Source organism: Hetaerina americana, unplaced genomic scaffold (genome assembly GCF_022747635.1).
Source record: "Hetaerina americana unplaced genomic scaffold, ioHetAmer1.1.p SCAF_291, whole genome shotgun sequence".
In the NCBI taxonomy this organism is placed as follows: domain Eukaryota; kingdom Metazoa; phylum Arthropoda; class Insecta; order Odonata; family Calopterygidae; genus Hetaerina; species Hetaerina americana.
Window position 1 is genome coordinate 45,324 of NW_027286865.1, and position 139,677 is coordinate 185,000.

The 139,677-nt window shown below is 44.2% G+C and overlaps 1 protein-coding gene and 1 pseudogene across 1 annotated transcript; both read right to left on the bottom strand.

Annotated features, from left to right (window-relative positions):
• Positions 1–6,269: 6,269 nt before the first annotated feature.
• Positions 6,270–6,390, bottom strand: LOC139689949 (5S ribosomal RNA; annotated as a pseudogene).
• Positions 6,391–17,553: 11,163 nt separating this feature from the next.
• On the bottom strand, positions 17,554–116,899 carry LOC139689947 (nucleolysin TIAR-like). The gene is made up of 8 exons (XM_071587096.1): positions 116,830–116,899; positions 71,026–71,128; positions 51,767–51,787; positions 32,141–32,321; positions 30,791–30,977; positions 29,521–29,762; positions 27,454–27,922; positions 17,554–19,468 (listed from the first exon to the last, which is right to left on the bottom strand). The coding sequence occupies exons 2-8, from the start codon at positions 71,102–71,104 to the stop codon at positions 19,427–19,429; spliced, it is 1,221 nt and encodes a 406-aa protein (XP_071443197.1). The 5' UTR covers positions 71,105–71,128; positions 116,830–116,899; the 3' UTR covers positions 17,554–19,426.
• Between the last annotated feature and the right edge of the window lie 22,778 nt (positions 116,900–139,677).

Genomic DNA, 139,677 nt, shown 5'->3' on the forward strand with positions numbered 1-139,677 from the left:
ATCATTTCTTGTTGAGATTGAAACCAAATTCCACTTGTAATATTGCTCGATGAATGCAAGGACCTGTGTGTTTTTGCAAAACTAGTACATAGATGGGAATTATCCAAAGTCCCAAAAAAACAGGCCTGGCCCTTCAGAATTAAACTGGAATATCTGATCCCTTTCATCACCTCACCTCCCAGAAGAAATATTTGCATACTAAATTTCCAAAATAAGATTGTGTTAAATTAATGATGACATTTGAAAAAATTACTTTTCAATGGATAAAGAGATATCAAAAAACTGCATCTTTGGGATGATTACAAATTGGGCTTCTTTGGTTACTTTTTGGATTGTTTTTCCTATTAATGTGATACTTTCAACATGGGCTATTCTACTCCAAAAATAAAGCTAAATTTGAATCTGTAATTGTACCTTAGTTGTCATAAAACTGATAAATTTTCTATTCATATTAATGCAAAAAATCTACATAAACTCACTTGATTTGGCAGATACTACATATTTAAGAAGTGGTATTTCAAGATCTTTTGCCAACCACCAGGAATTATGGAATGACTTTATAATTAGGTGAATATGAAATATATTTCTGAATTAAAGGAGAATGCGATGTATTTCCCACAGAACTTTCATTTGCTACATCTAACTTCGACACACAGGCGTCATCTTAAGGTGCCCAAGTATTATGACTTCGCATTGAAACTACTTGTCGCAAATTTAAAGTTCTGTGGAAAATACATAGTAATCATTTATTCTGGGCTCTATTACAGTGTCAACGTTTACACCATTTCTAATTGCTAAGACAAAATATAAATTATTCATCATCGTACTTATAATGGTAGGGAAGTGAGTCAAAATAATTGGTAAGTTGTCTCAGCAGTGCCAGAGCAACAAATTATAAGATCTTACCCATATTTTCTCCTCTCGGCGGCAGGTGGACGTTTTTTCAGGTCATTTACCTGCGATAGGCCAAAGATGAAATGGCGAGAAGAGCTTGACATGTTTCAGCCTAGGAGTGACCTCATCTGAACCATACCTGCAGAGAGAGCAATTTAAAATTAGTATTTTTATTCAAGACTGACAAAATTAAGGAATTTGTGGCTAATTTCACCGAGCTCCAACGCGCCGGGAAAGTTTCTTTATTTTCCTTTTAAGGATTCGTGGGAAATACATTCCAGTCGCTCCCAATCCCGACGCTAGATTTGAGCGCACAGCCTCTGTGCTTGGATGGCGAGCAAGATTCTAATTAGGGTGCCACCGTCGCGTACGAAGGAATGAACTACTAAAGTCAGGCTGCATTTTTATCCACATAACACGCGGTCGAAACTGCAGTCCCTCCAGATTTCGAATCACAAGCCAAGCGAGGGGTAGACCAGAAGGTAATCAGATTATAAATTGTGGAGCGTCTACAATAAAGTAGAATTGGACGTCGCAAATCGAAATTTCAATGCGAGTACACACAAGAATTGCAGCAGCCGTGATTGCAACCTAAGTATTGCCGAGGATCGACAATATTTGTAATTTTAGGAGAGGTGACCGAAAGCCGAGGTCATTAGCGCTATTAGGGGTGGATGAGAAAGGGTAAGATAGGAGGGAAACCTGACGTCGGCAGTGGTCCACTCCTAACGAAATGCGCCAAGAGGGCCGCAGCTTAACGTCCAAAACGACGGACGGTGTACTCACTCAAATGCTCTCCACAAAGCACCTTCATCGTAGGGATCGAGACACCACTGAAAAACACCTGCCGCCTCTGGTATTCAAACTAGGACCCTCTGGGTGGGAAACCAGTACGTCACCCACCGCACCACTCCGATCCCCAGGGATGACATTAACGGGACCATCATTAATACATACACATGACAATAACCAACAACATCTGAGCCAAGCTGAAGATCGCGTCCCTCAACCCTCTGCTCAGCGCATGTATATGCGGATGCAAGCATAAGAAAGAAAATTTCAAAATAATTTTAGTAGGCTGACTACATACGTACCAACATGCAACCGTCAATTTTGGAAAGTGGCCCTAAGATCTAGATAATCGAAACCTGACAATTAGAAACTTGATATGCTGAACACGTTTATGATGACGCGTAATCTACCTCTGTGCGTTTGCACGTGGGCTTGCATGCAATCGCCACTCACAAATGATATACAGATGTAGAGCTGCCCGTGATTTCGACCGCTTAGTCTTCTCCAGAGTAGCTCGACGATATGCCCTCGGGAGTTCCGCGAACCCAGGGAGAGCGAGGAGTCCATCCACTCCGATCCTGACTCTCAAAGCGAACTGAGGAGACCAAATGCTCCTCGGCATGGTTAAAGGAAGGCGGGGGACGGGTTTACTGAGTGGGGGTCTTCGCGCAAGAGAGAGTGAAATCGAATTGGGAATATGGAAAAGGAGGAGGAGGGAATTGTTAGCCCATTTCAATTCCGAAGTGCGCATTTCGCGTATCGCTTTGCACTGGAGCGAACTGGAGTCATGCAGTTAACCGCTCCTCTCCTCGCCGAGTGCACATACGAAGACCTCGAAGGCCTCGAAGACCACCAGCCAACAATGCAATTGCGTGCCCATCCGGAAATTCGCGCGCGTCATTAAACGAGCCATCGTCTGACCATTGAGTGAATCCAGACTTGAGTCTCGTTGTTAGGGCATGACTATATCAATACATACCGTAACACACAGGTAAGTTAATGAGCCCAATGATGGTGATAATTCCTTGCGACCCTGAAAATAATTTGCAATTTCCAATTAAATTGGCGATAAATTGCTGTAAGGAAAATTTCTTCAGGAATTCGGTAAAATAAATGTGTTGGCAACTACTATTCCTCAGTACCTAGTATGAACCTTAATATTTCCTTAGTTTTCTTTGAGTTGATTGCATAAGGGCGTGGCAACTTGTTCATAACGGGGAGGGTTGGTTGGACTGCTGGTTGCTCTTTCGCCTTTATCATTTTTGAGTGAAATAACAGTCGACTTATTTCCCTGAACCTCTCTGATGCATGACCAAAATGCTTTTGGATTCTCTTCCAAAATTTCCGCTAACCTTTTCCTTTCGAATTCCCTTAACGCTTTCCGAAATTCATTATTGGCATTCGCCCTAGATATCTTATACTCATAAGTGATCTCCTTTTTGTCGCTAGAGATATCATCCCTAATATTTTTCATCTTGGCGTGACATCGTAATGACGTCGTAATGCCTTCCCAACATCCGCGTTGTACCGTCTAGGTTCCGTGTTGTCATTTATGAATTTACTAGGAATGAAACTGTTGACTGCAGATAGTGTGATCTCAAGGGATTGATTCCACGTATGCTTAATATTTCGGTGAACACTGTTTTTCGTGAAACTAGAAAATTCATTTCGTAGTATCCCATTGTAGTCCCCTTCTTTAAACAAGTAAATTTTCCTTTTAGGCTTCTTATTTGGGACCCCATGTGGCGAAAACTTAGAATTTACTGCCCTATGGTCACATATCCCTTTTATAGTGTCTATAGTGAAGACGTTTTCGGGGATATTCGTTGCTAATAAATCAAGAATATTATCGCCCCTTGTTGGCCAAGTGACAAGTGACTTCAATGAGTTCGACTTGAAAGAATCTAACAGCGATTCGCAGATATCTTTGCCTTTACCGCCCGTTTTAAATTGAGGGTTGTATATTATATAGACATATAGTATACTATGTGCTCCGGTCAATAGATGGGACATTGAAATCTCCACCGATAATAGCTTCGCGATCATTGTGTTGTGATAAAAAACCTCGACTTGCTGATCTTGCTCTCACTGGTGCTGCCTCTAGCCTCTTCTCCTTGCTCCCCCTCAGTGCCGCTCCCGCGCAACACCTGTTTCTTCTTACCGCTTTCCTTTCCCCGCCGGGTCCGCCGATCCGCCCCCACGGTGAAGTCGGTGCTCGCTACTGCCTCCGCCCCCTTCAGTCCGTGGTCCACTGCCATCCCCTCTGCTTGCTGCCTGTTCCCGCTTGCCTCCGGCTCGTCCTCCTCGCCGCGCTATGCATCCCTGCTGGCCAGCCCTGAAGCCATTTCCCCTCCCGGGGGTTCCACGGTCGCCCTGCGGTCCCCACTCTCATTTCCTCGGCCCGGCTCCGCTGCCCTGGGCTCCTCACTGCATTCCATTTTTTTATCACTCGGTTTGTCTTTCAACATTTCCTCACTTCCTTCTCCCACCTCCTCCTGAATGTCCTCCGTATCCCCGGCCTCGCTATTCCCCCTCTCCACTCGATTCCCTGTGCCGGCTTCTCCTCCCTCGCCGGTGGCCGCCATTGGATTCATAAGGGTAACTAATGTCGAAATCCTTTTACCCCGCCCCCTGTTCTTTAACCCCTTCCTCCGCTTCCTACCTATTCCGTTAGCCTCTGCCGGTCCGTCACTGCATGAGTCATCTTCCTCGCTCGTCGGGGAGTGTCGCCGGGGACCCTCTCGTGGTTCTCGCCGCTTTTGCTCTTCTGAAGAATCCTCTGCCCTTTTATTCTCCACGATTGCATCAGTATCTCCATGTCTTCCTCCGGAATTGGCAACAGCGGAATTTCCTCCTCCGTGTTTGACTTCATCCGTGCAATGCATCCGCATATGCTGTGCTCGTCTTCATCATTGTGCATTTGACTCTTAGGTGCTCCTCACTCCCACACCTGAAACATGTTTGCTTTTGCCCGACGTAATGTATTACGGCTCTATACCCGACTATAGGTATATACATACAAATATATATATATATATATATATATATATATATATATATATATATATATATATATATATATCCCTGTTTATTAACATCTTGATTGTTCTAGTGCCCGTACTAATATTGTATAGGCCTTGTCCGATCCACTGGTTGTCCGTGTAGGAGACGACCTACCGTATTTTCCCAGCTCCATTTCTACCTCGAATCTGCGAACTTCGGGAGGGAGTGAAACCACCTTAACAAAGGTTGCCCTGCAAGAAGCCGACTCCAAGGTCGCCGTTCCACGCTTTTCGGATAATGATGGAAAGTTAATGGTCTCCCCTTTCGACCTCAAAATGTTTTCCACTAATTCTTCGTTTATTACCTTAACATAGACAATTTTCCTAGTTATTCCGAATTGTATGGCCACCAACTCTTCCTTTTTAAGCCCGAGCTCGGCACCGATGAACCGATCGACCTCTAGGGCGGTAGCACTTTTCTTTAAGTCATTAAGACTCATAATTAGCGTAGCCCTCCTATCGTAAGGCATTACTAATTTGTTACCTTAACATAAGAAAAAATAAAAATCCACGCACCTAAAGCTCTAAAAAGGGCTGAAATAAAAGAAACTTTTCTAACTAAACTTCTCTGCCCATAGAACTTGGGGAAGAAACGAGTTCCTCGTTTCCCGGCGATCGAAGCCTCTAACGCCGCGGATAGCACACACAGAACCGAAGAACAGACACGTCCTCACTCTTCGAATGCTCACACCGGGGTTAAAATAAGAAGCACTTTTCACACCAAAACACTTAGCACGCAGTTATCTGGGGAAAACGAACTCCTCGTTTCCCGGCGGTAGAAGCCTCGAACGCCGGGGAAAGCACAAGCGGATACGATTCGAATGCACAGACACGTCTTCACTCTTCGAATACTCACACCGGACCAATTTTTGTATAGCCAATAAACAACGCTCAATGCGTAAACATAATATTTCTTTATTTATATATACCCTGCGAGCTACCGCCAGGGTGTGCGGCAGGGGGTGAATACACATCAGAATAATTTTGCCACGACATGACCCCACCGCGGTCGAACATGTCATTATAATCGCCTATCGTTCGTGGAAAAAATAATGAAAATCATAAATCCATCTTTTCTGCACTTATTCTTTCTAATTTTAAATATTAAGCTAAGTAAATCCTCCGGGCCAGATGAAATATCCGCTCGTATATTTAAGGATCTAGTTTCGGGTATTGCGCCGTATCCAAAAGTAATAATAAATGGATTAATTTATTCAGCAAGGCATATGAAACGTCGACATATTAAAAAAACACTCATGGTTTACAATTAGGAAACGTTTGCACGTGAAAAAACAAGGGAATAGTTAATTGTTGAAAACGCCGAAGCACTTAAAAGTGCGACGCAGTGAAGGAAGGAACGGTACAGTGGCGGTGGTTAGACCGATGAATCTGAAGATGAAATTGGCCATAAATTAAAGAGAAAAGCATTGAGTTGTTTGAAGTACTCGCCAAAATTGTGAAATTGAAGAATGTTGAAAGCAATTGAACTGTACAAAAACGGCCAAAAGAGAAAAAAATGGATGCCAACAGCACCCGGTGTTCCCAGGCGGTCACCCATCCAAGTACTATCCGGGCCCGACGATGCTTAACTTCGGTGATCGGACGAGAACCGGTGTATTCATCGTGGTATTTTATTGTTTAATATCTTTATTTCGTGGCACTAGGCCCATTTTTTTATTACATGTATTTCCATTCACAGACATAGTTATTTAACACCATGTGCACCATCTTAAGCGTGCATAAGACCACAGATTGAACATTTTCACAATTGAACAATTCTAAACAAAGGATGATATAAGTATGAACCACTTATGAACTATAAGCATTCGGAAAGTGTTCACAGTCGCATAACTTAGGGAACATTTTCCTTACTTGAATTAACAATACAAGATCCTTTATAGGGAACAAAATGATTACAATGAAATCAAGCCAATTATAAATAGTCATATTTTTTTTAAACATCCCCTTTGCGTCTTTTTTTCACAGTTAAACATTAATGATACATTTGTTTACATTCCATGCTGCTCTTATTAATTGAACGTATTCCCTTTATTTACATACTTGTTATCGGTAATATATTTCCTTTGCATACACGACAGTTTACATTGAGTCCAAGACCAATTTTCTTTAAAATTGTTATTCTTTCATGCCTTCTTTTTTTACCATTTGTTCTACTTTCTTCCAATATGGCTGTAATCGGCCCGGTAGGTTTTTGCTCTCTTTTTTCACTTGTTCCCACCAACTTTCTATATCTATTTTAACCCACTTGTGTACCGTAAGAAGGTGCTGTCCAATCAGCCAGCACATTGTTTCCATTTTCACGCGGGGAAAGATGTTGAAATCCAGCATCATCATATTCCTATTTCCTATCTCCTTTTCTCCAAAGGTGTTTAATTCTCTGAATGATCTTTTTATTAGACACCACCTTCTCCTCGAGATGGTGCATTCGAACACCCTGTGGTCTTGTGTGTCGTCTTTGTCACAGTATTCGCATTCGTTCCTGCTGGATAGATTCAGGTTTTGTTTCACTTGCTGGGTGGTCAGTATATAGTTTGCGAATAGGAATAGGACGCTCTTTGTCCTTAGGGTACTGACTATTTCGTTGATGTTCTTCCAAACTCTCTTCCAATTTACCGATAGAATGTAGAAGGGCTTGTGCGTTCCGATGACCCCTAGAGCTGTGCTGGCGGGAGTAATAAAAATTGCTCCTGATAGGGTCACCCATGCCAGATAGGTCGAAGGTTAGGAGCCAGACGAAAGGTAGTCCACGCAGCGTCTGTTCCTCAGTGAGGCGGCTGCAATGGCGTCTGACCCCAGTGGGGCGGCCCACTGGGGTCAGACGCCATAAGTGATGGTGTCACGTTAAAAACACTATTGAGGAAGGCAACGGGAAACCACCTCAATTATCATTCCCAAGAAAAATATGATGGACTATACAGATATTTTGAGTCCTGGCAACCACGGGGCTCGGCCCAATCGGCCGTGTGTCGTGCCCGGCAGCGGGGGAGGCAAGGCTTCCGCGGTCGTCATCCCACGAAACCCTTGCAAGGGAAAACCAGCAGCAGCAGGACAGAAGACGCAGGAGAAGAAGACCACATTAGTTAGAATAGGAACGTGGAATGTTAGGACAATGATGAGGACAGGGAAACTGGAGAATGTTAAGCGAGAGATGGAAAGGGGAAATATAGATATTTTAGGTCTATGCGAGGTGAGATGGAAAGATAGCGGGGATTACTGGAGTGATAAGTATAGAATCATATACAACGGTGGGGACGAGAGCCAACGAGGGGTTGCCATAGTATTAAATGAAGAGGTAGGAAGAAGCGTAGTCAACATAGAGCAGGTAACGGATAGAATACTACTGGTGGAGATAAAAGAAGAACCGACGAACTTAGTAATTATTCAGGTATACTGTACATGCCGGCGAGCAACCATTAGGAAGAAGAGGTCGATAGGATATACGATCAGTTAGAGGACATGATCGCGTGTGTTCCTGCAGGGAAACATTTGATAGTGATGGGGGATTGGAATGCGACGGTAGGCGAAGGAAGAGATGGCGATGAGGTCGGGGACTACGGTTTAGGCACGAGGAATGACCGCGGGGAGAAAGCAGTTGAGTTCTGCAGGAGACAGGGGTTAGTCATCACCAACACTTGGTTTAGACACCACAAAAGACGCAGGTATACATGGAAAATGCCAGGTGACTCAGAAAGGTATCAGCTAGATTATATCCTGTTTAGACACAGGTTTAGGAACAGTGTGATAAATTCCCACAGCTTCCCGGGAGCGGATGCGGACTCAGACCACAATTTAGTTGTTATGAAATGTAGCGTACGTTTCAAAAAGATAAGGCAGGGGCGGCGAGTTAGAAAATGGAATGTAGAAGCATTAAATTGGTTGAAAAGGAAGGAATACAAACATGCGGTAGAGAAAATCATGGAGGATGGTAAAGGGCGTAGTACTATCGAAGAAAAATGGGAAATGATCAAGAAAGGGTTGTCTAAAGCCGCAAAAGACACTATTGGAACCGTTAACGCTAAAAGGACTAGGAAACCATGTATCACGGATGAGATGATTGTAAAGATGGATGAGCGGCGAAAATGGAAGAATGTAAATACAGAATTAGGCAAAATGAAGTACAAAGAATTGAACAATAAATTGAGGCGGGCAACAAATAAAGCAAGAGAAGCATGGTGGAAGACGCAGTGCGAGGATATGGAAAGTCTGCAGAGGAAGGGTGAAATCGGTGCGCTGTACAGCAAAGTTAAATCGTTATCGGGAAGTAAGAAAGGAAGAGCTATGCTAACAGTTAGAGATAAGGCGGGTAAGGTAATAGTTGACGCAGGAAAGATCCAAGAGAGATGGAAGGAGTATATAGAAGAACTGTATGGTAAAGAACTCAGACCAACAAAGTTAGACATTGAAAAAGAAAATGACGTAGAGGAAGACAGCTTAGGTCCAGGCATACTAGACAATGAGATAGAAAGGGCATTAAGGGAGATGAAACTAAATAAGGCTGTGGGGGTAGATAACATTCCCGTGGAACTTTTAAAATGCTTAGGAAAATGTGGGAGGAAGAGGCTATATGGGCTGATCCGTAGTATTTATGAGGAGGGAATCTGGCCGGAAGACTTCGTGAGATCAGTTTTAGTTCCTATTCCGAAAAAGGTAAAGGCCACGTCATGTGAGGACTATAGGACAATTAGTTTGATATCCCACGCAGCTAAAGTTGTTCTCAGGATCATAAACAAAAGGATAGAGAGTAGGGCAAATGATTACTTAGGGGATGATCAGTTTGGGTTTAGGAAGGGGAGAGGTACGCGTGATGCCATTGCAGTAATGATATTATTAATCGAGAGGAATATAGAACACAACCAGGAGGTATTTGCCTGTTTCGTAGATTTCGAAAAAGCGTTTGATAGAGTGAACTGGGAAAAATTAATGAATAAGTATATTGCAGTAGTAGTAGTTTTTAGGGGAGGCGACCGACAGCTAAGGTCATTTGCGCCATAGGGGATGGACAGGAAAGGATGAAGGGTGGAGAGAAACCCGGCGTCGGCATTAGCCTACTCTTTACGAAAGGCGCCAAGGGGTCCGCAGCTTAACGTCCCATCCGACGGACGCCGTACTCACTCAAAGTGCCCTCCACAAAGCACCTCAAGTAGGGATCGAGATACCTCTGAAAATTATTCAACACCGCCGGGATTTGAACCCGCGCCCTCAGGGTGGGAAGCCAGTACGTTAGCCCCCGCACCATCTCGATCCCCTGAATATATTGCAGAAAATAGGAATAGATTGGAGGGAAAGGAGGCTAATCCGCAACCTGTACATGTCTCAGACTGCTCAGGTGCGGGTGGGAAACGGGGAGTCAGGATGGGCAGTGTTAGGAAGGGGTGTAAGGCAGGGTTGCCCATTATCACCGTTACTGTTCAACCTGCATGCAGAGGAAATGATCAAAGAGGCATGGGAAGAACTCGAGGTAGGAATGAAAGTGGGCGGGGAATTCGTAAAATCAGTTAGGTTTGCTGATGACCAAGCTTTAGTTTGTCAGTCAGCCAAGGGGCTGCAAGCATTGCTTAGTGAATTGGAAATTCAGTGCGACAGGTATGGGATGAGAATCAATATTAATAAAACAAAGGTTATGCGATTTTCGACAAAGAAAAAGGCCAAGCTTAACATTAAAATAGGTGGGCAAAAAATAGAGCAGGTAGAACAGTTTACGTATCTCGGTAGTGTTTTGGACCAACACGGTCAAAGTAGTAGGGACGTAAGAAGAAGAATTGCGCTAGGCAAAGAGGCTTTCACAAGGAGGAGGGAGTTGATGACAGGGACTTTGAGTAAGGATGTTAAGAAAAGACTCGTAAAAACTTTGATATGGAGCGTAGCTATGTACGGTGCGGAAACATGGTCATTGAAGCAGGAGGATAGACGTAGATTGGAGGCTTTTGAAATGTGGGTGTGGAGAAGAATGGAGAAGGTGAAATGGACAGAAAGGAAAACAAATGAGGAAGTACTTTGTATGGTGGGCGAAGAGGGGGGTTTGTTGGGAGAAATCCTATGGAGGCAGGAAAAGTGGATGAAGGGGGTGTTGACCGGCCGTGGGATGTTGAAGACTGTGATAGAGGGTAGAATGTTGGGCAAAAGAGGAAAGGGAAGGAACAGGATAGGGATGTTGGACGGGATGAAGGGAGGAAGAAAGTACTCAGAGATGAAGAGGGACCTGATATAGAGTAGGATGATGGATTTTGTGTTTTGTTAGAAGTAATAAAATATTTGTTTGGTAGTTGTGTCCACCCAAAAACCTACCTTAACCGGTAGATTACCTAAATATATATATATATATATATATATATATATATATATATATATATATATATATATATATATATATATACAGGGTTCGTCCGGAAAATAAGTGTACTGATTTTTCCCGCCGCTCCAGGCGCGCCCAGCACCGCTCTGATGGGCAGCGATTGGAGGGGGGTATGTTGGCAAGCGACGCTGAAAAAGGCAGTTGGCTCTGAGCTGTGATGTAGTGAGGAGCTCTGTTAACGCGAACCTCCACGCTCGACCCACGTCACGGAACGCGATGCCGAAGTTTTTGGAGCAGCGTTATTCCATCAAATTTGCGGTAAAGCTTGGGAAATCGTCTACCGAAACTGTCGGTATGATTAACCAGGCTTACGGGGAGTCAGCCATGTCCAGAAATATGATCTTTCGGTGTCACAAGATGTTCGTGGAGGGCAGAGAAGAGGTCGACGACGAACCACGGCCTGGACGCCCATCAACGACACTCACCGACGAAAATGTGCGAAAAGTTCGCGATGTACTGACTCTGATCGTCGTCTTAGTGTTCGGATGAAAGCAGAGCAGTGTAATCTTCGAAAACGAGTCGCCCGCGTCCGGCCAGCGATCAAAAACATCTGGCGGCTGCATCACGACAATGCGCCGTCTCACACCGCGCTTGTCGTGTCGGACTTCTTGGCCAAGCACGGCGTGGCAACGCTGCCGCACCCGCCCTACAGCCCGGACTTGGCACCACCGGACTTCTTTCTGTTCCCGAAGATAAAGAGGAGTTTGAAAGGAACGCGATACGGGACTTTGGACGCCGTCAAAGAGGCCGTGACGACGTGTCTTCGAGAGGTTCCCGATGATGCCTTCGCGGGAGCGTTCCAGGAATGGGAACGCCGCTGGAACAAGTGTATCGACTCACAAGGGCCCTATTTTGAGGAATATTAGCTTAAGATATGTAAAAGTGCAATAAATTTTTTTTCCTGAGCTCAGTACACTTATTTTCCGGACGAACCGTGTATATATATTTCATCACCATCACAGATTTTCAATCCTAGGATTGCTTTACTGCAGCCCTCCATTCTACTCTATTTAATGTCAATGCCCTCAATCCTTGATACCCTCTCTGTTTTACGCCCTTCAGAATTTGTCCTATGGACATGTCTCTTGGTCTTCCTCGTGGAATCTTCCCTTCTATTATATTCCCAATCAATCCACGGTGCCTCAATGTGTTCTCAATCCATCTATTTCTTCTTTGCCGTAGAGTTCTCCATATGGTCATATCCTCTTCTGCTCTTCTATATATTCCTCGTTCCTTATTTTGCCTGTCCATTTGATCTCCAGCATTCTCCTCAAGCACCATGTTTTTAAGACTTCAATTCTTCAGTGGTTTCTTTTCCAATGTTCCAAGTCTCGGAACCATAGGCGCCATGCTCCACACGAAAGTGAAGAATTGCTTCGCCTTAGGTTCTTTGAACATAGTAATGGCCTCTTCTCCATGAATGCGTTTTTAGCTTGGGCTATTCTTCGCTTGATGTCGGTCAAACTTTTTCCATCCCATGTTATGCTGCTACCCAGGTAGACGAAGGATTCCACTTGCTCTCTACAGGTAGTTTCACCCCTCGAATGGTGATATCTGCATTCAGCTTCTCTCTTCCACACTTATGGATTTTAGTTATCTTCTTGTTGGTGTTTATATTATATTCTCCTAGTACTTGATCCATAATGCTTTAGAGTTGCCTGCAGGTCCTCTCGCGTTTCCGACACTACCGCGATGTTATCTGTAATCTGGAGCATGTTGATTTCTTCTTCATTAACCTTGACTCCTTTGAAGCCCAGAATTGGCTTTCTTTTATTGCCTCTTATAGGTATACTTGAATATTGCTGGCGAGAGGTTACTCCTTTGTTTATTTTGGCTTCCATTTTTCGTTTGCATTGTAGTAACCTGATTCTTGAAGAGGTTATGGGTAATTCTTCTGCCATTGTAGTCCAATCCAAGCACTTCTAGTATCTTGAACATCTTGTCCCATTCAACGTTGTCAAAGGCCTTCTCCAAGTCCACGAATGCCACATATAATGGCTTATTTAAATGTCTCATTTTTTCGGCCAGAACTCAAAAGCTGAATGATGCCTCTCTTGCTCCTCGGGTTTTCCTGAATCCGAATTGGTTTTCCGAGAGGTTTTCTTCTCTCCCACCTTCTATTTTTCAGCTAATTATCCGAGTAAGGAGTTTTGATGCTTGAGTCACCAGGCGCAATGCTCTGTGTTCTTCGCATTTATCTGTTTTCGGTTTCTTCGGTATTACAATCATGATGCTTTTCTCGAAGTCATGTGGTATCTTTCCGCTGTCGTAGCTATCTTTAATTATTCCATAGAGGGCATCCTTCGCTTTGACTCCGAGTGCCTTGATCATTTCCCCGTTTATTTTGTCAACTCCCGGTGCCTTGTTCTTTCTCAGGTCCACCACAGCTCTCTCGAATTTGCTTCTTATCTGCACCAAGCGGCACTCGACTCCGAGCCGAGTCCGTCCCGCAGTGACGGCCAGGATTAGGCAAGACCCTTCAGCGCCAAGCATTTTCAGGGCTAGTTGCTTTCTCATCCACGTCATATTCTTTGTCTAACTTTGCTGGTCCAATGTCTTAATAAAACAATTCTTCTATGTATTCCTTGGATCTTTTCTGGTTCAACTAATATTTTTCCTGACTACAATCTACTGATACTCCCTTCCTTGTCAATACAGTTCACGCTTCTACATTCCATTTTGTAAACTACCTTCCATGCTTTATCCTTTTAAATGGAATGCTACCCTTTATAATTGCTAAATTGTGGTCAAAGCCTGCATCTGCTTCTACATAACTGTGCAAATTGCAAACTCCTGCAGAACTCAATTACTTTCTCCCTGCAGTCATTCCTCGTACCTAAACCATAATCTCCCTCCTCATCACCATCTCTTCCTTTGCCTATTGTCGCATTCTTATCACCCCGGTCACTATAAAATGTTTCCCTCCAGGACCACCCACGACAGTGTCTTCTTAACTGATCATATAGCCTCCTGACTTCTTCCTCTCGGTGATTACTTAGTGGCATTTATACCTGAATATTGGCAAAGTTTGAAGGTTCTGCATTCACTTCTACTAATCCATGCAATTATATACAACTTTCTATCAGTTGCTTCAGTTATATTAACATGCTTCTTCTTACATTTTTGTTTAATATTATTGCCACCTCTTGCTGGCTCTCTTCCCTCTGCTCTAGAATGCTCTTTAACTATCACACCAGTAATACCTGCTTACCTGGAACTGTGCTGGTGGTAGCAATGATAATTTCTCCTTGTGGGGTCACCTATGCCAGTTTGGTTGAAGGATCAGTACCAGAGAAAAGGTAGTCCATGCAGCATCTATTCCTCAGTGATGCGGGTGTAAATGGGTCCGATCCCACTGGGATGACCATTCAGTCATAGTGTCACATTTAAAACATTATTGAGGACGGTAACGAGACACTACTTCAATTATTCATTGCAAGAATGCCATGATAGATAGTATATAGAGAGAAAATGAGTCCCAGCAACTATGGGACAGAGGAATATATATACATAGAGCAGAGGAATAGTTTGTTGAAATTTATGGTTGTAGGGTATTTGCTATTGTGAAAGACAGGACTTATGGTGGTGCAGGACCTGGTCCCTGGGTGCACCAAAACTACCCTGTCCTATAAATTAGTGTTAATAATATTTCTTATATCTTTTCGTTCCATGATAAACATCTAGGTATTTAGAAAAGCTCGTATGAAGTTGGGGGTAGAAGGATATACTCTAGCCCAGTATGAATCCTCAGGGAAATTTGTGAAACATTTCCCTTTTAAATATCAACCCTCCATGCATGTAATCCCCATACGCAAGAGCAATACCAACTTTCACCAACTCACCAATTTCTGTAACTAACTTACACAACATTACCCCCAACAACATCTGAAATAGTGCATTACTTTTCATACTCTTGCTTGCAATACTGCTTGGACATCAAAGTACAGTGGAGTTTAAATTTGAAGCCCACTCTTGTTAGCAAATTTCTTAAAAGCTTTCTGGAAAGAAATTTCTCCCAAGATATTTCACTCTTACTATCCAGAATTACCTATTTTTAATGTAAACCACATTGTTAGTTTGTCACATTCACTCAGCATATTTCATTGAATAAAATTAATGACAAAGATGCAATTGCAACTGTGTCAAATCCATGTAAATACAAACCATTAAATGTAAACATGCATGAGAGCTGATGTTTGAAAAATTTCACTCTTCAGTATGGACAGCAAATTCTAATTCAGATAGAAGAAACTTAAGGCCAATATAATATAATAATTTACATGGGAAATTATATCAATTTTTATTTGAAATGAAAGGACTCAGGCAGGAGGAATAAGAATAGTCAAGAACCTTGTCAGGTTTATATTAACTTCTTTATTTTCAATTGTTTGTCTATAGTTTCTACCAACCTATGTAATGCTGGTCATATCTACATTATGCTTCATCTGTGTATGTTGCAATGTATGTATTTGTGTATATATGTAGTAATACATATATAGACTTACATAGGTATTTGTCAATACTTGTGTTATCGTTTACACCTCAATTTTGAAATTTTCTCTCAGAATATTAATGTTATGTTAAGTTAAGCAGATGCTTGATAGGCATATGGTGAGCAGATAATGATTTCATGGTTTACATTGGATGACCAAGATTCTTCCACAAAGCCCACATTTTTTTAGAAAATGGTCGATGGGGTCAACTGACACTTGAACCAATCATGATTTAAAAAATAAGCCAAAAACAAATATCTTACATTTTAACACTTCCCTCATAACAAAATATAATTTGTAAGGAGAACATGAATAACATTAATTGAATGAAACCAATAAAAATCCATTTCTATAATTACAACACGTCAACTTATGTCACAGTTGATTGGGGGAAGAAACAGTAACATTGGGGTGTAAAAAATCTCTATCCGAATGGACCATATGCAGTATCAATCACATGCAACACCAAAATATTTTTTAACATATGGTATGGTACTCATTATATTTAACAGCTTGAAAATATCCAACAATAGGAGAGCTATATAAACATATCCCAAAGTATGACTTGCAGGACTCCTCCACCATAAAACACACTGAACTGTGGAATTCTTTTGAAGATCGGTGTGACGGGGTCACATGGATATCCAGGATGGAAAACTTAAAAACAAACAGAAGATAAGGGAAATAATACAAGCCTCTCCTCAAGAGGAAGGGGAGGTCACCATGTGATTAGAGAATTAATTCCAAATCATTGTATAGGTGTTCAGGCAACAGCCCGAAGGAGGCAACAACTCAAGAATGTTTCCAAATCTCCAATAACATCTTGCAAGAGCTAATATACACCTCACACCAACACAACCACAGGCACACACACACACGCACGCACACACATGACATTCCACCTCTCCCCCTCATCGCGTGTACTGGTGCATCTAATATCTAGCAACTGTGCAAATTTTTTTTCCAATGCTCACTACAATAAAATAAAACCATAAGACAATAATTGGCTTGTCATGGGAGGGGTGAGGAATTAGGAGGTGTCTGTCAGTTTTTTCTATAAGTAGTTTTCTATGGAATTGTTTTCTTTTTTTTAAATTCTCGTATCAAAACACAGTTTTTTCACTTCCATCCACAAGTATAAAATGTTCTTCCATGTGATAAGGAGCATGGCATTGGTGCAAATTATCTTTTTGCATAATGTGTCTTAATTATACCTCCTCACATTTCTGCCATACATTTTTTTCAGTTTGTTCAACATTTTTTTTCCATTCGAAAAAATTAATACCACTTTTGCACATACAATGAGCAAATGTACCTCCGAAGAAATTTTTACGAAATCATATACCTTTGTCACATAAAATGGTACAAACATATTCACAATTTATTTTACCAAGTAGGTATGAAGAGTGATGATCACAAATGGGTGGTTGATTTTTTTTTTGTTTTTAGCAGATGCCAAAAGTATTTTGAAATTTTCATTTGGAAACAACAAACTTTACACCAACTGAAAACAGCATATCAGACTAAGAGGCAATGAAAAATATGTCTTCATGCAGTGGCATGCTGGTTTTTTTTTATAGCCATGGATGTTATTTTAGAAATATTTCTTTTGATAACTGAGTTGCCATATTTTATGCTACTTACAAATTCGCAGAATATTCAAATAATATTCTGTTACCAACTACAGCTAGCATATGATAGCACTTCCATTGAACACAAGATAGTTGACACCACCTTGGCACTTGTTTCATGTAGGCATCAATTCTTGTCACATTAAAAAAAATAACGGTAGAGATTATTTTTTATCAACCACTTCAAAAATTACTTGATTTCAGGACTTTTCACTCTTGTCATATTATATATATATATATATATATATATATATATATATATATATATATATATATATATATATATATATATATATCTATATAGTATGTATACATACATGTGCACACATATGTATATCTCCATATACATACATATACATGTATAGCTATGTGTGTGTGGGTACTTCTAATTACATGCATCACCCACACTCCCCAGCTATCATCTTTGTTCCTATATATTCCAAACCTTTTGTTCGTAATGTATGTTCATATTAGCATGTGTGACAATGTGCAGTTGATGTTTAAAAAAGATAATGGGGACAAGGAATGCTGTCTGGGCAAATCGTGGGGATGGAGGGAAAAAGAGACAGTGTTTTTATTAAATGGGAACAAACACCTTAGTAATGGAAACAATACACTGTTTCATAAAGCAGAGGCAGATACACATTATAATGCACCTATTTGATTGCACATCCCAATTACTTAATAACAAATCCTCCACCACATGATGTGACTGAAAAGGTGAAATTATACATCTCTTTTCATGTTAAAAAAGATTCATTATCAATACTAACATACGTAGGGCAATGATTTCCATGAATCAATTTTCAATGCTAGCAACGTTTAACCACTAATCAGAAATGACCTTGGAGGAAGGGATGGAAGATAATTACAGTATTTTTTCATGTCACATCAGTCATTACAATTATACAAGAACATATTATGTGGGATGAGGATTATACACAGCTCTCTTGGTTTCTGTTTCATAATCAACAACACTACATTTAAAAACTACTAACTACCTACAATGCTACATTGTTACTAAGCAACTTTGTTAGTGTGGTTTCCATTGTTTGCATGTTTGACTGCACAGAAAATACAAACAAAATGCTGGATTGGCTATAATCAATCTTTCTTGTGATTCTACAAGCCTTTTTTCTTCTTTAAAAACTATTGCGTGAATTTCTGCTACGGCTACATACTATTAACAGGAAAGTATTTTTGTTAATGTTGTTCCATATTTTCCATCTATACTATTCTGAACTTTGTACATATTTGTTTTCACAGGGGGCTTTACCCTTCACATTTTTTTCTTTTATATATATATATAATATTTATATATCTCCCGCTTCTACTGGCATTAATATCTGTTACAACAATTATACGTCCCTCTTTTCCAAATATTGTATTCTGTTAAAAAATAGGCCCCAGTCCCATCACAAGTAATTCTCTTTACAAATGCATTCTCTCAGTTGTAGCTTTTTTGAGGATCTTAAATTATAAACTATCTACATTATAGAATAGTATTTCTCATTGTTCATCCGGCAAGAACCTTTTATGCCATCATTCAAGCCATGTCTTGCCACCTAGCTTTACAATTCAACTAAATTTAAAAAAAGAAACTCGCAGTTCCTTAATTACCTAATTTGGTACTTCAAAACTGAATGATTAATGTAAAAAAATCAGCACAAACTTTCACCATTCTTTAGCAAAGTGCATAGTTCCCACCCTGATCTCTAACTTTTCAAATGAATTCAGACATGCAATGCATTATAGTTAATGCCTATAGTATCCTACGGTAAAACAAGCATTTTTTTCAGGAGATGTTATGATTTCATACAAGTTTTTTACTGTTGTCTTTTGTTCCTGGCAGCTGTATTTTTTTTCATATTCAAAACGCACTCAACAACACTCTATGGTGCACAACACTTTTTAAGTCCATTTTTCCAGCAATGCCATCTAAAATCTCATTTACTTGTGACCACCAGTACTTGTGACGGAGTGAAGACATTTTTTTCCATTCCATCATACCTCTAATACACTTGCTCTCACATCCACACAAAAGCACACACTTTTATATATGATTACATTTTCCCACGGTTTCTTCTAAACTCTTGCATCACCCACCACGACCTCACAGCTCTCTTCTTCATTGCAATCACCCTCAACTTTCCTCTAGCAGCCTGCAGAGGACCTTTACCATCAAACCAAAAGGCTTGGAGCTAGCCAGTCTTCATCTGCCAGCTGTCAAATGGAATAACAACAATATTTGGTTATCAGACTGCCTTAAATGCTATTCTACTACATTTATAAGCTCAGTTCAAATACATTTTAAAAATTAATTTATGCATAATATTCAATCTCCTGTAAAAAATAGGAGTTGCGACCATTGCTAACTGTCAATGAAGGAAAGAGAGTGCTTTTTTTATTTTTTTGTGATGAAACCAAGATTGCATTATTCATCTGTAAACACATTCAGCAATTTTTTGAAAGAGTAACTAAAAATAACATTGAACAAATAACACTTTTAATGAATAGAAAAACGGAAGTGAATGCACTCTCTCAATGCATGACATCTGTCTGATGGTCTCTTTCTTATGTTTAATATGACTTCATTATCCCAATATAATTAATTATATCTTAGTAATAAGACACTGGACACCTAAATTTATGCATTAGGTTGGATAACAAACATTATCTAGTGCACAGTCTCATTGCCCAACAACAGAAATGTAGAAAATGAAATAATGTGATACAACAGCATGTCACAAATAAATAGCAAGGCCCAAGACCACAAATTGGTTTTCATGCAGTTCCTAAATAGTATCCTAGCTTAGCAAAAATATAAAAAAAGAGGTTTTAGGAGAAAGCAATTTGGGATTAATGAAACAAATAGAAACCTAACAAACCACGCTTACAACACTAAGTTATTAAGAAATCAAGTACTTGTTGTGTGGCAGTATAGTGCCCACTAAAATTAGTGTTCAACACTGACCTTTGATCTCTCCTGAATAAAAGAATCTTAGTAAATAAGCTTCTCCTCATTTTTAAGGTTATATTTTTTTGTCCTTGCCATTGGCAGGATATTTGAGAAATTTACTCATGCACAAAAATGATGTTGATAAGATGAAATATTTAAATATTTAATATTTATCCTTTATTCACTTTCAATAAGATGACAAATACATCATAAATCAAAACAACAACTCCTGATATCAATGCATTATTGTTACACTTTAAAACTCTGTCTGAGTTTACAAAGGTTTTAAAAGAATAATTAAACAGAGTCTCGACAATAACAGTTGCCTTTTAAATTTAAGCATTACAAAAAAATGTCGATCCTCAACAACTTTCATAATTTAACACCAAAGTCATTTTCTCATCAAAGCAATTATACTTGTTTACATTTATTCAACATTCAGGAGTAAAAATGGTGGTTTGAAATAAAATTGTTGACAGCATTCTAGAGATAGCGCTAAAGCATATCATAGTGCCTGAAAAAAAGGAAATAAAGGCTTTAGTTAAGATAAAAAATAAAAAGAAACAGGCTGTAGTGCATGAAATGATAGGAAAGATATGCAGGAATTGAAAAGAAATGGCAAAAAAAGCATTACCCATGCCAAAATATTATGAAATTAAGACTGAATCATAATCCAGGCCTTGACCAAATCATGCTCATCAAAAGCATATGTATGTACATTGCAATTTTTTAATAAAAATTAGAAATTCACATTAAAAAACCATCTGAAATTACAAATAGAAAAAGAAAAACAATAATGCTATCAATGGTATAGTTTCCAGAGATTTGGAAAACGTTTTCTAAAATCAGTTTATTACAGGAAAAAACAATTTCACACTTTGTAATTTAAGCCACAAAGGAGGAACCATGTCAAAGAGTAAAGCAAAAAGCTTTTTCTCAGAATCTATACCTTAGACAACATTACAAGAAAAAATGGTAAAATATAGAACAAATATTTTCAAGCATATCTTATAAGCAAAATGTGCTCCACAAATAGTGCATGCCACACACCATATACATAAGGAACATTTTTGATTTCTGATGATCCAACTGCAATTTATAAAAGGGAATGGACTGGTAAAATTCACAACTAACTAGTGCCTCTTAATTGCTTTTCTTTTGCCAGGTCTATGAATTTATCATATTTTCTATTCAATTTTACCAAACATCTTCAAAATTAATTTTGATAATTTTTCTAACAGCGCATAACTATGATGAATCAAAGCTGATGACTCTGATTGAAAGCCAAAGATTGGGTATTCCATTTGTAAATTAAGCGACTTAATTATCTTCCATGACTGCAACAAGTCGCAAATATCATTTAATGAAAAGCCAGATAAAAGTTCCACTGAAAAGCATCCACCACCCACATGACATGCAGTTGTGAATCCAAACAGTACAAACCACCAATGGAAAAAAAAAGAATCCCATAGAGAAAAAATCGACCAGGTTAAGACTATTTAGCAGAGATTGGACTGTTTTCAAAACTGCACAGAGATAAAAGTTGAATGAGCATGTAACAAAACAATCTGACATTTAGTGAACATTTATATTTCAATTACAACCGGTTGCATCAGAGCTGATGAAGCTGCCTCTCCGGATTTCAAGGTGGAGGGAGAAATAATGTTTTGCCCATCAACATTTAGATTGCCCCACTACATCTGCAAAAATACACCCAATCCCATGATTATGAGATCAAACTAGAGCTTAAACCTTACAATATCTAATGCCTAAGGATTAAATTGAACCATGATTCAAGACTTGCACGTTTTCCACCCACATTACATCAAAGCTGAATTTTGCCGTACCACTAAAAATGTCCAAAAATTAATTTCCCATTTATAGATTTGGAAGCATAATAGTACATATTTTACACATGTACATGTTTTCATAGAATTAAATAATTACTTTACTAAACATCAATCCTGCCACTGAAGAAATTTCTGATGTGGTATTGGATTTTATATTACCTATTCATGTCCTATAGAATAGAGAAAGTTTTCAAACACTCAAGAATGTAACTTAGTTGATGACTAATATAAAATTGTAAAGTATATAACAGAAAGCCATAGATTATATAAAACATTCTAGTAGTTAATAAATGGTCACATCCTCAGTAAAATCTATTGTGCTTATTCCGTTCAGTTAAACAGCTAATTTCACTACGAAGATTCTTGTGTTTAAAGTAAAAAAGGCAACATCCTGCATTATCTGTCCAAATCAACTTCATCACAGGGATGCAAATGAAAGCCACAGTTTTTGAATTTCAAATTAAACAAAAATTTAATTTCAATGAGATCAAAAATGAAATTGCAGACTTTGGCAAGTGAATAATTATTAATGGTTTTTTTTCTGAGAGGATGGCAATTATTATTTATTCCGGCAACCTTAATTCTTGCCTAATTCCCTTATTCAGCCACGGCTTTGATGATCATGTTCAGTTGTCTCCCTAGAAAACCACTTCCACATCATAAGCCAGGTAGCAGTGCCACCACTGGCCAATGAAATTAATTCACAATTTTCTGTTCATAACTTTAATGCAAGAATTAACAACAGAACCATTAACAGCACTGAATATTCCAAATTTAGCATCAATTGGGAAAAATTTATCTGAAAATGTTTAGAGAGCTACCACAGACGAAAAGTTACAATACTGAATATCCGAAGGGAAACAACTGCATTGTAACAGTTCCTTTCTAAGATAATGTTCATCAAAAGGCTTTAAAAGGCAGATCTCTCTCAAACATGGCCAATGTTTATCAAGTGAAGAGCATTTTCTTGGCAACTCATTCCCGATCAGATTCATGGTTTATAATTTACTTCTCAAAATGATTCCCAGAGCACAAATTTAAGATATTAATTTCCAGCTGAAAACCTCCCACATCATACACTCACATGCTACAAAGACTATTTTCCCATTATTCCTTACATAACAATTCCACGTTGATCCCAAAGGCAATTGCATTCCCTTGTCTACCCAAGAGTATATACTTGACCTTGGACTTAAACAATTCAAATACTCCTAAAGATAACAACAGAAACAGGTGTTACTGAATCAGAAAAATAATGCTATTGCCCATAAATGGCTCCGTATGGTTTAACTGCTGTATTTTTGTGCATATGCTATGAGTATTATTATATTGTATCTAAATTCATCTCTTTATACAAAACTTCAGTTATCATTTTATCAAGGCCCATATTACTCCAATAATTCTGCTGTCTTAAATTGCTATAATTCAGTGATGTGGAGGATTTCAAGCACTCCGGATGACTTCAGGCATTGTTGATTTTGGAGATTCTGGAGATTCTACAGTTCAGGGATTTTTACTGGCATCTAAATTGTACAAAAATGATTCACTTTACTTTTCCTTAAGAACAATTGTACTTTTCCAATATTTATGTATTTCAGCTAAGTATCTAATTTATCTAATATAAATCAATGTGGGTTTTCAGGATCCATCAGAGAACATGTGCCCTTAGTGAGCAGGACAGGATCTAAACCTTGATGGCAGCAGGGTAATGCTCTCACCTGCATTGCTTGAAATTTACAGCTATTTATTCTTGCTAATTGCTCAAATATCCTATTTCGAGTGACCCTGCTGGCCATTTTTGAGAATGTGAAATACAATTTGAGAAAGTATATAGCTACTTATTTAGAACACTAGGAACATGACCTATTTTCAAAAAAACAGAATTTTTTCCAACTGATAAGGTACTGGCTTACAATATCATATAGACTTATGAGAATCACATTAATGAAGTACTGATTCATGACCATGGAAAGTGGTTTTTATTGTACTAACAATGAGTGTTAGTTGAAACTGCAGTGATCCCTAAAATTAATTAGAATACAAAAATTTACTCAATAGGTATAGTCTTCGGCTCTGTAAGGAAGACTGCCTTCACCCCATATTTCACATCTATTTTAATTACAGAAAAGGGCAATGATAATTATTGTTACTATAAATAAAACAAGTCCTTTAAATTAATCGCTCTTGACAGGTTTAAACTTCACCATTAGATAGTACTTATAAGTTTGACTCCACATTTAATATAATAATGTTTCCACATCTTTCAATATGGATTGTAAATGGTTATGATGTAGCAAGAAAACTGATTACAGAACACTTATTCATAACCTGACAATGTTCGCCATATGTCCAAGTAATGCAGCATCTAAATTCAATATGAATCCCACATGGATGAAACCTGTGTAATTCATATGAACAGAATGAAAAATTTTTCCAGAAACCTAAATTCTTCAACCGAAACTTCTATAAAATATGGACTACTGTCAATTTCTGAATGTCCTTGAGTTTGAAAACTAAATTTTTCTAAGAGTAGGTAAAAAAAAGTGATAAAATTGTGGTAGATATTGATATCAGAAGGAATGTGACTTGTTTTTAAGAATTAAGTTCTTTGATAGCATTCAAGTGCTCACTGACTTTTGGATCAAATGCATAATAAAACCTGTCGCCTGAGATGATGCACTAGGGTTACCCAGTAATATTCATTCGACTCCTAAATTACATGGAAAACTTAAATGTCCTTGATGAAAGCCAGAGATTTTTCACTTTAAAAAATGATCAGAAACTTATCGAGTTCGCTTTTTCTTCTTTTGAAAAAGTATTTCTTTACATGAAACACTAGTACATTGCAGAGCCATGATAGTCTCACCTACACTGGAAAATTATGATTTTCCAATCCTTCTTACATTCTTCTTCATACAAATTGTAATTTTTATCACATTTCCTATATCACCAGATATAATTAAAATCTATAGCTAGCATAATCATATGCCTTTCAGATTCAATTACAGGGGTGCTAGGAAACCAATGCTATTATATTTTTCCAGTTCCTATGAGGTCACAGAACATATGACAGTGCTCATGATTTTGAAACTCTTTGGATGCATGAAAATCAAAATTTATTAGTTTAATCGAAAGAAACAAACAACTGATAAATGGGTTTTGTAAAACCAATGTAATGTCACAAAGAATATTAATGAGTACGTGCACAATACCACTCATTGGAAATCAAACCGTTTACACAAGGCTGGATATGGTATTTATTGAAGACTTTACACTGATGCACATAGAGATCCATATCATACCATGAAATTCTTATGACCTGCTTGAAAGTAGGGTTGAAGTATCATTAAATGAGTTGAGAAACAGTAAAGCAACAGGGGTTGACAAAATTCCAGTTGAGGTATTGAAATCACTCAATAAGATAGGAAAGAAAGAATCAACAAATTTGAGTAATGACAGAGTATCGTTTTGCCTGATATCACATGTGGCTAAAATGGTTTTGAAAACCATTAATAGAAGATTTTATTAGAAACTAAAAACTTTGATGGGAGAAGAACAATATGGATTCAGACAGAGTAGATACAAAGAGATGCAACATGTCTGTGGCGAGTAATTGGCAAAAGAAACAGGGAAAAGAACAAAAACGTTAATATTGTATAAAATGACTTTGATAAAGATTTTGATAGGGTTAGATAGGACAAATTAATAGTAAATGTGAAGAAATATGAGAATGATTGATGGGAACGAGGACTTACAATTAGACCTGTATCTCAGTCATAAAGGCAAGAGTAAGAATAGAGGTTGCCAGATGAGATCAGAATAGGAAGATGTGTTAGGCAAGGATGCTGCCAGACACAACTCTATTTAACATACATTTGAAAGAGATAATAAAATACTGCTTTGATGATGGAAGTAAAGGTAATAGAGTGGAATGTAATAGGTTTACAGATGATATGGCTGCAGTAGCAGATGGTAAAGAGAAAGTCATAGAGAGGCTAGTGGACCTTAATGACAAATCTAAAGAATGTAGAATGTTAATAAGCAAGAAAAAGACTATGAGTATGAGAATAGGAGGTAATGGTGAGAGGATCAGCATCGCATTGGAAAGTGAATAAATGAATCTAGTAGAGAGCTTTAGGTATTTCTGGGAAGCGTCATCACTGAGGAAGATTCCAAGAAAATGTGGGAGATGCTGCAACAGTAACGTTTTGTCGGAATCATCCACTAATATAAGTACATTTCAATGCAACAATTTCGGAGGATAAAAATCATTCGCCTTGATGCAAATCATTATGACAATCTGAAATTATTGTACAGAACTGAGGAAAATGTCATGTTCCAAGCAAATCAAATCAAGAATAGCTATGGTAAATGAGAGACTTAGTAAGAAGAAACTACAGAGCAGACCTTTCAATAACGGTGCTAGAGAGAGTGAGGAAGAAAGAGCTGTAGCTGGACATGATTAAGAATGGCATTATTCCCATTCCTAATCATACAGATAAATGAAAACAATGGCTAAAGACAGGAGGACATGGAGGTCAACCATGAGTGAACCTGCCACACAGTAGAACAAGCGGTGATGAGATAAGATTATAATGTGCAATTCTAATGGATTAGATTTCTAATGTCTTCAGGTTCACGATGATTGAACCTGGTCTGAAAAATACTTGTGCAAAATTTTGAAGTTGAAAGAGACAAGTCAAGCATTGAATTACTTGCATAATTGAAGGGATAAATGAAATTCTCATTAAAATCTATTAACTTTTTCCTTTATTTTAGTCCTGATTATTGCCTAAATGAAGTCTTGACAAACTCTTTGCAACTATTAGTATTACCAAATAATCAGTAAAAACATAATAGCTTTCCCCAAAGGAGCATTGTTTCATCATCATTCAGCATTTAAAGCTTGGTTGACTGCAGCCTCCACTCCTCTCTGTTTAATTTTAAATCCCTCAAGTCCTGATACATTTTATATATGATGAGAGTAATGCTCATCATATTATAATTACAACTATATTTCTGTAAACAGATCACCACAGCAAAACTACACAAAAGTGCATAAACTCCTCCTTTTAAGAAAATGCATTTGGATTCATTCTGGAAATCAAGAGCACCTAGGGGTTTATAGTGGACAGTTTAATTGATCTTGTAGGTTTACTGAGATGAGATTGGGTCAAGAGCATTCCCAAAAATTCCTTGGCCCCAGCCACCCTTTTCCCAAACGATTTCAATTAGTTCTACAAAATCCCTCAGCTCTTCCCGGCTGATTGTCATAATTGTCCATGGCTTCTCTCTCTGCATATATCACGAAAATAACAAATGATGCCACCCAATCGTCCAGACTCTCAGTAGAGTGGGGGCATAAGGGGGGGGGGGGAAGGGGAGGAACACCATCTCACCTGGAACTGTTGCATTGGGTAGGCGGCGGCCATCATAGCGGCGGCCGCGGCTGCAGACTGCGGCGGCGGGGGTGCCTGCCCCTGCGACTGCGCCCCCGACCCCGACTGCGCGCCCCCCTGCGACTGCTGGACGGCCACGGCCGCCTGCTGGGCCTGCTGCTGCTGGGCGACGGCAGCCGCCGCGGCCGCCGCCTGCTGCTGCGCCGCCGCCGCCTGCGCCGCCTGTTGGTGCTGCTGCTGCTGCATGGCGGCCGCCTGCGCCGCGGCAGCCGTCGCGGCCGCTGCGGCCGCCATCTGCTGCGCCGCAGTCATGCTCTGGGGAGGCGGAGGGGGCGGAGGGGGCGGCTGGTGGCCGGGAGGGGGGGGCATGCCCGCGCCCCCTCCCGCCTGGCCTCCCCAGCCGGCCGCCGCGGCTGCAGCCGCCGCGGCGGCAGCTGCGCCGGCGGACCCCGGGATCTGCATTCCCATTCTATCCAAAGAGGGGTGACATCTTTAAATCAGAAGATGGTCCCACACCAAAGAGTTGAATGGATTACGGAAGGGAGCGTGGACACGTCGCAGTGCGGAGGGGTTGGGGGGAGAGAGAGAGAGAGAGAGAGAGAGAGAGGAAAAGAGAGAGAGAATTCCAGAACAATTATTCACAGCAAATTTGCGACACGGGGACAACAGTCAAACCAGTAAGGAGAGGGAGGCTCTAGGCAACCGAAAGCTTTAAAATTAGGCTTTTACATTCATAAATTGGTGAAAATTCAGCACATATACTAATAAAAAGTCCCAGTTTTATAATGTCTAGTGTATAATGTATAATGTCTCAATGGTTAAGCTAACGTGGACTTTGACAACAGGATGGGTTTTGTAAAAGGAATAAGTAACTGACCATATAAATGGCACCTTTGATGATTGAGATAAGGAAAGTACAACAGTCTAACACTTCAATGATATCAAAACGAAGTCACAACATAAACGACACAATTTGTTCAAATTATGCATTTGAGACATTCGACTACTGCTGGAGTGAATATAATTCAATTACAGCTGATTTTTATTTGAATAAATACTCATAAGTGAAATGTGCTTATTCGATTTTAAAAATTTTTTCCCAACTGGAATGAAAAAAGTAAATTCTAACAAAAAGTTCGTTCTCCTCTCAGCATCATGTGGTGGAAATCGAAATTAAATTCAATCAATAAAATTCCAAGCAAAGTCTGAACAGTTAAAAGTGTAATAGTTTGTAGAGAAAACATGGTCAACTTTTAGCACAATAGACAACTATATGAAATGACCACCTTTTTAACAACAATATCTTACGATTGACAGAGTAAAATTTAAGTAAAATGTTGCTAAATCCTCTTATCCACGTTAAGATTTACCCGTAACATTGCATCAATATTCTGCATTGATGTGATGCATAATATTGATGCGCACGATGTGCACACCTGCATATTTGTTTGATTTGTTCTGGGTTAAATTAAGAAATGCAATGCTTTTGTATAAGCATAAGATGATGGTGATTTGATCCATACCATGCCATGTATGAGTCTTATACTGTTGTTAATAGAAATGGCTAAATAGACAGATGGTCACTATATTTGGTGGAAAAATATTTAGGTCGGCGAATACGATAACCTTCACATATGAAATTCAGATTCTACCATTTTCATTTTACAGAATTATTTAGATAACTATTTCTTGAAATAATTATTACATACATGCCAAGGGTTACACAAAAATAGTACTCGGTTATTATGGGGCAACTAACATCTCATCAATCCCTCTGCCATCATGAATCCAGGTAGATTGGTTGAGGGAAATGATAATACATTTCTATTTTTAAAACTCTGAAAAATAACCTTCATCAAATTTATTCAAGGCAATTTCATTTAGCTTCCAGACACATTTTATTAATTATACAAAATCAATGTTTCAGACAACTGTTCTTACTTCGTTCCACACCATAAATGGTATTAAAATAAATTGCCAATTTGGAGCCACCACATTTATCATCCCTTCAATCCAGATAGCTAATGCATTTCCACTAGTTTTATGGTTTAATGAAAGAAAACATACCCCATGTATCCCTGCTGATACCCTCCAAACTGGCCATAGGTGGAGTAGCCTTGCATCCCCTGTAGGAACTGGCCCTGCATCTGGGCAGCAGCAGCTGCTGCAGCCGCTGCAGCTGCAGGATAGCTCTGGGGGTACCAATAAGCTGCAGCAGCTCCCATCTGACCCCCTGCTCCTGTGGCTCCATAAGTTCCAGCACCACCAGCAGTGCCTCCAGCTCCATATGGATACTGACCGGTCAGGGCCTTCAATACAATTAAATAATTAGAATTAGCACACAAGGCACAAAGAAAACTCAAGCTAGGTATTCAAATGTTGCATCTCTAATGGCTACCTATGATTACTTCTTCAAGAATAGGGTAAATGCATATAAAATAGCTTAAATATCTATGTTACCAAACTTGGATCATTATTGCCAGCATTCGATTTATGTGCATGTTACCCCACGAAAAAATAGGATTTGGTACTTTTTGAGCAGAATGCATAGTGGAAAGAGATTACTGCAGGTGATTTCTCAATAATAGTGCACTCCCATGAAAGTCTGTAGTGACAGAGGCAGATGGTTCTCACAAAATGCCATCCGGTGCGCCAATGGAATTCATCATTAAAAAGTATCTTGGAGCACAATAATATATGTACTAAGTTTTTTTAGCTTCCAATAAGCTTCTGGAGATCAAAATCAGAAATTTCTCTGAATAAATGATGACTTCATCCATTTTAACAATATATATTTTCACAAAATTTACGATGATGAAATAAAATTAAGATAATAAATAACTCGATTCATTAGAGAAAAGAATTGAATGCCACCATGTAAAATAAAATCTTATTCTCAAAAAAATATTTAATTTGTGAGACAGAAAAATATGTACGATTTGCATAGAATGCCAATTAGATTTCGCCTTACAGATATGTTTAATTAAAATTCTTAGTGCCATTTGACTAAGCATGGAATGAATTTTTGATGAGTAACTGCTGCTTCTACATTCAACATGCATGCATGGCGCCTCCAAGAAATTATTGAAATCACTTTATGATGAATATCACGAGGCATACGTGCATAGTATTACAATATAAAGAGAGAGGTACTAATAAAAAAATTGAAAACTTTGACTGTGAAATCAATAATTTACTAGACGTTTCATAGTGTTTGACTGGATACTCCACGGTTGGGACTCCACTGAGGTCACATAAGGAAATTATTCAAAAGAGCAGGCATGAAAGGCAATCCCACTCAACGCGCTCCCGCCTTCGACGGCGCCCGCGCACCCACCTGCCCTTGCACCGTGGCGGCCGCGGCGGCGGCGGCAGCCGCAGCGGCAGCCGCCGCTGCCTGTTGCGCGTTGTTTGGGTCCCCGGACTCCTTCCCCCAGGAGCACTTGACGACTCCTTGGCCGCCATTGATGTCCGTGTTATGCACGGCCACTATGGCGTGCGTTGCGGATTCCTTGGTGGAAAACCTGCCGTGGTGTGGGATGGAAGTAAACTTAAAGTCATGATTCAATATCTACACAAAAATTCATTGAATGTGGTCCTAGGTTGGCAATGGGAAGGACAACCCTCATCAATTTACCTTTCCAATCAACATAAACTCTTTGCGATGCACTAGAATGTTTTCCGGTCAATTATACTGTATACTAGCTATGACGTGTATTATTACTTCACTTTTAATTTAAAATGACTCAACAATATTTCCCGAGAAAACATTTTCTTCAGGAGCAAAATACAGAATTGTTTCTAAAAAACTCATACAAAGTTCTATACTGCAGGTAACTTGAATACACAAACACATTGAATAAATGTATATGTATACGTGTGTGTAATGTGTATATACATAAACATTCTACTCTTTTGAATAAATAAATATATACCGATATATCAAATATATATGAACCATACACACAGTTATCAACCCGAAGGTCAGTTTGATAGGTATGGATAGAGCTCACCCAATTCTAAGCCCAAGGGCGTATTCACACATCAGGGTAGCTTTACCTGGGCCGTCAATAGTTTCCCAGGAAGTTCGGGTACCAAAAAAACCACAGCTTGGGTCCACTGAGGGTGCCCAAAGGTGTATCCGAGAAGAGAACCAGGGCCCTCTGGTCAGTTGTTCAAAGCTCTACTTCCTGGACTACCACGTCCCCCAAGTTTGGTATATGTATATACACACAGGTATATTTGGTATATATTTATTTATTTAAAATAGAATGACAATGTGAAGTTTACATTTCATTTAGTGAATCATTCATACAAGTTGCATTTTGGGAATAAATAAATTCTACTTTCCAAATATGTATCCTAAGTAACTCATATATGCATGCGATACTCTATTGGAAACGTAAACATGTAGAGCTTTAGTTAGAATAACGTTGACCAAAACTATAATTGTAACTTTACGTTTAAATACTGTTGAATGCCAAACACAGATTTTATTAACTGCTAACGACATAAAAGTTGATAACCATTCAAGAATTTATAATAATTTTCTGTTTATGAGAACAGGAGAATTATAACAAAAAGTAAGCGTAATATATCATGCTCATTACAATTGAATAAAATTGGCATGTACAGTTGAAAATACTGTTACTGTGAAAAAAGAAAAACGAATGATTTAGCAACATACCGTACAAAGGCGTATCCTTTATCCTTAAAAACACGGATTTCCTGGATCTGACCAAATGGCGAAAAGGTTTTCTGCATTAACTCTTCAGTGAGCCCAGAAGCGATTCCTCCACAGTAAACTGTGCAGTTTGTAGGGCTGGACTGGTTGTACACCTCGTCAAAGGTGAGTGGCTTGCAATTCACTTTTGGGGCAGGCAAAAACGTGTTTCGTTGATTTTAGGCACGGGTGTTGCCAGGTAAGAGAGAGGATGGATCAGGATGGCAGTAAAAGGTAGAGAGGAAATATTTGAATTGCATTGACCAGCAAATAGTGGAGGGAGTAAAAAAAATAGGTGATCAAGGTCAAGGGGGGTGGAGGGGGAGGGAGAGAGAGAAAGAGAAAACATAATTTATATTAATTACCTTTTAAATGCCAGTACCGAGTGAGTATTTTTAGTATATATTTATGCAAGTACACATTTTGTCTATGATGAATATAGGCAAGCAAATCCCACAACCATAGAAGGAAGGTATTAACAATAGAATGTTACCGATAGCAAGAAAAATTAATAAATTGAGTTTGGTGCACAGGACCTATGTACTAAATATTAGTTTATCTGGCCAAAAAAATATGTAATGAAGGTACGATTTAATAGACCTGTAAAAACTCACCTGTTACATCACTTACCTTGCCACAGAACAAGACTCGCTTAGAGATTTGTTTACTTAATCTTAAAAATAAGAATTTAATAGAAACCCAAGTGGTGCTGAACTCAGATCATCATCATCATCATTAATTATATAAAAAATTGTTCTTATTGTGGATAGTGAAGAAACTGCCAATCTTTTGCACACATATACACATGATAAAAGTGTTTAAAGAAGAGACTTTTAAAAATAACTTCTAATAGGAAAATACTTCTCCCGGATGACCCTCTCATGGCTAAAAGCATTCACTTTTCTCTTTGCCCAAGAAAAGTAAAGGACTGCAAGGAAAAAAAAACTCTGCCCAAAATATTCAAATGTAAGAAAAGTATAGCAAACAAGAAAAAATAAGAATAAAGGCAGCTTACCTCGTTTTTTGCCAACAGCAGATAAAGTGTTTATGTTTTGATTTACTAACAGAAATATTGAATCAACTCTGAGCGCTACTAGTGAAAATTATTAAATATATATATATTTATAATATTAGGAAAAAGAAAAAAATCTGGTATAAAAAAGGGGTCATACCTACTGTCTCTCTTAGGTTTGGTATTGGGATTTGGCACAGCGAAGGGGTTCTTTTTGGGCAGTCTAGAGCATGCATTGGTCAAAGGAGAACAACAGTCTATACCATAGCAGGTTTAGGAGATGGTTGAAAGGGAATTGGGTTCTCATATTTTTTTTCAAAGGATAGTTAAAAAGAGAGTGGTAGGCTCACGTGAGTAAACTCACAGGTATGGATAATATAAATTATAAAAAAAGAAAAAGAAAACCCATAATAGATTTTCCATATTAAAAATAGAAGGAGAGAATATAATAAAAAAATTAAATAAGAAAAACATTCGAATAAAAAACGAAGGGTTCCAACTTACACCGTTTGGTTTGTACGAGAGATTATGAGGCAGAAATCAATCTGAAACACAAAACGTTTTGAAACTGAGTTCAGCATTTGTGGTCCTCGTAGTCATCACCATCGCCGTTTTACCACACCACAGCACAATGCCTCGTGTGAGCACATTAAAACAAAATATTCAGTTATTCACATAAATTTCTCTCATGGAATTTAAAAACGTTTGTTTAAGCCTTTATAGCCATTATCAATGTACAAATAGGTCTAAAAAATTTGTATTTTAATATTTTATAAAAACCAAATTAAAGCCATTGTGCTTTTCTCATTTGCTAAAGAACCTACTCATGTCAACTTGCACGACTTTCCCAGAATTTTCATTCAATTTAAGCCATTTTGTTAAATATGGAGGAGGAAAATGGTGGACCATTCTGCCAAAAAACAAAATACGAGGTTCTCATTTCAAAATTTTAGTAAAAATTCCATTAGTGCTATTAAAAATATACAATTGTCACGGAAATTTTGAATTCTGGTGAGTACTCAATCTAAGAAATGCCTACGCAAATATTCAGCAATCCTCTCCATTAAATAGATTTTCAAAACTAACACTAGTGCAACAGAACTGATTTAGGCTGACAACTACATTCAATTTAAGAAAAAATAATAATAAGCATGTCCGTCACTGCAAATGCTACCTCGAAATAATCCAGAGGTACGTGAAATACATTTTCATTAAAAAAAGAAAAATAGAACAGAACAACTATTAGCTATAATTATAGTATCTTAAAAATCTGATTGAACTTTACTAACAAAGTCATTACTGTGAGGTGCTGATCGTCTCCAGTGAAAAATGAACTGTTAATACTCTGAGAAATAAAGAAATTTAAAAAATGAAAAGAAAATTGAAACAAAGACAAATAAATGCGAACGAATTTGGGTGGCGCGCCGAACAATTAATCTCTGTCAATGGGTTTGGTGCAAGAGGCAGGGGAGAGAGAGAGAGGTTTCTCCTCCATTGGTATCAGCGAATGCATTTCCAGGCCAGACAGACGGCAGTGTAAAGTCGGGTGATATGAGGACGCGGTCGTAGAGAGAGGGGGAAGGGAAGGGGTGGAATTTCTGAGGGAGAAGGAGAAAGCAAGGGGCAAGGGAGAAAAAAGAAGCAACAGAGTAGGTATGTCAATTTGCCATTCAGTAAACAGCCACACATATCCAGCACAACTTTTCAGTTTCCAGGTCAGTTGGAGGGTCAATTGAAAATCCACTACTGAGGCGGCATATTCCAATGAATGAATACGCCAGTCTAGATAATACACTACAGTTTATCGTTCAAACTTGGCCAAAAATCAAAGAATGATGAAAATAAAACTAACTAGACTATGCAAATTCACTCAAAACACATTGTTACCGGTACAATGCGTGTGTATGTCGTATATACCACAGGTAACATCTGAGATTAAGCTCCTTTGGGGGCAATGCAAGCAAGGAAAGCCATGCTCAGTGCAACCTTTCCGAATTGACATCGGACTCTTACTTTCATAAAAGACAAGTAGTAAATACTTGGTTGTTCCACACACAAAACTTCGGCGGAAATACGAATTCATTCACAATTTTTAAAGTTATATTATTCTTAACGACCTACACCTTGAAAAATAATTCACACATCTGGGTGAATAAATTACAACAATTACTTGTGATCTCGGAATCTAGTTCGCCACTCCAATGCTGCCAGCTTGTCCCTTCACCTATTACGCCTGAAAGCTAATGGCAGCGCTATGCACGTACCTGGTTCACGCTCATGAAAACATTCTGGTTGCACCCCTAGGCAATTCCTAGGTATCTTACCATGCAAGCCATCACGGGGGGAGTCCAGTGGCTGACACGCGGTAGCAACTGTTTAAGGTGCAAAACCTTAAACAGTTGCTACCTTATAGTGGTTGCTTGCACCCATTAGGTCGTTAGATAGTTTAGGACTGGTCAAGAGAGAGGAGGAAGGGGGATACTTCTATTGTACCGTTATCATCAGCTCACTCTAAAACGAGAGACGGTATTAAACTCGCAGAGTAAAATTCCCATGAAATTCAACAAAAGCACTAATCACACAGGATGAAATACAAATAGAGTCAAAATGGAACTGCAAATATCGAAAAACAGATTTGTACAGTTCTTGATATGCCGTTCGAGAAAGTGCACGCAAGTAGGGGTTTCTTTTTTTTGACTTTTTAGGTAAATCTGCCCATCACTAAAAATATTTGTTTTCCACTTAAGCGAGATCGTAGCCCTTGAGGGGGGTACGGTTTTTTCCCCACGCCAATGAACCTCCTGGATTGAACCTTAGTTTTCGGCCTGGGAAGAAACCGCACGCATTCCCGATAAACAGAAATAGGAAATCTTATAAATACTTTGAGCTACATTTAATTACTGCGGTAGTTGTGTTGCTATCGCTGATAATATGGCTACTGGCAATTTCCAAAAGAAGAACTTTTACGACACCGTCTCAACGAGAATTTTTCAAGATAGAAAGGAAAAAAAATCTTGCTGCCTTACTATAAAGCGAACGTATTTCATTACTTCAATATTTCAGATATATCAGGTTAATTCCGATGTATCGAACTTTATCCCACATATTCAGATGTGTAAGAAATATCAAAATATTCTTCCTAATTTTTTGAACTAAGCAAATTTCTCGATTGAAGACCCATATTTTACTCACCGAAAATTATTGCCCGTTTCCGAGAAGGTTAGCGCGACTCAGAGCCAATATCCTAAGCACAGTAATACTTCTCATGCATCGAATACGATAATGGGAATCTTAAAAATCATAAACACACTCCACACTTCCTAGTATTCTAATAACTTTCTTTAAAACCACTCAAACCGTCTCACTAACAGAACGGGCGAAAGGCTCATTTCCATTCTAAAGAAGCCGCGGGAACGAGTACAGTGGCCAGCAAAATATTTTTCATTCATCAGGGTTGTGAAACGATGCTGAAAAACCGCCGATTGGATTCGTCAATACGGAATAACGCATATGAGTTAATCTAGGTCATAAAATGGAACCTTGCGGTAGAGATTGACGCACAAGAGATAGAGGATTAAATTTTAAATGGGAGTTATCACGAGAGATAGGAAGAGGGTCGATAGCTTTTTGTCTCCGGCTAAAAATGCAAAAATTCCTGACATTTACTTCCCTTCCCGATGACGAGCACACACTCTCCACATCCTAAGGACGACGGAAAGGACTTAAGCACAAGAAAGACTCCCGGGGCAGATTTTCGAAGAGCATGATACCAGATCACTACGCACCTTCATTTTTTTTCAGCAAATATGAATGTTTCGGGCAGATGGGGCATGCATGGAAGATAATTGCCCCCTCCCCCCATCAAAAAAACCCCACCCCTGACTCCAACAAGGCAGGAGCTCAAATGATTATTACTTCCCTGTTCCAGTGCACCAGTGTCGAGGTGGCGGTGTGGGAAGCCGCGTCCGCGCACTTTTTGAGAGCCGGGGGCCGGAAGAGAGGGAATGCGAGCGGCAGCGCTGAGCGCTTTGCCCCCTCTCTATCCCTCCCTGCCCCCACATCCCACTCGATATCACTCCACTTGCCCACCCTCTTCCACTGGGGCAAAACAGAAATGCTCTCGATTATTATTCTCGTTCCCCATCCGCCGCCCCAGGCTCTCCCTCCGCCCCCCCAACCCCTTCGCACAACCCCTGCTTAACTTTCTCCGCGTCTACACACCCCTCTATCCTCTAGTCCCTCCACCTCTCTCTTTCTCCTCAAAAGATCTCTCTCCTGAGCTGCGAGAAAGATCCGAAACTTCGGCCCCGCGCCCCCCTCTAGCCTCTAACATACGACAAACAAACATGAGAAGGCTTTCTGGCAACACGGGGAGACCGCTTATCAAAACTGCGAGGGGCGGGGGGAGGGGAGGGGGTGAGAGCGAGGTGATGCTTATGGACTCGGCGTGGTGAGGGAATGAATTCGATCGGGAGGGCGGCGCTCCTCCTCGAGGGCGTCTCCTGCAAGAGAAAGCGAGCGGCGACGTAAAAGGGTGCGGGGACGGGGCGGGAGGAGCAGGGGGGATGGGGCGGCGAAGGGGTCAGGCGCTGCGAAGGGGTCAGGCGCTGCGTCGGGAGGCGATCGAAATCATTCCTATTGGGTGCCTCCGCCAGACAGGGAGACGAAAGACTTCCTCACGAGAAGCTCAAACATGCCAAAATTTCTGACCGATGCTAACTACACCACCTGCTACCTAACAGGAATTAGTTAAAGGGGATTCAAAGAGAGATCCGCGTGACACTGGGCAAAGAGGGACTTCCTTCTCTCCTCCGAAAGCTCAAGGTCGCGTCCAGTAACAAATGGCATCACCACGGTGGGTTTAATAAAACTAAGAACTGAATTGAAAATACAAGGCACTTAACAAAAGAAGCGTACGCAGCATAACTTAACTGGCGAGTCCTAGACAGATTACTTATACATGTCCATGTATGTGCATGTGTTTACACGTCACAAAGTTCTAGAAAAGATTACCTACTTCAATCGTCAAGACCGCCTTGCAATCAAGTCTACATTTATGGCACAACTTGGGCTGGGATGGTGGTAAGAATCAGATACGCTTTTTACAATTACAAATCCAATTCAGAGGAGAAAATATTTTGATGAAATAATCCCACAGAAAAGTAGGAACTCTGAGCTGGTTGTTGGTGGTCGGAAGTCGCCGGAAGGGTTCTTGCAGTACGTTTTTTTAAACTTGATGAGGACGGAAAATGAATCACTTCCCTCTGCCCGGTCCACATTACTAATACATCTAGAGAAATCACCGTTTCCTTAATAGTGGAACGAAAATATTTCTCTCTCTCTCTCGAGTACATACAGGGTTCGTCCGGAAAATAAGTGTACTGACTCCTGGCCTGGGCGCGCCGCTCCAGCTGTGGTGTAGTGAGGAGCTCTGTTAACGCGAACCTCCACGCTCGACCCACGTCACGGAACGCGATGCCGAAGTTTTTGGAGCAGCGTTATTCCATCAAATTTGCGGTAAAGCTTGGGAAATCGTCTACCGAAACTGTCGGTATGATTAACCAGGCTTACGGGGAGTCAGCCATGTCCAGAAACATGATCTTTCGGTGGCACAAGATGTTCGTGGAGGGCAGAGAAGAGGTCGACGACGAGTCTTCGAGAGGTTCCCGATGATGCCTTCGCGGGAGCGTTCCAGGAATGGGAACGCCGCTGGAACAAGTGTATGGTCAATCGCGCAGCGCTCTAGCCACTGGACTGCCGAACCCAGTCACAAATGAACAGCCACAAACAACAGATGGAACTTCTCTCTTCTCAGACTTCTCCTTCCCGAGGGCAGACGCCGGCGAGACACGAGGGAACACCCTGGCTGGAGCCCGAAAAACACACACCACCCTCTTCCCAAGAGAATCGATCCCCGGGTAGGTGAAACCATGAACATTTAACATTACCCGTACCGAGGGGACCCCTATACTTGAATGCCAGCACCCTTCTTTCATAAACATGACCCAATGCCTCCGTGAACGGTACATCGTTCCGACGTTTTGCTCTCGCAAGGACCGACATTTTACGAAACCCATGCAGGCAAGCTTCAGACAATCGTGAACGTGGGAATTTGTGCGTAAGGGAGGTGCAGGGGGTATTGTGGGGAGGGAGGATTGTGGGGGAGGAAGAAAATGGAGGGAAGGGTGAAAAAGGGGGGAAAGGGAAAGGGGGGAGGGAGTGCGGCGGGAGACCAGGAACGCAGGGCGTGGGAGGGAAAACAAGGGCGGCCCGAGAAAAGAAGCTTTCGGTGTGAAAACACACCCTGGGGCGATGGGAGAGCGAAAAAGGGTTCGGGCTAATGAAAAGAAAAACAGGCGAGGAGGGAGGCGGTTGGGGTGCGGAATCGCATTTTATTATCCCTCTCCGCCCCTCCCAACCCTCTCCACGGGAATCCGCCGCGCCTGGTGACGGGAAAGAAAAACCACATAGCAGCGTCAAAGACAAGCAACCTGGCAACCCGGCTTTCGTCGCGCGATCCCATTTTGAAGGGAAACTCGGGAGAGTCGTCACTCAACAGGGCGCTGCCTAAAACAGCAACAAGGGTAAATATCTCCTCAGGTCTTCAGCCGGGGCCATCCTGATCCCTGCCGGCGAGGGGCTGGCGTGAGAGGGAATAAGGGGGACGGGGGTAGACATGGGGTGGTGAGCCTTAAATACCCCCAATGCCGCTTAATAGAGGAACAAATGACGTCCTGAGTACCTGCTACGATCAGCGATCCCCTCCGATTGCCCACGAGTCGAAATAAACGTTTTTACCAACTTGCGAAGGTCACTTGAACATAAAATCCGGTACCTTTAACTGAATTAAGTACACCGTACCCGGTGAAACTTTATGGAACTGTTTCATGATGAAATATCATGGATACGTAACTTGGTTCGTCCATTGAAATTGAGTCGGCAGTATACAAGTTTGACGACGATGAGGACGAATGCCAACGAAACCTGGGTCTGACGACTCAAATGTGGAAGTAATACGTTGCCTTCTTTAACTGAAGGATTTTAATGATTACTGTCTTAGTTTAATAGTACATAATTTATTTCCATTTATAACTACCATTCAATCCATTTAAACTTTCGTAATTAGTGGTCAAATTTGTTAGGAGCACCATAAACATTCAACACTCGCGCAAAAATGACATGAAGCTTTAGGGGTTTAAACTATCCTCCTTTGAATCGTTTTAGGCTTTAGCGGAGGGCGCGTCTCGGGCGCTGAGCTAATCAGGGCTTCATCGCTGTAACGAGAAATACTCGCCACTCTTAAGCAGACCTATGCGTTCGTCCGCGCACTGCTCCGAGGAGCCCTAAATGCCTAGTTCCCCGTGGATCGCACAGCGATCAGTCTCCAGGAACGCTCCAACAGGGGGAAGTGAGTCGGTTGACACTGGGAATGGTTGGTGTCTCCTTCGAATCAAGGAAGTGAGCGATATGAGAGGCGTGGACGACGGGCGCATGCCTTCTCTTCAGGTGGGCGACTGAACCGGTGGCCTTTGTGGCCAGGTAGAGGGACCCGGCACGCATGGAGGTCCAGGGGAATAATAATTGGGAGGGAATAATCATTTTTGAGTGGAGCATCGCACCGATAGAAAAACCATTAATTAAAGAATTAAACATTTACGAACAGGAAAAATAGTTTATATTCTATCAATATTGCATTTAAAAATCGTTTAAAATTAAAAGAAACGCCAGGTGAAATTTTAATGCGCCTGGCGCGAGAGGAAAGAAAAACCTCTGTTGATTGCGGATGCATAATACATTACGTATGAAAACATTAAACGCTGAAAAGGAGGGAAACAAGTGACACAGTTCATTTAACTTATAATTTATCTGCCACGCACGGCAATTAGCAATCCCGACTCGATTATTAATATGGCGGCCGCATTGGCTTGATGTGACGCATCATCCCAGCGGCGCTAAAAACCGGAATATTGGATTCATACCCTTCGAATCCATGATGAAAATTAACAAAGTTTGATGCGAGTTTTTTTATGTAAAGTAAAGAGGAAACAAAGCGATATCGATATTAATTCAAAAACATTTTTTTTAATCGCGGACCGAAAAAACTGATGGACGCAAATATCCAACGGACCGGAAAACGCCTCTCTTTCAAGCGGACAGACCTATCGTATGATCATTGAATTGAAACTATCCCAATGGTTTACATTTAGTTGCTTTAAAAACATAATATCCACATATTTTATCACTAAAATGGAATATGGAAAAACTGACTATAAACATAAGGTTTATTAGCATCGGCACTAGGTCTGTGCCCATCCTTTAACTCTGGTCCAAAATTTAGAACCACTCCTGGCAACACAAATAGAGATCGCCTCTAATTTTTAGTTCATAACATTATTATCTCCTGGAACTTTAGCAGTGTGGAGAAGAGTGAACATGGAAATAAAATATACAGGTGAAGTTGGGTGCAGAGGTGTGAAAACGAGTGAACTATGCTAGAGAGGACATTAAGAGAAGAGAAAAAGTCGGGCAAGGCCGGAGAGAATACTATATAAGTAAGAATTCTATTACGCCCGGGGAAGTCAAGAAAAGAAGATTTGGCAGGAGGCGGTGACGACGGAATGGCTCTTTACGACGCTTCATATTTCCAGAGGAGTGTTCCCGGAGTCCGTTACATTTCTCCTTTTTAAATTCAAGAAATATACAGAACGTTTACTTTTAAGGAACAAAAATAGAAGGATGGAATGGTGGATTCCTTGTATCATAGAAACAACAAATCACCCGAAGCATTCCTCGAACCATTCTAGTGCAAAATGAACAAAAAAATCTAAGTGATGTATTCTCTTTTGGGGACGAACATTTCTGTTCGATTATTTTCAATGGTTCCACGATAAACCGAAATGGCATGCGCGAAACAAATGAAGTCCACCGCCGGAGCGAGCGAGATCGTAAAGTTTCCGATTCAGACACGTCCAATGGAGTGAATGAGATATCGAAGTGACCGGTGAGGAAGTCGAAGACTTCGACGGATGGAGTCGGGGAGAAGGTGGCGGTGATTCCCTGAGCGGCGAATTCAAAAGGAGGTGGTGGAAAGAGACGATATATACGTGCATAGCTGTTTGGGCGTTGACAATATTGCGATAGGGGGGGGGGGCTTCTGAGCAAGCGACGAAGAGGGAGGTACGGGGAGATGTGTATTGGACGATACAAATGAAGGAGAAGGGTTTCGAGGTTTGGCATCTTCGAAGCAGGGCTCTATATTCATTGCGGCGTTCCTTGAAAATGTGTACGATGATGCTTGATCGTTACCCTACCAAAACCTAGGGAAGCCGGACAATTGTCCGCGTTGGCAAGAAAAACGTCTAATTACAAACGAGCCAACAGGGACCTCTCATTTTGGTGTGTTGAACCTGGGGGGGGGGGGCAAGGTTGGCTTCTCCCGTGCGCACATCCATAAACACATTCCTCTCTATTCCTCAATTCATCATCCGGATTAATTTTTATTTGAACCCACACACTTTTACCGTTGAGCAAACCCTATACTAAGGCACAATTGTGATGGCGATATTCGCATTTAAGATCGAAATTTAAGCAACTGCTATATACAACATTCGTAAAAAGAGTGATGAATAAAAAGTGGAGCTCTATGTAGGCCTTTCTTTCCATGACAACTTGACTTTGGAGAAGTTTGATCAATAACCTTGGTTCTCAGGTCGCCGAGACGTTTACAAGTATTCAGTGGAATTTCTCTCCATTTTTCGGGTCATCGCCGCGTACGTTGAATTTGTTGACAACGCACGCGCTGAAGACCCGAAAAATGGGAAGACATTCTACCGATAATGAGAATGCCTACCCGGTAATAATAAACCCATACTTTTTTAAGGCTAGAAATAAGTACAGAAGATAAAGAGCTTCAAGATAGAATGCCTTCCAATTAAATCGGATATATGTACTATTTCCCGAGAGAAATGACCTCATATCTTCAACAGAGCTTCCTTTCCTGACGTGGCCGCAAACCGAGATGCTTTCAATCGCACCGACGGAGTCCCACGGGACGGCGAGGCATTACTTCTGCTGACGAATATATCACGAGGCGCAGGAGTGTGGGACCAGACACGCAATAGAAGGGTGCATGCACCACGGGGTAGGCACCCTTGAATCCACCCGCCCGATAGCGCCGGGGCGCCGACCCCACCCTGGGCCCTGGCGTTGAATACGGGCGGCGGAACCCGACCAATCGGCATGTGGTTCGCCACCCGCACCAGGTTATCGCACTCTGGTACCACAAAAGAGGAGTTGGGGCCGCGGGGCAGTCGGCGAAGGGCTGGGCCGAGGGGTTGGGAGGGCGGTCCATTCTGTTGCGCCCCATTGTGCGATCGGTAGAAGGAAGAAGAGCGGCCCGCTCGGGGTGGCCCTCACAATAGCGGGGGGTCGTGGGAGGGGGGGGGGATGGGTAGGATATGCTTTCCTTTCGGGCAGGGGTCACGAAAGCGCACGGAAGGATGAAATAAAGGCTTACGTTTTAAGCAAAATGGCGTGCAGGGCTCCCGAGGGGTCGGGATGGGGTCGTGGCAGCGGAGGGCGAGCGAGTGGTGACGAGCAACAGGCATCCTCCCACGCCAGGCATTGCGCCTTTATTACCGGGGCCAGGGCGGACTCAAAACTGAGGGAATCCGGAGACTTGAGTGTAGATCGAAGCAAATGAATCGTCGATGGAGCTCATTTAGTAAACAAAACGCCGAAGAAAAAAGTGACACCTTACCAACATCATTCCTGAAGAAAAAATACGCATTTCATTTTTCTCACGTTTCCGCACTTTGCGACACAAATTGTCACGCTGTTAGGAACATGCTAACTCCTTGAAGTAAATATATTTATTCTGTATGAAATCAACATAATAATACTCTTCTAATATAAATTACAGATTCATGCTTGATGTTGTGGAACCATTCCATAATACGAGACGTTAGATAGACGAAAACGTTGTAATTTTCAGTTTAATAAAGACTTATTGTCGACTGGTTTTGATGTAAGTCTTCATAAAAGCTTCACTTGAAAATGATGTAGTACATCGAAACTAGTCGATAATAAATCTTTAACAAATGGAAAATTTTAAGAGTTTTTATCTCTGTTAGTGTGATGCTCTTCTGTTCTCAAAACTAAATACAAATCCCTAAGAATTATGACATAATAATTAAGAATTCAACAGAGTGACAATGCACACATGATTTAAGGGACAGAAGTGCCAACTACCTCCGTGCTTTTCCGCCAAACGAACGTGAGAAGTTTGAGGTTTGAATGATAGAGAGATCTTCCTTATCCCGTCAAGGCGCATTCCAACAGGAATAAAGGGAGGGGAGCTATGGTGGCGCCACTTACCGGAAGCGCCTCCCCCTGCGCACTAGTGTGCAGGAGGAAGGCCTGAGTGATGATTGACGGGAAGTGGTCAGGCAATACTCGGCGTCCGAGGGAAACAGGGCACGCCCGAGTTTGACCCCTCCCTTTCGACCTGAAAAGCCTTCAGAGGAAACGGCGTTCCAATTGTTACTCCTGCAAATTTAAAATTGTAGATCGCGGTGCTGCCCCGCCTACGATATACTTAAAGAGAGTATTATATTTTTAATTAAATTTTCTCGAAAATATTTGAGATCCATATTATATGGCTCTTGAAAACGAATTCATTCAGATACATTAATCATTCATTGCATCTAAAAAAAACTCCTGAACAATATGAAATGCCTCTCCTGCTGCTCAAAATTTGCCGCTTCCATGAACTAGGGTTTAGGGGTTAGGTAGTAGAAGAGACTCCATAGTCTCTATCTCGTCCCAAAGTAAAGAAGACTATCTATCTAATTACAATTTTACCTAGTCTTGGAAATTCTTCCACACAAAATCTTTCTCCGCCCCCTCGTTGGCCCTACATTCTGCCCAGCGTATGATTCTCACGGTCCTCCACAGAGTTGCAACCTACGCTCATCTGCTTCCCTCAAAGACCTAGTTTCGGAATCAGGGATTTCGTGTGCTGTCCGTGCGACAGAATTAAAATGCTGAGTTGCGTCTCCAGGTATTCCCAAAATAATGGGTAAGGCTAGAATTTATTTCGACCTGACGACGAAACCGGCCCAGAATTTCGCACGCCAGCCGCTGTCCCCCCGTCGAGCGCGGGTGACCGTCCTGTGCACGGTGAGCACCGAGTGTGAACGCCGCCACGACAACTTAATCCTTCGGCTTGTCCCCACCCCCTCTCCGCCACAGGCACTTGTCGAACTCGGATCCGGCCCCACGACGGCGATGTGGTGCGGGGCGAAAGAAGTTATCAATTACTCTCGAGTCCGGAAATTGACAGCCTTTCACGAGTGGCCTCGCATGGGTCTTTTGTGAAATGCATAAAGGGATCGATGTGCTACTACTTGGCTCGCATTGGCGGTGGAAAGCGAAACAAAACACGAGCGGAGCAGAAAAGTTGACGAACGCCAGGCGCAGGGGCACGAGCATTGTGAAAGAGAGGCCAGCCAGCACACAGGGATATGGGCACGGGTCCGCGGGAACTGCGGAAAAACTAACAACCACCCCCTTCTGGTCATAAAATGGACGACGCCGAGCAAAAAAAAAATATGAAGCAAGCTGCTTTTCAAACCCGAAATCAAATGATGTGCAAAAATTATAAAAAGTAACACCTACATACGAGATCATCGGAATTTTTTTTCCCGGGGAAAGCTCATTTATTTTTCTTTTATTCCAAACGTGAACAACATTTTTCATGCCTAGGGAAAAACTCATTTCCTCTTGAATATTTCATTACCCAAGCCACATTAATTTTATATTAATTTATTAGCCGGAAAATTTTGCAAATGAATTTATAATGACACATGACATGATAATAAACTGCCCGATTCCGATAACACAAAATATTAACGCGCTTAATAATGAATACCGTAATTTAATGGATAATAGGTTCGATTAATTACATACCTGTAACGTACAGGGGAGGATGAAGCGGGAAAAAAAGATGTATTAAGCCGATGCACCGAGGCACGCTATTTCAAATTTGAAATGAAAAAGTCGACCGCGGTCCTCTACAGTGTCAGAAGGTTATTTTACGTGGTAATATTTAAGTTTTTAATCCATAATTATTCATTACACTTCATAATGCACAGCTAGAGTAATACGATTAAATGTTCATGCCAATGATTAGGGCTAGGAGTGATTAGTCGCGTGGAGAGAGCGTTGCCACGGACACATCCGACGTCACCGTTTGGAAGTCAGCCCGACGGCCTGGACACTGCGCTGTCACGTGACATTAAATAACGAAGGCCAGTCACGATGTAGCAAAACTTACTCAAGAGAGGTGGAACTCCATTAAATCAAAACACAGCGCTTGTCAAGTAATCAGTGTCAAACACAGACACCGATGAAACCGTAAAATTGAGAAAAATGGCTAGCGAGACAGAGCTTGGCGACTATTAAGGGACTTTTCATTCGGTCTCGTACATCGAGTGAAAGGGCGGCCATTTCTGTCGAATTCCCTCGACCTTTTACTCGAGCCAAAGGCGGAGACATGTGGTACTCTACAAAAAATCACGATTTTCCCTCGGAACACAAGGATCAACAGTTTTGAAACAGAGGCCTTTTAAATGTCTCTCTCTAGCGAAAAACTCGTGTGATCGGCAAGTGCATTCCGTGATACGGAGCTTTCAGGGCCACGCTGAATCTGCTTCACAGCTTTTACTTTCTAACGTTAGCACTCGATTCTATTGAGAAAATCATACCAGAATTCCAAGTGTGATGCAAAAATTCGATCATGGTTCACGAGGTGCTTGTATTCCTCGTGTTGGCTGTTTTCGTGCGTGGTCGCTTGCTCGTGGGCTTGCCTGCCTTTGCGGGGGGCAGCAACCTCACTGGATTTGGAGGATATTTGTAAGGCGTTATTTATCGTGCGTGTTTTGGCTTTAGGTATCGACCAATCACGTGATCAGTTCATACCACACATGAGTTCTATTCAGAATATGACACATGAGCGGAAATTCGTAATTCGACATGGAATTGTTCTGGCACAGCTTTCCTCGCCAACACAGTTTACAGACAGTGAACTTCGCGTCCGAGAGCTGAGAGAGTTGTCAGCACACGGCGCCACCTTCGACAAAGTGTTTTTGTAAGCCTGGGCGAACATGATATACATATGCAGAACGTATGTCTCTAAATACGTTTTTTTTTCCGGCAGCCAAGTACCGCCAAGTTGCAAGTGATCCTCGGGTCGAAATACAGATGTAAGATTCTCTCATGACGGAATTTAGTCACTTAATGAAAAGGGTGACTAGCGGCAGAAGTCCCTCCAAAACTCTATTGTGATTTTTTTGATGTGGATTTAATTTTTTTAAAAGAACTTCGAATCTTGGGGTCTTTAATTGGCCATCTACCAAAGCAATTAAATTGACGTGCTAACGAAATTAATTTAAATTAGTCTGGTGTGCATTTACCCCCTGTCACACACCATAGCGGTGGCTTACAGGGTACTAAAAATCCAAAGGGAATTGAAGCACTTTCAAGTAAAAGATCCCAGTAAACCGATTAGAAGAGTTACAGAACGTAGACCTGACATATGTGTATGCCTAACTCAATTCATTGCCTAACGTGCTTAAGACGTATCTTCCTGAATTTCTAATATTTAGGCAGCCACTCCATAGGTTGCTTTTCTTCACTCTTCGTGCTTCCGAAGCCATTCCCACAGCAGTAGCGGCTACACGCTTTCTTCGAAAAACCTGGACCATACTTTCTTACTGTATTGACTTCCCTCCCGGTATTGTTTATGATATTTATTAGCAACCTAGCATTAGGGACTCAGGTCCTTCCCGTTTGACGTGCAAGTCGGCTGGTGACCACTTATCTCGGCTGAGCACCATCTGGGCGAAGCAGGATCCTCTACTACCTCCACTCATGAGGTGCCTTCGCTCAATCCGTGTGCTGGTGGTCCAGAAACCAGCAGCGAAGAACGTTCAGCATCGAGCAAGCGAGGAGTCGCAAGCACCTTGATTTCTCGCAAGGTGGTCATCAATGAAAAACACACCGCGTGGACCGGACTTCGCTAAATTTTGAAACCATGGCTACGTCACGTGTTTCCTTTTGCTTCAAGCTGTGTGGTTTGCCTCCGATTACCTGTGATCGAAAGGACTTCTCCTAAATGACTGGGCATTGAAATAGTGCCAATATCAAATGACATTAAGCGCCATTAAGTAAAACACTTTTCAAATGTAGTGCCGTACGACGCTGTGGAATTGAAATATGAATAAGACAGTGAATAAGGTAGTTAAGCGGCAAACAAGGGAGCAATTCCGATTTTCGCGTTCTGTGAAATCAATATGTTGCTACGCGGACATCAAAACTTCACGAAGTACACATATTAGAAGAATATGCGGGCTAACCTCATAGAAACAAGGTTTCATTACACATGTGGTAGGAAAGTACTATGAAACGCCTACGAGTGGCGTTATTTTGCTTTAGTTTGACCAACTTTGGAATAGACGCGAAGTATCTGGATTCCTTGGGACGAAACGCCGATTAAAGAATTGGATAAGGCAATGAGAAAATGCGCTGGGTTAGTTAAAAATTGCTACGAGGGAGTAGGCGTCAGGGGTATGCTGAAGGAATTCCGCGGCTGGGAGCCCCTTGATTCTGACAGAAGAGAGCAGGCAAGACTTAGAAAGCTGCAGAGTACCTTTCGGCTTTTGGCACCACATTATATCGGTGGATTCGACTACCGAGGTAATTGAATGAGAGATAGACGCCGTCTAAGACAGATCCAAGCACTCGTTCTTCCCTTACACGATACACAATCATTACAAAATCAAACTCAAGAGTCCGAAAAAAATAATGAAATTGAATACCAGGATTTTAAGACTAGTTAAGACTAGTAGACTAGCGAAATGATTATTACAAGATGTATATTGGCATTTATGTGCACGAGAGTTGTATGTCAGCTAACATATATTCAAGAGTATGCATGAGCTCGCTAGGACTGCATGTATACTGTTTACAACAATTTCTCGACAGGACGTTAAGGACACCAAAGCGTCTCTCATTATAGCGATAGATTTTGGTTCAAACGATGCTTGAGATTGGCTTTTTAACCACGGACCCAAAAGTTTGTGCGACAATACCAAACACATTAACAAACTGCTGGGAAGGCCAGCCGACAAGTTTGCCCATGTCGGTACCAGCCAGATATACTTTTGTCTGAATACGCAAGTCTCTCTAGTACTCACCTCGCAAGTTTGGGTTTACCTGCACATCCCGAGTAAATGATTGACTCCAAGCTATAATTAACGCATGTGAGAGCCCAGTCTCAGTTGACGGTAACAATAGTTACTATCATAGAGTTCCGGATAAACAATATGGCGTGTTTCAAAAATGGCAGTTTACACACATTCATACTTTTATCTGAATTATCGAGGGACGTAAAATAAACTTATAAGAACTTACAAAAATACGATTTCTTTCCTTTCATTTATTGAGTCAGAGCTCTCTCTATATTACTAAAACCTTTCTTTACGTGATTATAATTACTACCAATTTTATATCCATGGCAACGTCAACAAATATGGAATTACAAATAAACAAGATTTCGTGTTTCGAAAACGGCTTCTGCCCCACAGTGTGTTTGCTAAGGCCTTCCGCTACAAGCCCTTGCGAGGTATGACGTAGATACAGATTTTTATACTATAATTTTCGTGATAAATGTTACTTCCACTATAGAATATTACACCCTAAATAATGTATTTATCGTTACCATTTCCCTAAGGGACCGTTATAGCCTGAGAAATATTAATCAAGATTTGTTTGAATAAATAATATCATGCCTTTCATTTGAAACACATGGTATAAGGACAGAAACCACGACGTGATCTTCCTGTATTTTAGCTACCAAGGTGACCTTCGTAATTTAATTCAACTTGTGAAAGGACCAAAATCATTCCACTTAAATTGGCCTCCCAATTCCCCGTAGAGGGCTCTACCCAGCTACTACCACTCGTATCAACAATCGAGACGAAATGTTCCCGGTAGCTCTTGCGAATTGGGACCCTCCCAGATCATCTATGAGTCACAATAAAACGAAGCCTGCTTAAAAAGAAGTCCAGAATATTAAGCCCAGGTTTGACGCGTTAAAATCGGGAAGCTTGATAGCATTATTATATTAAAAACTGTTCCGTAAAGGCCTATTGGTGTATCTCCGATTTTCAAGACAAGACCTTTGGAACAAAAATGTTTTTGGCGTCCTATCTAAGCCCTCATCTACTACTCATGAACTCCAGATCACGCCATCTAAACTTTACTCTCTCTCTATCATACTCACTCGCCGTTCTACCTTCCATCACACCCTTCACCACGCAGCTATCCCTCGGTGTTCCTTCATCCGCCCTCAAAGGATCGATGGATCCGGGTTCGAATACCGGTCAAGGAGTTTGTTTTTTAAATCCTGAAATTGTTGCAGTGTAATGCACATTTAGCGGATGACTCCATTAAAAGTTACCGCCGCGACATCTCCCGCAGTTTCTTGGAACCTCTCTTCCCTGACCACATCTAAATGCTTTCTTTGTCCGAATCGCCCCTCTTCAGTAGCAATATCTCAAAATCCTCCAGTCAACGCTAATCACCTCTTCTCGAAGGAAAATCTACTCAGTCCATGAACGCCAAATAAAAGCCTTCGATTATCTTTTTTTTACTCCTTCATTCAGTCCCGGTCGGTGGGAATGGATTTTAAAAGGGTGACACGTGTAGCACCAAAGAATTGAGATCTGAGGAAGGGTGGAAAAAATCCGCCGGCTTCCCTGGGCAATTCACTCACTGTATGGCCAAAAGAGATCCCAGAAAAAACGCATTTAACTAATCAGGAAAGCATAATAATCTCTGCTGACATGCCTACCGGTGAAACACACTTGATGTCTGATCCTTGGTAAGTTTTTTTTCGCATTTTCAGCTTACGGGGATAAACAATTATTGAACTCAAACACTTTTCTACAGTTACTCAAGTCCTGAAAAAGTGAATACGTAGAGAGTTACACTGATAACATTTTTTCTTATCTAGCAGCTAGCTTTGGTCATCCGAGAAGCCCTCGTCCATGAAAGAATACTCGGGAGGAGCACACAAAACGAGAAAATCGGGAACAGATCCAGCCGGGAAGAAACCCTGCCCACTGGCCGTTGTGACCCCGCTCTCACTACCGCAACAACCAACGGCGCCACCCCATGGGCGTGGGTGGCGTCGTCTGCAGGAGCGATGGACGCCCATGGATTGGAGTCGCGCGATGGCATGCGCGCCTGGCAGACTCATCAATTGAAGTTCCTGGTGCAAACTGACGATGGACATTTGTGGTAAGGATCTAGTTTTTTGCACGTCAAGGCAATAAGTGATAATCTTTTCCCTAAAGTCCTAATTGCGGACCCCATCTATGTCAAATGCTCATTCCAAAACAATTTTGGCCTCTCAGTGAGAAAGGCAGAAAAAAAAGAATGTAAAGGACACCGCGGACAAGTAATTACATAAAAACTACCGTGGTAAAAAAGTACTATAATGGTGAATCACTTACCCGCATTACTGTCGTAATAAGCTGCAAACAGGCAGGGCGTGAAAGTAGTCAGTACATGTGATGGAGACATCGAGAAAAAAATTGGCCAAGAGTTAGCAGGGATAAAGTAAAAAGTAAAACTGAATCATAAGCACAAAAAAGAATATACAAAAATAAAGATAAATTGAATCGCATTTTTTTCAACTTCAATTGCGAGTACATGAATTTGACCATTTAAAATTTTGATTTTTTTTAACACCATATAAAGTGAATGCAAGAGAAAATTATTTAAAAGGCAATTGCTCAATGTTTGAAACACATAGAACGCACTGAATTGTATGAGAAAATAATAGTAACCGGGAATGAATCAATAAATATTTATATTGTCATCTTAAAAATTAACGAAAATAGGGCGATGAAATCAGAACAGCGTCGTAAGGGCATCAATTAATCAATTGAAAAGGACGGCGAACTCTTAAAAAAAGGAGAGAAAACCTCTAATAGGGGTCCAAAGAGAAAGCGCCACCAAGTCACACTAAAGAATGGAAGATTTTCCAACACTTGAATATTACACACCTCTAAAAAAGTTACGTAAAATATAAATATATGGAAAAATAAGATATTCGTCGAAAATCCCACCACTGATCCTCTCCCCAGCATGAATCCAAACAATATTTCACTTTCAATTTTTTTCAGTTTCAAAGCTCCTAGTTGTTGAAAAAATAAGTCTGTAAGAATTACAAATGTTGACGATCAATGGGTCATCAAACGCCATGGGAGGACATTAAGAAATCAGTTTGAGCGTGAGATCATGGAAGGGGGAAAGTCAACGACAGGAATATGGGTGTCAAAGGGCAAGTACTTTGTGACAAAATATAAGAAAGGGAAATAGTATGAGGTCAGGCTATTATTCACGAGGAAGGGAGCCAGATTGAGTCGATCAATTTTCTGACCGAAAACTAATGCCGACGAAACAGAAGGAATAGTATTAGTTTTTGGTTACTTTAGCGGGGGCTCTTAGATCAAACAAAATCTACGGGAGTACTTGCGAGGATAAGGGACCCACACAACTTTCCATGCTTTAAACAACACGAAGGGCAGGCGAACAAAAAAGAATATGTACTTTTTGGCGGGACACCTCGACGCTGACGCATAGACGCCCGAATTACCGGACACCCGAGGCGCTGGCGACGTCGCCGATGGGATCCAACAGAGCTGAGGGGAGGTTGGGGGGGGGGAGCGGGAAGGGATGGCCATGCCCCCTCGAGAGGGCGGGCGATCAAGTGACATTGCAAACAATCAAAATAGCAGCCCAAATCGGCGCGACGGGTGGAGGTGGCCTCAGGCGGAGGTGAAAATGCCCCGCCAACGGACATTAACGCATGCAGCCCTCGAAGCACGGGCAAGGATCACGGAAGGAACGGATACAAATATGAATAACGGATAAAAATACGAAAGCTCCCGCCCATTCTGCAGGAATATAAAATATGGCCGACAAACGCGAAAGCGGTTCGATTGCGTCCAAAAGCGATGAGGCCGCAATGCAAAATCAAACTTTCACGCGAGATTCATACAAATTCCAAAACGTTGATGGCATATTAGTCAACTTCCTTCCTTCTCGGACCGAAAGGAAGAAGAAGAAGTGATAGGTTTGAAGGAGTAATGAGGAAGGTTTGTAGAGTAAAATTCCAAGAAGGCGGGAGAAGCTGAGTGGAAATGGGATGTGAAAACTAATAAGCACTATGATACGGATGGTAGTTAAGCGAGAGAGAGAAAGAGATCGGACATGCTGGTTGAAATAAGAGGAGGCAGGAGAGTCTATGCGGAGCATAATAGTGGTCTATCGTAACCTAGAGGAGTATCGTGTGATGTGGGACCTTGAAGAGCAGCGATGCCTACTCCCTAGGTCCACAGAAACCTAACTAGACCGGTAGACCAATACGAATATGTAATGATAATAATGAAATTTCGCAAGCATGGGACCCTGAGCGAAACGGCCTCCTAAGGGATCCGGAGGCCCACATCAAAGAAACGAAATGCCGAGAGCAGTCATTACTAACGTCAGTCCGCTTCCGACCGACATGAGTTCAAGGCGAGGCCCCAGGGTCGGCGGGCCGGGAGAGGGCGTGCCGCCGTTCACGGCGGTACCACCGGGGTCGCAGGAGGCGGTGACTCCGGGGAAGGAAGTAATAAGGCAAGTGGGAGTTAATTACTCCTCTTCTCCCCCGGCCCATGGCAGGAGCAGGGGGCGGGGTGTCTCCTCTTCCGCCCACGCAAATAATAACCCCGTACCCCCCCAAACGTTTTACAGCAGCCGAGTCATCCACCCCACCTTCCTCCCGCTTTTCATAAATCGACCAAGACTTTCCCTTCTACCATTTACCACCAGCCCTCCCCTTGCCCACCCTCCGTCCCTCTAACTCGGAATATTTTTCATCACAGACAATTCCTCATAACCCCTCTCCCCGCTATCCCTCCTCCCTCTCCCGACACGAATCAAAACCCTCCCCCCCCCCCGAGGCAATTAAGGAAAAAAGGGGAGCGGGGAGGGAGAGAAGTGACAACGAACATTAACGGGCTAAAGGATGACATGACACAAATTGTGAGAGGATACTCCCTTCCACCCCGTCCCCCTCACCGCCCCTGTGGATAGTTTTTAACGACCAGTAATTGGTCATCGCAGTGGAATGTTTTATACATGCGCGCTTTCGGATTAGAGAGGAGTGAGTGAAAGGGAGCAAGTGGGATGGGGTGGGAAGGGAATGGATTCGGATCCCGCCGCCGACTCCACCCCTTCCACCACCCCTCCCCCCCCGCCGCCGGCCCTCGTGCTCGTCGCTCCTGCGTTCGGGATTGCTTCCAAGGGATTTACGCGCGCCCTTAATGGCTGCTAAGGACGAAAATAAAACGGCGACACGGAGATAACGAATGCAGACAAATGATTTGCGAGGAAGAGGGGGTGGGCGGAGACGACGAGCGAGAGGGTGAGTGAAGCGGACGAGAAATAAACATTTTTTTAACAAAGAAGAAAAAACAAATGTGCGGGGGCGCGCGTGCACCGGTTCATTCGGCCGCCGAAAAGGGGGGGGAGGGGTGGATTTCCACTCGTGACGTCATTCGGCGCGAAAGGGTCGGTGCCTCAATGGGCCACAGGGCTGGGCTGGAGGTATAGGGTTGACAGATAAGGGGATATGGTGATAAATATATATATATATATATATATATATATATATATATATATATATATATATATATATATATGAACATATATGGGCACTCATCACCCGGAACCACTCGCTTTTCCTTTCCCTCGCCCCTCTCGTGGACCAATATGACCGAAGCTTTCAGAATTAGGAAAATGGGGTCCATTCATCCGGTCATATAAAGAAGAGAAGAAAAAGAGAAAGGCAAAAAACGCTTTTATGCAGACAAGGAAATTGATCACTTTAAAAAAGGGAGTGCTGAGATTAATTTGGGGTTATGACACCAATTAGGACGTTCATTAAGTATTCTGACGGCTAGCGAGAGAAATTCTGGCGGAGATTAATAAATAGAATTCGTGGAACGACGCCCTTGATTTGTCCCCGGACCGCATTCTTGACTCTCCGCGACCCTCATTCTCAAAGTGCACTGCACCACGCCGACCAAAGTTAATAAACCTCGATATGCACCCGTGTACTGCACAAGTTGCAGGTCATCAATAATTTAACTCTTAATTAAAATTATTGCACGAAAACAATCATTTATACATCCAATTGAAATGCAATTAATATATTCAACTCAGTATTAAGCATGGTAAGCATAATAAAAAGTATAGGGAAATAAAATTCATCCTTTCGGCCCTTACCAAGTTTCAACGTTCCACAGTTCACTATTAAATTAAAATCTCCTTGGAAGTCATGTTTTTCCTTCCTGCGAAACCAAATTTTGCAGGACAGGAGTATAAAAACAGACGTTAAAGGCTCCATTGTACCCAGGAGGTGACATCACTCAAAAGGTTTTTAGGCTGGATTCTTTTTTCAGTTCGGGGGAGGGAGAGGATGAGGCGTAGGGAGGAGGGGACGGGGAGACGAGACCACGTCTCCCCGCCCTCTATGCGTGCTCCTGACGTTCTCGGCAAAAGGTTACACATCTCGGGACTATTAATCTTCCTCCCCCCACTGCGCCACGAAGACGAAGGCCGGCCAAGCTAACGAGTTAACCCCTTCCCAAAAACGTCACGGCCACGCAAACTGACCGAACACCGACGCTATCCCCCCCTCTCCCTCCACTTCACGCATCAACCCCTTTCTCCCCGCGTCTCCACCCCCCTGCCAGCCACTCCTTCCCGAGGCCACCCGGGGAATGCAGGGCGTGCGCTGGCGGAGGCAGACGCGAGAGACCCCGGGAAGGCCTGACCGCCACAAATCGAACCCCGGGCGCGAACCCATGCCCTCTGTCGCCCTTTCCACCTCGTCTAACGGCCTCGGATACTGCTAAGGACAAAAAAAAGCTCTATGTCCCGCCGTAACGCAGTCGCCAGACCGGAAAGAAAAGGGAATAATAATAAATCTATTAATAAGCAACAATGGAAAAGGAAAACTAGCGAGAGATGACAGGTAGATGGCGAGATGGGTGTTGGGGAAAGAGATGGGAAACGGCCGGAAGGGTTGAGCGTCGCTACGGAGGCCCTCGCCTGGGTACGAGCAAGTGTGAGTATCCAGCCGAGCTGCGGAAAGAGACTATGAGGGAACGCCCAGCCAACCCCCCCCCCGCCCGCAGAAGGGGACAGGGGGACTTCTTGCATGCACCACGAAAGCCCCTCGCGTCCGGAACTTAACGTCTTCCTCGGAGCAGCTTTCCGAGGGTTATATAACGGATGTGACCAAGAGAAAGGAGCAGTCAGTGTTCGAAGGGCTGCATTTGACCACTAACAGACGGAATGGCTTGGCATGCGGACACCGCCAGCAGAATGGAAGGAGAAAGGACGTTATTAATTATGCTTTCGAACTCACGGTCGCTATCAACGGGGTTAATTGTCAACGTGTCTCTTCTCTCGTCCAACACGGCTTATTTATGACATTATGAGCGCCAACTTTCCCATGAAGTCTCCCAAAAGGCCCGTCACACCCCGACTCGCGTAGCTTGGCGGCACCCCTCTCTCTTCTCCCGAGCTCAGTCACTTTCTTCCCCCACCTCTCCCTCCTTATATCCCGAGCAAACTCGCTCCAAATTCCGCCACTTCAACTTTTAAAGATAGCGCCGCAGGATGAGGAGGAAGCCACCCCCCGGCTACTCCTCTTCCGCCTCCGGCGCCGCCCGTTCCGCCTTCTTCGAGGGAAACAACAAGGCCTCACCTTCCCCATTGGCGAGGGCTAAACCTTTCCCCGACCTTCTGACCGACCGTCGGACGGGAAGGGGAGTTTGGGCGGTGGAGTGGGGGGAGCGTGCAGGGTCCATGAGGCAACAGCAAGGTGGGGGAGGAGAATGCGGAGGCGGCTTGGGACGGGTCTACTACCCCACCACAATATATCCAGCAACCATAATACTAAACCTTGAAGGGTGACTCTTCCACGTTCGAGATGAGAAGAGTATAGGTCTCACGCCGGATCACGCACGTAGCCATTAAAAATTACGAAAATTAAGATACTTTGAGGGTGGGGGCGGGGGATAAAATTTTAACGTCAGTGTTCAACTATTAAGCTTTTTAAGTCGTTCCGTTCGAATATTTTAATTTATATTTACTAGAATATAAATCATAGCTAACTGGACTGGAGCCATTAGTTCTGATATTTGTTGCTGGAGCGATTAGTTCTGTTATGTGTTACTTAACCTCAAACAGTATTCTATTTCTAAATTATTGCATATTACAAATTGAAAATACTATCGATAAGGCGCGGGTATGGCATGTGCGCGCGCCTTGGGTCGCTCGGCGTGGAGGATACTGAGGAGTTTCGATCGAAGGGGACTGATGTGGATTTAAAAAAAAATAGGATTAGGCGGGGGGGGTCCGGGGACAAAGGGGACGACGGATGAATAACAAGGGAAGCTCTGCTCCGGGGGTTAATAGAAGTGGGAACAACATCCCATCCAATTCACCCCTCACTCCTCTCATAATCCCCACCCTATCTATCCTACTTGAACCCCGCACACCTCATTCCTTCCTCGTATTGCCCCCGCATGAGTTCCTAAGTTTTGGCTCACTTCCCCAATCCCAGGACCAGCACCCTGGTTTTAACGCCGCCGCCAGGACACCTATAGCCCGCACCCAGCGAGACTAGCAAAACTTCAAAACGCGCGTGCACCCGGAGCGAGTTGCTGCTCCTGTTTCCCGAGCGGCGGCGGGCGCCGGTCCGTTAGGGGGAAGGCTTGGTAGCGGGTGGGCCTTAGGGGAGGGCTTGAAATGCTGCCCATGCCACCCGTCCCCGAATCACCCTCCACCACTCGACCGCAGTGCAGCCAAGGGCACACACACAGTCCCTTTACACATTTCGTCGGACACCAACCGCCTTCCTCAGTACACAGGTGTGGAGAAATTATTTCTCACCCCTCACTATTTCCAGGAGACGCTTCCTTGCCCTATTCCCCTCCCCGGGAGAGAACCGCTACGGTTCTCGGAGCAGACGAGAGAAAATTCTCCTATTCAATGGATTATGGTTAGACGATGCGCAACACAGCGTACACAGTCATAACAAAATTGAACCCAAAAGTCCGAAAAAAATTAAATTGACTAGAACACTAGAATTGGATGAATTGGTCATGCGCCACAATTATCGTATGATGTTAATGGGCATGTGCGTGCATGAGAGTAGTGGTATGATCTAATATGTATTCCAATGTATGTTTGAACTAATGATTCTATATGGAAGGTTTGGTATCCTAACAACCTCCAACACACTCCCTCGCAAAGGCTTACTGTGTACTATGTAGAGGTGAACGAGATGTGACGTAGCAGCGTAATTGTTAACTGGTTTTGCCATCGGTGGGGCTAACAGTTGGAGGACATTATCCCGAACAGTGGCCAGTAGCAACCACCGAGAAGTAACGTACAGAGAATCTGAGGACCAGCGAGGCTAATCATACCAACGAGCGATCACAGTCCACCATTATCAGGTAACTTAAGAGAACGCGAGAGAATTTATATCGTCCATTCCAGATAATTAAAATTCTTCTTATTCCTGAAATTTGTATGCAAATAATTTCCCAAGATAAAACGTAAAAAATCAACCCAGAACGTAAGCACACTTTCGCCAACCAGGCAAACCAGCAACCACAAGCAGAAGTACAATTTAACCTATGCATAAGCGATTAAAATGGCTGACCAAGTAAAAAAAAACTTCTGTGCGTCCACGAAACCAATTGGCCCGAATCCCTACACCCAGGGCACCAAGTGACCAAGTATTTCCCTATCCAACTTCATTTGATGATCGCAGCGACATTAACGACGCGCCCCGGGCTAGATTAGGGTGGCTGTAAAAAAAGGCGTAAAACCCACGACTCCAACGGATAGGGACAAAAGTTGTAAAACGGAAAAAAGAGCACGTACCCTTCCAAAGGTCCTTTTTACTGACCGGAAAGTCCGCACTCCTTTAATAAAACACACACACACACGCCCGACTGAATAAGATATTCCGCCTCCTCGGAGCCCTCGCCCCTCCCTGCACCACCACCCCCGCCGGCCCCGTGTTACAACCCACATGATATAACTTCTCCCGCGCTCCCCATCGCTCGCTCGACATCCTCCCCCCAACCAGTCACTCGCCCGCTCCCTCCCGCGAATCTACCGCTCCTCGATCTCTCCAAACCCTCCCCGCACCACCAGCACCCCACCCTCGTCCACCACCACAACCCCCACCCGCGCCCTCCTCCCCATCCGGTATACCCAGAGCCTCCGGGCGACCGCAGCCAACAGCTGTTCACGAGGAGTTGGGAAAGACGGGGGAGGGAAAAGGAGAAGAGGGGGTGGGGAAAATGGTCCTGGGGATGGCTCCGGGTAAGGGTCGATGGGGAAAGGCGAGGGGAACGTTTTCTGAGGGCGGTAGGGGCCGAGGAGAGAAGGGAAGACCGCCTGAGAAAAGGACCGTTTCATTCTCGGGGGAAGAGTAGGGAGGGGAGGAGAATAGAGCCCCCAGAGGCCCTAGAGAGAGCGAGAAGGGAAATTCGCCCCCCCCTCACCCACCCACCAAACCCTTGGCTCTTCAACCCTTTCGAACCCATTACCGACGGCGCTCTGGAATCTTCACACCGAGCAGTCAAAGCGGGTGAGGGCGGCACGGCAGTTTGGGTGGTGGCGGATGGGAATGGCTCCGGGGAGGGACGGATTGAAGGGGGAGGAGATGAGAAAAATATCTTTTTCCTCGCAGCAGACAATAGGAGTTGAGCTTCGCCTACACCCTCTTTGCTGCCGCTGCCACGCCAGGACCCCCCCAAGTTTTCGCAGAAAGCTAGCGGGACGGCGACTGGGATATCCAATAATTGCCACCGCTCCGTGGGAGAGAGGAATGCTTGGAGCGGCTGCAGCGGATCCCTTCTTTGCCAATGTTGCTCTTCGCGGCGAGAGGGTTTTGTGGAGGGGGGGTCGAAGATGAGCAAGGGGGGGCGGCGAGCGGCCATGCGCTCCTCCGCATGCTGAGTAATCAGGCACACAAAGGGAGATGGGAGGGACCCAGCGGGAAGGGAGGCAAAGGGGGGGGGGGCGTGGTAATAATGAATTCGCAAAGAATAATAATTCCATATCCCGCGTAGAAGAGAGAAAAAAGGACTAAGAAAATAGGGTCACGGGAAAAAAGTAATGTGTTTCTCGCCCTCCTTTCCAGTTACTCCGGCATCGAAGATCCTATCTTTTTATTGCAACTGGGAACTTCTCTTTTTCCCCTAGCCGTTAGTTACTTGATTCGCCATCCTAATATTTCGGACCAATTTTACTTTAGACTACACTTATGGAGAGTTTTAAATTCCTATTCGTTGCTATAATGATCCAAATCGAGAGAAAAGTTCAAAAGAAATGCCCGAGTACTGCCACACGATTTACCTTTCGTCTGAATATGCAATTAGTGCTGAACGAATGTTATCTGAGGAGGAATCCACGAGCAAATATTAATAAACTCTAACCAATATAAGAAAATATTACTCTCTTTCAAGACGGAACTGTGTACGTATGATAAAATTCCCCTCAAACGTGAAAGAAATACTGGAAAAATAATTTTAGGCCATGGAGCTCGGATAAGAAGCAAATTAAGAAAGAAGTTAATACAAATATATCAATGACTAAAGCTTAAGCCGAAAACAACGGCAGAATTGAACTGTGTTTTCAGTAAAATAATAACTTTAACATTCCCTGGGGTTGAAGTTCTGCCGCCATAAACAGGCCGGAAACATTAAAAACTTTATCCCGATAAAAAATGAAATGCCCAATATACAGAATACACGAACAAAAAATTAAAACAGCAATCAGAGATCACGAAACTATGAAAAAAGTTTCCGAAGACAATAATTTACTATACACCAGGGATGTCTTTTAGTCTTTTTTTTAACAGGGAACATTTTAGTCTTTCAAGTCTTTCATGGTACTTACTGCCGTTTTAGACAGAATTTAGAAGTGCATCAGTGATGAGTCCATCAAAAAACTACTTTAATCGGTCCGCTACTAGTTTAATAAAACAATCTGAAGGCCCACCCGACGTTATTCGGTGCACCAGGTCAGGGTCCAAGGGGGGGGGGGGGATGGCATCAAAAGGAAGAAGAAATGGCTAAACGATTGGAATTCCAAGTAGAACTAACTCCTCGACCAATCCGCACGCGAATGGAAATAGCTGGGGTGAGGTCAAGAAGCTGGTCCAAATGAGCACATTAGCGCGCATCGTGCTGGAGCGAAGGGCGACGGAGATCGAATCGGGGGTGAATTGGAAGGGGGGAAGTGGGGGGGGGGGAAGAAATAGTGTTCTCGGCGAAGGCTCATTTGGCATTTCCGAAGCGACGGGCCGCGCGCGCGGGCGATGAAACTCAATCGAGTTGCCGGACGCGGGGAACAACTTGGGCTATCACTTTCCAATCAACGTGCGCTAGACAGTTTTGACACTTGGTCGATACGGTCGACTGATCGAGTGATTAATTCGATTTCCGTGCTGCATTTTGAAGTGGCGAGGGGCGCACACACAGATAGGAAGGGAATGGAGCCAGAGCATATTAACGAAGGTTGATAAAAGCAACCCATCCCTCCCCGCCCAATATTTGACTCTTTAAATTGGATTCCGGAGGAGGTCCCCTCTGCCACCCACCCGTCAAGGATACCGATAAGAATGAAAAGAGACAGGGGGTGTCTGTCTTTCCGCACACCCTCTAATAGCATTTCTATTTTCTTTCCTCGTCCCTATGACGAGATGGGGAAATAGGGTACGATAGAGAGGCTCTCGGATGGCGGGAGAGGATGGGATGGGGAGAAGGTAACGAACTTATGCAAGAGGGGGGAAGGGGACAATAAGACCGTATTTTGCATATTTTCCTCGCTACCGTCGACATCGAAGGAGAAAGAAAGGGGGGGAAAGGGGGGGTGGAGGTTCCGCGGGTTTTAGCTTGGCTTAAGTGAGTCTTTTGCACCCAATCCCATCCCCACCCTTCTCTCAAGAACTAGAGTCAACCGGGATGTCGAGCAGGAAAAGGGCCCACCGCGAGGAACGGCAACCTCGGAAGTGAGAAGAGAAGGAAGGAGAAATGGAATCATGGGTTGAGGATCGCGCGAATACTGCGGCGTGAAATCCCGCGCTGATATTCAAGTCTCGGAATAAGCGTGACAATAAACTGGGAAATTGAAAATCATAAAGCAACAGCCGGCATAAGAAACCCTCTGCAAGTAATTCGTTTCAAAATTAAATTTGGGTTATGAATGCAACACCTCTACTCTGGCAAAAAAAAATTAAGTGAGGAGGCATCGCGACTTCTTGCCGCTAATGTATCGGGTGAAGAGTTTGATAAAAGTGTCATTTTTGCGCAATGGTGAGTATGGGAGCGATTAATTGGGAAAAAAAGATAGCAAAGCTGAGAATTCAAAATGTTCAGCGTTAAAAAATAAAAGATCTGTCGAATAAGTCGTTAAGAGCGCTTTCGTGAAATGTCATCGCGTCTGCTGCAATCCGTCCATTTACTAATGTGTTAACGAGGAAATCCTGACAGCCATTTCATCAAAGAGCAGTACAATTATTTCTGACGGCTTATTTTTATATGATTTTTTTCGCGCTATTTCGCTTCATCAAGCACGTTTTAGAGTATTTCGCGGAGGTGGCCCAAAACCTCTTCACAATCACCTGGCAATATGGCTGGATTACTAAGAGGAGGAAGTACCTCGAAGCCTAGATCAATTTATTCCGCAGCCGCTTGAAAAGGAGAATCTGCTTCCGATTGGAAGCGTGGGGCAACAGCAATTAATGCTCTTCATAAACACTCCCTCCATTCGACACATTTTTCGATCACATATTTCCCATTTATCCTTAGAACTGGGACATGCTCTTTATTGTGACAGATTCAACCTTTTTTGAAACTCATAATACTGTAAAGACTATAGAAAAACTCAACTAAGAGATATTCCAAGCATGAGTCAGCCACAAAAATTGATAAACACTTGACAAAATAAATGATATCACACAGGAAGCAAGTGTAAGGGATTTGATTTTCATTGCCCATCCCTGGAAATACAACTATGAACGAGCTAAAAGGGAGAACAAGGCTGCAGGAATAAAATATTTAATGAAGCATAACCGAAGACGGCACTGAGGGAAAAAGCGGCGGTAGGAGAGGGCGCAGCCGTGGTACCGCGGCGAGCCACAACGACAACTGACGCATGCGCACTCCAACCGAAGGAAACAGACATCGGCTCAGCGAGGTATGGAATATCAATGATTTGCACAACCGAAACCAAGAAAACCTTGAGCGAGGGCCACTACCGATTCAAAAAATTGATTTCACATCACATTCCGATAATCTCAGTCTTTAAATTCGCGCCGATAAATATTCAGGTACAATGGCAGTGCAGTCACAATAATCCCGGAGCTGAATCTGCTTACTTGACTTGCACTCGATTGTTTTCAGTAAAGAAAATTCGCTTCGCCTTCGACCTATGAAACGGAGAAAGTAATAGAGACGGAAAAATATGAACCGGTCGACACCTGGGATTCCCTCAAATAGGGTGTCATCTCAGAAAGGGTGAACGGAAGTGAGATGCGAGGACGCCATCAGCGGAGCATTGACTAAGACGAATTACGAACGATAAGAGGATTAATTGACAAATGTCCTGCAAAGACACTTCCATAGGGGAAGAGATATTTGAAGATGATATAAGTGGAGAACGAAGGAGACGAGGCAGTGGCGTGCAAAGGGAGTTGGGCGGAATTCTGGAATTATTTCGGAGAAGGCCATGGAAGAGAATCGTTCCTCACGCATATTCGGTAAACGGCTCCTTGTTCACGTCGGCATTAAGTCACCGGACGCGGAGAGCTTCCCTAGCTCTACAATAAGACGAACGCCTGCGAAAGGCTGATGTCTTGTGACGGCGAGGAAAAAGAAAGCAAGACGGAAAAAAAGCAATAATCCTCTTTCGCGTCACGCGACTCTAGAGAACGAGAGTTCTTCGCAGGGATCCGCCTGTGACCCCGCCCCGTGCCACTCTTCCGGGTGAAGATGCATAAAATGACGAACATCGAGTGTCGGCCGGGCACCTCCCGCGCGAGGACGTATGTACTCATCACCCGGCGTGCCTCTCGACGCCTCTCCCTCGCCCCTCTCTAATCCTCCCTCCCAGGTGGATGCGAACACGTCCACTTGGCCTTTCCACCTCCGCCGCACGAGCGTTGCATGAGCCGCAGGGCGCACGTCGCGCCCCGTCCTGTCACCACCTCCTCCCGGTTGGGGCGAACCGTCTCCGTGACTCTCTCTCACTACTTGGAACCCTTTGTCCACTGCAGATATGTTTAAACTGCACATCCGACGTATCATCTCGCAGTTATCAGACCTGAGCCAGCTTTCCACCGGTTTATTTTGCGTCTGGCGATGGGAAATCTGCAGTCTGAGCGCAACACTCGAAATTTCTGAAATTTCTCGTACTATTTGTCTTACCGATTTTTTAGGGGTCAATTAATTACTTTCCTATTCTCTGGTTCGGCGAAAACAATAACATGATACATAATTCTGGGTGTCTCCGAAACTACGTCGGAGAGGGAAAAGGATAGTCTTAGCTGAAGTTTTTGATATATGGGTGCGGAAAAGAATGGAAAAAATGGAGGAATGAAAACGAACAAAGAAGTCCTAAATATGTAAAAGAGAAAGAGAAGTGGTGGTTGGGAGAATTAGCGAGCAACCAAGAAAATTGGATGGAAGTGGCAAAAGAATGTTGAAGACCGTAATTCCGGAAAACGGTTAGGTAAGAGGGGTAAAGAGAAAGGGAATTGGCACGTTGGAGGGCATCAAGAGAGATGGAATTCATGCGGAATTGAAGAATGGTTCATTTTAGAGCGAGGTGTTGTAGTGTTTACTGTCGCATTATACTACGTTTAAACGTGTACCGGCGGTTTGTCCCTAGGTAAATTAATAACCTTTTTTGACTCGTTATCATTACTTGGTATTCTACCAGTTCACGAAGTTTTTAATGGATACATGGTGCCACATGAGTTAAAAATATTCCCTTGCCTCAAACAGTAAAAAACCTGAAATCCGATACTGCAGTTAACTCATCTTCAATTCAACGTACTTCCTTCCTCCCTTCATTCCGCCCAACGTCCCTATCCTATTCCTGCCCCTTCCTCGCTGATCTAAGATTCTACCCTCTATCACAGTCTTTAACATACCGCTAGCAATTAAAATTGCCAATTAAATCCCCATGCCTCCTTTGGAAATCTCCTAACAATCCTCTCTCCTCCCCCACCAAGCCTAGTATTTCCTAGTTCGTTTTTTCCTTTTTGTACCTTTCACCGATTCCATCCTTCTCCGCACCCACATTTCAAAAGCTTACAATCTACACCTAACTTCAATGACCATGTATCCGCACCGTTCAAAACCCCAATCCTTATTCAAGCTTTGTACAGCCTTTTTTTTAACATTTCTACTGCATCTATTCTTTCTTCCTCTTCTTTCAGTATATGTGAATGCTTCTTTGCCTAACGCAATTATTCTTATGCCCCTACTGCTTTGACCATTTTGGTCCAAAACACCTGCTATAGTTTCTGCCCGCCTATTTTAACGTTTCATTTAGCCTCTCTCTTTCTCGAAAACTTTATAGGCTTTGTTTTATTCTCATTTAATCTCATCTCATACCTATCCCACTGAATTTCCAATGTACTCAGCAGTGCTTTCAACCCCTTGGCTGACGGACATTATACATCTTGGGCACCCGCAAATGTAACTTATTTTACATTATTACCCACCGTAATTTATTCCTATTACGTTCTTCCCAGGCCTCTTTCATTATTTCTTCCATACACGTTGATAATCGGTCTTACCCTCTTGCCAACTCTGCACACACCGCTAATGAACATTTATTACACTGGCCATATATATTAATTTATTGATTCTGAAGATGGCGGCCTACTCGCAGAAACGCCAAATGTTTTCGTGTAATTTCTACGTGTTTCTTTAGTTAAATTTTGAATCACAGTTCATACATATATTTGTGTTGTCGCTGAAGAGCGTTCTTTTTATCTCCTGAAAAATCTTAGAACATATCGTTAGCAATTACCTCGACTGTCAGCTGCTGTAACCAGCACGAGATTAGGAGACTCAGATCGTGCGAAACACAACGGAGCCTTTCTATTTGATACCGTGAAACCGGAAGAAGGGAATACCCCAGTGGTTTCTGTATTTTCAGATTTCGAGAAAGCCTTCGAAAGGTTTCTTACTAGAACTTGATACACCAACTAATGTATTATGGTATTTAAAAAAAAAAGACTTCCCTAACCGAAAGCGAAAAGTAGTAGTTGATGGGTTGAGTTCATTAAATTCAGACGAGCCGTAGGAAGTTTTATAAGGTATAAGTGTTCATATTAAGTTCAGGAAAGCCGCAGGGAGTGTTATAGGGCCCTTATTATTCTTGTTATACATTAACGACCTAAGCTCTCACGTTAGCAGGCATCTTAGAATATTTGTAGACGACACAGTGATTAACAGAGAACTATGGAAGCCGGAAAATTGCGTGCTACTCACGAACGATTTAGACCAGATATCGAAGCGGGGTTAACATTAAATATGTATCAGAAAATGTACAGCACTGAAGTTTTGTAATAAAGAAGAGATGTAAACAAGGTTGGATCAAATTGGATCGAATGGGATCGAATAATGTATTTCTAAAAACTTCTACGAGTGTGCTGGATACACGCACACACCGGTTATAATTCATCCGGTCATCAGAACAGTCAGAAACCCTAACGTCGTGAAACTGTGGAGGCAAACTCGTAGAAACACGGAGCCAGCTACGTGAAGAATTTGAGAAATCTAAAATAATTGCCTCTTACCCCGAAAGAAATTTCGTAACATCATTAGTTTGTCAAACAGAGAAAATCCTAATTACGTCATGCAGGACACATGAGTTTCTCAAAGATCAATGTCAATCAAAGGCCGACTCCTTGGTTCAAAGTCGCCTTCAATCATTAATTGGAATTTTCAGTGTCGTGGACGATGCGCCTACATTAAGAGCAACGGTGAGTTTTGTCAGCGCTAGGTTTATCTACTATGGATGCATATCCTCGCAGGCGTCTTTTAATTCGACCACCACCGTCCATTGGAAATAGATTCAAAGCCAGAAAGAGCTCATTAAAATTTTCGAAACGTCTAGAAAAATGACATGGGGATTCTATCAGCAAAGAAGAAGGCATCATTTCAATGGAAGTTGTATTTCTTCGAACAAAAGTGAAGTGACGAACAAAGCAAAAGTGACTCCTCTTTGGGGTCGGGTTTTCACGATGAATGCACAAGGAGGAGCTTGAGTCTCAGGCAACCACGAAGATCGGCAGTAGGAAGTATTGACAATTTGGTTCAGGATATCACATGACATTTACAACTATAAGCTCGATACGAACAAGTGGCATTTAAAGCAGGGTTTTTAAAAGCGTGAACAATAAAAAACAAATCCGGACAACAAGGAAACTAAGGATTAAATATGTATATAAAAGCACATATGTATTCAGGTACACATAAATCCTGCATATGCATTATACGTAAACGCACACAGCACAATGGGATGCATTTCTATGAGAAAGCTACTCTTAATGACCTCACCTTGGAGGCGCTGTCAGTCTCTCATCGATTTAACGAACAAACACACACCACACACACATAGAAAGTGGCCAAAAGCACCATTTTCCTCCTCCATCATAACAAAAGAACAAATCCTCTCACTTGAAACAAATTTCTCATACTCAATAAGTGTCACAAACAGAAAAGTATTTTAAAAATAAGTGGAAAGGAAGTACATTTCACAAATTCCCATTCACGGCATATTAGGTCGACACATGCTGGGGATTAATTCAATTTCAAAAGCCTCTAGGGGGAGAGGGGATGTCAAGGGGATGAGGGAGAGGGGGACGGTGGGACATATGGAGAGGGGCGGGGGGTGTGGGGAGGCGGCTGGGAGAGACTTGCTCGAGGAAGGGGGATCAACAACAATATTCAGCCATCACTCGACGAAGGTATGAGGGGAAGGGCGGCTTGAACGTGTGATCGCTGGGGTCACGCGCCTCATCGGCGACAGTGCCCTCGCGCCGCGCTGAGGGGACGCGAGCTGGGCCATGCTATCTCGCTTTGAAATGCTCGAGGAAGTTGATTAGATTCCCGAGACGAGAGAACACACCGTAGGATGATGTGCAGAGAAAACACTGAGAGATCTGACACGTATATTCAGTATGACATTAGAGACACCCGACACAAAGAACACAGAGAAGATAAGTAACATGCATCTTACTCAAACTGAGGCTGCATTATTGGCATAATGTTACACGACATTTAAGAAAAGTAACCAGTTAACAAACAATGGTGCTCTATAGATTTTTAACACACATACAATGCGCACGACACCGACTGCAAGCGGTCACAATAAGCATTAATTCTTTACAGCTTAAATAATGCTAAAACACTTCATCAAAAACCCTTGTTTCACTTCCGAAGTTGTGGATGTAAACGGCGGACGCCTTCACTTAAAAGAACTATGGGTAGGGGAATTCAATGCAGCAAACATATATCCACCCTACCCAGGAATGCAGGAAAAAGCGATGGCTGATATTTCAATACACTCTAAACACAGTATTACAAGTCCATAACAACATTGGGGTAATAAAATATTTTGGGTTTATGGCAATCAAAGTGGCAAATACCATGGCACAACTTGACAGATGACACCATGAACCAATCAGCACAATATCTGACGGCGAGGGTGAGATCTCGAGTATAAAGCTCGCAAAGAACGAGCTGACTAATAGTCGCCGCCCAATGAGCTGTCGGAATGAAATCAATTAAGAATCGTAAGACTCTCCATTCTTGGGATGCCACCGCGCAGGTTGTTATTTTTTGGACAACAGTTTCGCCCGTGTTCCAACGAGCGTCTTGAGGTCGAAGTCTGATCCTTTTAGATGAAGTCTGAAAGAGCCAAGTGCGGGCTGTAGGGTGGCTTGTTGCTTGTTGTCAAAATTTTCCATCTGCATTTTCGGATCAGTTGTTGCGTTTTCTCAGTCGCGTGAAGCCTGGCATTGCCGTGAAGGAGAACAGGCGTCCTGCCCAAAAACTCGTCATCATGGACCCCCCCCCCCCCTAAGCTGAAGTTTCCTCACCAGGGTATCAAAATGTTTCAAGAACTTCTGTCCTTCGCTGTTCCACGTCTCTGATCCGTAGTGCGCCATGCTCCATACGAACGTTTTCACCAACTGCTTCCTTGTTTGTAACCTCAGGTTCTTTGATTGCCTTTTCCTCTTGAACACCTTCCTCGCTTGAGATATCATTCATTTGAAGTTGATCGAACTTCTTCAATCCCAAGTTATACTTATGCCCAGGTAGGCGAAGGATTCGACACGCTCTAGTTTGACTCCTCGGGTCGTGATATATGTATTCAGTTTTTCTCTCCCACGAACAAGGACTTTAGTTTTCACCTGATTGATGCTTATATTACATTACCGAAGTACTTGGTCCATGACATTCAGAGTTGCTTTCAGATCCTCTCATTTCTGCGACTACTGCAATGTCATCTGCAAGTTTAAGATTAAGATTAAGATTAAGTTATTAATTTCTTCACCATTAACCTAGTTGACTCTTGCTTGATATTCTTCTTTTCTTGCCTCTTCTTCTGGATAAACGCTGAATAGTGCGGGCATGAGTTTGAATCCTTATCTAACTCCTTTGTTTTCTTTGGCTACCATTTTCCTTCCGATTTTCATTGGCATGGTTGTCACCTGATTCTTTTATCATTTATCAGCCAGCACCCTCAAGCTACGTATTGCCTCTTTTGTTCCTCGATTTTTCTTGAAGCCCAATCATTTTTCCGAAGGGGTTTTCTTCTAATTATCCTCCTATTCTTTGGCTAACTATCCGAGTAAGTATTTTCGAGGCGTGAGACATCAGGCTCAATGTTCTTCGCATTCACTCTTCTTGGTTTCTTGGGCATTGTAATCATCACTCTCTTCTCTAAGTTTCCTGGCCATTTTTCACTGTCGAGGTTATCTTAGATTATTCCATACAGGGTATCCTTTGTTTTCACCACGAGCAACTTGATTATTTCTCCATTTATTTCGTCAACTCCTCTTGACTTGAGTTTATTTATTAGTGCAGTCTTAGTGAAAGAGTAAGAGATAGTGAGTTTTTCAATATTTATAAATTGAACTCCCATTCGGGTGGCAAAAACTGAACTGGAGGTCGTCATTAATTTGTTATGGGCATTTTTAGCCTCCCCTATTGCTTTAAATTTGATTTTTTAGCGGTTCAAATTCTTGAACAGGCTTGTGATTGCTGCAGTGAATATACGAAGCCAATGTAATAAATGGCTGCACTCAACGTTTCAACAGCAGCTGCTGTGTACTACACCATTTGGAGGGGGAAAGATTTCACCCACAATGGGAATCAACCACTCGGACGAAGCCCGCCCCCTTCCTCGGCAGCCCATCCCGACCGAGTGTACCGCGTGCTATCCCGTGATGCCGATTGCGAGATCTCGAGAAATGACCCTCGCCGCCGTTTAGGGCACGTGCTTTTCTCTCTCGAAAGGGAAGGTGGTGGTTGGGGGGAGGAGGATGGGCGCGTGAGCGACCTCGGCAGGCCGGCTGGTCGAGAGCGGCCTTCCTTACCTTCATTTTTGGGCGCAGGCGGCTTGCGCGTGGCCCAATTGGTGCGGATGCTGCGACTGCCCAGCCACTGGCCGTTCATGGCCGCTATGGCACTCTCCGCCTCCTGGAAAGAGAGAGAGAAGAGAGGATGTGAAATCCGGGACCAAAATCGAGCGCTGGGAAATGTAAAGAGAAGGCAGTCAAAGTGTGAATGATGTGTATGTAAAGAACAAGTAAAACGGTCGAACGAGAGAAATAACCTCTCTATTGCATCAAAAGTTTCGTCTTCCAAGTCAATGGGTAAGATTTTAGTCAGACGTTAACGTAAAAATGTGGTTTGATGCTGGTATAAATCTTATCATAAAGTTAAGTATATTTCAATTACATAATGGAAAGTGTGCAATAAATATATAATGGATACAATACATTAACAATGCAGTGCTTTCCCAATATGGTGAAAAAATTCCTTCAGTTCCACTACCGTCTGGGCCCACATGGATCATCCCTGGATATTCATGGTGTTATTTCTCCGTGGTACGATGGACAATGTCATAAAGAGACGTACCGTAACGCTGCATTCATTGGGGTGATTTGACAGAGGTGCCTGCTGATTCTGAGCTGAATGCGACATTTTTTCCCCGTTATAATAACGGAGTGGCAATAGACCATAAGTTTAGGCATACGGTGCATAGCTGTAAAAAGTTAAGAAATAATTCATTTAGACCAAGGATTTCACGAAAAAATTGGCCATTGTATCATTTAAACTTTCAAAAAATTGTTGAAGTTAGCTACACTGGCGATGTACTTAAAGTAAGGGATACTACTAACGATCATGAGTTTAGAAGTATGGGGTTCAATTTATATTGCATCTTGGAATCGCCCATCGCGTGAGTAAATACATTCGGAGCTTTACGAAAAAAATTACCAACGGTCGGTTTTCTGTGTTAATGTTCTGTTCTGCAAATCGACTGAAGATATTTCCCATCAATATCACAAATAAAAAACAACCAGCATCGAGCTATAGCACCTAGGTTTCCAGCTATTTGTCTGGATGGTCTCAGTTCGAATCCCAGGGATTGGTCCCTTCCTCTCTAAGTCATCGGCCATGAGGTATAAAGGCAGAACGGTAAATACTTCGAATGAGAGAGATTTAGATGAAAATGGACGAAAATACATTCTTAGCAAATGCATTCTAATCACATTAGGTACTGATTCTAATCACTTCAGATTCTGATTTTAATCAATTTAGGTTTCATGAAGATCTTCTTAAGATTTGTTTACTTGCAAACGTACAACGACTTTAGACCTTCGCTCATATCTATAAGGGTGCGCCACGATAGTGGCGTCAGGTAGTTAAGTATTAGTAGATAGATGCACGAACGAAATTGATGCAGAGATGTCCTTTCGACAATTCTTCCCTTGGAAATGACCATAGAGAAGATGGGTATGTAAAAAGAACAACTACAGCCAAAATATACATATCCGACTTAAAAATATTTTCTCCAATGTCTGTGAGGTAGGCTCTCGCCGTTTTCATTGTACCATTTCCTCTTAGGTATGCCGAAGTTTGGCCCCGAAAGTTCTGCTCGACATTTCCGCGACCGATATGAAAGAGTCAAATGCTTACATTTCGTGACCTAACTGCTTAAGTATACCGCGGGACAGGGAAACGAAGACTTTTATTGCTCATAACACATACTTTCGCCGTATACACCTAAATCTACCCTCCGAGATTTCCGCATGACGCTACAAGTTCCGACAAAACAGGAAAATTCCGCGAGAGGAGCCGACCAAAATAGATAAGTGCGCAACCTAAGTATAAGACAACACGCAGTGGGTACAAGTCCGTCCAGCCGTCCCGCGAAAAGACTCCGCGGTGGTTTCCGAGCTTCTTTTCAAGGGGGGGGGGCGGGGTCCAGCAGCGACGACGGCCTTTGGACCTCCTTCCTCCAGCACGGCAGACTACAGGAGGGAACCAACCTCCACCTTCCCGACACCCCTGAGGTTACGCCGGACGCATAAAACCCCGTGGGATGGGCTAATTAATGACTCCCCCACTCCTAGACGAAGCGTTGCAGAGCGACTTCCGCTGGACAAGGTCGCAGAAACAGAAAATTTGAGCCGCGGATAGGGGAGAGGAGGAAGTGCGGGAGGGCGGGAGAGGGACGGGGGACGCCTCCTCCCCCTTGACGCGGGGGGAGGGGGGGGACAAAGACGGCGATATATGCGCTCAGAGGCGGCGGAGAAAGAGAGTTGCGACGAGATCATGGGACCGGAAGGTCAACGAGCCACCATTCGTAGTTTTACAGTGTGTAACCACAATACGTCCGTCATATCCGGATATCGGATCAATGAAATCAGAAGGAAAAAACTAGCCAAGGAGAAATATTATGTATAATGTGCACAGGAATTTGAACCACCGCACAGAATAAGAAATCCTTGAGTTGAGAGGAAAATAGCGAATGAAAAAATATTTACTTTATTGATGTGAAACATTCTGTTGAAAAAACAATTTTATGATAGCGCCCGATCATTTGCGCTTAAAATTTAACAGCCCAATGGAAAGTGGGAACGCCTTTTCATTGGACGAAGCATTGAAAGGGGGGCGCGGTTGAAAATTATTTCGAAGCCAACTTATTCGTCCTCTTCCATGTGCTGAGTCCGCTATAGCAAGGTAATAGCCCACCTTCGCACCGTATGAAGAACTAAATCCCACAAAGTGTCCCACCCCCTTCTCTAGCATGCAAACCTCTTCCGAAATTTAAAAAGAAGCTCTCGCCACGAGAGGCACTCGAAGCTGGAGAATCCAAGTCATTTTTCAAATTCTCCACGATCTGGTAATGCATAACTGAAGGTTATTAATGCATTATCGCTGCAGTGAATATACGTAAATATGACAGCCCTAATAACGGTTCCGTCAGCCGTAAGTGTTTCCTCTTTGGTGCTTCAAGTCACCTCTTCGGGACACAAATCATGAGACCAATCACAATAGCCCAATTAAATGCCCAATCAAGACTATTACACTCAATTCAAAGTATTTGCTACGACTCAACTTGATTTTTTAGGCTGCAGAGACTAAAGATAAATTCATAGTAAGTAGCAGTTCGATTGGGTCATGCCCATGCTATTTATTCAACCTTCACATTCAGAAAAATTACATTCGTCAATGGTCAATGAATAAAAATATAAATTAGCATTTCTATTCAGAGAGTTATTTGACTGCTATTTACGCAATAAAAGTTATTTAATTTACATTTTAATTTCTCACATATAGGTCACTCATAAACATAATTTAAGCTTTTATAATCACATTACACTTGACGTATGCAACGTAATGCCACGTGATATGTGTTCGCAAGTGATATTGGTTTACATTTAAAAATGTTTTCAAATCCTTTTGTTCACCTAGCCCACCGAAATGATGAATTGGAAACCACTCAGTTCAACGGACGAGGAGAACGGACGAGGAGACCGACCGACATGCCCCGGCGAGAGCTTCAGTTCACCAAGCTAAAAAAAAGGACAGAGAGGTGTCCAGGGGGTGGTAGGAATTGTGAAAAGGGTGTCCTTCTCCCCTCCCCGTCCGAGGGAGCAATAAAGCATACGGGAGAAGAGGAAGGAAACTCCTGGGGAGTGATTCCGGCGACCTCACGCTTCGACTGCCGCTCGGCCTGGCTTCTACCCTATTCGTCACTCTCTTCAAAGAAGGGACCTCACCCTCCAGATTGAGGAGGGAGCGCTTCTCCGGGAGGACAATCAAGCCTCACCCACACCATACCCCTCAACACTGATAATGATTTAGCCTTATGACAGCCCTAATAACGAAAGCTTTCCATATGAATTAATTTCATTCATCCTCAAATACGAGATATCTCATAACTAGGTTTTCATTTATGTATATGCGGTTAATATTAAGGTATTGTGAATGGTTCTTATCGAGAATTAACGAGATAGAAACGCAAAGGGTGTTACTTACATTTGTTATATCAACAAACAATTATTTCAATGTTAAAATAGCAATGCAAGTTCGAAAATAAAGCCATGCTGCTTAATCAGAGAAAATCAAAAAAGATAATCAGTCGTAAATTTTACCTACCACAGCAGGTGAACACTACCAATTAATTTTCAATGAAACTTTAACGGATTTTCAAGTACCAAAAATCGATTTTAGAAAGTTTAATACAGTTTCGTAATTAATATAATTGGCTGTTGTCAAAGATGTTTAAATTGTTTCAAAGGCTCAGAAACCTAATTTAAATTCTATTCCGAAAGATAAACGTTTCCTTTCTTCATATGCTGAACAACTCCACGTTTCATTTTTAAACGTATTTTGATAAATTGTCTTTGGCTGTCTAGAAGATTTTGCTCTCATCCCGACATTCTTTCATGAAAACCATAAGCAATTCTGAATTACAACAACAGCTTTGTTTGCAATAAGTAGTATAGCATAGCGCAAAATTTGTGTTTGAACTATAGTTTAAATCATCCAAGTACTTGAACAATTTTAGCTGCAATGCCAATTACTGCTTTTCTCTTTCCAAATTTTGCGTGCGCATGAGAAATCCAATAGGTATGTGGTGGAGCATCACAAAATTTTACACAAAAAACTGCAAGAGAGCTTTTTAAATAACTCGGGGGAAACAGCCAAGTCGGAAAATATTGAGTAAGCAGAGGGCAAATAACGCCCAGCGAGATGCAAATCGTTGATCATCGCGGATTGGTATCACCAAGGTATTTTCAAAACTGGAGAAGTTAAATGCCACCGAGACAAGGAGGAGGATTTTTAATTCTCATCATTTCTACAATTTTAACCACCGGAGGAAAAAAGAAATGCATTTTCCCTGACTGATCTTCACAAACGCTCCCGCCCACGAGCAGTCAATCATTCCGATGAAAAATCAGGCCAAGCATTAAGGGAGGAGGGCTTTGAAATTCCATCCAACGGCTGAAACGTGACAACAAGAGTTGAGAGATGGGCGAGGGAAGGGTACAGGGTGGTGCGAGGGTGTGCACAACCAAGGGACAAACGGAATACATTCACGCGGACATTCATTACTTCATATACGACACGACCGCTATTCGCAAGGGGGAGAGAGGGAGGGGGAAGGAAGGGGGAGGCAGGAAGAGGGAGAGAGAGTAGCGACGCCATAAATGCGGAGCTCGGAAAACTTTCCCGTCCAATGTTTCACTTCCGCCGAGAGAAACGTTTTTGACGACGAGTGGAACGACAGGGGACAACCTTGTGACAGACACGCCGACCCGCGGGAGTTTCCGGAACTGCGCAGTGTACACCCCCCACCCCCAGAACAGTGGGTAGGAATAATGAGTGAGTGACACCCGGGGTGGGTATTAAGGTATGGGCGGAGGGGGGGAAGAGAAGCGGGGTGGGAGGCAGGGCACGGTGGGGCAGTGGGTGGGGTGGAAGGGAAAAATCCTACCCTCCGTTTTGGCGCGACGGACAGGTGGTGACTGCGCTAGCACGTGAATACTATTTCCCTCCGACAAAAAAAACACGCACGCATTCCATGTTCACGTGATGGACACGCGGCTGCTCGGTTTAAAATGACTTCGTGGGAGATTGCCGGGAAGAAACGAGATCAGAAGTAATCTGACAAGCAGAGTGGTAGGACGTACCTCGTACAAGTTGACGCACTCCACTTAGGTATTTCAAACAACTATTCGCGCCGTAGTAAGAGTACATGAGTACAAATAAAAACCAGCATCTCCAGCCTCTCTAGCCGTGTTCATCGCCGCAATACAACAAGAGCCAAGTCCTTTGCCGCATGGCACGAGTGCAAGTTAATTCCCTTTCCTTCTTTCTAATAAGTCAGTCGAAAATAGTCTTAAAACCAAATATTTTCTTCCCGCTCCCCAAGATTATCATACGCATAAGACTAAACTGTATTTTAACATTGGACTATTTCAAGGGGAAATAACAACAACGATAAACATCCACGCCCGAGGTGGCAAAATATCCACCGAAGCGGTATTCGAACCCGCGACCTCTGGGCCGCCAGACGAGGACGTCACCCCGCCACCGATCAAATTGAAATAAAAAAGGACGTCGCGACGGCCTCCGCGACGCCTCGTAGCAGATACATTTGACAAGTGAGCACACGAAAGTATATATACCCTTCATGAACTTAATGTGCAAAACTCCCTGGTATACTATATCATTTAGAGGATCAGGGGTCGAAAGCACTAGGGCTTGCCTCTCCCGCATTTCGGTTTGCGCATCACGGGAGGAGTGGATGGGGGCGTGACACGATTCCGGCCGCCACCGCGACCCGTCCCCCGCCCTCCCTCAGCCTCATCAGCGCACGGACCGTCCATTCATTCGCCTCGCGCCCTCCTCTCACCCCCCTCCCATGCCAACACAGCGGAATCAGCCTTCGGGAGAGAGGCGGCACCACACCACGTGGCTCCCAATGCACACCCCATCACTCTTCCCTCCGTCATGCGTGCGTGCGAGCGAGTCGGGAGAGGCGTGCGTGCGTGGCTCTGTTGAAGGCGAAGGGAGGGACGGGAGTCCGAAGACGGGAGGGGCGGGGAGGAAGGGAGGGGGAGAATTAGGTAAGGGTCTCCCCTCCCCTCCGACTTAATTACCTCTCGCAGGCCGCTATGATTTGTGGGACTGGTTGGGGGTGTGGGGGCGTTTCGGTCACGGGGAAGGGAAGAGAGGTATATCGCAGCGGATGCGGAATGCTAATCTCCGAGCCGTTTATACCTTGGCCGGAAAGTGAGCGACGCCGCGGGTGACGGGGCTGGGGTTCCGAAGTGAGTGGGGTGGGTTAGCGCCGGACGGACACGTGTCTTCAGACGCGCGCGCGCGCGGCGTATATCCAGGCACGAAAAAATGAAGCCGGGAGAGCGGCGAGGAGGGAAGCAGTTTAATTCTCCTCTATCCTCAAACTCCTCGTTTGTTTGCCCGAACTCCCTCCGATTCTCTTTTTTACCGATCTTCTACGTGACGAAAATTTTTTAAACCCTCCCGGAAAACCTTCCTCTTTGATTTATGCCAACTGGAGGGTTATTTATCGTTTGTTTTTTATCAAGGGATCTCTTTAAAAGGCACGAAAAAAAAGGCAGCCGCGAGAAAATTAAGACGCCCTCCATATTTGTCATCTCTTGATACATAATGAGACTGCGAGACAAAATAGGCCATGCGAATGAATGAGTGAAAACTGTCGTGAAGAATGCGGGATCCACGAAACCATTATGCAGTACACACATCTGAAGATAAATCCCACGCTAATGAACCGCGGTGTATCATTAGATCCATGGCTAACGATTTCTCTGAAGCAATTTTATGCCGTGAAAGAAATTAATGAGTCATTATAAATTCAATTATGACGTAATGAGCACGGAATCCATGCATATTTCATTGGCGGCTTTGTATTGATATTGATAGGCATTCGCTAAGCTCAGGGAATTCTGCCACCTGCCAAATTTCCAGATCCCCGCGATTAAGTACGCCCGATGCCGGAGTCGCCCACACGCCCCTTGCCACCCACTGCCCCCCTACCACCCTCCCTCTGCCCGCGTCGCCACGCTTGTTTTCGACCGATTACGCAGCTTCTCCCCGAATAAAGCGACGGGTCTCGACTTCCCCCGGACAAAACCAAAATAGCGAGTATTTCCACAAGGCGATAGCGACAGCAACAGGAGCAAGAGCTTCCCAGCTGAGCCCGCTGCCTACAAATAACTATTCAGGAATTTCCTTGTTTTCCAGGGATTGATTCCAGCTCACAAGGTACATTCACAAACAAGTGCATATTTGGAAACTATAAATCACGTGGTAATCACAATTACTGATTGCAGGTGTGATGACGATCATGAATAGTGGGTAGTCTTAGTGCGGTGCCAAGCTCCTGGATAACGAGACTTAAATTCAACAAAAAAATAGCGGTGTTCATTGTTCACTAAAATGCTACATTTAAACAAGAACGCTAACGGTGGCGAGGGTAGTGTCCGTTCAGTCGAATTGAAAATGTATCACGGAGCTTTCCGACCAAAAGAGAGTCTGAAGACCACTCTCACGAGCATTATGTAATGTCATTTAAGAGGACAAACGAGAAGTAAAATTTAAATATAGCCTATACATAAATGGTGTCAATAACAGTTGTAATACATACCATTTATAGGTACCCCAGTGAAGATGAACATGAAACCAATGCGACTGCGACTAAAAGTATGCCGAGAACCAAATGTTTAACCCTATATGGCTTGCATAAAAAGTATCGGGAAAATTTTCAAATATTTTTTAAATTTATATTTTATTTCAGATATTGCTATAAAGCTTCAAAATTCTTCAAAGTGAGCGTCGACACACTTTTTCCCGCGGACTTTCCACGACTTGAAGACTCCCTGGTAGGTGGATTCCTGAGGGTCCTTCAGAGTACGAGTGCAAGCTTCTTTGAAACAAGATGGTGCGCCTCTCGGGAGCACATCTCAAAATGAGGGGCGCTCCGCCGCCTTCTCCCCCGCACCATGCGCCGATTTTTGTCGTGCGAAATACAACATGCAGTACCTCTACCTCCAGCCCCTTTCACAACTTACTAGATAAACGGCTTCGGCTACAAATTATAATCTTTATCTTTTATTTTTTTCTCATAGAAATGCACAATTTTAGTATTAAAAAAACCTTTATGGCCTAGATTTTCCCTATCACATAATAATTTGACTGTACATTTTATCGGAGCACATTTACAAATTAACTCTCCTCTTAACTGCCCTTAGAATGTTGTTGTTCTCCATGCCTTTTTTCGAAAATATTTAGGAAGTAAGGACTGGTATTTGGGTGAGATAAGGTATTTTCCTTAGCACGACCGTTTGCGTAACGAGGAAATGCAAAGTCAGCCAAATGCTCGCAGAAGAAGATTTTAACCACGGATGTGCGCCGAGAGCTGCAAATGGAAAGTTAAAACTTATTTTTTTTAATTTTAGTAGCTTTTTAAAGGGATTGGAACGACTTGCTGTAATCATTTGCTCTACATGGAGAGATCTGGCATTGGCGGGAAGGAAGGACGACAATTAGAGAGGGATATTGAAAATAATTGCCCAGAAGTAAGGACTAGGGGAGTTTAACTCGTGCACGGTCCTATAAAAAAGACCGTTATATCTTTGAAATAGCCTAAAGAGGAGAATGGATACATGAAACGAAGAACAATGGCATCCATAACGCCCACTACACCATAACTCCTCACAACCGCACGACCGAAAACAGTCAGCATTTCTCTCTTCACCCAGCATGAAGATTGCGTCACTTACGAACAATGAAAGAAAACATCCCCTATGACACATTTATAATGAATCTACAAGATGGATCCTATTTTTTTGCAAACAATAATTCATGAAGTATCAACAAATTTCATTTTGATAGAAAAAGATTAAAATATGTACATATCACACCTCACGCGGCGGTCTTTATCGGAAAATCGGATATTAAGTGGACCAAATTCGGTCACAACAGTCCCAAAATGCATGTGCAAAATTAACTCCACGTGCATTCTCATTTCCACTGCCTAACGAGAACATCATGAATGGATGGCGGATCAGAGTTAAGATCCTGCGAATGAGAATCAAGGGCGGACCATTGCTTCGAGGGAGACCAAAGGGAGACGGCGCTCGTCGGGGATAAAGCGGAGAAGAAATCCTATTTGAGTTTCCTGAGCAGGAAAGACCCTCGGGAGGAGAGCAAACAGCGCATTTCGATGCGGGGGGCGGGAAGAGAGGGGGGACGACCGACACGTCGAATGATCAAAAGATAAGAGGGAAGGAAGGGGGACGGGAGTGTGGAAGTGCCCAGAGTGAAGGCGCGCTCGGTCCTGTGGATGATGCGAGCCCTGGAGTGGTGATGGGGCGACGGGAGAGACTGGGATGGGTGCGTGGGACGAACGGCGGATCCCAAGGAGTGCGTGTGCATTCGGCGGGGAGGAGGGCAGGCCGGGGCACTGCTTCGATGAAGAACGCCCCGAAAAATTGAATGGCATTCTTGAAGAAAGTGACTGCGTGACAAGGCTATTCTCGAATAAAAAGGAAGAAAAGTTAAATCCTTAATCATCCTAACATTTTCAACGCCCGCATTTCATGAACTACCGGTGAGACGGCGCCGGCGGCCGAGAGGCGAGCGAGGGGTATCCGCTCCCGGCGGCGGCTGATTCGGGGAAGACGGCGAACTTGACGCAGAGGAGAATAGAAATCACGTCACCCAAGACAAAAAGTTCCATGTCCGCCACTTATTGAGAACAAATAGAACATTCAAATGGAAAATCTTTCATGCATACTCCAAAACTCATGAAAGCAGCATTATTACTATTAGGTAATCTACCGGTGAAGCTAGGTTTTGGATGGACGCAACCACAAAGTATTTCTCTAATCTATCCAAACAAAAACGAAGTATAACATCCCTACTCTACAACCAAGTCCCTATTCATCCTCATATACTTCCTTCCAACCCTCAATCGAAATCGGCATAAGAGGAATAAATAATTTTTATCATAGCTATAAAAATTATAATGCAAGAACTACGGAGTACTTCGTAAAATCTATTCAATTTCCACAAACCAATAGATTTTGATTTTTCTAACATTCTCAAGTCCAGCCTATCAAGAATACGCCCCACTTTCTCAGGGGATCCAGATCCTCCGGAAACGCGAAGGTTTGATACGTATTTTCCATCACCTACCTCAAATACACTGATTGAATTAGCAGATCACGAAACGCTGCGACACGAGGGAGCCAAGCGAGGAGAGAGGGTAGGGGGTGTGCGGGAAGGGGCGGTGGAGGATAATGAAGGTGGCAGGAGAAAGGGCCGCGAGGTGAAACAACCGACGATTAAGAGCCCGCCGTCCCAAAAAACGGAATAGACAAGAGAATGGAGCGGGGGAAGGGGGATGAGAGGGAATGAAAGCAGCGATGGCGGCGGCCGCACGCAGCCCCGCCCTACCTTCTCACCCAACCCCCGGGGGGGGGGGGGGGGGCAAGGTGCAGGGGGCTGACGCGGCGCTGGGAATCGCGTCGAAAGGACACGCGAAGTTAGTTTACCCGAAAAATGAGGGGAAGATACACTGACGACGGAGAGATGGCAGCACGGTTGCACACGAGCATAATAAAATAAGAGGGGGGGGTTGCACGGTCTCGTGGTCGGGTCGGGGAGTGGTAGAGAGAGGAGGCGGATTGGAGGGGAGGGTGGGGGGTAGGACCGATTCCCGTGTCGTCGGCCAAATATCCTGAAAATGGGCGCGCATCGCTCGGAGTCGCAACGCAGAAGGGAGCAATTGTGTCCCACTCATTAGGAATTTTACCCAAAGACAACCCTAATGTAAACAACCTCGAAATTATGATTTCAATAAATTTTTGAATGGACACGCCCCTTGGACAAATTGCACTAGTCCCCCCGATGGAGCACTGTACCCACGCACAACGAATCGGTGCAGCTAATAGAATTGCTGATTAATTAAAACTTTATTTATAGAAAAACATCTGAATTCCTGATATTTTTAATGTCAGCTTAATGCTTAAAGAGTGAAAATTAAAAGAATTAAATCTAGTCACAACAGGTTATTTTCGAGGTTAAAACATAATTACGAAACCTTCAGAAGCTTGGTTCGTTTCGAAATACAACCGTGATAGTCATGCATTCACAAATCCACGGATCCTAAAAGATACAGTCACATAAATTACCTGGAAATGTACGGAACTATGACGAAAGAGTCCATGCGCGAAATGTAACGTAGTTCAAAGTATTCAGGTATTACAGTTTGTGAAAACCTGAGGAAAACTCTGACCAACTCCAGAGAGATAACGTAAAAAGTAAAAAAAAAACTTGATAAGGTTTCAACGACCTCAGCGCTTTCCCATTCTAAAGTTATACATATGTGGAAGGTGTTGACAAAAGCTTCGGCCATTTGCTTCCGCAGCAAGAACATTCTACGCATACAACAATACTGGCCACATTGATGATCTTTGTGGCAATAATCTAAGCGTAGGCTCTTGGGCGTGGTCCCGTAGTTCCATGTATTTTTTTTTTAAATCGCCACATGATGCGGCACGAGAAATGACGCATTTTAAACATGGAGAATGCTCGTAATAAAAAACTATGTCCTGGAAAGGAGTGCGGCAAATTTCGTGACGTGTTTCAAGCCATCGGCCAACGTCCACTTCCCCTCCCCCCACCCGAGAGGGCAGAGCTACGGTCAGTAAGGAGTGCGATTTTCGCGAAGGGGACGGGAAAGAAACAGATAGAACGCACGTATCGAACCTCGAAGAAAAACGTGGAACGCGGAGGGGGAGGAGGTGCGAGAGGTCTAAAATTGAAAGGGGATGAAAGGGAGAGTGGGTGATAGCCACGAAAGGGAGGGGTGAAACAACGATGCCACAAATGTATCTGCAAGAGGCAAAGTAATTATTATAAGGAAACGGGGAAGGCTAAAAATATAAATGCACAACACACTCCGTCGAGTTGAGGATGAAAAAATGGAAAAACACAACAGGGCTAGTCCTCGAGAGCCTTCCTTCGATGTGGGAAAGGCGGCGTCAGTCTACCAACTGATACCGAATCGATTCCTGCTTCAGCATTATTAAAGAGCGCGCCGTGACTCGCCAAACAAATCCTCGAAAAGTAAGGACGGGGTCAGGTAGGGGCGGGGAAGGACGAGCGAGCGTACAAATGCGGTTCGGGGGAAAAAGAAATTGGGGGGATATTGGGTTGGATTTTTTGGCCGGAGGTTAAGCAGCCCTTCCCCGCCCACCCCCTTCGCGCCACCCTTCACCCAGACCCCCGCGGCCCTCTCCCCACCCAGATCTACCCACTACTCAGTGGCGCGTTCCGGGGGCACGAGGGGGGCGAGGGGAGACGCAAGGAGGGGGCGGGAACAGAGTGGGGGTGGGAAGCGAGGAAGGTTGAAAAAAGGGGGATGGGGTGCGGTGAAAGGACAAAGGGAAAGGGAATGAAAAGGGTTATATTCTACACATTTTTTTGGAGATGGGGTCGGGAAAATAACACGCAAGAAACTCATTGAAATCCACTTTCCCATCGTCAGCGCTTGGAATCATTTCGCTACATTTCGGCCAATCGGTCAATTAAACAACCTCCCGGCGATTCTGGAGCGGGAAGGAAAAATACCGAGGCGTTTGCTTCCGGGAGGGTGGGGGTCTCTCCTTCCTTTGGATGGTAGGGGGCGCGAGCCCCCACAAATCACACGTCCCCCCCTCCGTGCGGACAGACGCTTACCAGCCAACGAGCAAAGTGAACGGAGCTCTCTGCTTCGATTTCATTTATTTATTTTTCAATTTCGTACATATTACAAGAGCGCGTCGAGAGAAACTATCAGCGTGTGCGGGAAAGGGGGGGGGAGACTGTTTTGAGACCATCGGAAAGCAATTATAACCTTTTCGACTGCTTCGCTCGGATATTAACACCTCGGCGAAAGCGCGCCTAACCCATCTCGTGTGCTCGGTGGCACGCGAGACGGAGGGAGGATTCCGGGCGGGAGGGGGTGGGGGGGAGAGCGGACCGACGGAGGGGAAATGAGTCCGGGGGAAAATTTATAATGCGGCGACTATCGTTTTTTCGACGTGAGGCTTTTTAATTTATGACGGGGGAGTTCACTTGATTGCTCACGGAAGGGTAATAAGGGTGAGATCATATCATTCTCCGGGAAAGCGACGAAGTTTGCTGTACGCAAATGGAATATTAACTCGGAGAGCGGAGACCCGCCGTGGAAAGTAAAAGGGAGAATGGGAAACATAGGCTGAGCCACGGTATTTTATCGATTATTACAATAACATATGGGGGCGTCAGTTATAGTGGAGTAAACAAACCTCTTCAAGTCAAGGATCAGGCAATCGATGGAGGGCTGTATTTTTCCAGCCTACACGCGAAATTATACACTTTGTATTTGGTGACGGCAATCTCCGCCCATGTCCCCCCGTCGGGGCCAGTCACACAACCACCATTTCCTGTCGAAGGAGACGAGTGACGGATTTCGCACGTTTTTTTTCTTTGATGGTGTCTCCATTTTGAAAGTGGGAGATAACATTCTCGTTTCCATCATATGACCTTACGATGCGGAACATTTTATCCACACTTTCACTGATAATTATAACAGCAATAATACGGTCGAGGAGGGACTGCTATCCATAACGTTGAAAATAGATGTTCAAAAAACGTCGAATACGCAATGAAGGCCCTTTAAAAAAAATTCAGATTCACGTTGACGTCAACGCGATTTAAATCATAAGCAGCATATCACGCGTTTCAAATCGTATACTTAAAATAGGGAGCGAACAACGATTATAGACGATTAACACGTCCTCTACTTGTCAAGCTTAACGTGCATTAATAAACTACCTTATTAACAATGGACACATAAAACATATGAACAATGGTGAAAAAGGAAACATCATCACCTGCCTTAAAACCACCTTATTAGGTCACACGGCAAATGCAAGGGCGGCAAAACTTGTCAGTTTCATGGTCATGACTAATTTTTCGAGAATCATCTACTGTAGGGACTGCAGCTGGCAGCCACCAATGCATATAATTTGCAATCTGACATAGAATAAATGGCTAAAAAGCTAAATAATTGAAGCGAAAAGCGTGAGCAAGCATTCTCCAGCAACTGCTAGTAAGTAAATAAAAAAATTGAGAGGCGCGATTTCTTCCCTGCGAGAACTTTCATTAGCCGCTACTGCGGCTCAACGGAAGGACACCGGATAGAGACAATCAGCGACGATTCTCGAGCACGCACCACCACACTCGTGCACCGTAATTCCCTCTGCACGACTCTACCTCCGCCACCACCCGCTCAAACAATCGCCAATGTCCCCTGGGTTAATAAACATGAATTTGATTTAAATTCTCCTGCATGACACCCCTTCACGACACCGAGGCTGACTGAAATGGGGCGATACTCATTCGCCTGAATACGACGTCTCTCGGGGGGGAGTCTTCGACGGTCCAGTCCGAGCACCCCGTATCCCTCGCACCACCCCCCCCCCTCCTGACCGCCCGTGGAGGGTGTGTGCGCTTGCACCAAGGTGCACCGCTATTGTTCTGGTGGTATTACAGAAGAGGAACGGTTTGTGGACAGATACAAACACTGCACTTCCACCCATCCTCGCTGATGTTAAGTGTTGAATGAAAAGTCGAGATGAAATTCGCGGCTCGACGAAAACTCTTCCTCGTTCGAAAAAATAAACATAACCGAGATTAACTTCGCAGCAGCCACTTGCAATTCACAGCGCGTCTTCTCCCGCACACCAAACCAACCCACACCCAACCCCCGCATCTTTTTAATATCCCTTGGTAAACGCAAAATACAACGAAAGTAATAATAATAAAAAAAACTTTCGTCAGCACACAGTCCGGACTTGATTCAGTCAAATTAACCGAGTTATTATTTCTCTCGAGGCTTGAATTTACCAACATTTCAAGTCCCATTAAAACGATTCCTTTTTTTTATTTTGAAAAATTATAATGAAGCAGCTTGTTTTCGCGGTTCCCTCTCGCACCGAGAGCGATGGACTTAAATGTTCTTCTTTTTCCCCTCGCCTCGAGAATAAAATAAAACCATGCGGATTAAATGACTTTTCTCCCGACGAGGGAGCGCGCTTCGCCAAAAATGAAAAGGGCACGCTACCATGGAACACGTCCCGAAATCACGAATAAAATTCCGTGCGAATTCGGTTATCCACAAATAACCCAATTTCAACTTTTTTTTAGCTCCCGGAAAACGCATTCATTAGTTTTGATGGAGGTAATTTTCAAAAGGGCTCAACTCATCGACTAAACGAGAAAACATTGATCCAAGCAGGAAACGAAACTAAAGCGGATGAAAAACTATGTATTCATATCGTAAAACCGTGAAGTTGAAAACCAGATGGAGAGGAAAGTAGTTTGTACGAAATAATGGAAACCAAGGTTCACTTTGCCTGAAGAGACCTCTGTCCAATATGATTTCGGCATCTAATTTTATAACTGCAAAGATAAAAATTCAGGTTTTATAGGCCCGATTATAGTCAGGGGTTGGTGAAACTACAAACAACTAGGTCGACAACGACGATATAAAGAACAATTTCGGGTGGGGATGAAAAAGAATGAAAACTTCAAAAGTGATGAATGTAGGAAAATAAAATATAGAGCATGGGGAGATTACCGAAAATGATGCTGCAAATAAACGCGGGCAAGAATCAAATAAGAATGAAACTAAGGCGCTGCGCTATAAGCTCTAACAATAGTACTAATGGAGTAACTCACGGTGACTGGCATTTTCCTTTATTATTCTGGGAGCTACGGGCTCGACGACAATTGAGCAGCAGGAACAATAGCACGACTGAAATGGCGTCCATGTTGCGTTCTGAATGCCGACTCTCGTCAAAATACATATTCTACAGAGTGTTTTGGCTAAGTAGAGATACGACACGAGAAAATTTCTTCTAAGAATACTGGCCAATAAGGATGTCATCACCTGAACGACAGAGATTATGGCGAGGAATGGCTGATGTCATCGGCAGTGTAAATAAGATCAGAACTACGTTAAAAATAAAGCTAACTACGCTACCTTCTTTGTGTGAACTGTTGACCGAGCAAAACCGCAGTATATTCCACTGACTGCACAGCACGTCACTCCACCCCTCCTTATCACACTCGGGCAACCTCGTAGCGCACGAACAGCCCCGTCGAACTGATTTCAGTCGGTGTTCTGATATGTCGCTGTCGTTTAGTGGGTACATATATGTTATCATTTTGGGCATTCTTCTCCTTCCCGTAATTGGGCGGGGAAGAGGGCATTTCCGCATCGATTACCCACAGGTTCTCGATCTGAAAGAGGATTCTGCAGCACCAAATCAGCCGTCGTTGTTCCCACTTCATCTTCTGACGACCATTTGTTTCTGACGATTTTAAGGCTCTGGAAAACTAATCGTTGGCGCGAAATATGAGCTCATTCATATTTATTTTCACTTTTTTAAACCCAAATTGTATTTTATGAATCTGTCTTTCTTTTTTGCTTTTATAAAGTTAAGGCCGAGATATTCAGAGATACGAAAGTATGACCAAACGAGCTTTTAGAAGCGATCGGCCAATCGGATCCACCACCATGAAATTGAGTGCAAATGCGACGATAGAACTTTAGCGTACTTAAAAGCTACGGAAAAACTCAGATGAGAGGCCAATTCGTATTTATCGAGAGAAGAGAATGAGGTCAAGCTTCCTTCCCCTCTCGTATGCATGGCGCACCACTGCTACAAAGCGCGTTAGTTTATGTCGAACGAATAAATGAAAGAGCAATATGTGGCTAGCATAGATAGTGAACATAAATAATTTATAGATAAAATTTTTATTGTTATACCTATTGATTTCCTCCGATTTCTCGGGATTAAAAAACAAACCACACTACCACGCGCCGCTTCGGCCTCCTGACAACGAGAATGACTTCCATCCCCAGAATTCGAGGGCGACTAGCTTTTACGGGCCACATTATATCTCTGGTCACAGGAATAGGGTATCGTCCGCCAAGCTCGCTTGCGCCACAAAATAGTTCAACAACCTCCCCGTTTCCTTTTCTTCCGCTCCAAAAATGATTCTCAATAATTTCCGCGAAACTTCTTACGTAGCGACGTTTCGAGCCGGTGTTATCCAAAAGTCTTTTAAGTAGGCACGATAATTATGGGTGGGAAGGAACGCGCAAGGGAGCGAGGAAGAAGGGTCGATGCATCAGTCGCGTATGCGTCCCCCAAATATCTTGGCTCGAAGGACGTGCTCTTCAAGTCCTTCCCCAAACCACACTCCTCATGGCGATGCGATTCACGGATACCCTATTCGACGAGATTGGAGGGGAAAGAGAAAGCACTCGACGCCGATCCTCAACCCTATTCCCTGCCTCTCGCCATTCCCATCTCCTTCCCAATCTAGATGCACGTGCGCAGTTCGTTCGTTCCCTTAGGTGGTTAAGGTTTTAATTACCATCTTACTCATGAGGTATATACAGCATCACGGCGAAACTGATAATCGCAAATGCGTACTCAGTCACTTTTCATAAAAAGCTAAAAAAAAACGATCAAGTTAGCCGAAGGGTTAAAACAAAAAAAAATTCCGGATCGTCATAACGGAACACAACACTGAAACTTAATTCTCCGACCATCTAAACTCATGAAACCGTCGACCAGGTGCATGCATGAGCTCCAGAAGACTACTGGAAAAGGGGGAAAACCAGTTGGAAGGATTACACCTTTCAACTTGCATATATAACGAACGGTTCCAAGAGCAGGTAAGGTCCGCAAGCCATTTAAAAAAAATGGAACGCTTGACAGGATCACCATCGAAAATAAAAAAAAAGAATTACAGAATAGTTTTCCGATCTATGCATTTTGTATTAAGGTCGCCGCAGAAATGCTCCACTAATTGAAGAGACGCAGTCATTTCAGTTTCACTCAAATGAAACACATTATTTTCTCCTTCAATAAAAGAAACCTGGGCGAGGACAGAAAACAGAATTGCGTCGTAAAACAATAAAACAGTTTAATTATTCACGTGTGGAACACTGAAGAATCAATTAGTTATATAGACTATAGGGGTTATTAGCGGCTCGACGAAACAGTCATCAAGTCGGGTTCGATATTTTCTCAGCGTTTGTTTCGGCACGCCCACACGCACGTCAGGCGGATTTCCTTAGCGTCGAAATCACGCGAAGTTTCGGAAGGGTTGAGCACTCCTGAAGAAGAGTTCACTCGCAGTCTTTTGCATCGTGAACGGGTGATAATTTATTCCCCGTCAACCTAAATTAATGTAATCACAGGTAGGACTGGCTTGATGGGGTTTTACGCAACGGTAGGGTAGGGGGTGAGGCGAAATTAGGAGGAAAATATATAGCCTATAAATGGTTGGATTGCTCATGAGATGGGAACTCGTTGAAGGGTTTATTTATAGTAGGCGTTTGGTTGATGTCGCCATAACTGTTCAGGGTATGAGTCGCTCGAGTTCTCACTACACTTGATTGAATGTGTGGGTTGGGGGGACAGGGCGCAAGAGAATAAAATGCAAATGGCGGTATCAAACTTCGCCCCCAAGACACAATCGCTCCCTCCAGGAAGTCCCGGCAGAGGCCATAATAATCTGAAAATCAAAGTCATTCGAAACAAAAATGAAACGAGATATCGTTTACACGCTAAGTTTGAAAGAAATGATAGCAATTCATTACTATTGCATCAATCAAAGGAGAATGGCTATTGCTTTAAGCCACCCACAAGGATTAAACTGATTTCAAAGGGAAAACGCGTCGGCAAGAGCGTGGGAACTGAGGAAGTACATTTTGTAAACTGCAACCATCTTTTAACCATGCAATTCAACAACAACAACAGGGACTCAATTAAATAGATAAGTCAGCAGGGGCACGAGTGATAGGAAAAAAAAATGATCCACCACCAATCACGACTTAGGAGGCAAACTGGGGTCACTGCTCACTGCTACGAATGTTTTTACTCATTCCGGCTTCAGGATACACGACTGTTCTTCAACTTGAGCTTATGCAGTCGGAAATTAATCCGAAATTTTTGTCAATGCCTGTTTCCTCCAAGTGAAATGAGTCAATGAATTATTTCCGAGATCAACAAGAGTATCTGTAATATCTGGCACACACATGGAGTTTGGTATTCACCAATGCACTTTTCTAACCTGCAGCACAGTAATGTGCAATTAATGATCAAGCGCATGATTATAGTGCATCGAACTAAGACGCATGGTTGCCGTTGACTCCTTCACTAAACTGGAGGCGTGTGTGTGTGTGTGAGGGGATTGGGATGGTCGGCTAACGTACTGGATTCCCACCCTGAGTGCCTTGGTTCGAATCTCGAAGGCGTCAGATCTTTCTCAGGGGTATCCCGATCCCTCCTTGAGGTGCTTCGTGGAGGGCACTTAGAGTGAGTACGCCGTCCGTCGGATGGGACATTAAGCTGCGGACCCCTTGGCACCTTTCGTTATTAGAGAAGGCAAATGCCGACGCCGGGTTTCATTCCACCCTTCCTCCTTTCTCATTCATTCTACAAGGCGCAAATGTCCTCAGCTGTAGGTCACCTCCCCTAAATACTACTACCGCTAAAGTTGTGAAATACAGAGAAGTTTTGGTTGTGTTTATAGAAATCTTTCATTTCCACGAAGTCACTTCTGAGTCAATTAAGTCCATTTGAAGACGGATTCAAGAGATGAGAAACCATCGGCTACCGACTGCAGTGAGCCAAAAAAAGAAAATAGCACTCAACCGTTGTCTGGAGCAACTCCCACCGGGAGGGCACGAATTATTTATGCGTGGCCGCAACAATTTACCACGATAAGGGACCTTGGGTCTCGAGAGCGGCACCATCCGAGGGGAATACCGTTTCTAACTACGATACAGATTGAGGAAGGGGGGGAAAGGAGCGTGTCGACCCGTCCACCACATACTAGACGTCCTTTCCTTTGGACCGAATCGCTCTCCGCGCCATCCATGCACCCGGGACCCCTCTCCCCCCTTATTATCTTGTGAACTATATTCACACAAACTGGATCAATGAAATGGGAACATATGAATGAATATCTATTGATAATTTCAATATAAAATCAGACGTCATTGGCACACGAGGAAATTTCAAGATAAATACCAAATAAACTAACTAGCTATACATAGTTTTGGATAATTATCATTGAAAGAGAACATGGCAAATGAAATACACATGTGATTAACTAACTCGAAATTCAAACGAAATGGTTGAGTTCGTTCAGCGGATAACATTTCAGTAAAGCATAGAATTTAAACATGAATAAACTTCCATCAAATCAAAAATGTATAACTGCTACTCAATAACTTGAAAAAGCACTATTATGCGGATAGAGACATCATCATATTCCAATAACATTTCTTTAAAGCGGTACAAAAGGCTGTTTCAGAACATTTTTGCAATGGTTTCGCAAATGATAAAATGCTTTGAAATAGCTTAATTTGCTCGAATGTATAATATCGACTATAATATCGTCTAGGAATGAAGCGGACGGGCTTCGGCTCCCGCCATATTTATTTAGGGTTGCTAGGCAGCACTACACACATGTATGTATATATGCAGGGTCCGGGAGCAGCAACATCTCCACTAAAAAGCAACCGAGTATACCGTATGAAGAGTCCTCCGTCATCCCTTGACGCATGTAGTGGTTGTGGCCACTGTACCTAGTGGCGTTTCTGAATGAGGGCCTGTGGCAACGGATCCGAAGAACGTATTAAATTTTAGAATTCCATTTCGAGCGTCAGGAGTGTGACAGTATTTCACATTTCTACGGCAAGTTAAAAGGAAAACATTACTCAATGGAAGCCCACTGATTGGCTTACCTTGGAAGATATTACGACAATGTGAATGAAGCGAGCATTTGAGGTTTCGTCAAGCCTAAAAAGTCCTTACATTCAATGTGAACTTGGGGGGTGGGGTTTGAAAGCGCGCCTCACACTCCGCCGGCCCCACCCCCCGCTCGCTCACTCGCTGCCCACCCTCGGAGACAGCGAAGGGGGGATGAGTGGATGGGAGTGGAGGTGACTGGGGGCAAGGGACGGCGCTCCTTTCCCCAACACCCGAAGCGCACATGTGACCATCACGTGATCCTGGCGGCGCCACTCGCCGCAACCATTTCCTATACTCTCCACACAGCCAAGGGTGCTCCTCCCCCCTCTGTTGCCCCACCAAACTCCTCCTAAAGCCCCGATCCGAAGCGAATGTCCTCTCCCATCCCCGTCCCCACCTCTCCGCTCCCGCTATCACTCTTCTTCCCCGATAGAAAACTGTTGAACCCACCCACCCCTCCCCCACGCCAACCTCACTCGGCTAACCCACCCCTGTTCGCCATTCGGACCCCTTCCCCTGGGGTGGCAGCCCCGTAACAATTGGGCCGAGCGGGAGGCAGAGGGGTTGGCGGCACCTTCACCCTGAGGATACCGATCGACGGTGATTCCCTCCCTCCGCTGCATCCAGAATTCTCGCCCACGACGCCCGGGGGAGAGGCCAGGGGGAGGGGGGGGTCATCTGCCCCCAACCTCTTTGATTTACTTGCGCTGCTCCCTCCATACCCCTTTAGAGCAGAATGGGGGACCAGCACCTCCTCTTTCCCTTCCCTCTCATCCCATTGACCTTCCGCCGAGGACATCGACACCCTCCACACTAGACCCAAAAGATTCCGAGGGCCATGGGCCGCGAGTGCCGGCCGGCCAGCGGGGCGCGACGTGCGAAGGCGGACTCGAGGAATGAGGAAGACGACCGACTGGCAGACCAAGTTGGGGAACTATCAGTTTTATTCATTCTTGTATTCGAGGCCGCTAAGCACCAGAAGTGCAAGCGCACCACCCACCACTCGAAAGAATTCTTTCCTCTACATACAATGAGCTATAAATTCGTTTACACTTTAATGAAGAGCACTAGTCCTTCCCGTGCAAGCAATTAAGAATGCGCGCAGATCACAGCCGATAATACGCTTCAGGGGGCGAGCACCTTGCGGGAGAAGGTGAATAAAGGAGACTATTCTGTACTTCTGCAATCGCCAACCGCTCCAAGACACAACCGCTCGACGGACGGACGCGAAGGAACCCATCGTGAGACACCGGTGAATGAGGTCGATACCCGGACTTTAAATTACTGAACCCGTGCAGCACCTACTCTCACGTTTTTGTATGATCAATTATGCTTACCCGCCAGTAGACCGGCGAAATTTGGACATTTGCCTTCCCTGTGGGTGAAAACATCCCCCGAGTGTCTGTCAGGGTTTGGAGCAAATTTCGGACACCCAATCCGCACCCCAACTATTTCTCTCCGATGTTGCCCACCCTTTAAATGTCACATGAAACTAGTTGATAGACATGCAGGCGTCACTATGATCCACTGTCACTTTCTCTTCATAAGGGAAGACTATCCTTCAAGGTTTAGGATTAAAGGCGATGAGGATATAATGAGCACAAAACACGCACTCTTCATTAAATTGTATTTTTGAAAAAACGTCAGGGGGTGGGGATTCTGTATCGAAGTGCATGCGGAAAGCACTAAAAAAGTTTGGGTAACACGGGGGGAACATGAGGAGCGGCTTCTCACGAAATTTAATTATTTTTCATGAAATTTGGACGACAAACGTAAAATAAATATTTAGCTAGGAATTACACCAAATTTATTTTTCATTAAGAAGAATACTGCAAACTTCCGGTCAAAGAACGTGGCAAGAGCAGCATTCGGGAGGGATGAGGAAGAGAAAGAAGGGACACATGACTTAAAAGTATGCACTCTTTACTCATCCAATCACAAAACTCTGGGACACACTGTCTGGGTAATGAGCCCCACTTGTCCTACGTCCACTGTGCCAGAGAGGAATGCGTAACTTGTAAGGAGGAACCAGACTAAGAAATTCCCGTCCATCTCAGGTGCGAGTTGGGCCGCGGGAGTCGATCACGGGCGGTAAACACACTTCTCAATCCAATGGCCCCAAAAGCAGGGCGATCGACGGGTGACAGAAGAGCAGACCTCCTCTCAACGAAAAGTCAAAACTTCACGACAATTAGAAATGACAATACGCTCCCGCATTTCAAGAAGCTAGAGTGCCACCCGCCCAAGACTGCTCCATTCCCACGTATTCTAATGCATTCCCACTTGTATATTCATCGCCTACTTGGACATCTTATAGCGAAACACAAGGTTTGTTTAATTGCTCTTAGACATTTTATTTGGCGAGCTTGCACGTTACGACCACCCTTCTTCACATACGAGGATGCGTGGTGTCGTCTAGATCACTGACTAAAACTGCTTTAGTTTAATTTTTTCAATTTAAACGCGAGAAGACACGCATTACGCACAAGAGCGCAAAATGCATTTTTTTATTTCTCCTGATATTTTTGCGTACACGCGGATTTATGATATCTCCAAACAACAATTCGTGAAGGCTTGTAATATACTCCTGAACAATATAGCATACCCCTTTTTAACGCTCTTCAGCTTAATATACGTACAAGTAATTTCCTTTCTTCCCTCCCGTTTCCATTCCTCTTCTCCACTTACATTCTCCATGCCGCTGCAACAGGACTACTTTTAAATGAATACTGATTTTTAAAACTATTCCGAGATCGCTTCGTGATGAATTTGGCGCAGGAACAGAAAAATAGATGCCACAAAAACATTCCATGACCAAGATCCACCAGCATCATTCCCTGACACCACAGGGGGACGGGGAGGGTCGACATGGCGGCGTTTGCGAGGAGATGGGTGCGGCGAGAGGGCCCCTTGCCTCCCCCTCAATTTCACGGGAGACGCTCGCGGCAAATGACGGGGGTCCCGCCGGCCGTTTTTCACGACCCACCCCTCCCTCCCCACGACTTCCTCTTGTCCTCTTCCACCCATTCCTCTCTCCCTCCCCCACCGCCCCTTTCATCAACCATCAGAACCCCCTGACCTTTCGGTGCCCACGCCCGTCACACCCTCAAAGCCCCCAACTCTCTCCACCTCCCTCACAAACCCTGGCCCGTCCATCGCGACCCCCTCTCAAGTCAAAGTTTTGTGGTATGCAATCTGTGGAAATTTTCTTTTCTATCCAATTTTTTCCCTTTGCATACAGATACAACTTTTTTATTTTTATCCGTCGACTATTATTGGAAAAAAATGGAACCCTAGAAATGTCGGATAAATGCCCCCGGGAAACCTACTCACCGGCCGTGGAGCCGAATTTCTCATCCGGACTTTTGGAAATATGACATCAGAATAAACCGCATGTTTAACATGAAACAGGGCGTGGTAGCGTAGAGAAGACGGCTGGTTTCTGCCCGGAGGGTCGTGAGTCTACGTCTGGATGACCGTCCTCTACCCTTTTAACCAATACAGACTTCGGTTTCTGGGTAAAGGACTAATCAAAAAGCCCTCTAAGCTTCTCAGCCGGGTGCTGTCGATTTCTAGTTCAGCCCTAATAACCACCTTTTAGATAAAACACAAAAGAGGTAATCGAGACTGGCACTAAAACTCGAATGAAAGAAACAGAAAGGTAATTCTCAGCAGGACGATAGGTGTAAGAATCCGTTGATTTCAGACATTGACGGCACCCACCAGTAAGAGCCATTCGATAGTCTCTTCATGGTTGGACTGTTAACGGATGATGTCTCTATGCAATATGGCAGAACTAAAAACAAGGTTGGACGATATATAGCGAGCGAGTCGCAATCGCAGCGTCCACAACCGTCGCGGAAGCAGTATCGGAGCATCTCAACCGGCCTTCTTCCGACCGACCTTCCGCTTCTCCCCCCGCCGCCGGAAACCTCTTGCCCTCCCCACCTTGGCGACCCCTCTCCCCACCTTGGCAACCCCTCTCCCCACCCCTGGCCCCCGCTAAGGAGAGTTGGATACTCTCAAGGAGGGAAGGAGAAGCCCCAGTTTCCGCCGCCCCCTTCCCCCACGCGCCCTCCCTCCACCACTCTGGGAAGGGGCGTGCTCGCCCTCAGAAGAAGCCCTTGCCGCCCCTTGGGACGGAGCGGCGAGGTGGTGATAATGGGAGGGATGCGGAGGGCAGGGGGAAAGCCCGATAATCGAGCACCCTTGCTCGATTGGGTCGGATTCGGGATTATGCACGGCTGTCCCTAAAGAGGGCGATGATGCCCATGGCTTGAAGGAGGGGCCGGCGGGTGGGGGTTTGGCTGGAGAGGACAGGATTTTAACACTCTAACCTCTACTACAAAGTAATATTTTTCTTATGAATAATTGAGGACGAAAACCGTATGATTATTAAACCCAAAATAGAAGCCAAGGAATTACACTACGTATTTTATATCTTCTTATGTGCTTGCATTACTTTTCATTCAAATACATTTGTCTGAGGAAAGACTGATTTTATTTCGAAACTTATGGTAGAAAAGCATTTTCGAGATTTCGAACATAATAAAAAAGTAACACAGTGAAATTTTACCACAATAATATTACGGGCTATGCAGCTTCAAAAATTTAACTCTACGGTGTAATTGCATTGTCAGAGAATTAAATCGTGAATCACCGGGAAACAATGCGAATCCTGCTTATGCCTCCTTTTGAAAGTCGCAAGAAGGAATAAAAAAATGCACAACTAAAATAAACAAGGTCACATTAAATAATAAACACTGAATAAATAATGTTTAACGTATTTTATACAGGTCGTACGGTCACAAGAGTCTTTTCTATCGCATTACTTTTAGTATTCCGAAAATCTGGAATAATCTGCAGGTTCGGTGAAGCGATACATGGAATAAAAATAGTATTTCAATCCTAAGATTGGATCATTGTAACCTTTCACTCTTCTTATTTGAATGCTACGCCACGGCTTCTAGGTAGACCGATGTGGTTGGTGGTTTCCCATTGCCTTCCACATCGCAGTACGAACTGCGGTTTATTACGTGACTTTCATTCTCGTCCAGAGCCTTGTCTATGGTATGATGTCAGGCCGATCATCTACACCTGCTCCATCAGTGCCCTGTGGTGAAACTTCCTCTGCCTCTCACGATTGGTGATTGCCAAGGTAGTTTTGGGTGCCGCAATGTCTTTTCCTCGTTACCTCGTTCCGAAAAAATCAGAAATACGATTTTCTCCAAGGTGTAATATTATGGCGCTGCCAGAAACCGGAGACCTTAAGCTTCGTAGTCGGATTCGCAACCCTTCCCGCCCCCTCCAAGAGGCAGACTACAGGAGGAGTAATTTAAAATGCCTACAGACTACACACGACACGTCTCGTAAGCCAATCGAGGTCCAAATCCATGCCCAGTAAAAACTTCTTATCATGTCAGCGAGATCTTAGCTATCAAGAAGAATAATTAGATACGGTAATGTGCCAAAGTGACGAGTGGATGTTAAGAAACACTTTCCCATTGTGTGCTTCTGAAACCATAGAGATAAATCGAAATTTAGGCGAAAATGAGCTTTTGAGTAAAATTTTACTGAGCAAAACGATGAGTCACTAAGGGACTGTAAACCGTTGGAAAACTGAGAGAATAACATTCACGTAGTGTAGCAGAAAACTAGTAGAGGGGGATTAGATCGATAGGAGTCTATATTCCACTATAAACTCCAGCGTCATTGGGATTTTCACCTGGGGCTACGTCGGAGGAATACCATACACAGGTCACAGAGCCAATCCCATACAATGACGGGAGCTAATGAAATATTCAACTAGAGACCGTAACAGTTTTGTATTCAGATTACTCAACTGTTACGATAGATAAGATCGTTTTCCCAATAAACTTCTAAGGAGCAATAATTTGAAAATGAAAAAGGCATTCATTTTGAAGTCGCACCCAGCAACGATAAGCGTGGTTACTCCGTGAAACAACAATTGAATAATGGATTATTATGATGTCAGAGCTAACAGACGTGGAACAACTTAGCAGAGTGCATTTACCTCGGCACTGGATTTAGAACAAAAGCACCTGACGATAACAAACTCACTTTTGCAACATTATTATATCAAAAGCATCTCAACAAATTGGGCAGCCTCATCGGGCGAAAAAAATTTCGCGAACGATTATAAATAGAAAACGATAACTTCGAATTACCAAATTGTAGGAATGAAAAAAACTGTACTATTTTTTCCCTAACTTCATTGAAAACATCAGCTTTTCCGAAAAGAGTGGTTCAAATAGCATTTTTTTTAAAAGCGCCATGAAAACAGAATAGAAAGAAGTTTAATTACATTTTACGGACAATGAACTCAAAGGGACGAAGAGAAATAAAATAAATATCACCAATCATGAAGATTTCCAACAATAACAGAATCGCTATTATAGAATCTAAGGGGACTTTTAATTCAAATGCTTTAAATATGAAGATTTACAGATTAGTCACTCGATTCGACAAAATAGGCTTAGCGTGTAATCCACTGGGGAGCATTGGCACGGCATAAAAAAGAATTATCGATCGGTTCGACGCATCGTAGAAGTACAGAATGTAATCGAATAAACAAACGGTCCTCAATCAATATATACTACGATAAAGGGGGTGAAATATAAGCGACATGATATCGCTTCTTGGGGGAAAAATGATGCAAGCTGAAAATAATAAATCATTCCGCTTCGCTCAAATCAAACTACATACATAAATAAACATTTTATATATATATATATATATATATATATATATATATATATATATATGTGTGTGTGTGTGTGTGTGTATATATATAAATATAAATTATTTTCTTAAAGAAGATGACGGCCCGCCCGTCGAAATCCCAAACGTATTCTTGAGCGACCTTCCATAGTGTTAGTTAACTTTGAACCAGAGTTTGTACATACGTATATTCGTGAAGTCGCAGAAGAGAGAGCGTTTTCAAAAAACATGCAGGAGGTGTTTGTATGTATGTATACAAAAACATAAACACACACACACATATATTTGTGTACATTATATATATATATATATATATATATATATACTATATATATATATATATATACTATATATATATATATATATATATATATATATATATATATATATGTATGTATGTATCCCAGCACCATGCATACATACCAACACAAATGGATATAATACATATACACCAATACAATAATATGTAAATATTTATCGCGTAGTTACGGAGGTTTCTCTAACTCTCTCCGAAAAAGGTAGCGCGACCTAACTCCCTCCCGGGGGAAATGGCTCCCTCTCTGCTGCTCTCTCTCCCACAGTCCTCGTGCGCAACCCACGAGGATCAAAGGAAGAAGGGGAGGAGGTTGGAGGAAAGGAGGGGATTGGGGGAAAGAGGCTCACCTACTGATGCCGGATCGAACTTGGTGCAGAAACACTAAAGGGTTGGCGTGGGGGTGAGGGGGCGGGGTGGTGAGGGGGGGGCGTGGGGGCGAGGAAGGCGTGCGGCGGGGGGGGGGTTACCCCGGAGGCGTCTGGGACGATATGGATTAATTTAAATAGAGGGGAAGGGGGGTGGGGAGTTGGGGGGTTGGGAGGGACGAAGGCGGGTGGAGGGAAGCCAAAGCAAACGTGGAAAGTGAGCAGCGGAGCGCCCTCCCGCCCCTGCGTCGCGCCCCAGCCTCCCTCCCTCAAACGAAAATAACGCCATCTCTGGCGTGTGTCTGTGTGTGCGCGAGTGGCGGTGGAGATGGAGGGGAGCACGAAGGTGAAAGAGAGACGGGACGGGGGCGGAGGAGTAAAGTAAAAGAGGGTGTGGGAGGGGTCAAGGATATATGTCCCCCTCCCATTCTCTCAATCTGTCACTAGCACCCTCCCCATCCCCCTCTGCCGCCCCTCGTCTCCGATTTCGGCCGTTTTCCCGGGCTCACCCATGACAAAGGGGGTGGGGGTGTTCTAAGGTAGATGGGGGGGGGGGGGGGGGTGCAACTAGGGAATTGAGAAATATTCATCATTCTAACGGGAGGGAGGCTCCTTGCAAAACGCCTGATGCGACCAAGCCACGTTCTAAGTGGGGGGAACATGCAAATGTTTTTTTATATAGGAAAAACATACTTCTTTGGTGGAAAAAAATGATATTTTAACTTCTCGAGTATGTCGTGAGTGTTCTAAGGGTAAGGGTGGTGGCCACTAACAAAACGCAAAAAATACACACTTGTAGAAACTCCGGACTCATATTAGGTTTTCGGATTAATATTTTTTTCCATATTGACGAACATCGTGCCATGCTCCGCAAACTGGCTGGTCTTGAGTCTCAAAAGAGGCTCTGTCTCATGCGAATAAAGTTTTGAAGAAGAGGTATATAACACGATTACATCGAAAATCAATATGTTAATCCAAAATAAGAGGGATGAGATACCAGGGGCAAATGATTTTTAAATAAATGGATTCGGCACGAGTCAGTATCATGAGTAGACGCCTATCATTTACATAATCTAGGGACGAAAAGACAAAATTCTACAATTACAAGTTCCTACTGATATGAAAACAATTAAAAATTAGAAAAAAAACTACTGGATTTTTTAGGCTACGAAGTCCCCTTAATACGGCGTAGTTAAACGAAATGTAACCCTTGAGAAATAAAATTGCCTGGGCATTTAGAGCCAACCATTTCCGATCTCCAACTGCTTTGAAAGGAGTGAAATGTACAAACTCATCTCCCCTGTATATACTTCGATATGCATAAAATATGATTGTTTAGCTATCATCAAACGTGTTAGGCGCCTGGAGTGGGCTGCCTCATCTATGCATAAGTACGTTGGAAAAACAATTGCGGCATATTAATTAAAAAAATGTAGGGTTCATCGACTCGGAGAGAGGACGAGCGGCGTGGGCAGACGACGTGGATTCGAAGAATTCAGCGCCACCATCATCAAGAATACCGGAAACAAGATCTGGGCGGAAGAAGAGGTATCATTTTTTAAGCGCGGCGGCGAAGCAAGGCCAAGGCAGCGACGTTAGTATTCATCGCTTCAGTACGCATCACTCCTTGAATCATCAATTCAAAGCGCAGTACCGAACGGCAGGTAGAATACGACAGATTATTACACGCATATTATCCAAGCCACCTCATTTTCCACCAACCACACCCGACGAAAAGGAGGAGGGCCGAAAAACATGGCGAGCCATTATGATTTCCAAGGAGCTTACCAATATTCCCTCAGCACCCCTCACCCCCTCGATTCCTAACTTCCCCATTATAACCACCACCGAGGAGCAATTCATCCATTCTCCTATACCCTTCCCCGCCCCATCCAACCCCCTCCGAACCATTTCATTAAGCCCACTCAAGTGACGCAACAGAGGTGATCTAAAAGTTGACGATGTCCCTTAACACGGCCTTTCCCCGTCATCTTTTTTATCCCATTATCTTGCGCTTCTTCTCCCACACCCCGCCTCCCCAGTTAAACCAACACGGCGAGAAAACGACCCCACCACTCCCCCATTCCTTCCGCTACCGGCGCCCAATCTGTTCCTTTTAATTCGTTCAATGCCCACTCTATCAACTCCCCCGTTTCCCGAAGATCCATTTACAAGGGGGCCATAAAAAAACCACAATTTCGAATTTTTTGGAGGGCCTTTAAGGAGATTTTAATGGTTGTGGGATAAACTTCATTTTACGAAAATTAAAACTTTTGTTTTTAATATTGCGCACACAATTACCCCGTCGCGCACGACAGAACATGAAATTGGCAATTCGCGGTTTGACATCAAGTAACATAATTTCGTCAATAAACCGCATCTTGTTTTTTTTACGAATTGCACTTCGCATATAAGTAAGACTATAGAAGGGACATAATAGGAATCCGAGCTGCAATTCCGCAAATTATGGGGACTTGGCTCGGATTTCATTCGAAATTTTAAATACATGTATTTATGACGGTATATTTCAACCAAATCCCCAATCAATTCGAGGACATTGATAATTTTTCACTTGCAAACACAGGGAAGATCGCCCTGCCCAGGTGAGAGAGAGAGAGAGAAATGCTGTTGCTGGCTTTTACACGCCAGTGATTCTTTGACAGTCACACAAATAATTCTTCGCCGAAAAGACATTAAATCCACCATGAAGAGAGGTGGCACGTGTATGTCGAGAATATGGCCTCAGCCGCCTCGAAACAGCCATTACCACTCAATGCGTGATGCATTTCCGTGATCCTAAAACAACGACACACAGACACACACGTGCGCACACAGAATCCTACACTCGCTCGGGCATATTCGAAATGCACTTAACCTGTAATACCACCAAACACACACAAGCATATAAATTTCAAATTCGAACTGGAAAGGACATAAAATTTACCCGCGCAGACGGGTAGGCTGACATAAATCCCAGTTTATGTAATAATTTTTTATGGGCCATCACAAAGGGTTATTAGCCACGTCAAAATGCCACGCGCAAGGCAGAGAGGAGTGGGGGATGGTTCGAATGGGTGTAAGGGACGAGAGGAAAGGTGGAGGGACGTTCGCTAATGACCCGGCAAACATCACAAAACACCCTTTTCATTTAGCGCGCGGGAGTCCTTATGTAAATTACACATCCGCCACCCCAGCCCCGCTCGCCTAACTTACCTCTGCCACCCACTAACGGGGAGGCACCTTTAAGGGTCACACCCTGATCCCTAGAACACATTCATTCCCCCAATCCACCCCTCACCACCTCGGAACTAATCAAAGCGCAAAAAATCTCTCCGCAATCTCTCATGAGCATCAGCTCCGCGCACTTCCCTCCTCTTCTACGCCCATCAGATCTTCACCCTCGTGCCAAAAGACGCCGGCCACAGCGCAGGCGCACCCCTGACGACACTGAAGGCAGGCGGGGGAGAATCCTTCCGGCCTTGATGGCCATCCTTCAGCCCACCCCGGCAACGACCTTCCATCATCGCCCACCATCTCTTCCACAGCCATTGACTGGAGAACGCAGAGAAACTCCACCCAAAATCTCCGTCATTCCCCCCCTCCCCCTCCCAAACCACTTAGGGGTGCGGAGTGAGAGGAAGTGGGCGGCCATTTATACTCAAGGCCTGGTAGTGACGGCAGCGCTACGGAAGCCACTCGCCAAGTTTTTCCCTCGCTAACTAACGTATGAAATGTACGTACTGCACATCACATACATACATTAGCGTCTTCGGTTTCATATACGGCCGGAAGCACGGGACAACACCACTCCTCGGGATCGATTCTCAAATTCATTCTGTGATTTGGGGATTGGTGCAAAATAAATTTAGTAAAAACGTTTATTCTGAAATCAGTCGCTTATCCATTACACGAAAATGAAAATACCCAAAAGTTAACGCCCGATTGGGGATGACACCAACAGAGAATCTCAGTACATCAAACATCGGTACGCCAAAAAATTCTAGCGAATGTTGCAAGGCTGACTGCGAGTGGCGCATGCGCCTCATTGTAGAGCATGAATTTGAGTTGTAAAGGATTGTTGTCTGCAAGAAGCGATTGTTTATCACGGATCGTGCGTTGGAATGAATCATTAAGAAATCCCAAATTACCTTCGCTGCTGGGTAAGCATAGGCCATTGGCATGGGTCAAGTGATCTGGGAGTCATTACACGCATATCCATTATCGGCGACGGATACCAATCTCTGGCACGCTTCATGTTCATTTCTCGAAAATGTTCATTCCCTCACCATCACTATCACTACGGAGTAAATATGATGGGGCTGCAACGTACATACATACAGATACAAATAATGAGAGGCGTTTCTGGCGATCTGACGATAAATGAATGAAAACACGATGGATGATGATGGTGAGACCCCTTTTAGAGAAAGAAATAAAATAAATGCCAAAGAAACTGCGGGAGATGCCGCAACAGTAACTTTTAACGGAGTCATCCGCTAATGTGCATTTCAATGCAACAATTTCAGAGTGTAAAATACATTCGCCTTGACTGGGATGTCAAGGCGAATGATTTTTACACTCTGAAATTGTTGCATTGAAAATAAATGCCGTTGAAAATGTAGTGTTGAAGCGTTTATTACGGGGAAAGGAAATAACTGGCGAGATATAAAACAGCACCAGAAGTTGGCGGAGGGAAGCTTTTATTAAAAAGAAAGGAATTATTTTAGCAGCAGGATGCTGTAACTCCTATTGATCGCAAAACAATGGACAGCTTAAAAGGCCACGACAGGTACACATGCTGTGAAATTGAAATATTAGGCTGTGAAGACAGAATGGAAATCGGTCACAGAGACATCCATAAGAGACAATTTAATTTTCCTGGGCATGGGAGAATACTAACGGCTCTTACGTATTACTTGGTGTGCGAGTCAAGGGTGGTCAGTTCACTGCAATTACTATTGCCATACTGTTTTCTTTCAGGGAGCAACGCGATGGAGGTGGCCTCCACACAGCTTCACCCCCAAATATAAAGTGGACTTTTAATTTTTATCTGTAAAACGCAGTAGGGAGGAGACGTCATCACATATGCGGTGGCCACGAACGGAGATGATGGGAAAATAGTACAGAGTATAAATATAAATCCCGGGACTTGTCCCCAAAGTTAGAGCCTCAAAAGACAACAAACTATACAAATTCCGATTTGCCCACTGAACGCGTCTTCCACTCGGCGGGTCCGCGGATTTCACGTCCGGCTGAAGTCCAAAACGTCAAACCGAATCGCATCCCCTCGACTCCCCTCTTCGAGTTTCCGAGTCAAAAGGCCCGCGACTCCTCTTGATCCCAGGCTAAATTTTACACGTGCGAAACAACATATGTATACTCCTGCACCAGTGTCGACGGAAAAAATACATCGAGGAATCACTGGTTGGTATTTACTTGCTCGACTGTGTGCACAGGCAAGTTGCTGCTAGTGTCAACATTCTCGTCCCAACGGGCTCGCACCACTGTGTACATGAAGGCTAAATAATTGACCCACATCGCGAGACTGTTTAAATATTGCTTAATTCCATGCCTGCCGAAGTGCCTCGCGTCAAAAGTTCAAATGTATGTATAGAGTGGTTGGTGAAATTTTCACGAGAGATGTTAGTGTGCGATGCGAAGGAGCCAGAGAAGTACTCGCGTAGCCGTAATAAACCCGAGGATTGATAATAGTCCAAGGCAGTGTGCACGTGAGGTGTATGGTGGATGGAATGCGGGGTGAAGTGGCGGAAGAAGGCGAAAGGGAAAGGTCGGGGGGTGGGAGAAGATGTACGTGGGGTGAGAAGCCAAGGGGAGAAGAGAGGGAATCTTTTTATCGCGAGAGAGGGTTGCTGGAAGAATGAGATTACTGGATGATGGCATTATATGGCCGGGAAAGGGGAGCCCAGAGAGAGCGGGAAGGGGAGGGTGCCGAACGTCGCGCAATCTCCCATTTCTGCTTCCTCGAGGGGGGCGGAGTAAACATTGGGAAATGGAGGGAGGGGGTTGGGTACGGGCGGGTAGGCCTCGCGTGGGGGCCTCGAAGGCAAAGAGACATCAGACCTCCGTTGCCGCCTCCCACCCACCCACACACGCCTCCCCGAATTAATGGCAACCGTGGATCGTCGAGGAGGCAGAGTGCAAAGCTATTGGGATGCGGAATGCAGGAGGAAGGAAGTTTGCGCGCCCAGCCCAAATGAACCAATTTGCAAGCATTATTCACGCCGGGGAGCCAATCCCTCCCCCCATCCACCCAACCGAGCGAAATAATAAAGAGCAAACTGCAATCCTGCAGCCCGACACGGCGGAAAATTAAGTAAGGAGCATCATCCGCTCGCTTTTAGAGTCGGCGGCGTAAACCGTCATTCTACCTGGGTCCTTGTTTTCTTCCGAGGGTTCCCGGGAATCGAGGTGACGTGAGGTCGCAGAAGAGCGTGGAGCACCAGGACGTGTCGAGACGAAAAATGCAGTGCGAGGTAAAGAACTCACGCTTACGACTTAAGGTACCTACTACACGTAATCCTGAGGACACAGCAGCTTTATCAGATGACTTAAATGCAATATAATGCTGGTGCGACACTTGGCAAGTATAATTTAACTTAAAAAAGTGCATGGCGATGAATTTTTGGAAAAAGAGCAATTCCCTCCAGAATGCTTACTGCATCGGGAGCACCGAAATGGAAAGTGCAGACACGATTAAATACCTAGGCGTTACCCTCACTCACGATCTCTCCTGGGTGAAACATATACGGAGAATATGTGGACAAGCTAACAAATAATTATAATTTATTAAAAGAGTACTGGGTGAATGCGATGAAAAAGTTTAAAGAGAAATCTTATCTTTCGCTGGTTAGGCCTCATTCAGAACATACAGCTAGCATATGGGATCCTCATGAAGCCGGATTGATTGCCGAATTAGATCGCGTGAATCACACAGGAGCTAGATTGTTGGACTACTGTATTATCCATAAGATAAACTCGAATAAGTTTAACATCACCCTCACGTGAACACTATGAGAAGAGAACCCAAAACAAAGGGGAAAAGGGCGCCTGTGAAGTCTCTCGCCGTCGACCGATGAGTCAAAGAGAAGAGACCTACCGAGCATGGGCGAGGAGGCAGTTGGGGAAAATATGTGGCGCGGTTAATTAGCTAAAGTGGGAGCCAAATTAAAATGGAGTGCGGAAATCAGTTAATGTGGGCGCGAGTTAATGAGGAAGGAGAAGGAAATGAAAGTGAAGTCAGAGCGAGTGGCATGCCACAGCACTTCTCGGCTTTTGAAAGGCGGGGCCGAAAGAAACGAAATCACAGATGAGATAAAGACAACATTTACATCTAAAAAATATATCATATCACCATTATGGGATGAGACTGAAAGGTTGAAGCGATCAGTTGGCACTTCCGGCGTGAGATTTGGTTCAAACTTAAGTAAAATCAATATAACTGAATGAAATTTAATAATGTGGAGGGCGCACACATTTTTCTTACACACGATGGAGACTCATAAACAAATGAGACCGACGTCAGGGGTTTATCGATAAATTTGCCGTGAAATTCTCAGTCACCGAACGGTGGAAAGAGGAAGGCAGCCTGGCCTCTTCCGCGCTGCCATTCCCGCGGATTCAAAAGGCGAAGCTGTAACCGTCACTCGAGCCGAAGGCACTCACGTTCGGGGAGAACTTCGCCACGCAAGGAAAAGTGAAAAGTTTCACACCTCTGAGACCACGAGTACCGTGAACTTTAACTTGCCAGGAGCCAATTGTATTTCTGTGGAGTACGCATGAAAAATTAAAAATTGACATGTACGCTATCTAGTACGTATATCGACCACAACAAAAACTGCCGGAATCGATTCAGATTCGACGTTGGGGACGTTCGAAACTACATTCCTGCTCGAAAGCAGCATTTGAAAGCCGACGATATTTAAGGTGTACATGCGGACGAAGCGGAACCAACCAAAAGACAATTAAATAAGCAGAGTATAAAATAGGTTACTACGTCCAAAATAGCAAACAGATCATAGGAAACAGGGCAAGGCAATGATGCACTGTAGTGAGTCGCGGAAAAAGCTATTTTGGAAAAAATACGTACGGACCCAACAAGAAGAGTGGGAAACACTGGAAAAAGGGGGCTTGTTTTAGAAAAACACGCGCAAGGCTATCTTTCATATAGGAAACAAACAAGGTGGAATATGAGTAAGAGCAAATAAGTTCAAGTTCTAAAACTCTTAGCTAAACCAAGATCAAAATGGAACACAATGGCAAGCAGGCACCCCATCAATTACCACGCACGACACCCCTCCTTCCCTTCCCCTCCCTCGCCCCCACTACCATTCGCAGTATTTGCAGCAGCGTATCCGCGGGTTTCTCTCGCAGAGGGTTAAATTGGCGCTACCGTAGGCGTGCATTCCCGGAAAACAGGACACGAAGGAAAGCCCGAGTCTAAAAGGGATATTATCGGAAACATTTCAAACGAATGAAGATAGGCGGAAGAGGGAGTTCTCCCGGAGAAGTCCAATCTGCAAAAAAATTCTGACAACGTAGGATTTAGATGTTGTCAGATTAGATCTGGACTTCTCCGGTAGCGATCAGAGACACCAGGGGGTTAGCGGTGAAGGTTGGAACTACTGCTAGACGAGGCGAGCGACAAGCGTAATAGCCAACTTCTCCTGCGCACCCACCCACCCCCACACCGAAATTCACCCCCCCCCAAACCCCAAGGAAAACACTCACCCACACACACACACCCAGATTACCCATGCCCAGATTCTCCCCTCCGCCCACGCCAATGAGAAATTTTCCCATCAAGCAAAGATTGAAGAGAGGCGGGAGTGAGGGACACCATCCTGACAATTTTATGCTCGGATGGTTAAGCAAAGAGAGATTCGAGAAGGGAAACTGCGCGCCGCACACCAATCGAATGGCTCCCCCATGACGACGACAAGGGAGCATTATTTCCGCTGAAAATAAACTGAACTTCTCACGAAGACCAATTGCATGTGTATCTATTGAGAGTAAACTCGATCCAGGTGTATGCTTCCCAAAGTCATGGATCGAAATTTGCTGTTTTCTATCCACCTTCATACACACTATACGATTACCTATTTTTAACGCTTGAAGCATGGCGTGACGAAATGCGTTTTGTCAATGGGTTCCCCCAAACACAATCTACATCAACAGAATACCCGGAAAGATTCTGGAGAAGCACATGGCGCGGCGGGGGGAGTGTTACGGCAACATTCTGATGGCCAAGCTATAGTTGATGTCAATCAGCCTAGGGGTTGCAAGCATTGCTGAGTAAATAAGAAATCTAGTGCGATAGATATGGGATGAGAATCAATATAAATGAAAAAAAGGTAAGGAGGTTTTCCAGAAATAGAAAGATTAATTTAAACTGTTCAACGTTAAAATAGGGGGGTAAAAACTAGGGCAGGTGGAGCAGTTTGCGTACATCGGAAGTGTTTGGGATCAAAATAGTCAACGTAGTATGGGCATAGAGACAAAACTTGCACTAGGCAAAGCCCTTTCAACAAGAGGAGGGAATTGATGACAGGTACATTAAGAAAGGATATTTAGAAAACGCTCGTCAAAACTTTGATATGGAACATAGTTTTATACGGGGCGGAAACATGATCATTGAAGCAGGAGGGTAAACGTAGATTGTAGGCTTTTGAAATGTGGGTTTGGAGAAAGATGGAGAAGGTTTAAAAGGAAAACAAATGCGGAAGCAAGTGCTAGGCATGGTGGGGGAGGAGAGGGGATTCTTGGGAGAAATCCAAAGGAGGCGTGGGGGATTTATTGGAAATTTTGAATGGCAGTGGGATGTTGAAGACTGTGATAGAAGGGAGAATTAGGCAAATGAGATAAGGCTAGGAATTAGATAGGGATGTTGGACGAAAGGAAGTACACACAGATGAAGAGAGGCTTGTCGTAGAGTAGGACGTTGCGTCGTGTTTTGTTAGGAGAGACAAGATATTTCTTTATTTGGTAGTTGTATCAAAACAGAACTTATGTCTGCATTTAATGAACTCAGCCCATCGAAAACTACTTTCCGTTTTAGGTTAGATAAAGAGTCATTTTCTTTTTAAAACTAGAAAACTTTAGTTTGTGCATCTATGTGCTAAGAAACCTTGCGAAGGCTTCCTTGTTATCTAAAAATACGGTATCTACTTGGGTATTCCATTCCCCCGATTCCAAGATATCATAAATAAAAACTCATTTTTGTTACGTAAAATCGTTTTTGTAAACCCGTGCTCGCTGTGGCCGTTGACTGTCGAGAGACAACAATACACAACCATAATACAACCTTGTCCAGCAATCTATGGTATGTTTTAAGATTTTGCAGAGACTTTTAGTTATAGATATCGGTCTCGAATTACCAGGGTCCCCATTATCGACACCTTTACAAGGTATTTACGTGAGGTAGCTTCCAGTGGCGAGGTACTGAACCTTCTATCGAAAAGCAAAAAATCTTTTTAAATAATTTGCCATGTCTTCCGCTGGTGCTTAATTTGTTTTTAAATTTCGGAGCCGATTTTCTACTCCTCCCTTGGAAAATAATGTCACTCGTGAATTCTTCAAGTGGTCAAGGGACGCAATATTGTTCACCAATATTTTTGGTTTAGACGCACTGAATGATATTATTTAGGATATCAGTTTTTAGGCCGTCTGCGACAATTTTACCATTATCTGTTATAAGGGAGGGAATAGTTACCGTCTACACCCTTGAAGTATTTACTGCGTAATGCACCCATGATTTGCGAATATTATTTCTATCCTTTAGAGAATAAATAACTTTTTACAGCTGGCTAGCAATAAGGCCAACAAATTACTTAAGAGTAAACGTGGCGGAAAACTACGTTTTAGGGACTCTTTCAGGAAAAGAGGCTAGATAACCTTACAGTATTGCAAGTACCCACCTGAACACATCCCAATCAACGGACCGTTTTTTCAAATTTCCCGACGTGGAAATCAATAAAGAATTACAGCAAAGCTGAAAAAACCATCCTCTTCATTAACACCTCAGTCTTACACGATGTCACACCCTCTGTACCGCCTGCAGATACGGCGGACGAGGGCAATGCATTAATCCACCTCAACCACAGTCACAAACTGAAGCACGCAGTGTGCCCTTGCGTTTCCGCATTCCCATTTATTTTTTCCGTGCGCACCAAAAGGAACATAAATAAATTTCGAAGAGGTTTTTTAGGGGGGGGCACTCAAATCGTAAACCAAGGACTCCAAAATCAATTTATCGACAAAATGGATCAAACGTTCCCTCTGTGCCAGATGCATGATAACATTTTTAGCGTGATCCTCTCTGTTGGATGCGTGCCCCTCGCAATGACGACCGCCAAGATCTTCGCTCTTCCCCCGAGCCGGTCTCGCCAACTGGAAAATACATTATTCCTGCCTCCTTCGCCATCCTCACGCCCTCCTTCCCACTCTTCTCAAGACCATCCATCCATGCCACAGTTGAGCCGAATGGCACGCACGCGCCGCCCCGCCCGAGGAAAGACGGCCTCCTTCCTCCCGCCGCCCAGATTTCGCCGCCGCTAGTAATTTACCTTGATCTCTCCTCACACACCCACGCTGAATCACACACACACTCTCCGCCACCAGCACTTCCCAACCTTCACCCCCCCCCTCAAACCCCGCACTAATGCGAACACGCCCCCCCGTCCCGCTGCTATCCCTCGGGATCTTCGCGGGAATTGCCTCCGCAAACCCTCACCGCACGCACCCCCTCCCGCCCCCAATCCTTTCTCCAACATTCTACAGCATCCACTGACACATAGTCGGCCTCCTCCCGCCCCTTCCCACCCACGCCGGGCCCTCAGAGCCGCCGCCCCCCCCTCTCTGCTTTCAACGTCGACACCACCGCCACCGCGGGCACCGCCCTGCAAAGCGCGCCTCCGGCAACGAGATAAACGATTAACATTCGGGCACGAATTGAAGACGCATTAATTAACGAAGCTCTCGTTTCCACCTCAACTGAAGTATCTTTCTTAGGGAGATTATGTTGCTGTGATGAGAGGTTCAAGAAACTGCATTAAGGTGCTTTCCCGGAGCCGCCTCCCATCGGCATCTCCAAAAGGCGGACACGAGCCAATTCAAACAAATCCGACGCGAGCATCTCACCGTCCAAGTAATTAAGGGAACGCTTACGTATAACGGAGTGCTATAATTTGGAACTATTGAATGGATTAATTATCTAATAAACCCGATCGGAAAACATGACTTGAAACCACTATCATGAGGCTCCACGGCAGCGAATACAAAAAGTTTGTGGGAATGCAATTGTGCGGTGGCTAACGTACTGGCTTCCCACCCTGAAGGCCCGGGTGCTCATCCCGGCGGCGACAGATATTTTTCAGTGGTAACCCGTTCCCTACTTGAGATGTTTCGGGTAGAGCACTTTGAGTGAGTACGCCGTCCGTCGGATGGGACATTAAGCTGCGGACCCCTTGGCGTCTTTCGCAAAGAGCACGCTATTGCCGACTAATAATAATAATTTCTCTCTAACCTTCATCCTTTCCTGTCCATCCCTAATGGCGCACATATTCTCACCTGTCAGTCGCCTCCCATAAAACTACTACTACGAGAGGTTTTTTTGGATACGGCGGGGTCTGATATGATATGCAGGAAGCTGTCGAGGAGAGATCGGTGTGTTACCCGCGTCCGAACGTCATTAAATGAAAGTTTTCGGGAATGCAAGCAACGTAAGTCACCCTTTTGTCGCGTCCTGCACTTATGCGAAACTCGTAACCCATTTCTAAGCACCGAACGCGAAAATCCAAAGATTTTGCGACCGAAGACAATGTATATCGTTCCAAACCCTCATATTCCATCTTCTAACGTCATAATACGCTCTCTTCGGCGAACCGTGGGAAAGAAAATAAAATCAGAAAAATATAAACATGCAAAACTGCATTAAACCGTCCTCGATCAGGGGGTGAAATTAACTTTATCGCACTCGCTCATTCATCAGCCGGAGTTTACGACGCTCGTTTTAATTTCCTTAATTGAAATATTATTCTGGCGCTGATAAGCGTTCATCTTGAATGCGAAAGGATGTGGTTCGGAGCACGCGGGACCAAATCCCTTTATATAGTATGCATAACGAGCGAATAAACATCTACCCTTTCCATTCCAGAGGCTGTACGCGGGCAGGACAGGGGCAGCAGCAGACGGGGAAGGCAGGGCAGGGAGTGGGGAAACATGCCATCAAAACACCGCTCATAGCTCCGCCGTCAATACGCGAGTGTAATTCCGCGCAGGGGGAGAGATCACCTCCACTCACCCCAAAATAAAATCCCGACACATACACACACACACGCAAGCACGCTTTTATGAACTCGCCCTCTAGTTTTAACGGCGGAATAACAAACCCCTCACATTTTTCTCCCCGCCACACCTTTCCCATCCCCAACTCTCCTCTACTACTTTTTTTATTTTCGAGAGAGGGGGGTGGGAGAGGAGGAATGGCATTAAAATCTTTAGCGGGAGCGCGCACACCATACCTTTAATTAACTCGGTGGGCCATAAAGATTTCTCTTTCGCGCTTGAGAAGGAGAAAGAGAAAACAGAGGCGACGCTTAGCTCGGCATGGCTATCTCTTTCTCGTCCCTCGCAGTCACAGAGCTTCCTTCTCTCACTATTCGGCATAAAACGAAACAGTAAGCCTTAAGGACACCAAAACATTAAAACCACCCCTTCCTCCTCCCCCCCCCCCAGATCTCGACCCACCATAATAATCCGGGCCAAAATACAAGCCCCTCTTCTCGGCACACAGCCAGCCAACTCCTCACTTCAATCTTCCTTCGCCTTGAGTGGGGCTAGGGGGAGGGGCCGGAGAGAGAGAGAGAGAGAGAATGGGGGAAGCGCCCTCTGTAGACCTCCACTTCGCGACACCCTCCCCCCACCCCCCTTATCATTTCTCCAGTTGCCATCTCCTCGAAAGTAATCAAGACTTCCCTTCGAAATGCCTCCGCCGACTCCTTCCCCCCTTCCCTCCTCCTCCTTCCCCCTCTCTCCTTCCTCCTCCGATAAGACGCGCTTGGGCGGGGTGGGGTGGGAATAGAAAGGGTCCGTCCGAGCAAGGGGGCGAGCAATGACACACGTGAGTGTTGCGCGGGGACGGAAAAAATATTTTCCCGAGGAACCCTGAGAAAAAGGGTTGGGGACTTCACAGGGTTATTCCCTTCTGAAAAAACCGCGAAATACAAATTGCTAGTGGGTATTTCTTGATAGATGAGAACGCGGAGAGTTGACAGCGCGCTGTGGTTGGAGAGTTGAAAGGTAAACAAGCGATAGGGAGTGGTGGTGGGAGGTGAGGAGGGCAGGGCGAGGGGAGGGGGGCGACTGCTTGCCTCTTCCCCTACCGCTCCTCGTTACGTATTCCCGGCGTGGCTCGCTCGTGTTTGTGTGCATGAGTGGGGTGGATGGGGGGGAAAGGAACGGTGGGGGGAAGAAGGGGGGAGAGCGGATGAGGAGAGGAGGGGAGAAGTGTATCTAGCGAGCGAAGATCTTTCCGGAAAATCAGGGAGTGAAAAAACAACAGAAGCAAAAGCTCTTGCGTTATTAACTTTGATGATGCTTTCTCACTCTCTCGTCTTTGCCTTTCACTCCCCCACCCCCATCCCCCCTTCCGGATCGGTGGGGAAGGAGGGGCCGGGAGGGGGGGATGGGGCGGGCGAGAGTGGAGTGGAAGGCGGGAACAACTCGGGTGATTGATGGGCTTGTTCGTTAATGTAATGGATACGAAATGGGGTTTTCTTTCTCTCTCCCACAGCCTCCGTGCATCCCCCATCACCCCCACACCCCTCTCCCTGCGGGGGGTGTCGTAGCGGGGCGAGGGGAAGCGCGATTGGTAAGCGATCCCGCCGTGAGGTCACCCTCGCTCCGCACGCCTCGCATTCGGTCGCGTGACTTCGCGCGGAGAGGGAGTGACGGATAAGGCAACGTGCCACCCACGACTGACGCTGCCTCTCTCCGCCCATCTCCCGCCCCCTCGACCAAGGAGGATCGCCATCAGGGGGGTAACATTTCAGGGTTAATGCGAACGCGATGGCACCAACAAATCCAGCACCAATCCGATTACAAGACGGAAAGATGGAAATCTTGGGGTCTACCTCGACTGCCAAACGAAATGCCCAATTTTTTTTATATTTGACATTTGCTCATTCCATTAGCAATTTAAAATCATCCCGCTGCATAAATCATCTTCGTAATTCATAAGTGGTTTCCTTAATTATTCAAAAATACGAGTAACTGGGCGCATCAGCATCGCCGGTAATGATGATATTTTGTGGAAACCTTTTTTTTTCCTCTCTCTCTTTGAAAAATTAGAAACAAGAAAGAAACCACCTCCTCTTCGCCTCCACTGACCACGTTTCCGCAAACAAGGCTACTTCGTGCATGGTGAGTGGAGTGGAGCCAGCCGACTGGGGAGCAACGTATTCCCCGCCATGCAAATCCTCTGAGCAAATCTTTCACTCATCACCAAAGAAAAGAGTTAAAAGGCGTGGCCGAGACTGAAACTAATGCGCAAACAGAGCGGAAGCATCGACTGAGTCCCCTTTTCATTCGCCACGTGATTCGCTTCCCCGAAATACTGACTCCTCCGCCTTTCCCACCTCCCCTACACCACCTCCACCCACACACACACACACTCCATCCCATTAGGAGGGAGCGAGAGAGAGAGGATTTTTCCAGGAGGCGGGGATTTTACGCCGGCAATATTGATCGCTCGATTGATCACGTCCCTCCTCCCCCCCATCGACTGAAACCACGGGGAAAGAGCCCAGATGGCAGGTGGGCACAGGAGATCGAGAAGAAGCGGGCGCGAGTGGAGAGGACCGCACCACGCCAACATCTCCCGCCTCGTCTCGGGCAAAACCAGCGCCCCCGCTGTCAGCATTTCACGCTCTAAGTTAACCAACACTGCACCCATCCGGAGACCGAACCAGCATCCCAAGCGCCCAACCCAGCCAGGGTAAGAACCCCACCACCAGCACAACTCCACACGTGAGGGCAAGGGGGGAGGGGCCTTACCCCCAGCCGGGTGTTGTATGATCACTCTCAGGTGGAACACACGCCCTCCGTGAAGTGCAAATTCCAGTGCGGAATGGATTTGCATTCGACCAATTAACGGCAGGATCTCTCATCCTTTCCAAGGAGGAGGAGAGGGAAACACCGTCTAAAAACCATGAGCGGAATATAAAAACCACGCACTACCCTTAATGCTACTTCAGATTCCAATCATCTGAATTCCGAACTTTCATACCTAGCCTTCTGTCCACGGTCTACCATTACATACTTTTCCCTCACCGCTCCCCGCGTCAGGTTTCATGAAAAATATTCTGTTTGAGAGACACTCTTCAGACTTTTCATGATATCCACTGCTAAATAAGTTAAACAAATCTCTGGACAAACGAACTTAACTTATGTGACTGTAATAAATTTTATTGTTCAGAAATTCCTATCTGGAATTATAACAATAGAGATTTAGCTGTTATTGTAATTTTATTGTATAATGAGAGCTAGCAATTTTTCTCTAAATGAGTATTTATAATATCCGAGGGAAAGAGAGAATAGTTTAGAAAACATTACGAATTGCACCTAGTTTTGATCTAATTCCGAAGTGGGAAGGCTCTGGTAGGGTAGATCGCATTTACGAGACCCTTTTGGAACAATGGAACTCTTTTCAGATAGAAGACAATCCAGTTTGGAGGAAGTGACTGACTTGAAGAGAAGAATAAACGAAGAATTCTTATATCAAGCAAAAGAAAAAAGAGCAAAAATGACATAAAAGTTTTTAAATCATATTAGTCTATTAAATCCATCCGTTGAATGAAGAACAATAGCAAAGAGATAATTCTAGAATACAGAGAGTTTATCTTTCTGTATTCTAGAATTTTAAATCTGGAATCCAGGAAAATTTTAAGAATGACCAACGAAAATCACGGAGGATTGTGTTTATTGCTACACCATCAATAATGTAATTAGAGTAAAAGAACTTACCGCTTTCTTGACGAATGACACGAAGCCATATCCTTTAGATTTCAAGGTCTGCGGGTCACGGACTACTCTGCAGTCACTGCAAATGAAATAAAAACGATTAATCTCCGAATAATGGAAAAAATAAACACATACAATAATATTTGGAGGTAAAATTTTATCGTAAGGGCAAAATAAGTCTAAATTAGCGAACGCCGTGGTGCTCATCACAGGAACGAAGGGACGAAGATTAAGGAGACAGTCTTCCAAGCAGGTCGACGCTGTCTCCTCCCGCTTGGCCAGAGGCATGGGCGGCGGTTGGAGGCTACGATATCAAACACCAAAAGTAGGGGCAACTAGACACACCAACGTAAAAATGAACCCAAAACCAAAAAGGTCAGTTTAATAGGTGATGTAAGGGCTTAGCCCGACGGTGTGTGAAATTCACACATCAGAATAACAGAAGGGTGCCTGATCCCTTCCCTGTGCCGGCTATGGGTTCCCAGAAAGTTCTGTTACTCGAAAAATCTCGAAGCTAGAGCAAAGTTGAGTGTGCTCGCGAGGTTTGCGCGGGAATCGAAATTGGTCCCTCCTGTCAATTGCCCAGGGTTCTACCAACTCGACTACCACATCCCTAGATTGTAGTTAAATACGACTGAGAAAACGTGAAAATGGACGATTTGTGTTTAATTGAATGGCGGGGATAACTGTCTTATGGGGAAAATTACCTATGGCACAGGTAAATGTGAAAACTAGAAAACAAGGATACACTCGGGCAGGGAATGAGCAACAGTGGCAGTGCCGGGGGCGAGTGAGTGAAGGGGATGGGGAGTTCATCACCGAAGGAGCGAGGAGGCGTCGTGTCCGTTCGCGTGACTCGTTTGCTTCGGACGCAGGAGGGAGGCGTAGCCGCGGTCGTCCAGGCCATCGAAGACCGGCATTATTTACGTGATGGAGCTGAAGAAGGGGCAATTGAAACGAGGGGGAGGGACAACGGAATCGCGTGGGCAAGAGCCAAAATCAGCGCCACGGTAGCGGGCGGGGGGAGGATTTGGGGAGTCACCCCGTATACCCTTTCCCGCAGTTGACGCTGACGGTGACAGCAATAAATAGGAGAATTGGATTCGTTCAGTCAATACGCCCCGAATTCTAATCACATCTTTTTACTGTTTGCACGATTCTCTTATTTATTTATGTAGCTACACCTCTGCTCTGTTTACTCCAATTCAATATGTTAACTGTCCCTCGAGCCAGCAGTACTCAGCATTATAAATCATATTTACACCTAGGGGAATGGTGAATAATGGAGCCAAAATACTGAACTATTTCAATGATATGTTTCCTCGGGGCAGATCATTTATCTTAACCTTCTTCTCATGCAAGCAGATATTCCCTTATGCTCATCTTTACTCTTCCCCCTCTTCAAAGGCTTTCGAAAACTTCCTTATCGTAAACATAGCGTCCTGTCGGTTTTTTGAAATCAATACCTATTCATCTGCAAACAGTAGGTAGTTTCTAGTTCCACGTTGAAAGGGAACTTCCACGAAACTGCGGGAGATGCCGCAACAGTAACTTTTAACGGAGTCATCCGCCAAGTTTGCATTACAATTCAACAATTTCAGAGTGTAAAAATCATTCACCTTGACCGGGATTCGAAACACAATCCCTTGATGTCTGGGTTCGAAGCCCGGTCATGACGAATGATTTTTACACTTTGAAATTGTTGCATTGTATTGAAAGGGAACGCTCATATGGTAACATGATCGATTCCAGTGTTTAAACACATTCTGCAATATTTTATCATCGAATAGGAAATATCAACTAGCCAATACCAAGATTGCACCACCACCAAATATCAGCAGATCAGCTCTCTGCTCTCTTTCTGAACATGCTCCGCCACGCCTTAATGTCTGTGGGAGGTGACGACGGAAGACGGATGCTTCACGGGAGGGTTACTAGGACGTGAAAAGGCATTGGGGCTATCGTGGAAAGGCGCTCAATGTCAATGTCGCAAGGTCGTATGGAGTGGCCGTACAGCAAACTTTTTCGAGCCACCGCCCCCTTGCATCCATAAACCTATACTCAACGCCCCCTTATCGGTAGCTTTAAAAAATTTAATCAAAATAAAAAAAATAACTAAATGAGGAACAATAAATAATCAAATGTTTATTTAGAATTCGATAGATGTATAGTTTTCAGATTATATTTATGCAAAATACTTAATACACAATAAAGGAACTTGGGTGAGAATATACTTTTTACATAAAAATAAATGATCAAAACAAATTATTTTAAGAAAGATTTTTTTAGAACTTCATATGTCATATTTTTACTTAAATTAAGCAATTATAGAACAAGAACATTTTTGAATAGAAAAACCAACCATGTTTTGTTAAAATTAGTTAAACAAGTGACTATTGATTGTAGTTTTCCATGGTCTAGAAGTAATTTAAGGAGCTTCTATATTGCCTCATTTAAGAACATATTTCATCAAATAAAATTTAAATGGGATGGATGTGCTTGATGACCTGATAACAATTTTCCAACGTCCGGTTTAATGTCATTTACACACTGAACCTTACTGCCGAAGTACTCAGGATAGTGAAGTTGTGCAAACGATAGACCAAATGATAATAAAACCCTCCAAAAATTTTCCTTGTGCGAGAAAGGCTTGGAAATATTTTTCAACCGTTCATACCTTAAAATGTAAGCAAACAAATGGTTTTCATTACTTCCAGATGCGGGAAACAATGTAAACTTTAAAAATGAAGCTTTGAAACGAGGACAAAAGGAAGGTTACCGAGCCTTCGCAAATGTCACATTGTCAAGACCCTCCGGCGCCTCCTGCCGCTTCCTTGCTTCTTTTTGCCCCCATAGACTAGGGCACCGCCTACGGGTAGAGGTAGCGCCCACTTTATGAACTACTGGCGTAAGGGAACTTGACTAACCACCGTCCTCAATGTACCTTCGCCCTTTGGTGGAGTTCGCCTTTTTTTCCAAGTTCCACTTGTCGCGTAAAATTTCACCTCAAAGTTTATTACTTTGTAAATGCGGAGGATTTGAAATTAATTTGGTCACAAGACGTTAAGAGCAAGGCTCTGCACCTCCAGAAACCTTATTTCGAACGCAGATGCGAACACGCGGTGCGTGACTCCATTGCAACTGCGGAGATGCACGTGAGTGGATTTCCAAAGGTATCCGTCAAAAATTTCTCAGCTTCCATTTATCCACCCATATGGGGGGGAGGAGCAGCCGCGGGAACCACGGCCCCTGCTCCGCCCTATTGGGGAGCCCCCCCCCCCCCGGCGAGAGCGGAGAAGGAAAGCAAGCCAGTCCATTACGACACAGTGGGAATGCGAGCGGCACTCTCCTTCCCATCAACTGATCTGGATGGGGTGCATTACGCACAAAAATAGCCAACTCATAGGTCAGTTTCATAGGTGAAAATGGTTCACACCTCTACCAAGTCCCGTAAGCTGTTGGCATTCGCATTTAACCAGGCATTGCTAATGAGGGAGGGGAACAGCATTCCTTACTACCTGAGCCGCCTGCGGATTACCAGAGACATTTCGTGTAATAGAAAAGTCACACATCTTAGGATGGAGGATTAAGGTTCCCAGAGACGTCACCCGGTATCGAACCCGGAGCCTCTATCAGTGAACTAGTACTCTATCCACTGGCTTACGACGCCCTTACTCATGGCATGGTGGAGGTGGTAATCTGCATTCCATCAAGGGCTTACAGTGTATTCAAAGCCAACTTGCTTTCGAATTGAGCCTTTGAGAATATCCTGTGCTCGTTTAACTCGCAGTATCCCGAACGCGGGTGACACTCGAATGGAATGTCAAGCCAACTTCGTCGGTGTTGCCGAGGCAGGGATCCCGTGCGCCATTATCAAGAGGGGTGTCCGGGGCCGCTGTCGGGAGCAACGTTACGTAATTAAGGCGAGCCCATTGGATACCCGCTCCACCGTGACGGAGTGTGACATGGGAGGGGAAGAAGGCCGAGGGCGACCCTTAAGGGAGCGTGACGTTATTTATGGACGGAGCCCCGGGGCTGACTCCGGCGGGCACACTTGGTGTGCGTGAGCGGGACGGTCCCCAGGGGCGGCGGGGGACGGCTTTCCCCCCGCTTCCCCCGTCCCAGAGGGCACAGAGGCTCATCCGACACGCACCGTCGGATGCTGAGGCGCAAACATTCATGTATCACGCACAGGCACAAACAGGCGCGCATTTACGCACTTGCGGGAGAAAGAGCGGAGCCGAATAGGGGGAGGGTATTGGGGGGGGACTAAGAGTCACTCCGTCAGCCGGAGAGGAGGCTGGCGATGGCGGATGAAGAGATGAGGCCCTCTCTCGTGAGGGATCGAGGGGGGGGGCAGGCGAGCGGAGGTGTGCATGCGAGTGGGGGGTGGATGTGGAAGGGGATAAGCTTTCTACCTCCGAGTTTCGGGGGTTGGGATAGGGGCCGAAGAGAGAGTGAGTGAGTCGGCGGAAGGGGCTAGCGTGGGTGGAGGTTAAACCCAAATCGATTCGTGGGCCTAGCGTCTCTAGGCGAGCAATCTGTTCGGAAGAGGGCCCTCGCTCTCCGTGCTACGAGGCAAGGAGAGAAATTTTCCGAGGGCAATTAAAAATGAGCCGCTTTATCGTAGAGGCACGGATTTATTTTTACATTTGTATAATTACATTGGTCAAGGTCCATTTTATGGACCCGGGAATACACCACTGCAGCGCTACTAAGCTCCTACACCGAACGTGACACTGAACACCTCCAAACTCGTTTATGATAATCCATTCTTCAGTTGCATACTCTCTCTATCTCTCACCAACCCGTCCAATTTTTTCCTCCCAACATTTCGCTCACCCAAACATTACTTCTTCCATCGGTCTTCAGCAACCCATTGCCCTAGATCTATCAAGCATCCAAAAAAATATCAACATACAAGCAAAAATTTTATTCCAGCTGATGCCAATTCCGCTGAAAACACTCGACATTACATTTCACGAATGTAGCATAAAACCGGGTGCCCCGACACGTCGGGTTTAGGTACAGGGTCCAGGAAGCCGCATGCCGATCTGCAATGCACCGAGATGCAATGGACGAACCGAATTCAGCATCAGTCGTGCCACAAATTGTTTTCCAAATTCCTCTGGTTCATTGAGACGAATCTCCAAATTTGATAAACTAACATTTCATACCCTGCGAACCCGAAAGATCCTGACTAGCATCACAGAAAACCAAATTTGGACGAGCAGCCGAAGCGTTTGTCTGCTGCCCTTTGTACGGTCTGGGCGGTGGCGGCGAGAGGAGTGGGGACAATCAGCGGGCGGGGCACGAAACACTGCTGGAAAGCATTATCCACGGCAGGAAACAGCGCGGGAGACGCGCAATGGGTGTCGAATAAATGCCTCAGGGAAATGAATGAATGAATGCCCCTGCGTCCCGAGGACAATCATTTGAAGGAGGTTCCACTGGTAATAGTATATCTCAACCAGCGAGCATCAGTGACGAGGCGACTCGCGAAGACACACGCAGATTCCATGATGTGATCCTCCGTCTAACCATCAAGGGGATAGGCTCAAGAAAGAAGAAATACAGACCCATTATATTTCTTACATACGACCATTCCGTTGGCCAAATATAAATTTTAGACTCACCAGGTCCTTTATGACCCTCAAATACTTACACGGAGAAGATGGAACGAAAGTGACAAATACCAAATAATTTCCCGGCTGATCACACCTCCCAATCCATGAGCATAAGGTGGGAAGAATCTTGGAAGAACAGGGAATCAAATTTCCACAAATCAATGCTCCGCAGGATTTTATTTAATTAAAAAAAAATTAAAAAGCATAAAATTGAACTACATGACTTTCTTTAAATTGAACAAAAGAGGACGCGAGTGTATTCAGACGTGTTTTAAACAATTTAAATAAGTAACAAAAGATAGTCTTCACCATCGACCATGTTTTTCTTCCTTCTTAGAGCGCACAAAATTTCCGCATTTCGATCGCAGCATAAAATGCTGGGAAAGGGTAACTCGGTAATCACAAGGCTTCCCCATGTTCTTAGAGAGAGCGTCACTTAAAGAGGCATATGTCTTAATTTTCAAGAACTTCTCGGATAGACGAGTTTATAAAGGAGAGGATCTCTCCCTTCCTCTTAAGATGAGGGAAGGGAGTGAGGAGCGGAATAGCGCGACCCAGTGCGCCCGTTTGGAGACGGAGGGGCGGGGTGTGGAGGAGGCGGAGGCAGGGGTGTGGGGGTTGGGACTCGTAAGGGAGGAGAGATGGGGATGAAACGGTGGGTCGGGCAGGAGTGAGTGACAGGCGAGTGAGCGCCCGTAACTAAAAAGAAAATCTGCGCTCGGAGCGACGAGATTGGGAGCAGGTCTTGGTTGTAGGTGCAAGGAGGGAGGTAGGGTGGCGGTGGGATGAGGCAGGGATGTAAAGCAGGGCGGAGGGGGAGGAGAGGCATCCACCCTCGGAACCACTGCCGGAGGGATAAATTGACAAGGGGACTGATCGAGGGCGGAAAGACTTGGTTCCCAGTCAAACAAAAGAAGAGGGAGCAGGCGAAGAGGAGATTTTTCAGGAGGTGGAGGAGATGGTGGTTTGGTGCGGGGTGAGAGACGCGGACGGAGATAACCTCTGCGCTAAAGGGAATACGTGGGTGTGCGGCTTGCTTCAGGGAAAAAAGCAACTGAGTTGTTTTATCGCTTTCTTCAAACTTATTTTCACCACTCTCCACGGGTCCGTGAAAGATCCGCGGTAGTAATGGGATCGCTGCTTCGGGAATTGTCCCTCCGGATACCGGAAGCGGCCAACGGAACGACATCGCTTGGCTTCCCGCAGAGAGGGAGATGACGTACACCAGATCATATAATTTACCCGCCTGAACATTCCATTCTGATTCCTAGCGATAAAATGGCGCCGGGGTAGATTCGGTTTAGGGATGAACGAGGAGATTGCCAGGGCTCTGCGCTTGATAGGGGCCCTGTGTCTCAAGGAATTCTAAGAGGAAGAAGCCCTCCCTCGCGAGATAAAACCATCGACACCTCGGGCACCAATACATGCTTTCTTGGCAGGATGTATAATTATCTGTGGGTATATTTTCTTCTTGCGAACCGAAAGAAGTCCAAAATGACGAAGGGTAATAGAAGCGAATTCGGTGGAGGCAGCGGACCTCAGATCGGACACGCCATTTGAGACGATTATGTACAGTGACAATGGTTTCTAAGGGACTTACAGCATGCGGGTGAAAATACATTAGCGACGGTCGTTGATCATTCGAATGCTTTTCACAGAAATATTTTCATTATAAACATATTGACGATTACTTCATTAATAGAATGAAAACTTTTTATCCGAAATAATAAGAAGCCACGGGCACGAAGGCCCTTTTTGGAGGCACCTACCCCGGCCAATTACAGGGCTCTCAATATGTTTCGCCCACGCCTATTAATCAATCTAGGTTAAACGCCATTAAGAAAGGTGAGGTGGCAGATCTGAGTCATGACAATGTAATATAACACGTTGCAAGCCACTACAAGAGCTTGCGGCACGGTGAGGGAAATTTTCGAGACGATGGGAGATATAATCAAAGAAAACCAGCCTTAAGATAGCAAATTATCAATTAGCATTACTATATTTACCATTAACGATAATGCTATTCATCACTCAACCACAAATATTACATTTGCAATTATCATATTTGTCCAAATCCACACAAGCCTGCACATATCTGGCGCAAATAAATGGGCAAACAGAAGGTTTTAGGCACGATAACGAAAACTCCCACCGTCCTTAACAACGCGGGTCCAGTGAGAGAGTGATCCGAGGATTCTGAAGATATTGAATTTTGGATTCATCATTTATTTTAAACAGTAACTGAATTTTAAATTTAAATGAAATCCGTTAAGTTGGAATCGTTTGCATGTCGACTCATCGGGGAAGCAACGCGAGAGGGGCAGGTGGAATCGGGGAAATTGTGGCTAGGCCTGAGGCCACGTCTTCCTCCTACACGTAAATACGGGGACGGGGTGTGCAGACAAAAGGTATCCCCACCCGTATAAAAAGACAAAGAGGGGGAATTGGGGCCGGGTGGCTAGGGAGAGGAGCGTGGAACAAAAGATAAAAGGTCGCAGTTAAAGGCCAGTCGACGGCAAGGAGGAGGAAGGCAGAAGGAACTCGGGCGAAACAAAACGAATCCGTGTATCATCCAGTGCTGGCGAAGGGGCAATGGAGGGAGGGGGGTAAAGGGCGGAGGAGGGGGTTGCGAGGTTGGTTTGGCCGGGAGACAGAGAGAGAAAGAAGAGGGGATTGCGGTATCGAAAAGAAAATCCAGATCGAAAACTCCTAAGGCTGACAAGTTAAGGCTCGCAGCAGGACATCCGTTCGCAGGAAGATCTTCGAGAGATTACGCTCAGAGTGACGGGGGGTAAGGCCGGGGAAGGGAGAATCCATCGATTCCCGCAAAAGCAAAGAGAGGTGAAGAAGAAGGGGGATGAGGAGATGCGAAAAGGAAGACACCAGAGAGGGCCTCTTCGATTCGGGGGAGGGGGGTGCGGTGTCGACCGGTGTATTTGATCTGAAAGGGGGTGTTCCCGGGGCAGAAGGGGAGTTGGAAGACAAAGACTGAGGGTTTGGGGGCTTCAACATTTCACCGGGAAGATGGGTGGTCATGTGTGTTCGAGTAACGGGGAGGGGGGAGGGGAATCGGCGTGTCGAGCTTTCGTCGGAAACACGAGAATTCGATGGGTGGGAGGCGCAGAAGGAAAAGAGGGGTCGGGGAGCCTCGTGAGTGGTGGTGAACACTCGAAGGGAGGAGAAGTCACAGTGCTGCCCGGGGGGGGGGGGGGAGGACAAACGTAATAAAAGATGGAGGGCGCAAACGTCGAGCAGCCAGTTCGGTTAGTGGGGAGCGACGCTTTCAAATGATTTCCCATTCTTGATAACGTAGAGATCGCCAGCATACGAACCACCTACTATAACTCGCAGATGTGGCAATTTAATGGAAAACTCAAGTTTGTTTGCTCTGATTTAAATGTTTTTAATCAGAGATTTAACTTGCATTAGGGTAAAAATATACTTCAAGTGCGGAGGTAAGAACACAGAGAACAACTCGTGGAATACGCCCTTCACGCAATCGTTTCCTATCCCCTTAAAGACACAAAGAAAGTTATCTAGTACCATAAATCTGTTTCCATTACATTTCCGTTTCACTAATAATTTTTCCGACGGGACTACGAACGAGGTGGAATCAAGTAAGCTTAGGATAAGGGGATATCTCAATCAGAATTTTCACAAAATTGAAATGATGGAAAGAGCTTCCTAAGCGTGCCTCAGTGTATGACATACGGGGATAAAGAATATTTAAGGAAGGGATGAATTAGATAAAAACTTTAATAAGTACTACCCCCATTCAAGAAAAACCTGATTCACCAGGTCCTCGTCCTTCATTTGATTTCAACCTGACATCCTACTCTACATTAAGTCCCTCTTCATCTCTGTGTACTTCCTTCCTCCCTTCGTTCCGTCCAATATCCCTATCCTATTTCTGCTCCTTCCTAATTTGCCTAACGTATTCCCCTCTATCACACTATGCAACATCCCACTGCCAATCTAAATGCTCTGCATCCGCCTTTCCTAACTCCTTCCCCTGTTCCATGGCCAGCATTCGTTTGTTTCCTTTTCCGTCCACTTCACCTTCTCAATCCTTCTTCATACCCATACTTCTCAAGCCTCCAATCTACGCCAATCATCCTGATTCAACGACCATTCTTCCACGCCGTACATAACTACGCTCCACGTCAAAGTTTTAACGAGCCCTTTCTTAACATCCTGACTCACCGTCCCGGTCATCCATTCCCTCGTCTTCGTGGAAGCTTCTTAGTCTAACACAATTCCTCTCCTTATGTACTAAATATCTTGATCCAAAAACCTTCCAATATATGTATGGTAAATTATTCCACCTGCCCTATATTTTCTCTCTATAGTCCTTCCACTTTTTCCTAAACCCTTCAGAAGTTCCACGGGAATGCTCTCTACTCCCACGGCCTTATTTGATTTCAATTCCCCTTAGTATCTCTTCTCCATCGGTAAATCTGGACCAAAGCTATCTTCACGGCATATTTATTCTCTATATCTAAGGTTGATGGCCTAATGCCTTTACCATATAGTGCTTCTATATATTCTTTCCATCTTTCTTGAATCTTCCTTGGTTCAATTGATAATTTTCCTGGCTAACATTTGATTTGACGTAAGTACGGATTTTACGTTCTTATTTCCTGACAATACTGTCACCATCCTGTATAGCGCACCAAATTCATCCTTCCTGTGTAACCTTTCCATCCTGCTTGTAATGCTCCTAACACCACGCTTCTTTTGCCTTCTAGGTTACCCACCTAAGTTTAATATTGATCTATTTGTATGTTCTTCCACATTAATCTCTTTTAAGATCCTTCCACTACCTCCCTTCGTCCATCTCCCTAATCAATTCGTAATTTGATTAAAATAAAAATGTACAGTTAAATAGGTTCAAGAATCGCAACACTTTTTCATGAAAATAAGGACGGAGGAGAGGTGGAAGAAATCCTCCCCAAAGCCACGGGGAACACACGCACACACCAACGCAGGCGCTTAACTTGTCCACCTCGTGGACGAGATCGGGAGCACGGCGGACGGAGTCAAGGGCCGGCCGACCCCCTCTCGCCGCCCTCTTCCCCAGATTAATCGAACGATTAATGGCATCGGTGGCGGCCGGCAGGCCCTTCCCCAAAGGAGGAGGCCCCACGAGAGAGAGAGAGGGAGAGAGAAGAAGCGGGGAGTGGAGGGGGGCACCGTGTTAATCAAGAAAGCACCTTCGGGGAGAGGAGGAATATCCGATCTCGTTATCAGGTTAAAGAGCACCGTAGATCTTTGAACTCCGGTTAGAAAATTCGCTGGGATGCAGAAAAATACGTACACCACATTTGCGTTTCGGGCACGACATAAAATCCAGGCGCTGCCATCATGAAAATCCTCCGCCTCACCTCCCCCCCTTCGAGACGCCCTCCACAAATGAGGGGAAAACTAGAGAGTCTCAGTTACCGACCAGGAAAACATTGTGAAACGATTGACGGATTGAAAATACGTACATGTACGGACCTCTGAACTTCACCTTTTGCCTTTCCGGGTCCGATCCCAAAGCACAATGGTGCCAATCCACGGACACACTGCCTACTAAACAACAAACCCGAAGGATCGGAATGGTGCCGAGGCTGATGTACCAGCTCCCCACCTAGAGGACCCAGATTCAAATCCCGGGGGTGGCAGGATTTTACAGTTGCGCCCCGGTCCCATTCCTGTTGGCGCAAATGATATTAGCTGTCCGCCGCCTCCACCTTTGATAAATAGCGACTAATACTTCAAACCTTACCGCATCAATGGCGAATCGCAGTAATTCTCATTCCGATGTGAGCATCCATTCGGGAGTTCTCCGGGAAACCGAAAAAGGGTGGAACCCTGGGAAATTGGGTTTCAAGAAACGGGGAAAGTGAAAGACGTAAAGGCTTTTTTCGGAAACACAACAACCCACCATCCAACGACGTGACTGGGAATATTCCGAACCCTTGGGACTTCGAATGTATTCCTGCAGAAGACTGTCTCGTCACTCAATGTGCGTAAGCAGTATCGATGAAACCAATGAGCGATGTTTCCAAATGAAAATTAAGAATTCTGTACTCTGAATCGCTCAAAGAATAATTTGATCGTTTATAGAAAACAAATGGCATTCGAATGATGTTTGGAGAAGGAGCAATAGTGATTTTTTCTACTACGACATCTCACGCTTAGAATTTAGCTCCAGCAGTCCTGCGGCACGGATAAACCATTACGATCATACGAGCGGTCCACGTACAAGTGACCCCGCAAAAGGCATGAGATGATCGCATCATATTACGGCGGTCTATGCTGGCGAGATACTAAGCAACGACAGAAAGAACTACATCAATTTTTTGTCCCACTAAAAAGCTCAATACGGCAAAACGGACGTTCCATTACTGCAGACGCCAAAGGAAAGATTTCCAACGAAGGTAAGGCGAGCAGAGGACGATCGGTTGGTACGGAAGTATTCGGTTTCCAAGGCTTACGAATATCTGATACGCGCGAGAGACGGAGAGCGACAGAATATGGGAAGAGAGCCGACGGTGGCGCCTCCACGAGTCATAGGAGCTTGCGCCCATCAGAGGGAAACACGGGAGCATTTTCCGTTATTGTTTATCATCAACCCTCTTCCTCTCTCGCCTCCCTTTCCTATCTCCTCGTTTTCACTCTTCGCAAAGCACACGGGGGCCTGGGGGGGCGAGTGAAGGGAATGGGGGCGCCGAGTGGCGTAGGGTGGGCGTTGGAGGGGGGATGAAAGGGAAGGAGGGACGGGCGGTATAGCTCAGTTAGCCGGAAGGATTCTAGTTGATGTTTTCCCAGATAAAATTGGGGTAGCGGCGGTGGCGGAGAGGAGCTCTTCGGAGGGTGGCTGGATGATTTCCTCCACATCTCCCCTCCTTGCCGCTTCTTTTCATTATCAGAGCCATCTAGAGTTCGTCGTGCGAACCACACCCTCCCTCTTTGACAAACACTAATTCCATCGAGTTCCCTCCACTTTCCCCTCCCACCCTCCCCATTCCCTCCGCTTCCCTCACCAACTCCCCCCTTTCCTTCGCATGCCTCTCGGTCGATGCCCTTTTGTTCCTCATCCATCCAATTTCTTACTGCCGCGGAGGTCATGGTGGGAGGGCAAAGATCTTGTAATGAGCACCAGGGGTGAGCGGAAAAATGCGGGGACGAAAGACCCCCAAAGGCTACAGCAGCAACGGCGGATTCGAAGAGTTGTGCGGTATTTGCAGCTTTGTCCAATTGCGCGAAATATTTCCAATTCCAAGCATTCTTAAATTTGCGAGACACGTGCTCCCATCGTATCAAAATATCCGATCTGATTTAGGTTACCTCCTTCGTCACTTTCTAAGTTATCTTTCTGGACTCTAGTACTTTCATTGCATTGCACCTTCACACGTGATCAAGAAAGGGTTAACTTCTCCAGTCGACCTTTAATGGGTTACTCCATTTATCCTTCATTTGCATGCCTATGCTAATGCAAAGTGACGGAGACCTCTTTGTGTTTATATTATGTGTGAACTGAATATTAACGTTCTCCTCTGAGAACGACTAAGGAACGTATTTTCAATACGCAACAACGCTGTAGGAAAGCAAGCTGGGATAAAGTTCGAGCTAAACCATAGGCACATACCTCTTCGAAAAGTTTTTGTACATATTGAGTTAGGCCTACGCGTAATGATTAGAGCAAATTAACGTTTCAACCGGGTAGCACTAAAATTTCTTAGTTCCTGAAAGCATAGTAATTTGCTCGAAGAATGGAACACTATCTTCTCTTCTTTTTTGGAGAGAAAGCGCCCCCTACATTTATCCTTGAGTCATCAATTCACACAATTGAGACCAAACCACACCTCTCCGAATATAGGGACTGCACCAGAGAGTACCGCGGAATATTGCACGAGAGAATCGCGTTCATCAGTCAAATGCTGTTAAAGAAACGACACTTTTAAGAAAAATTGATCGAGTTGCATGAGACAAAAACTTCTCTTTCTAATTCTTACGAAAAACCGAGCTTGTCTAATGTCCTGGGTGGGATTCCAATGATATACGAATGATTACATCTCCTTCCCAATAAATTTCATTCATCTACCTCCGTATGAAGTAAGGCCAGGGAGGGTGGGAGTGCACTTCTCCACGCCATTCGAGCACCTCAACGCTCGGAGGGAAAAGACGCGGCGGAAGGAGGAGGAGTGGGGAAGAGATAGTTCGGCGGCGAGGAAATTGATAGTACAAAAAACGAGGAGCCGTTAAAGTGTCGGGAATCGAAAACACTTTTGAGATGCGGATTGGGTGGGCGCAACAAATCAAAGGTGAAGTACGATCATCTCTCTCTCTCTCGGAGCACACGTTCGCGTAAGGGCGCCACCTGAGCGGCGTCGGAGGCCTCTCCGGATGCTTTACGACCACGGGGACCGTTCCAAGTCCTGAAGCAGCCCCGAATCGATGTTTCGGAACAGAGCCACGTAGTCGTAGTTGCCTACCCACGTGCCACGCTATGAGGGGGGGGATGAGGAGTAAAGGGGGGGGATGAGGCTCCCCGCCGCACCCCGCTGCATTTTTCAAAAGGAAGGGACTCACTCGCTTCGAATTCCCTCCCACACCTCCGAGACAGGCCGTGCAGAATAAAAGGGGGGAACGTTCTACTACACACTGCCCCGCCTCTTCCCCCCCTCTCGCCCGGCAAGCGCTCATGGTTTGCGGGTTTTTTTTTAATAAACTCCCTTACGTGAGGTCAAACTGCAGGGCACGACGGAACTCCCAAGCTCAAGGGGGCGAGGATGCCGAAGCCCGGTTCAAGCCGCGTTGCGAAGGGGAACGTACTTTTATTTGTCGGGTTCAGCGTATATGGACCCTTGTAAGCCACGTGATGCAGTGGCAGGGAAATCAATTAATGAAAAGGGACGCTCAATTTGCGCAACCGATCGAGAGACGTCCACTGACCGCGGACCCAATTCGTGGAGCCCCATTACTCTTCTTATCCTTGAAAAAAGAACTTCTTTAGGTAATGAAAAAAATTTCGCGCTCATCGCCAAATAACCCCCCGAATAATCAAGCGACCTATTTGAAACGCTAGTGTGATTTCTGCGAAAATAAATATACGGTTAATACAGCGTCGTCAAAGAATATGGTAGTTTGATTTTTGATATAAATGAGGGTAGTCTTGCAATAAATTTCATAAGATACCGAATAGATGTCTAACATACTTGTACTGAAGAGTAAAAAAAGTGAGTAAATACCAAGGGACTTTTATAAATAAAACCCACAATTAAGCGAGCAGAGTAAACTGCCGCCGGAAATCGAAATAAATAGATATTCTCTCGCATTTCTTTTCTGTAATTTTCCCCGAGAGGATGCAAAGTGATCTTATCTGCTGTCAGAACCCCGGGCAACGAACGACTAATGCAAACGTAAGGTGAAATGCATACTCCAACTGAAACCTCAAGTCTCCTAGAAATAGGAAGCACAAAGCAAGCGGGTTGGGGTCAGGGAACGCCGCGAGCGAGAGCGACCCACGCGCCTCCAGCAGGGCGCCATTCGTCTGAATAGCCGACCCTCGTCCCTACACCTCCTCCTCTCCCGCCACAGGTGGGGACGGGAGGGGGTTGCCACTCCCCCACCCCGGCCGTGGTCTTTGATGTACGAATCGAGGGAAGAAGGGGGGGGGAGGGAGAGAATTGGGTGGGGAGGAGGGACAAGCGGGGTCGAAAGGGCGGAGAAGGACTTCCATGGAATCCATTTCGAAGAAGTTCCATAATGGAGTGATTCCTCGAGTGGTCGCTCCCTCTGAAAAATCGGTTAAGTAGCGCATGGTAACGCCGTCTGAAACATTTTCACGAATACCTCCCGTATGATTCCGGTATGTTAGCATTCTAGAATCAAGTTGCTGTAAAAATTTTCAATCGGCCGGACGCTCGATCCGGCCGTGGCGAGCCAAAGACGATCAGGCGGACGTTCGATGCGCACTCAGTTGAGGTGTAGATGGAATACGTGCAACTGAGGCATGAGCTGAACACTTGAATCAAGACGGATAAAGATGGGAGAAGCAGGCGGAAGGACCATGGGATATAGGCAAGTTTTTGATCATTCTCGATCGTGCCAGTAAGAGGTCAATAATATTCGATGCCTTGACCCACAAGGTTCTCTTTCCCGTGGAAAAAGTATTCTCGTGTCAAACAAGGAAGAGTTGAGAAAATAAAACCTACTAGAGTCGCCAGAAGTCTTTCCCTGGTTAGGCCTAATTTAGAATACATGTATGCTGATAGTATTTGGGATCATCACGAAAAAGAGATTGATTGTCGATTTGGATCGCGGGCAGCGCAGAGGAGTTAGTTTGGAAAAACGTTGCTATGATAAACTTAGTGGTAGTGTATCCAAAATATTGGATGCGCTAGGCTCGGAATCACTCACGGGGCGAAGGTTGAATTACAGATTAAATATCTAGCATAAATTGGGTGGCTGTCTCTTTAGCTGTGATGCTGAAAATGTACTATTGCCCCCATCGTGCTACAGTAGGTGAGATCATTTCAACAAAATTAGAGAGATTAAATGTAGAAAGGATAGATTTAGGATGTCACTTTTTCTACGAACGATAAGGGATCAGAATAACGCTGGCCGACCGCGGTAGGGGTAAAAATGTTCGGGTCAGGGTTAGTCTGGTGTGTGTTCGCCCCCTATCACGCACCCTAGCGGTAGCTTGCAGGGTACTAAATATACAAATAGTTTACGAAGTCAGTTGCGCGTCACATGCAAAAATTCAAGATTCAACCGACCTTTGGGTAGATTACTGAGCTAATTTTTTTTTATTTAAATTGTTCGTACTAATATTTTTCCTCCGAGGAATTAATATTGAAATTAGAATTATTTCCAACAAGCTATGAAGGAAGATATTGATTTCATTGAAAATTGAGTTGAAAATCTCCCCACACATTGGAAAAGACGTGGCGTTACTACGATCAAGGACGCATCACAAAACTTAATACTCAATTGAGATAAATTTGACACAAAGGTGAATATCCGTAGGACGTGCAATGACGACGATTCTACTTACAGTGGAAAAACTATTTGCTGGAAATGGAAATAAACAATGAGCTAAACGAGAATACAACTTATGATAGAGCATTACATCTGAATTTTGGCAAAGAGTTTTTATATATAGATATGCTTTCGTAGACGTAACACGGAAGTGCCGAATAGTACAATACACAGTAACACACAATATAGAAACACAAAAAAAGAAGAACACTCACACGTATTTTCTTGATATTTCGACGGAAACAATCCGTCTTCATCTGAAGATATAGAAGTAATCATATATATATATATATATATATATATATATATATATATATATATATATATATATATATTCTTATATAAATAAATATACACATTTTTATTTATTTAATGGCGGGCATCAACTCTTCGATATTATCCCATGCTACTGCGGCATGGCTGATGATAATCTCTAATGACTGAGGGAAGAAGAACATGGTGGGGCATTACTTGGAATGGGTGGGAATAAGACCCACGTTGTAGGGACCTCTAAGAAAGGGCGGATAGGAAGGAAAATTCCACGAGCTGAGAAAGAAAATAGAAGGGTTGGAAGAGAGTGAATGATGGCGAGGGAAACCCAAAAACGGCTGAAGGGAGCGTGGCGGAGGGAGAGAGAACAATTGAAAAACTTTGCATCCCGTGCGTGCGGCCATCCACGGGGGTAATTTGAACGAGGATGCTGGGAAGAGAGGATTGGAGGGGGGAGGCGGCGAGTGGTGTGGGGACCAGGATATGGGGGAGAAGAGTAATATGCAGAAGGGTTCTGGCGATGGTGAGGGAATTGGGCGAGAGGGTGAGGTTGGGCGGGGGTTACGGCAGGGAGGCAGGCGGAGTGGCCGCTGGAACAAAGGGAGAGGCGAATTAGAGGGGGGTGGGAGATGAGGGGAACGGCGGATGAAAGGAAGACACCCTTAGCGGACCAAGCTCCGATAAAGCACTTTTAGTAAACAGCTAAACAAAAGAAGAACGCAAGGCAGCTGCCGAGCTGATTAAAATTACAATCGTATTATATACGTACACGGAGAATAGCAGTTGTCATTTTAAGTACAAGGGAGAAGTGATATATGGGATTCCCATAAAAGTCGAGTCTAATCTATCTTTATTATATATATATATATATATATATATATATATATATATATATATATATATATGTGTGTGTGTGTATATATATATATACACACACATATATAATTGAACATTCATAGTATATATATACTATGAATGTTCAAGGCAACTACACCAATGTGGCCTTTTAGAAAATTTATGTCACTCACACTCACAAAAGAAAATAACTCAAATTTTACAAATAATTCGGCAGTCCCAGACGCCGACGTGGGAGGTGGTGCTGCGTTACTTTACTTCTTGTGCATCCTTATTCAATAGCTATGTGTTCAGCTACACTTAATTTTGTAACGACAATAAAACAATAATTGTAATGTTTTTACTCAAATTGGATAACGTTTCCCTTATCTTTAAATGCTATGTCCTTTATTAAAATACATAGCATTGCCCCGTTTTCCCGTTTTCGTAAACAGAAGCGTAAGGTAACGGCATGGTGGATATCACGCCTTTACCTCTATGTCGCGTCCAAACCATGAGGGGTGCCTTCGTAAAATGAACTCTTGCCGAATGATTATCACTATATTAAGTTAATTTAACAATGCAAACCGTTACGGTAGGTACTCTACACACTCCACAACCATTTACAACCTCTGAATGGCTCCATTGCATGCAAATAGTACACTACTTTAATGCTGCAACTAAGAACCATACAGTAAATAAAATTTCGTACGAACTAAAATAAGGCTTTTGAGCTACAACACATCAAAGAAAACGAAATTGAACTCGTTTCCTAAAAACACAGTTAACCTGGCGTTGAGATCTATTCTTTAATCAGATCAAAGGTTTAATTTCCGAGCGGGAGATGAGAAAATAGACGGGAGAAAACTCCGCGAGGGGCTGGCCTCCCTTGCCACTTGGCAGGGCCCCTGCGTACATACTACATCCCCCACCGCCGCCAAATTAATATTAAAGCAAGGGAGTGAGCGTCGCCGCGGATGGTGCACGGTGGTGGTGCACGGTGGTGGTGCACGGTGGTGGTGCACTGACTGGCTCAATCTGCGAACGAACGCGCTCATCAATGCATCCGAGGAAGACTTTCAAATTTTAATGACCCCAGGCTGATTCCGGAAGAGTGATTCGAGCACGGGACTCCGGATCGCGGCAAAAGGACCCATCAATCGCGCTGGGAAGGGGGCGTTCTCTTGCCGGCGGGGGGGGGGGAAGGGAGGGAGGGGGTTGGTGGAAATAGAGGATGGATGTGCTGAAGAGGGAGTCCTGCAGCGGAAGGGGGGAGGGAGGTTGCTGGAAGGGGGAGTTGCTGTGTGAGTGGGTTGAGGAGAGCAGAGGACGGCGAGGGGTATTACAGAGAGAGAGAGACAGAAGAGGGAGGTGAAAGGGTGGGGGGGGGAAGGCGAATCCATCGCTACGACCTTTACAAGGTAATACATGGATTGCGAAAACCGGGCACGCTCTGTGCAAAATGCTCCCGATTCACGGACTGTAATTGTGAAATATTCGACGAGCTAATCACGTCGACGTTTTTGGGACGGAGCGGAAAGGGTGGTGCATAAATCGACGTCCCGTTCAAATTGATGAGAGGATTTCTGTGAGCCATCCAAGCCACCCCATGAAGATGATCGAATGGAAGGAATCAATATATATATATTTGTGGGAACAAAAATGTACCAGCGCCTCCAGATCTGTTACGATGTGAATTAGGGCCGTTTCGGATGAAGTTTGGTTGAGTGCTCGCGATCGTTTTTTTTCCCTTGTCCCGAATCTTCGAAATTTCATCTTCTCTCCCGAGCGTTCTCTCTCCCTTGGTTCCGGCCTCTCGAAGAATAAGGAGGATAATAATAGCGCAAGGTGCACGTGTCGCTGCTGGAATGATTATTCAGGAGTGTGCCCGGCGTTGTGTACTCTTCGGCGAGTGGTCGAGCTCCCAACCCATCGATCGGCCTTCGAGAGCGGCCATGCATTGAATTTTGATGTCGCGACCGCTCTCCAAAAATTCCAGAATTGCAAGTGGTCGGTGGTTCTGAGGCCGGCCGCCACTTGCCTCGCATCTCACGCAGATTGGAAGAATTAGGGGTTTTGGTATTTCCCACAGGAAGCAAGGAATAAATTAAATAAAACTTATTCAAAATAGTCTAGCCATACTGTACCAACTTCGTTTTATTCAAAGGACACATCACGTGACCAAAGAGATAACACTGCCACGAAGAGAGGGAAATGTGGAAGGACGAGTAACGGAGAGGTAACTCGATGATTTTAAAATTTTTGAAACTGTTAATTCCTCTCTAAACAACAAAATTTTTTCACGGTAAACATACAGGACAACGATAAAATAAATACCCTAGATGGCTGACACATCTCTCGAATTAAATATTCATACAAATACAGGGTGACTTTTCAACTGTTGTGCGTTATTTGAAGATGCTATTCATTATCTTCACTATGCAATGATAAAAGACGAATCGAAATGGTTTCCTTTTTTCCTTTGCGAAGTTTTAAATCTTCCAAATAGAACTTCAAGATATTCCAGTGTGTTAAATTATTTTTTTAATGCTTGCTGTGTCCCAGATGAGAACTAAGTCGCCTGAATAAAAGAGCATGAGTAGTCAGTCCACTCTGGATGCAGTGAGTGATAAGCACTTGTAATATATGTTATATTTATGTAATATTGTATATAATCACATAAGTGATGCAGCACTTACACCGAGGGAGATTGTCAACTTCGGTTGACTAGCTGTCGAATCTCCATGCTTCAATTGCGGCCAATACTGTAACATTCAGCAATGCACACGGCCTCGTTATGCGCCACAAGCTGGGGGTGGCCTCAAAGCAATTTACTCGACCATCACGCCATGGTTCCCCGAAAGATCTCGTTTTTTAATCGCTGATGATTTTATTTACTTTAGAAAGGATATAGAAATTTTACTACTATATTTCTGACGATGCCACTGCAACGGTGAAACCGTGATGCTAAGACTAATTCTTTTACGTCGCGTAGATGAACAGTACCGAGTTAAAATTTGTTGTCTCAGGCGTAACTTTGTGGAATTTGCATAACATATTGAAATGTAATGAAATAATTGACTTAGTAATTCCACACACTTTTTAAAAGTGTGTGGAATTACTAAGTCAATTATTTCATTACATTTCAATATAGTACCGAGTTAGTCTACATATACAGCCGGGATGACAAGCGGCCCAAGCCATCGCAGATAGTCGCTCCGGGCTGTTTTCGCTCGCTTTCGAGTTTGGGACCCGCCGCATTAGACACCGTGCAGGTATGAGGCGCACTTACGCTCGCAATGCTCTCGAAGGAGCACAATCAATGGAGAATGATGGAAAGTGGAACTCGAATGGAAAGGAGAGATAACATAAAGAGTCCTCGGGCGACAATTACACGGCTGTTCCTTGCCCAAAGACGAATCAAAAGGGACAAAAAGAGAAATTCACACTCGGTATCTCTTCTAGAGATACCGAACATTTCAAACCAATACTAAGTTTAAAACGTTGATTGCTGTCGTTGTTCAAGAGATGCTACAAAGTTTATAATAGACGGTGTGGACTGAATTTTTTTCCAGGAATTTTTGAGAGCTTGTCCTGGTTAATACCTTAAAGGTCGCATTTGTATCTCTAAATTTACGTCATACTCGACGAAACGCCAAGAGGACGTATCGCAAGAGTAGTTGGGAAACAAGCCTTTGTTATGTTATTGCAGACATGCACGCTTTCTCTCTCACACATACATACACCCTTATACATAAGCCGCTGTATTAAAAGAATAGAGACAAAATAGTGATAGCTAACATAGGAGAGGGGTTGGTGGGCTGCCAGGGGGAGGAGGGAGGCATGGATGGCGGCAGGGTGATTCGAGAGGGCTGGGAAAATCGATGGCGGTGATGATGATGATGATCCCGAGGATGGTGTCCATAGGTGGGTGGAGGGGGTGGAAGGGAAAGGAGTTGAGAGGGGAGGGACGGAAGTGAATGGCGTCTCGTGCTCCTGGAATTGCTCTGGTCTTGTGCTCTCGTAATTACTCGTGAAAGGCGACAAAAATAATCGAGCAATGAGTATTCACTTAGGAAAAACGGCATTTTTAAAAAATAATGCAAAGGTGCTCCATTCAAGAATTTATATTACATGACGTGTACCCTGAACGAAAAAGTTGTATCCATGCTAAAATTTCAAAATTTCTCATAGTAAAACCACTATCGTAAAATGGACGAAATGCAGCAGCACAACAACACTCCACAGTGTTAGAAGAGATAAAATGAATAGATAACTACGCATTTATGAAACAATACACATGTAAATTTAAGCAGGAGATACATAAACGCAAGGGAGAAATTTAAGGATAAATAAGAAGACAAAGTCCACACACAATTTTCAATGATGTAGAGTGCTTTTGCTGAAACACAAAAGTGCCTAGGCTGGATTTGCATGAGCAGACAAGCCAATTCGTATCGTGGTGTCAACACAAATAACGTCCCCTCAAAACCCAGAAGCAATGGATGGAATAAGTAAGTTTAATTAAAAATAATATAACTGGGTATAATTCAAAAACATCAATTATAAGAACCGATATCTAATATGGATTACATTTGCCCACTGATTTGAGCAACCCCGTAAAACACCTCGAAGACCAAAGAAACGAATTTTGAAATTAAGTAAGGTTTAAAAATCCAGGTAAAGTGCAAGTTAACTAAAATCGAAATCCAAGTTAAGCATTCCGTAGCACCTGATACCATTTACAAACGCCTATCTATTAAAAGTACGAATATAAGTTAAGGAAACCGGCTATGGAACATTTTGTCCCCCACGGAAAGATAGGGTGGGAGGTGAAGAGGAAAATCCATGCGAATGTTGACCGAGAGAAAACGAGATAAATCACTTTTTTACGAAGGCGCCACACAAAAAACAATAGAGGCACTAGCCTCCCTCGAGACGTACCGTTAATCAATTATCACACTAAATAATGATTAATTTATAAAGAGCACAAACGAGTGATGTATCTAGGTAATATTCAGCGTTAAAATTAGCGCGGCAATAGAAGCGGTGAATGGGGAGAAGAGAGTGGGAATGATGGAGGCAA

Coding starts and splice junctions, on each gene's coding strand:
- LOC139689947 (XM_071587096.1), bottom strand. CDS start 71,104: ATGAACGGCCAGTGGCTGGGCAGTCGCAGCATCCGCACCAATTGGGCC. Junction 30,978..32,140: donor AAAGGATACGCCTTTGTACG/GTATGTTGCTAA, acceptor ACACCACGGCAG/GTTTTCCACCAAGGAATCCG. Junction 19,469..27,453: donor ACCCAATGCAACAGTTCCAG/GTGAGATGGTGT, acceptor TCCATTTGACAG/CTGGCAGATGAAGACTGGCT.